This window comes from Amblyomma americanum, chromosome 7 (genome assembly GCF_052857255.1).
Source record: "Amblyomma americanum isolate KBUSLIRL-KWMA chromosome 7, ASM5285725v1, whole genome shotgun sequence".
Taxonomy (NCBI): Eukaryota; Metazoa; Arthropoda; class Arachnida; order Ixodida; family Ixodidae; genus Amblyomma; species Amblyomma americanum.
The window spans coordinates 14278333-14421376 of record NC_135503.1 but is presented as its reverse complement, the minus strand read 5'-3'; the positions used below and the strand labels follow the sequence as shown (position 1 = coordinate 14421376).

Here is a 143044-nt window from a genome sequence, read left to right as displayed (position 1 = left end):
ACATGGAATAATATTTCGTAGTCAGGAAACGAATTCTGCGAACGGTCGGCCAGACAGTTCACTGCTGCGCGGCGCACTCAGGTCACTTGTCTGCAGCACACATGTTGAATTGCACTCATCATAATTGTTAAATTAGGCATGCCCTTTACCTACCACACCCCTCCCGCGCTTTTTTCTGTTTGGGCATATTCGCCGAATAAGACAATGCTATAGCTGCCTTCCTTTCTTGCTTGCATTCACAGAGACCTTTGTGCAACTCACATGGACACAGTGACAAGCAACAAGAATAAAAAAACGAAAAAGAAAAGCGTCGTCGTATTCGTCATGGTTCGCCTAATATATATCGTAACTTTTCATGTACAGTGGCACAGAACCATTAACTATCTTACCCGCATAGGATTGAGAACAATGCTGTGGTGATCTGTCCGCCCAGGTAGCCTGCCCTGGCCGAGACGTTTGAGATCTGCAGCCACGGTATAGAAAAAGAAAAGTTCAGGGTGTCGGGGATGGGCATATTATCAGCATGATTAATTATTATCACTATATAGAATAAAAATAAGCAAAACGGCCAAAAGTAACAGCGAAGTGGTGCAAGATTCATCGGTCAGGAAAGGTAAAGGCTGCTATATATCAGCTCACATCCGTCACAAAAGAAAAAAAACGGGGAAAAAAACTGAGTTATTGGTAGAATAATTTGCAAGGTCCAGCGTTGTGAAAAGTGACTGCCGAAATGCCATTTACTCCTCACATAAAGAAGCAGGTTTATTAAAAGTGCGCGTTTTAAAACCTGTTCCTAAATTGAATACTACTGAGATTCTGATTAAATGGTAGCTCCTAATTTGAAAACTAGCGCAGAGAGACGGGACACAAGGAAGTGATTGCTTTTGCATCGTAAATGGGTTCAGTCAGTGTGTGCGGCCGCAATTCCTATCAGTTACACAGAGAAGCGGGGACCTATCTCCCTGATATATCAGCTCTTATCTCAGCTGAGCTACGGACGTCACTACAGCGAGTGCTCAAACAATGGAAACCCTCTATGAAGAGGTCTCATTCTTAAAGGACAGGCATCGCGCGCAAGTAAAAAAAAAACGGATATGGTTTGGTATATGGGGCTCTGAAGTCCCAAAGCGACTCAGGCTACGAGGGAGGCCGTAGTGAAGGGATCCGCCAATTTCGGCCACCTGGGGTTCTGTAACGTGCACTGACATTGCACAGTACACGGGCCTGTAGAATTTCGCCTCCATCGAACACTTCCATAGATGGCGCTAGCTGCAGCAGCAATGGGAAAGAAGCTAGCGCGCAGAGAGCAATGCGCCAGGCGACTTGGCGCAGCGTTGTAGAGACAGGGACGGAGCATCCGTCTCTGTATAATCTTTGCTTCAATGCAGAGAAAAGCTGTCGTCGAGTATAGTTAAAACCTGAAACTTTTCGCGACCTGATCTTTGCTTCCTCTGTCGCACGAATGGTGTTCCGTGGTCCATCAAGGCAAAACGCTTGAGAAACATCGTTTTTCGAGTGTGAGTGCATTTAACTGGCCGAACAAATTACTCGCCATCCGCTTTATTTAATTGTCATTCGAGTATACCGATAAGGCAGGTGCAACTTTTTCATTTGTCCGATGTCGCCTTCCGAGTTAGCAAATGGGGGCCATGAAATGCGTTAACTTTATATTGGAGAGTTTAAGCAGAGCGGGGATGTACTAACGTAGACGCGTACTACAGTAGCAGCTTCACCCACCACCATGCCGTGCAGTTGTCATTGCGCGTGCGCAGATGGCATCCGACGGTATTTAAGCTCATAGTTTTCCAGCGCAACAGCGCACGGCAAAAGAAGAAAAGAAGACTACGACCGTACTACCGCCTACAGTAGTACGTCCCCGCTAGGCTAAAAGTCTCTAATCGCTTGGTAAAAGCTACTGTTTGTCGCTGGAACTACAAATACTGTATCATAAAATAAGATACAGAGATTTTAATATTACTGGAGAGGTGTGCCTGGTCGTTAACCTGGCATGCTACTCCAGATGAGGCTGCAGGAAGAGGGTGAAAAAGAGGAGAAAAAAAAAAGAAAAGGTGAAGCGAAGCATACACAACACTCGCGCACTCACAAACACACATGATCATCATAAAAAAAAATGTGCGCTACTAGTTCCTGCCAGCAGATGTGCGCCCATTGGCTGTACACTGCAAATACACTGTTTTTCCTCTATAAACTCACGCACCTGTGTGATACGTCCTCATAGTGCGGCCGCTTGAAAGCTGCTCACATCAGCTTACACGGAAGTGCAAAGCACAGCGACGAAATTGTGCACATCGCCGCACATTTTGTTTTCCATTTCACAAGCACTGATATGCGCCACTCGAAGCAGCACATTATCGGACACAATGCCTGCAGATTAATGGGAACGCGCGTCCGGCGTGGTGTGATGCATGACGGCCTATCCAAACAGGCCCGTAATGTCACTGGGAGAACTGCTCAGCAGCGCACATTATCCCATTACCTAGCTATCTTTTGACTCTGCCTCAGCAATGCCTTCAGAATTCGCTTAAACCTGACAAAAATACATACAAGCGGCCGTGATAACATTATCTCGTTTGGTAATCTGAGCACTGCGCATGTTCGTTTGGTCTATAACAAAACATGTGTGTCGCGCGGGACAACAAGCAGCCAACTGGCCACCATCCAGGCCGTAACCGTTATGTTTGCTGCAAACAGTACAAAGTACAATGGAGGGTCCACACATAGTATCGCCGGAAAATATCGCTACTTCGAGTTTAGTAAAACACAATGCCTTTCATTCGAAAACAAGAAAAATATCTTAGGACTGGTTTCATTTGTGTGTAGCAGGTTTCAAACGTAACGTATTTGAGTAAAGACCCAAATGTACAAGGAAAAAAAGCTTCCTTGGTCGCGAGCAGTATAATATGAGTGTTGAACATCTCTCATCACAGAGCGCCCGACTGCGCGCAGCCTGACATCAACGCGTGATGGAAAACACGCGTAAAATGCTGACGTGCGACAAATAGAACGATCTTGAGGGCTGGTTGGTTCATTGCAGAAAAAAAGGGTTAGTACTGCGCGAATGAGACACGACACGAGAACAGGAACAAAAACGACTGCGCCTGTGCTGTCGTTTTTGTTCCTGTTCTCGTGTCGTGTCTCATTCTCGCAGTACTAACCCTTTTTTCAGTGCGAAAAGGGCTTTTCGATCTTTATAACTCTCTCTTCTTGCGACAATGGTAGAAGGCTTGCGCTGGTACTTGGGGAAAACATAACGGCAGCCATGCATTGTTTGTTTCCAGCTTCATGAATCGATCGCGTTCTCTGGAGAAGTGAGAACGGAGGAATGCAACCAAAAAAAGATAAACAATCCGGCGACACAACATGAGGGTTTTCCGCCTTGCTGAAGGATACTGACAGCATGCCGCTTTTATCATGAGCAATGGTTTGTGGTTTTTGGAGTTTAACGTCCCAAATTTACTCAGGCTATAAGGGACGCCGTAGTGGAGGGCTCCGGAAAATTTCGACCACCTGGTGTTCTTTTACGTGCACTGATATCGCACAGTGCGCGGGTCTCTAGAATTTCGCCTCCATCGAAATGCGACCACCGCGGCCGAAATCGAACTCGCGTCTTTCGAGTTAGCAGCCCAGCACCATAGCCACTGAGCCACTGCGGTGGCTGGAGTACACATGTGTCGTGTACTTATATCTCATTACACTGTTGTCTTTTTTTCTTTTCCAGGGCGTCTGCAATTTGACTGCGTTCGTATTTTGTATTTTTCTCCTGCTATAGCGAGGTTGTCCTGAAACCCACACTGTGAATAGACAATCATATCCGCAGTATAAAATATCCTGGCCGCTCACATCTGGCAGGCACTTCATGTACGTTCATACTGATTTGTCATGTGTCCTGCAGATTATTGCCCCTCTTTATGATTTGTACCAGCATTTAGTGTAATTTAATTCCCCTCTTGCTTCACGTTGACGCCGGAAATGTTTTTCACATGGCTTTCTGCTGTCGTCTCAGCGACGGAAAGCGCACACCTTCTTCAAATTTAGTCATGCCATGGCGGCGCAGTAAAAAGAAAAGGGGGTGAATATGAAATGCTAGCCTGCATTTGCGAAGACAAGTGTATGAAAAAAAGAACAAATGAGAGAAAAAGAAAGAGATGGAGAGGCCAATGAGGCCTGCTCACCAGTTTTGTGAAAAGATATACAGTCTCGAAACGGCTTTTTTTTTTTCACGCAAGTGGATACAAAGCAAACTTGCAAAAAAGCATTCAGGCCAGCTCAGCAGTGTCTTCCAGGGGAAAGCTGCGCATGCGTATATGCTTCGGAAATGAGCGAGTCTTAGTGTGCTCTCTTCTTCCTTTACTTAAAAGTCGTTCTGGCGCTTTCGTTCTCAGAAAAAGCTAACTGGGCCGCACTACTCGACATCGTTTCGATGTTTTCGACAATGGCTAAAAGGCAGAAACACAGCCACATTATCTTTATTGAATTCTAAGGCACGCCACGTAAGACTTAATTCACACCTGATTTTCGAATGAGAAACCCAGCAGTGAGACATCGTCACGGAATTGTTGAGCACTCACCAGTTTTTCGGCTATCACAGCTCCTGGTAGCATCATGAGTTTCATCGTTGAGAAGAAAAAGCCGTACTCCCACGCCGGTATGCCTCTCGAGTCAGCCTGTGAAGTATGACGCACGGTACTGTTCACGCGTTCTTCTGCTTGTTCGGTGCTCGGCATTTCTTGGAAAATACGCATATACCGAGGCACTCAGAGCTCCGCGTATCATATTATATAATAGTGAATGTCCCTAGGCGTAAACGCAGCCAATAAATAAGACAAAGAAAAAAACCAAGAAAATTGAACCAGGAGCGGAAAAGAAAGGTAAAAAAAGCAAGGAAAACTGTCGACAGTTGTCTGCTTAAAGGGACACCAAGGACAACACGATATAAATATTGTTCTTGATAAGAAAAAAAGATTCTCTGGCCTTTTCTGGCTACGTTGACATTTGGTCGGCAGAAAAAGACGCGTTTGTCAGCGAGAAAATTGAATTTAAAATCTTGCCACCAGTCGATTCAGACGTGCCGGATTGCATGTCTTTCCATAGCCGAATCGCCGAAGTTTCCATCGTTTTGAAGTGGATGGCGGTGTAACTTAGCCTCTGAGATCCGTTGTTGTGAGGTGTCGACGCACTCATTGCATTTGCGAAATCAACCGGCGATGGTGTAATCATTTTTTTTTCTTTTCTAACTTATGAAACCTCCGTTCCCGGTGAGAGCGGACTCCTTTGATTAGAACGCGGTACTCTAACGATTATGTTCTTCTATTTGTCCTCAGTGTCACTTTAAGTAAAGACGAGCAGATATGTGTGCCGCAAATGGGAAAAAGAGGGTAAGGTCGAAGGAGCGCCGAAAAGCAGTGTCAGTCCGTGCAGTTTTCTATTATTTGTTTGTAGTTTTTAGCGGCGCTAAACGCAGGCTTTAGTTAACACTAAGCAAGCAACCCGCCTTTTAACGTTCGCAGTTCATAATGTAGGACACTACTTTTCTGCTACTACCGAACGCGGGAAAAAAATGAAAGGAAAACAAAATCAAGGGCGTCTCGTACAGCTTTTTTTTCTTATCATTTTTTGCTTCCGCAAACATAAAATCATCTCGAAGCGCGCAGATCGCGTATCTGAGGCGCAAATCTGGGCGTGGTACAAGGATACGGCCGATAGAACATGTCCGAGAGATAGCACGGTTATATCAGAAACTCACGGGAGCAGCGCTAACTGTTAATGGAAGGTATGATCCTTAGTTTAGGAATTGTAGCGTTAGAGATCAAGCCGCCACCTTGTGAAGGCGGCAGGTGCCGATTGCAGTTACCATTACTTTATATGAAATGTTGGTGATTTCAGCGGTAACTTACAGCCAGCATAAAGGAAATGAACAGTTACAAAAGAGCTATGGGATTACTACTGCGCTACTTTCCTTCTAATTTTTATTACAAAAAAGAAATACACACGAACTAGAATAAGCCGGGACGGTTTCGTGATCCTGCTGCCTGTTGCCATTTATATGCTTTTATATTCCTGAGACTAGGCTACACTTCCTCTCAGTTGCTGACGGCGATCACGGAGTCCTCATCGGCCCTGGCGACATGATTTTAAACCGCATGACTGGAAAAAAAAGTGCGCCTTTCTTAAGCTACACTTTTTCTTGAACAAACACGTTCTTTTGCTGTTGGACAAGCATCAATACAACCAGGAAGAATAAGAAAAGCAATATTTACAAAAGAAAAAAAATGGGTGGAGTTATCTCCAGTGTGCCTTTAAACCGACGACCTTCTCCCCACCCCGTTTAATGAACGCATGCCAGTGTAACCACACTTACAAGGGGCGGAAAAAAAGGCGCCACGAGTGAGATAACGGCCGCCGCCCAGAACTGTGTGTAGATGACTGGCAGGAGCCACGCCCGCGCCTTGAGCTTGGCCCAAAGCGAACGGTGGCCGTACATCCCTGCGCTGGCGCTGTCGCGGATGAGAGGTTCTGCCGCGTCGCTTTCCGAAACTGCCGCGCTCTCGAAGTCCCACACGGGGTCGCTGTTGGTCGAGCCGTGGTGAGGTATCCCCTGCAGCGTGGACATCGCCACCGGCGGGCTACAGCAGGCGACGCCGGGAGGCGACGGCACGGTTTCTGCAAAGACACGTATATTCGAGGTATGAAATGATCGTCAGTGCCATTGTGAGCGGTTTTACAAGGAAGGTATGCATCCACAATGGCACCTACGTCACTTAAATTCAAGACGTGTCATTATGATCCCCGAGGAATCCTCGAGGATTATAATCCTTGAAGGATCCTCGAGGGAGGAAAAGCGATAAAACGTGCAGTTAGTGTTTTCTGCGTCCTGCGCGCCAAACATTGCGCTGCAACGGAAAATTGTTCATCAGCGCACGAGCAGCTTGGAAAACTAAACGCCACATCCAATACAATCAGTTTTTTACTGCAAATACCGAAGCCAGTGGAATGCACAAGCCAGCAGAGTTTAGTAAGCGGATTTAGCGCGAAGCAATGCTTTTTCGGTGTGCACTAGTGATGCTTTCATACTTAGTGAAGCTGTTGGGACTGGCATAGGGCAGCAATACCACGTCTTTTTGCACGTCGCATCGCATTATGCGTCTCGCGAAGACAAGCATGGTATAAGTTGTTTATTCTTTTCTTTTTTGAGGACAGTGCCGTTCCGATTTTATATATTTTTTTGCTGTCACTGTCCACTTTTCGTTTACAGCGCTAGGATCCTATAGCCTTATGATCCTAATATCCATTGTAAAGTTTGAATCTCACGTACAAAAGCAGGTTTCCTTTTCATTTCTCTTATGTTTAGAACGCGCAGAAACCGGTCACTGACCTGTTGCAGTGGCTCAAACATGTTATGTTTAATCAATTAAATATTAAAATCCACGTGTTACTGATCTCCGCCCATTCGCAAGTGCGTCGTAATGTTCCTTTTCCGCCACACGTTAGTAAGAAAAGCAATAAAACACTGGCTGTCGTCTCCCAGCTAGAGGGCGCAGCTGTTTGCCTCGAGCTATTGTCCACAGGTCGCCGTCTATGAGCCTGACAAGCTATCGGTCAGCAGGCACAAGTGCAAGCTTAGCAGCGGGTGTCTGAAGCCTTAAGCCATATCATTCGAAAGAAAGAAAGCTCACCGTCTGACGGCGCACACTGTACAACTTTCAAATCCTAATCGTAATAAGGGAGTAATTACTCATTAGCACCCATCCAAGCGCAGCCATACGGCTACAGAGGATAGCTATACAAAATTATTGTGGGACGGTAAAAAGAACGAAAAAGAAAGTGTCCCTGCCCATGCCACTGAGTATAACGGGCTAGGATAGCTATGCAGCTGCCACAGAAGCTCCGTAGCTGAAGAAAAATTCGTCCTTGACCAGGGTTCGAACCCGGAACCACCGCCTCACTGGAGTAGTCCGCTAGCTGCATGGATGGGAAATGACGGCGAACAGAAAGATGCCTATCCCGGGAACCTTTTCTCTGCTTGTTTCGGTAAATCTAGTGAAAGGCGCAAGGTACGGGCTCTGTGCACATGGTTCTCACGTGATAGCGCACACATCATGTGGCACGTCTTCGGGGTGCCCGACCTGCTTCCTGCCCCCCGCCTGTACCCTCCCCCCTCCTCCTACTACTCACGCTCGGGTCTGCGGACAGTTTCAGTGAGGACGGCGCTACTTCATACGGTCTAACCCAAAGAAGAATCTTGTGACGCCTCTGACATTGGGGGTGGAGAAGTAAATATTGCCGCGACTGAGCAACGAACTCGAGCCGGCGCTAAAAGATCAACTTCGCTGGCCACTGCGCGAGAGCAATATGCTATCGACGCAGCCGATCACAGCTCGTGTTAAACTGCAACACACTCTCTCGATGTGCAGTGCACATCGTCGTCTTCATCAGCTTCCATCTGCGACGTAAACAGATCAGATCAGCGTAACCTCGATCAGAGCTTAATCAGTCTAATATCGTCGCCAGACTTGATGACGACCCAGCAAAGCAAAACCATGAGCCAATCAGGCTAAACACATGCTTTCGCGCGTCTACTAGGTTTAATTTCGTTAAAACACTACCACATTTCGACGACGGCGACAAACTTGCTTTGTTGACGAACCGCCACATTAGTAGCCGTATGTTCCCAGTTTCCATTGCCCCCATGACAACATGCACAAAAATGCCAAAAAAAGAATGAGCGATCTGAGCGGAAATTCTTACTCACCGACCTTTGTTACGTTAGGAGTACGAAAATCCTTGACTGCAACCTCGTCTCACTATTTGTGCAGGCAGTTAAGAAGCGCAGCATCGGCCGTCGTGCGCCATTGCACTAGTTCAGGCCGACAGCAACCGCTCCCGCTGCGTTCAGACCGGGAAGGACGCACCATAAAGATAACAGACCGGTCAGCAGCCTCTGCATCTGATAGCAGATATCGTTTCCGCCAAATGCACGGTTCTCAGCCAATGCTTTGGATCAGCTTGCAACGGCCATAAATGTTATTTGCCTGGCCTTCCCCTGTAACAGCGCCGTGATGTAGTTTCGGCTTGACTGAAACGAATAAGCTGAGTTGATGAGGCTCTGAGCGCTTTGTGCAGTTATGCAATTAGTGCTGCCGCATTAACACATCCGTTCGTTTCCACAAGAAGCGTCTATTCCGCCTTAAGAGGAAGGCATACGGTGAGCTCGAGATGTCGCGTTTATTTACTTTTCTGGGCGGCGGAGAGGGAGCGATGGAGGGGAAGGGGGCGTGACTTTTCTCGTGCCGAGGTCATCCATTATACATCAATGGAGCGCGCGCACCAATGCGAGAGGCCCACCCTCGCTCGTTTACCGCCACGCCAGGGGGTCCTCTACTGAAACCTCGCCACGTGGCTGGCATCCGGGGTAACGAAAACTACTACCATGTAGTCTCGGCGTAAGTGTCGTTAAAAAACCATCGGCGTTCTATTCCTTCTTCCTCTTGCAACCGTACAATGCCTGCAGGAGCATTGGTTGCCTAGTGGCATTGGTGGCTGCCGCGGTGGCTTAGTGATGGCATTGGCGTTTGGCTGGGGAGCCCAAGGTCGCGGGAAGCCGCGACGGCCTCGTATTGACGGAGGGCGGAATTCAGCACTCTCGTTTTTGATGTGCAATGTCAGTGCACGTGAAGAACCCCAGATGGTATAAACTAACCCTTAGAAATCATATGACTTCGCTCATAGCCTGCATGCAGCTTCAAGGCGGCAAACGTCTCATACAAATACTAGGAGGCATTTCTATGCTTTCATCACTTAACTTGCAAGTGTTGCAGCCGGCCACATTCACGAGCAATGGTATTGAACAGAATAGTTTTATTCAGCTCTCGCAAGCATGGTAAATGGTATTTGAAAAGCTCCAGCGGGAAGCATTTCATTCGTTGCTCTGGCGAGGACATGACGTAATAAACAATGAAACACTTACAGGGTAAATAAGGGACACGATAACCACATGCGTGAGACACAATTCAAATCTGTCGCCTCATCACTTACCTGTATGTCGTCTCAATGACAGCTCGGGCTGGACTCTGCGCTTGCAGATGATTCCATCCCACATAGCATGCATCTCGCATGTGCACCCACAAGGCATCCACAAGACGCCCTTTTGTTTATGCACAGCGCCGAATAAAGGCTATAAACATCAGGCAGTACGTGCTCCTTCGACACTCTGAGGGGCGATTCACTCGAGGCTGCAGTGCCTCTTGCCTACGCTATCCAGATGTTTCTCAAAAGGGCTCATCTTTACAACTCCGCCCACTTTGCTGCTGCGTTCGAGTTTGCGACAGTCGACTCATCTAACTAAAGATGCCCTTTTTATACCGTGAAGGGGGGGGGGGGGGGCGGTCGTTGAGTCAAATGACAGTATTTTTTGCATTGGACCACTTGCCACTCACGAAGAGCAGATTATTCTGCCTTCAGAGCGGCAGGAGGACCTTGCAGCACTGTATGCGGCTTACTTTCGTTTAATAATAATAATAATTGTTTTTTGGGGGAAAGGAAATGGCGCAGTATCTGTCTCATATATCGTTGGACACCTGAACCGCGCCGTAAGGGACGGGTAAAGGAGGGAATGAAAGAAGAAAGGAAGAGAGAGGTGCCGTAGTGGAGGGCTCCGGAATAATTTCGACCACCTGGGGATCTTTAACGTGCACTGACATCGCACAGCACACGGGCGCCTTAGCGTTTTTCCTCCATAAAAACGCAGCCGCCGCGGTCGGGTTCGAACCCGGGAACTCCGGATCAGTAGTCAAGCGCCCTAACCACTGAGCCACCGCGGCGGGTACTTTCATTCTGTTTGGTTTTGTTATAGGGATTAACGTCCCAAAGCGACTCAGGCTGTGAGGGCTCCGGATAATTTCCACCACCTGAGGTTCTTTAGCGTGCACTGACATCGCACAGTACACGGGCCTCCAGCGTTTCGCCTACATCGAAATGCGACTGCCGCGGTCAACGTCGAAACTGCGTCTTTCGGTCAGCAGTCGAGCACAGTAACCGGCTACTTTAAATGTAGCGTTAGCTTTCTTGCATATGTATGTTGGCGTACACTCGTTTGTATTATCTTTCGTTTCATTTTGTCACCGCTTTATCTTCTCTGTGCCGTGTCACAACCTTCACGGTAAAGGGCACGAAAGAAAACTTAGAATCTCTGAGGTATTGTCCGTCACAGACATCCACTGATAAGATAACGAAACTCACAAGCGTAGAATTTTCCGCCGCACCTTTGCTCCCCGTACTTCCTTCCTTGTCACCCGCTTCTGTTTATTTTCTTTGCCACCTATCTTTTTTGCTTTTGACTCTTTGTTAGACGTTCTTTTGAGATAAACACGGCACTTCACCTAGCTTTCCATACCCGTATCAGCAGTAGCTGGTTTTTAAGACGGACCTGATATTTTCAAGAGCAAGTGATTCACCTTTCCATTTTCTCCTCGCCAACCCTTTCGAATGATGAGCGTAAATAACGCCCGCCGAAAAATCACCGAAGCACCTCAGACGAAAAAGGAAGTCCCTCTTGTCGAATCGTCTTTCCTCCCCTGTTCAAGCTTTTGTTTCCGCCAAGTCCTGTCAGATATACTCCGGCGCTATCTTTATATTTGCTGCGTCTCTATGTTGCGTCATGCACAGGCTACGTCAAAGGTTACCAGACTACAGAGTTAGATTTTCAGCAGCATACACTGACACTTATAGCGCCTGCACTCTAAACACGAATTATCCTATACGGGAGTAAGCTGTCCCCTTTCAGGGGCAGGGTATACAAGCCAAGCCTCGGGGTGCATTTCCATCAATAAAATGCGGCATACTTACGGTTGGCAAAGGAAACAAATTCCGTCTTAAAAAATGCGAAGTTCTACCAATCATTTAGATTTTAACCGATGTTTAAATCTCATTTATTAGATAACCTCAAGACCTCCGGGGCCGCGTTTAAACGCCTCCTCCTGTTGCGAACTGCATCAGTTCGCTTTGCAGTGGGGCTACGCCTCCGATTCCAAGAGTAAGCGTTCCATAAATTTGTTGATCGAACTGTACCCCTGGCTTTGGGCGGCATACCCTGCTCGTAAAAGGGAGAGTGCGTTAGAGGACAGCTTACTCCCCTTTTACTCCCATATAAATGCATTCGTGTTAAGAGTGCATAAGGCCACCAAGGTTCTCAAATGTGAGAATGATCTTTCTCCTGCCCCCTGCAGAGATCCATAGGCTCGGAGCTGACGCAAATTCCCCATTACACGGACCCAAAGGAGGACCTTGTGAGGCTGTGGCCTGGGAACTTTTCGCGCACCCTGCATATTTGCTTGGCTTTTTTTTTTTTTGCGCCCTTGCTTTCGTAAGCGCTGTTGCACTGCTGCCCTGCCGTCACGTGCCGCTCGTTCAGCATAGTCAGGGGCGGATGTAATGAGCAACAGGAATTTCCAAGGGGCCTTCCCACTTTCTTAAGCTCTCGTTACACAGCTCTGAGAGGATTCGTCAGAGTGCCTCATTTCCACAAGAATTGAAACCAGCGCTGTACACCGCGGCTTTACCAAGCAGCTAGGAAAAGTGCTCTGTTGCACGAAATCTGAAAAAAAAAATGCCTGTAAACGCGACGATCACGTCTCGATTTGCATACCCTGTTGGTTCGCATACAGTGCCCGGGTTCCAAATAATGTCAGGGAATGCGTCTAAGAGCGACGATTACTACCGCGTCGTTTTGTATACAGAGGGACTCAACCTGAGCTGTATTAAGGGTTTGAGTGGCTGAAGCGCACAAAAGACACGGCACATAGGCAAAGACGGACACGACACAGGCGCTGTATTAAGGGTTATGCATAGAACAAGGGGTATACGCTGGGTTCTTGCCCAGAGGCTAGCGCGAACAAAGAAGTGAGCGCTTCAGTTCTGGCAGTTATCAGACACTGGTAGCTGAATCCAAACACGTGCGTCCGCTTAACAAACGTGCGCCGCCGGAATTCCTGTGAATGACAGGTGTCCGTTCTAGTTGAATCACCATCCACATATTGCAGGCAAATGTGTTGGTGAAGGCTCTTTCTTGCGCCTTAAACACTGTCAGAAGGCACATGGATCACCGCAAAAAAACGTTATCCGGTCAGTTTTTATGTTTCGCGCACACACCATCTGTGACTACTTTGGCCTAAATATCAATGGTGATTCAATTACCGTGTACCGACTTCGACAAGTGAAGCAGAGGCTGATATCAGCACAAAGAAATACAACGAGTTTGAATGGATACGCTACCGTGCCGTGGAGTTTTCTGACTTGCGTGAGTGAATGAGCATATTCCCAGAACGCAGGGTGCTATACCGCTACTAGGCCGATCTCGCGATCACGAACTGCCAACAAGGCGCGCTTTACAAGAGTCCAGCTGTGGGCAACGATTGTGTCCGAGAGAACAAAGCATTCGCTGAGTGTAACATCTGAAACAATAGGAGCACTTTAGTTCAGCAGTCTATAAAGCGACCGGTAGGACACACTGTGCGAGCTTCGATATACTTTGCGAGCGGCTAACAACGTCGTTTGCTGCCTAAGACTTTAAGGCTTTAACGTTTGCGCGTGCCTTTCAACAACACAACGTTCAAGGTCCCTGCCGTCGCCGCACATTGGCTAGCACAAGGCACCACACGCAGCAGTGTACCCCGTTCCTGTTGCTTTGTTTACATGTAGTTATAGCGCCGTGCATGCATGTTGCGTACGTACATTCTTCCGCCGTTCCCGTTGCGCGCCGAGGTCGCAGCTGTCGAGCCGATCTCCCTCTATTGTGCGCAGGCCAGGCGCGCCGCGCAGGTTGCCTCTGCGCCGGCCATTCTGCAACCACTGCCCGTCGGCGTCGCGCGCGTGCGATTCCGCGCGCAAAAACGCCCGAGCCTCGCTGCCGCTGCCACGAAAGCGAAGTGCAGCGGCGGCAGTCGTTATCAAAAGCGCGTGCGAGCCTTCCTCTCTCGCAACCCCCTCCCTCCCAAGAGGACGTTGTTGTTTCTCCCTCTTCAGTCACGTGAGCTTCCCGGCACGCAAGTACACATGGAGCAAGTACAGCTGTTTTGCAACTCACTGCCGCGGCGTCGCACGCCGTCAGTGGGGGCTTCCGCGAAGCGTTAGCGACGTTAGTCGAGAGAGGGCGCGATAGGCAGCGCAACCGCCACAACTGCTAAACATTCTTCGGCCTGTACTGCTACTACTAGATAAATGGCGGAAGCCAGTAGCCACCTAAACCAAGGAGCATAGGAGATGTTTTTGTTTTCATTTGTAGTTTTTCACCACTGGGAGATTCATAACAGGAGAAAAAAAAAACAACCACATGCCGCCGTTGGGATCCGAACTCACGACTTCAGAATTTCGCGTTCGGTGCTCTACCAACTGAGCACCTTTTTCCCCTTCACTTGTACGCTTACTGGTACGACTAGACCTATTTAGAGTTTATTTTCTGCGCAGGCTGGCCTACGCATGTTCGAAGGCCAGATGTGCTGAAACACGGACCTGACTAATTAAACGGCCTGGTTACAGGTTTTTCGTAGGTGAACATGTCCTCATTGGTACAGCCGGCAGCAAAAGTTTGCGGGATGCGTGCGCTTGGGAGGAAATTCATCGCAGCGCCCCCTATCACGACCCAGTCGCCTGGTATTAGATACCAGCGCATCGACAACCGCTTACACTTGCAGGCATTTTAGGCGATTGGCTTGCAGAACAGCGCCGAAATACATTGCAGCGGAAACTGTTACATGACGCCCAACATGGCGGAGCCTCACTCCGCCCATAGACTAGGGATGGGAGTGCTCAGAAAAAATTAAATAACCTCAATTTCGGGAGAAAAAAATGTGCTAAGCTTTTAATGTAGTTACACCGAGTAGACGGGCGAAAGCGTGTGTTTAGCCTGATTGGCTCATGGTTTTGCCTTGCTGGGTCGTCGCCACGTCTGGCGACGATATTAGGCCGATAGTGGTTAAGGGTGGTTTACTGGGACGTGGGCAGCGCCGGCGACGAAGTCTATCCCACAGATAGATAGATAAAGAGGAGGGAAAGGCAGGGATGTTAACCAGAAAGGGGTTCCGGTTGGCTACCCTGCACTGGGGAGGAGGGATTAGGGGACTAAAATGAGGAAGAGAGAAGGGGAAATAGGCATAACAAACACACGCACAACGCTGTCACAATTTGTCACTCAATCCAGTCGCTCTCAAGTTGGCAAAGAGTGCCTTGTATGCCCTGAGGGCAGTCGACTGCTGTGGCCACGGACCGAGGATCTTTTGTTCTGTTAATGGGCGAGGATCGAGGCCGTCCAGGGCACAACACAGTGTATGTCTTGCCCTCGCAAATGCCCAGTCGACTGCTGTGGCCACGGACCGAGGATCTTTTGCTCTGTTAATGGGCGAGGATCGAGGCGGTCCAGGGCACAACACAGTGTATGTCTTGCCCTCGCAAATGCAGGGCACTCACAGAGAAGATGACCGATGGTCTCCTCACAACCACAGCTCTCACAGGCAGGGCTGTCGGCCATCCCCATCCGGAAGCATAGTAATTGGTAAATGCAACATCGATCCATAAACGGCATAACACACAAGTAATCCCACAATCCCACAAGTAATCCCACAAGTAATATCCCACAAGTAATCGGTGAAGCAGCGGGGCGAAAGGCAGGGTCAGAAGGAGCAGTTCTCCGGCGCGAGCGTCGTTGTTGTTGTAGCCACAACGTCAGCCGGCCCTCTCAACAGCTTCTTCTTCTCCTTCTTCGTCTACGTCTTCTTCTCCTTCCCCTTCGTTGTTGTCGTCATTGGCGTCTGCGCATGATCATCTTCTTCGTTCCAGTCGTATTAGTTGATGAGGACGACGATGCGGAATGCACAGCGCGAGAGTGTGCTGCAGTTTAAGACGAGGCGTAACCGGCTGCGGCGAGGCCATATAGTGCTCTCGTGCAGTGACCAGTGACTCTGATCTGTTCGTGATGGAATCCCAGTCAAGGAAGCTATTTATTTCATTTATGGCTTGCCCAAGGTAACCCTCAAGGTCAAGCTTCACTCAAACTCGATGAGCCGATTTGACCTCGTGAAGTAGTGCTTTGGCGCGAAAACTGTTTCTTGTGTTGTTTTTCCCCAATGGATGGGAAACCGAAAAAAAAGGACATGGGGTCTGTGAATGAGGTATTGAATTATTCCAATGAACGCTTAAACCGTGTTGGACGACTTTGTAAAAATAAAATACGCAAAAAGTGAGCTTCATTTAATATTTTGTTCAAATTCAAAAATAATTCGGGGTTGAGTCACTAAACCATGCTTGCCTTTCAGTTCGCTAGGAAGGCATAAAGACAAACGTTGCACGGTTCTGTTCTGCCTGAGAATGCAGCAACATGTGGCTAAAATTTTAAAACTAAATTTTCTAATCGCCTGCGATTTCTTCACTATTGCATATATGTGCTAAGAAATTTGTTTCCTCGAGGAGAAAAAAAAAAGGGTTGCCATTTTTGGTCTTGGCAACATTGCAGTCCTTATTACCTCTCATTTCTAAAAAAAAAAAAAATTACAGCCACTAAGTGTCAAGCGCGGCGATGATAGAGAAAATAATTGGGGTGAGATCAGAATAGTCTGCTGCGTTGCAACATGTGCACCCTAAAAAAAAAAATTGGTGTACTATCAGCAAGAAATGAGACGGGAACAAGACAACTGTAGCACGAACAGAAAACGAGAAGCTCTTAGCCGAAGGAACCTCAATACTAGCGGAGGTTAATTTCACTTCGAAGGCACGATGACTGATCTATAGAAGTGTTAGTAAACCTGACTTGTACTTCCACGCCGGATGACAATATGTTGGTGTTTAACGCGCTAGCTTTAAAGGCACCGCGTCCCAGAAAAACCAGAAAAACCCAAGTTTTCGGCGGCGCGGCAGAAAAGTTAGGACTAACCGACCGGTTCGTGACGTCAAAACCAGATGGCCTCGCGCGGGTAATTCAGACAGCCCCATGCGATCATGCTCATCCTTCCCGTGTATGTTGTTACGTGACGGCAAGCCGATGAAGATGGAAAATGGATGGCATCATTTTAATGGTCACTGGCCTCGCGTGAGCACTCCGTCCCGCGCCACTGCTAGCTTCGTCTTCTTCGTCACAATAAATATATATTCTGCTCCGTCAATGGTCGGAATCGGCACGGTGAAAAAATAAATTGGTGCTGGCATGCTCGGATCGGTGGCAACCGTCTTAAGGACTTTCATATATGCAAATTTAGGTAGGCTGGGGAGAATTAGGGGGGATTTGAACCCACGACCCTTGGATTGCGAGACGTGCACGCTACACATAGGCCACAAACGCTCTTTTTTTTCTTTATTGCATGGAAGAACTTCTGTAGAAAGGAGGAAACTTCAATCAGATTAGTTCGCGTCTCAAGTTACCGGGCTGCTTAATATGAGCCCCCCATAGCCTTAACTCACCACTGCATCCCCATCAAAACATCAAAATTCAGGGAGGCACACACAAGCATCTAGGCACGGCAGCCAGCTTGGAGGTTCGTCGCGAGCAGCATATACACTCCTCACCAACGCACACTGTTCCCGAAACACAGATTTGGACGATCTTGGTGGCTCGGCATGTCTGTCCATCATACGGCTTTTCCAAAGACTGAATAGTCCCATCAACACAAACACGTCATAAGGCACAACAGAGTTTTTGTCAACAGGCAGAAATCTAATAGTGTATGGTGTAATTTCAATGTCCTTCTTAAGAGTTCGTTGTAGTATGTCCCAAAAGAACATGGCATCACGGCACAGGATGAAGCAATGATCAATTGTCTCAGGCACGTTACACAGACGACAATTCACATTCCAGGGTACAAACATCCCCTTGTCATTAAGAAATGTCTTGACAGGCAGCGTCGCTGTGTGTAGTTTGAAAAAGAACGTTTTAGCGGCTGCCTGAATGCACATCCGCCTAACACGCTTTAGAACACTGATGTCCAAAGACCCCAAATAAGGCTGCCGATACGATGGTGTAGGGAACAAAGACTCAGTGAGAGCCTGGGTCATCTGCTTTCTCGAGAGGCTATACAGGTAATCTAAAGAGAAGCGCACAGTGAGAAAATTGAAAGTGTCAGCAACCTCCTTAAGAAATCCCTATAAAGTCCCCTCACGAGCCTGCACAGTCGGTGCGAATAAGTAAGACAAATGAAAACTAAGCCGCCTAATGAGCACAGCTACCAGAAACGGGTCGTTTGCCAATTTGAAAAAGAAAAAACGGGAAACGAGTTGATGCACGAACAGGTGAACAAGGCCCACTCCACCACCCTCTAAGGGAAGGAACAAGTTGTCACGCCTCATCGGCTCCCATTGAGAGCGCCAAACGAATGCTGCAAATATTCTATGTATTGCTTGCACCTTCCTCTCGTCGGTTTTACCAGGATTGAGGTGGACCTGGAGAATTCGTTATGGTTTTTGACTTGCTGTGGAATCTTAAAGGGTCGCTGAAAGGGGCTGTAATAAAGTTGCGGTATGCCAGCGATATTAAAGGACGCCGCTTCACGAATATCCTCCAGCAAGAATTTTTTTTGATGCTCCTTATATTTAAGTTATCTGAGTTTTAATGCGCTTTGTAATCTGACTTATCTGCGTGAAGCGCAATTGTGACGTCACAAACATTACTTCCGGACTCCCGTGCGTGCGTTAAATGCTCAACTAGCGACTGTACTCTATTGGGTAGAAAATTAACGCAATATAAAAGCGTCCACAAGTGAGACAGAACCGAAATCACGCCTGATATTGTGTGTTCAGCAAACGCGAACTGGTATCTTCGTGCGGGTAACGTTTGTGACGCCATAAACGCACACATACCGAAAGACATGAACGGAGACCTCGAAAAGGCAAACTTAAGAATCGAGCTACAGAAAATGAAAATTGGTTTCAAACAAAGAAAAGACGGAGTAACTGTTTCGCTTCATGGTGGACACCTCAAGCGTGCCCTGAGAGAAGGTACACGAGCGAAAGAAAGAAGAGGTGCAGTGGAGAATTATGATTAATGATACGGATTGGCGCAAGGGTATCTGAGGCCAAAGAGCAAACATTGGATGATCTCAGGATGAGAGCGAAACTTATCGCGGGTTAGAGGTATTATACCACAGCTGTGAGAGACCGGTCAATGCCCTGGAGTAATTTTTTCGATCACCTGGGGTTGTTCAACGTGCGCTGACATCGCACAGCGCACGGCCGTTTTGCGTTTCGCCTCCACCGAAAAGCGACCGCTGCGGCCGGGATTGAACCCGGGAACAGCAGCTGGGCTCAAGCCGAGCACTCATAACATCTACAGCGGGGGGTGACAGAAATAAAATACCGCTCTGCAGAGCAATTAGGCAGAAATGATCAGGACAGTGAGGAGAACCTGCAGGAAAACCCATCGTTGTGACTCAGGGGCTTCGACGTTCGGCTCCTGATCCCATGGTCGCGGGTTCGGTCCCTGCCACAGCGGCTGTATTTCGATGGAGGTGAAAATACAAAAATTCCAACGGGGTGTGCAGTGTGAGTGCACATTGTTGAGCGAACCCCAAGTGGTCGAAATTAATCTGAGCTCTCCACTACGGAGTCCCTCATAGCCTATGTGTCACTTCGGGACGTTAAAGCTCACAATTTACAACTAAAAACCTTCAGAAAAAGCGCATATTGGTGAACATTGAAGAATCAAAAAATCCCTTGAGCTTCTTTTTTCCGGATGGATACGACTCCCACGCGCTTCAGATGGGCCAGGCTAGATCCGGTCTGGCAGACAGAACCAACAAGGAAGCTGGCGAAAGCACAAGCACAAATATTTGAGGCATCGCTAAATGCGGCACAAAAAGTAAACACAAAACAATTCGGCAGAGAGACTTAAGGCTGCTTACACGTGAGAATTCGAAAACATTAAAGCGGTGAGTTGCATTATGACTACGAGTCATGGCTTTGACTACGAGGCATGACTGTGCATGGTTTGTACAAACTCTATACACCTTACATTACGCTACTTATAAAGTGATGAGTCATGTTACGTTGCAGAATGGCTACTAGGTCATGAGTGATGATCTTCATGCGTCACGTTTCGTCATCCATGACTACACATGTTCGCTTACATGTGTTGTTACCTCGTACAATGGCATTCTGACATCATCCAAATTTTGTGCCATGGACGGCGACGGACGTTTTTGTGCTAATGGGACATATAATGCTTACACATTAAAACTAGGCCTCGCGAAGAAAGCGAAAGCACGCACGAGCTTTGCACGTTCGCGCGCAGCCACGAGCACTGACGGGCCATGCATAGAAGATCTAACGCTGCAGACCAAGCGTAACATGGAATATTCTTATCATCTATCAAATATGAGTGGCAAATTCCGCTTTCAACCTGAACTTATGAATTTCAACTTCTAAAATATCAAAATCTGAATGTCAGGGCAAGTTCACCGTGTCTGGTCGGGCTGGTTGGCTGGTATCGACTGTCGAAGAGTTCCTTGTTGATTAGGGAACCAGTTCGCTGCGCAGGGGGAGCAAATTATTCGGAAGGCCGCTGCCGCAGCTGGGGCCTGCGATGAACTGTAGCGGGCGCACAGGTCGTGGAACTGATGCAAAGCCGGCGTATCCTCTTCCCAGCTGTGTGACGTCCTCTCAGCGCCGGATCGGCACTCCCTACTGAGCACAGACTAGAGTGTCGCAATCCACCGTGCCGTTCCATCTCTCTCTTTACCCTCAGCCTCCCCCCCCCCCCCCCAAAAAAAAAAAAAGATGACAGGTGATGCTCTACAAGAGCAAGGTTTGAATGTGCTGGAAAGCACTTGACCACACTAACGACTGCTTGTCTATTCTTCAAGCCACTGCAAAACCGTTTGTTAGTCATTGCCCACATTGCCTGGTCCATGTCTGGCGCGAGGTCGACGCCACTGGGCGACACGCGGAGGTTTTATAGCCGAATGCGTGGTGGCTTTCCATGACGTCAACGGAGGCGGAAATTGTATACGGTATCCAACGTATGATCGCTCGCGCCAACTATGATGACGTAATGAAAAGTTCCGGCTCCAATGCTGCTGCTTCACCGCACAGACTATGGTCACCTCTATCCGTCAAGTGACACGACACCCGTCGTGGCTGTCTTTTTTTCTTTTATTGCCGACTTCAGCACGTCATTTACAAACCAATCCACGCGAACAACACAGCACAGACGCTAAAACTACGTCACCAGCACTTGGGGTTACGTAAACACATTAAGATTCGCGCATGTATAACAAAGCTTCCATTCTCGGAAGCCACTCCGGCACTGGGTCTTGTATCTTGTGGCCTTCAATAACTCTTCCTACTGGCTGTCAGGTTCCGTACTCGCTTCCCACTTCAAGTTCCTGTATTCAAATCCAACCCGTGGTAGTAGTTATTATTGTGGGATTTTTTTTTCTGTTTGTGTGACGCAGAAGGACGAAACAGAGATGATTTGCTTTGCTGGGTCGTCGGCACGTCTGGCGACGGTATTAGACTCGCGTTAAGCTCTGATCGAGGTTAAGCTGGTCTGTCTGTTCACGCCGCAGATGGAAGTTGATGCAGACGACGATGATGTAATGTACAGCGCGAGCGTGTGTTGCAGTTTGCCATGTGCGTCATGCGTGGACGTTTAAACGATAGATCATTTCATCCTCCACTGCCGGCAGCTTGCACGGCAGAGAATTCAGTTCTTGCAAAATCCTCTCGCTCAATCAGGGCTGCCGTTTGCTCTTCCCGTCCCCGTCTCCTTCGGTGCAACCGTCAAAGGGCATGCCATTAAGCAGGTGTGTCAGCTTCTTCAGAAGTATATTATTGAAACCGGGAGATTGTTGTGTAAACTTCTGGATGCCATTTCATTCCTCTCAAAATTATTTTCTTTCTGATTAATTCTTAAAATTTAGTTATTTTACTCGCACCGCTTTTTTTCCTCGATTTTCATTCCGATTTCCTCAAGCTCTCTGAAAATTCGTTATTTTCTTTTTCTCTCAGAGTGCGCTCTATTTATGCGCCGCTGGAGATAAACCTAGATGAGCTTTTCCTGTTTAGATCTGCACCAAACCCTGGCCAATCACCCACCGTGCGTATGTGCCATCCCATTTGAGGCAACAACAACAACAACAACTCGAGGCGTGATCGGCTGATAGCACAGTGTTCTCGCGCAGTGGCCAGCAAAGCTGATCTGTTCGCGCCACCGTGGGCCCGAAACCCAGTCGCGGCATTATTCATTTTATTTCTACACCCTCAAGGTTAGAGACGCCAAAGTTTATTGGCATGGTTTGACCCCGTGATGTAGTGCTTTCGCGCTAAAAAAAAATTGGAGGACGCTTAAGCTTCGTCTTTAAGAAGGAGACGTGACAGCGCGTTGCAGCGTTGCCAAGGATTGCACGGAACGCCATCGCCCATTCGGCCCGACGCGTGACCCGTTGAACAATTTAAGGAAAGGACGCTTGTCTCATATGTCTCGGCGTACACCCGAACCGGGCCGTAAGGGAAGCGAAATGAAATGAAAATTGGTTTTAAGGAAAGGGAATAACGCCTGCCTCAATTCTCGATGGACACCCGTACCGCGCCGTAAGGGAAGGAAGAGAAGGAGGAGTGCGAGGAGGACGATTTTTCGCTCACGGCCAACGCCACCGACGCCAACACCGGCTTTTGAAGCGAAAAGCTTCACTACGCTAATAATAATTGTTTTTTTTTGGGGGGGGGGGAAAGGAAATGGCGCAGTATCTGTCTCATATATCGTTGGACACCTGAACCGCGCCGTAAGGGAAGGGATGAAGAAGGGAGTGAAAGAAGAAAGAGAAATAGGTGCCGTAGTGGAGGGCTCCGGCATAATTTCGACCACATGGGGATCTTTAACGTGCACTGACATCGCACAGCACACGGGCGCCTTAGCGTTTTTCCTCCATAAAAAACGCAGCCGCCGCGGTCGGGTTCGAACCCGGGAACTCCGGATCAGTAGTCGAGCGCCCTCCGCGCTTCGCGGGAGCCGGCGTATGTCGGAGCACGAGTGACGTCACGCACGGCGCAAGTGGCCGCCACCGACTCCGTCGCCTGACCTTTCGCAGTTGCCGCGTGCTATACGTCGTCGTTTGACGTTCGCCACAAGCGCGTGTTTATCGCGGAGGCCGACTATATAACCGCTTGCCAGAGAATATTCGTGCGCACTCGACATGGAAGGGAAGGAGAGCGCGGCTGCTGCTAGACTACGCAGAAAAGCTGATAAACTAAATTCGTCCGATCCAGAAGTACTCGCTTGGGAGTTGGCTGCAAAACAGCAAAAAAAAATGATAAAGCCAAAGCTAAACGTGCAGCCGAAACGCCTGAACAACGGGAAATACGCCTTGCTAAAAGACGTCGGAAAGAAGCCGAAAAGCGTGTCTTGGCCGCACCTTCAACCAGCAGCAGCCAAGCGAGTGAGGAAGAGGAAACAAGAGCGTCAGAAGAGGAAAATCCCATGACTCGCTGTTACAACGACCACGTGGTACGACTTAGTGGTACGACTGGCTTTTCGCTTGTACATCCAGGCTTAACCAGAGCTAAGCCACTGCCTAATTGTTTCTGCTACACGAGCTCCTTGAAGCTGTCGCGTTAAACGGAGTGTTTTTGCGACTGAAGGGAAATTAAAAGGACAGTTCACGGGCCTGTCCACTGGCTCGAGCTAAGCCAGAATCACTGTCACGTGTAGACAGAGGACAGCTGAAGGAGATGTCAGAAGAAAGACTGAAAGAATAGTCGCGCGTCGCAACAAGAGTAGCAATTTCTTGTGAGCTCGCACCACAGAAGGACACATACAAGACATCGTGCTGTTGGAAGCAGCAAAGTAATCACTCGAACACACAAAATGGAAGATGGATTTCTTGTGCGTTAATTGTGAGCTGTAAATTGTTCCCATCATTACATCCGCGCTTATTCCTCTAGCGCTGTCAACTGTACTGCGACACGTTAACTATAGCCCAAACTTCTGCAGTCAGCAACCCACATGGAATACTTTCTCTTCGAGAGAGAGCATTTGAGCACTTGAAGATATGGTCGGTATCTCAGTAAGATGTTGGGTGGAAATGTTAGTCGAACGCAGTCGTTTACGACTGCGTATAGTCGTTATAACAACCTTCTGAATTCAGCTTTGTACCTCAGCGTCGTTCCGGGCTAATATGTAGCCTGTCCAATTTTTTTTTTTTTTGCGGGGGGGAGAGGGGGTCGGCTAGATGCCCTTTGTTTTAAAAGCTTCAAGCGTCGTGTTGATAGCAGAATTTTCTGCTTACACGGCTGTAAAACTCCACAGTGCAAGAACTACTACTTGCGCCTGTTTCGAAGCGATCTGCTACTTCATTTGATGGTACATTGCTATTGATGGAAAGTAAACTGCTGCTTAGCAAATTTCCGCTCTTAAGAGGACCGCGACTTACAACGGGATAATGCGTTTTATTACTTCATCTTGTATGATCAGCAATCCTTCGGCGACCTAACCAAATCGCTGAAATTAAGAATCTTTTGTTCAGCAGGAAGTGAAATTTTCGACAGTAACACGCTTTGCGAACACTTTCACAGCCAGAAGCTCTGGAAGCACCAGCTGTACAGCTAAATGAAAGCAACAAGCTTAGGAAATATTAATTATCGTTTAAATCAACGTGAGCATGATATTTACTTGACACTGCACAACTGTAAACAGTATCACTCATATTTCTTACCTCTATGGACCTCCTGCATGTTTGTAAACAAACGAGGTGGCGCTGCAGTCGCTAGCGAGCTCGTGGTAGGCAAAAGGTCGGGGAGTGGCGTCGCGGATAGGTGTTGAGCGCGGGTTTTCAAGGCTTGTAGTAATAATAATAATAATTGGTTTTTGGTGGAATGGAAATGGCGCAGTATCTGTCTCATATATCGTTGGACACCTGAACCGCGCCGTAAGGGAAGGGATAAAGGAGGGAGTGAAAGAAGATAGGAACGAATAGGTCCGTAGTGGAGGGCTCCGGAATAATTTCGACCACCTGGGGATCTTTAACGTGCACTGACATCGCACAGCACACGGGCGCCTTAGCGTTTTTCGTCCATAAAAACGCAGCCGCCGCGGTCGGGCTCGAACCCGGGAACTCCGGATCAGTAGTCGAGCGCCCTAACCACTGAGCCACCGCGGCGGGGCTTGTAGGCGCGTTTCCAGTTTCTGCGAATCATAGCAATGGTTGATGCTTCCAACTTAGTAATTTGTCGAAGTACACGAGCTCGCGTTGTCCACGTGCGGCCTATAAAGAGAAATAGTTTGCCACTGTGTATTGTATATATGGTTAGTAGTAAACATGTAGAAAGCGTTCCTGCCGTTTTTTTTTATTATGCGCTCGGCATTGAATAAAACAAGTTTTGACACTCTGCACTAGCCGGAATGATTTTACTTCGGGACAGTAGTGAGGGGAAGTGCTGGCGTTGTTTCGTCGGAGCAGACATGCGCTCATCGTCTGCTGACATACGTACGTGTCGCGCTGCGCGAAAAGTGGGGACAGCGTCGTGTCCCCGATCTCCTGTCTCGCTTAGCGCTGTTTTTAGGCGCATGACCACGCACCAGCCAGGCCGACTTGTCCTCTTGTTAAGCTGATCGATTTGCTGAAAATTTTTGATTTCTAGAATTATTTCCTTTCCTAGCCCTGAAGTCTAGTTTCGTGACGAAAAATTATAGCAAAATATTGAGTACAAATTTATAAATTACGCTTTTTAGAAGTGTGGTCGTCAAAAATTGTGAGGTAATTTCTTTGATTTCAGTGCCGCATTTCTTTGACCAAAGCGAAAGCGAAGATGCCATAAACGAGGGAATAAACTTTAAGGTTCGTTTTGTGACTTCTCACATTTTCTGCGACTGGATCACTCACCTTCGTAATTCGCATGAAAATCAAATGATTCCATTTGTCGCAAACTATTCCTGAGACGTTGAGGAGAGTAATAAATCTCTCGATTTTTTTCCCTACACGTGCAGTATTGTGTTATTTTTTGTAAGAAACGTTTTCATGCAACTATGCATGCGTAAGTACTGATCATATAGAAAAAGAACTAATCGCGTCATCATACAGAATAGGGCTTTATGTACATGCTGGCATAAAAAAACTGCTCACTATCTACTCAATTATTTGAGACCTTGGGGGGACTTGACGACGGTGTTAATTATAATTGCCCAGAACTGCACCAGGTATAGCTATGAATAAAAGGAATGACTGAAACTAGCGTAGGAATTTCATATTTGCACCAAGTTTAGTTACATATCGCATGCATGAATAACGAAAACACTTTTCATGCCGCGTCCCCTCTCAATCTCGCCACGTGTCTGTTAGTAGCACGCCTGCGGCTGCTTCTTTGCAAACAAGCTTCGCGATCATGTATTACCTCATGAAACATGACACATGCATGATACAATGAAAATAATGGCGTTTAGCACACTTAAGGTACGCTATTCTAAGCACACCAAGCACACCGCGCAAGATTGACACAACTTACCAGACTTCTTTCTACTCGAATGAAATAATTACGTCGTCATATCAAGAAACAGTTTGAAGTAAATAATAAATGTGATAAAACGCGCCATTAAAACATGGTGTGCTATTAACAAAAAAAAAACGCATTCCTTGGAGGCGAGTGAACCTGTCGGCGCCCCGTGCACTCCGGCTCAAGGTGATAAGTACGTGTGCAGCTACATATGTCTTTTTTTCCTTGAGCAATTATCAGCCTACTATCCTGAAGTTCAGGTGAATGAACGCAGTAACTTGCATGCTATTAAGTGCATTGAGTGGCAGTGTTTATCGACTCCCAGACTTCGCGCTTTACTACCGTGGCTTAATGCCTGTTAGCCAGTTTCCGAATGCGGCATTTATGCGCGAGAAACCAATCGAGGCTAATTTAATATTTTTTATGCTACTACGCGGATCCAGCAGTGACGCAGCCGGTCAATATATGCTGCTTCTGCAGTGCACAGGCTTGAAGCAGCCGCCGCTAACTGCGGCAGCTGCGGTAGGCACGGCAAGCGGAACCTGTTTTGCCTACCATGCGAAAGTCGCTGCTAACATCAGCGCCACCGCATCTTCGTGACGTCGCGGGGTGAAGGAGGTCCATAGAGATCCCAGTTACCTCCAGTTAGGTGACAGCCGAGATGACTCCATTGCTAAGACACCGAACTTATTAGTATATGAGAGAAGCGCTTCAATTGTTTGTCGTAGTTGGGGGCATTTTGAAGGAAGCAAAATTTTTAAGCACCCAGAACTCACAATGGGAGGCAGATTAGAGAATTCAGGGTTTCCTTAATACATCTCGTAGATGCCCACTATGGCATCTGCCTCTACCCACTAAGCAGAGGCCACGCTGTGGTTTGGGGCGTAACGTTCAATTGTACGTTGAGTATGCTACTGTTGAAGGTTCTACTGCTGCCGTTTTTGCGTTTCTTATGCATGAGTAAACATTTATTCAGCAAATCTTGAACATTCCCTTTTCTCTTGGACCGTTGCTATTCAATCGCCCCATTCTTCGTACCCCTTCTTTCCCAAGGGGGCGGTCCTCGATATCTTTGGACTAAATTAATCCGAAGCAAACCGCTATCGCGTCCTTAATAACCGAAGTTCAACTTCGAGATGTCCTTTTTAACAGTAAAAAGCAGCTTATTTTACACGACTGGCTGTTAGAAACCAACCTCCCTTTGGCTACGGGCATGATCTAGTTTTTTTTGCCGCTTATGTGATTTAGAGTGGACATAGTACAGGTAACAAAATTTCATTCGAAGAAGCAGCTGCGGAATGCGGCTTCGGATTTTGAGCATTAAGAGAAGTGAAAATGAACTCCAACCTTAGAGGAGCTATACACAAATTGAGTTTTATTGACACTCGTCAGCACTGTTGAATGAATTCGTTTATTAATACAAAGCGCTCAACACCAATGATGCTGGCACGAGGACGGAAAGCCGACTTATGAGTGGTGTGCACTCCGATCCTTTCGAAGCCAAGAAAACGTTACTCGCTTAGCTGGTTCCTCCAGTTCCCTAAACGGAATGAAAGTGTCTTCACCTTTAGCACTCGCTTCTGTCATTTATCGTCGAAGCCAGCTGCAGGCACAAAGGTTTCGAGTTTACGTGACGCCCGGTGGCCGTAGTACGTCTTGGAACACGGCCACAAGGCAAATGAAGGCTCGTGTGACCTGCTTTGGCCGTCTAATCTCATGGCTACTTTAATAAGAAAGTTTTAGCACAGCTGAAGCGTGCTAGCGTAGACGTATACCGGATTGCCGGATGCCTGATGCTCACGAGAACTTGCCACATCGCGTGTGCAGCAAACGTAAACCGCAGCAGGCGTAATGGAAAGATTTAGCACAGCGGAGACGTGCCTGAAGAGACTTAAACCAGAGTACTGGGCGCCTCCTGAACACGCGCACTGGCAAGGACGGGTGCACAGCTGGCGTCCGATAATCCAGTATACGTCTCTTCAGGTTCATGTCCGCTATGCTAAATCTCTCTAATACCTGCCACAGCGCATGAGCAGCGGACGTATACCGGTAATCCGGTACACTCCCACGCCAGTACGTCTCATTTGTGCTAAAACTCGCTTAAACCACAATACGCGACGGATATCTGACGCACTTTCAAGTAAGTGGCTGTGAGGAATCGATGATCGGGTAAGTGCAATGAATATTCGGCCCACTCTCTGTCGAGTCGTCTTGCGATGAAAAAGAATCCCGTTTCTTCATTCGGAATGGTCCACGGCCGATCCAAATTAAACCAGTGATGACAGCCTGAAAAAAAAATTCACCAAGAAATTTTTCGCACGCAACTAACTATACTTTCTACCAGAAGTATGATTAAAAGGAAAAAACCATTCGAATAGACTAAGGATGAGAATAAAAGAGCAGGTTTTCCTTTAAGTGTGTACCAAGTTGCCCAGATTCAGACTCACCGGAAGAATAAGCATTGATGGCTGTGCGAAGAATTGTACTCATCGAAGTGCTCAGTTTGTAAGGTACGCGAGGACATGGAACGTGTGCCATCGCGTGTTCGGGCTCTTAGTCACAACGGGGTGGTCAGTGCCATGGTCAAATAAATTTCAGTCCTTTCCCTACGTTTAGGGCCAGGGAAGGCATGCAGTGCTTGTGGCTCCACTAAGATTTAATTTACTGCTCTCGCGTTCGCGAAGAAGTGGAAAGCCTCTTTCACCCCCATTACTATGAACCTCATTTCCCGGTTTCTGACGCACGCTTTTTTTTTTTCATTAGAGAGTTTAGCATAGCGGAGACGTACTAATGTAGGCGTCGTATACCTGATTACGGGACACCTCCTGCGCACGCGCAGTGGCAGGGCCAGGTGGGGCCACTGTTCGGTAATCCGGCATACTTCTATACTAATACGTCTTAGCTATGCTTAAAAGCTATGCTAAAACTTTATTTTTTTTTCATTTTTCTGATGACATCGCCACCATCTTAGCTGGGAAGCATACACCCGGCATCTATAGCTAAGTGCCTTCAATCTCCAATAATATCGGTGTTGGCAGTTTTTTGACGTAGCCATATTACAAACTTTCCACCTTGGGAGATTCCCCTAAATATTGGACCAACACTGTTCCCACTTTGAGCTGTTGATCCATTCGACCTCGCACTACCACCTGCTAGCCGCCCTGGCTAGCTGAATAAGCGACTGCTCTGGACAGGCGATGGTCCCGGGTTTCACAGTAGCTGCGAAGAAGTTATAGTGAAAGCTCTGCAGTTTACCTTCGTAGCCGTGTGGCTGCGCTTAGATTGGTGCAATGAGGAATTACTCCGTTATTACGAACGTTTAAATGGGCCGCACCTTGGAATATCTTACAGTATGTGTATGACACAACAACCGCTAAAAATGGAAGTGATTCACTGTCGAGCCGTAATTGTGCCCCGCCCACTTACCCAAATCGCATGAATCCCAAACATCCACATGGACGTAGCTCGGTAACCGTACTTGGACACGAGCAAACCGGCGAGCGGTGCAAGGGGCACGGTTCTGTAAGGAAGGAATAAATGACGAAGAGATTCACAACCCCGCACTGATAAACATAGCAGGGCTTAATTACAGGGCCCCTGAAAGCAACTCCCGACTACTTTTTTGTACTCATTAGAAATCTATAGCTCCTTCTAGTTATGTTGATTGGCCTTAGTCCGACAGCAAAAGAAGAAACTATTTCTGAAATAACTGGTTTCGAAGTATTTCCTGCAGTTGGTTCAAACTCTTGGCGTCTACACCATAAAGGTCTCTTGGATCGCAGCTTTGAAATGAATGGTGATTTAGCCTAGCCTCTTGGCTCCGCACACAAAACCTATGCCTACGCACCGCAGTCTTCTTCCGCATTCGAGTATTTCAATTCTTGGCTTTTTCAACTCTATAGAAGAACAGCTGTAAGTGAAGGTATCGTCTTTGTCGTTATAATGCAGTAAGCTATCGACAGAAGCCAATTTGCCTTCAGTGTTCCTTTTAGTGCATACTTTATACTTCAGTAAATGACCTTTTTTTCGGCAACAGCTGCTCGTATGTTACAGTAACTTCCGCTGCGCGATTGTAAATTCGTGATAAATCTGATGTAGTGGGGAATCCGCTGCCTGGGTAATTGTGTCATGTGAGTGGGCACATCCGAATGACATGTGTGAACGGGGGACAGACAGTTGTCGAGAATCGCCTATCAGCCCTCATGTCACCATATGCTGTCATGTTATCTGGTGGTGAGAACGATGTAGGTATATCGCTACCACTTCTCCTTAGGGAGCGTTGATGAGTGAAGGTATTTTCCCTCTTACTCGAATATGACATACTCTCACGTCCTGGTTGCAATGCCATGAACACTGGGCGAGGAGGCTTCCATAGTACTGAAACTACTAGCGTATTACGATCCGTTATCCGGAGCAAGAAATCGAGGAGCATGTATTTCAGTGGGCAAAGTGGATTCAAATCTTGAGTTCTGATCGGAACGCGACGGTAAGGTCCCTGGACTCCCTAGACATCTTGCTTCTTCGTGCATTTGGAGAGCTGCTCCGGATCGCCGATTGGAATATGCCATAACTCTTTATTGCACTCATTTATGTCCACAAAAAAATTAAGCGGTGGCGATAGCAACAAATTTGCTCGGTGGCCGTTGAAGAACATAACTGATGGTCGCACACGGCCACGCTGAGTTTAAAGCTGAAGAATAATTTCCCAGATATGGCGCGGAAAGCAACTATGACCTTCTAGAATATCGCACAAGTAGTCTAGAATCTTGCCCTAGAAATCTGGTTCGTCTTTGGCGTCACAAACAAAAGTGACAAGGCCTCGTACGGGCGGCTTCTAGCATAGATAAACAAGCATTAGAAAGCTTCGTGCCACTATTTTTTACGGATATAACCCCGGATACGTTTTGCAACAAGGTAAAATCACAAAAAGGAGTTTGCAGCACTTCGCTCAAGGCACAGAACGACGTGCAAAGGACCGGCTGTTATGCAGCAGGACAATAAGGGAACCTGGTGGCTAGCGGGTAATAATAAAGACAGGCAAATGTTTTGCCCGCGTTGGTGAAATAATGTCCGCGAAAGAGAACAGTGCTGCCGACGCAGTGGCTCAGTGGTTCTGATGCTCGGTGGCTGACCCGAAAGACGCGGGTTCGATCTCGGCCATGGCGCCGCATTTCGATGGAGGTGAGATGCTAGAAACCCGTGTGCTGTGCGATGCCAGTGCGCACTAAATAATCTCATGGGATCGAAATTATCCGGAGGCTTCCACTATAAGGCGTCCCTCTTGGCCTGAGTCGCTTCGGGACGTTAAACTTCATAAAAAAAAACAGAACAGTGCTTCGTCCTGCCACCTGTCACGTCTTTCGTTTTGTCCTTTGCATAGTAGGGTAGTGGGCCGAATCTACATAAACTGGTATGTTGTGCAACTAGGTATCACAGTAAGCAGCGTAACAATCAGTTCAGACAGATACCATGATAAGAGTCTCCAGCAGGTACAGCTTGCTGCGCATGTAGTGCAGATAACTCCATGATAAGAGTCTCCAGCACGTAAAGCTGGCTGCACTTGTAGTGCAGATAACCGTTAAGTGATTGAGTACGTAGTGTTGTGCACAGTGGCCTATATGTAGTGTGTTCGACGGGCACCATGAAAAACTGCAGGCCAAGGAGGGTCGCACACAGCACACACGAGCATACAGTGCTGCCTCTGTTCCTCCTCCTCCTTCCGTTTGCGTTCTTCCCGCTATTGTTCGAATACAATGGAACGAGGGGTAGGGGGCTCCTTTGTACTCGTGAGTGTTTTTAGTGCTGGCGTGCGGGTGTCAAATGTAGATGTTTTCACTAGAAGTACACAGTTGTTATGCAGCGTGCTTGCTGGTCATAAACTGCACAAACTTGGTAACACGTTAAGCAAAAGCTAGCTGATGACAGCTTTACCTTATGAGCTAATTTCAACATTAACTGGAGAATTACTGTCGTAAAGTAGGCTGGGTGCCTACCAGAAAGTTTTGTCAGTGATAGAAAGCTGAAAAAGGAGAAATGAAAACGCGCTAGCCAGCTTTGATTGGTTTTGGGTTTATGGGGTTTTACCTCCCAAAGCGAGTCAGGCTATGTGAGAAGCTGTAGAGGAAGGCTCCGGGTAATTTTGACTATCTGGGGTTCTATAGCGTGCACTCACATTGCACTGTACACGAGCCTCTAGCATTTTGCATCCATCGAAATGCGACAGCCGCGACTGGGATCGAACCCCCGGTCTTTCGTGTCAGCAGCCGAGCGCCATAACCACTGAGCCACTGCGTCGGGTTAATGAGCTTTGACTAGCTCGAAGTCCGACGCTTCGTGTTTAGGTAATAGGTTAGTCGCCTATTACTGAAACTGCTCACCGTTAGGTGCTTAATAGATAGAAATACGTCCTTAAAGAAACCGTAAGCTGCTGCTGTTTGCGGTTTAGTGAGCTCCTTTCAGCCTTTTTCATCGTCAATGCTCATCTTACTCGCCGTTCGTAGCGTTATGAATGCAATATACCGCTAACAGGCGGCTTTCTTAAGTTACATGAAAAGGGTAATGGGTTCGTAACCACATTGCGAAGAAAAGTAAAAAGGCCTTATGCACGCTTATTGGCTAATCTTAATTTAGACTGCAGTGTGTGTTATCAAAGGTTCTGATGAACTTTATTTTTTTTACGTCTTTAACGTTATGCTTTTTACGCTATTTTTATTGTTTCACTGCTCACTCCTAATTCCAACTTGAAATGAAAGCAGCAGATGCCTAAGAAGACTCACTAATAGCAGCGATGACTAGTTTAAGGAAGTGCTCCTGACGAGACCAGCACCGGTCAACGATTGGAGGCGGATATAATAACAACGACCAAAAGAATGCAACTCTGCCGAACACGAGAACAACTGGTGCGTTGCACTCCTGCTCCACGCCGCCTTGCAAGCCAGCATAGCATCGCGTCTAACTTCGACAACGCACCGTAGCGCGCATATCTACAGATAGATAAATTTTTCTTCGTTCTCTTTGTAGAGAAATGATACCTGTTATCTCCTTGCCGCTTATCGTTACTGTCAGTTGCGGCCGGTGAATGACGTTATCCTTCAAAAGCAATGGGAACCGACTTAAAGCTGGCGCGGTCACACGCTGCAACCGGGAAGGGGTTCTCGTTAGGCTTCTCGTGAGAAAGCCTGGAGGTTTTGCTTCGGCGCGGTCGCCGTTCGGACATTGCTAACACTACTGTTCGCGCGTCTTGTTTTCATAATCTTCCATCTGTGCTCGTTGTTTTATGCGCGCGCACGTCATTTCAGTTTCGTTTATTGACTCAATAAACGGCGAGTAGGTAGCAATAGCAGGTTCCCAATTTCTGCCCCGCATTAATGCAGGTTGACGTTAAGAGCTAATTTACGGTAAAAAAAATTCGATAAATTAGCAGACACATTGCCGACACAGAAATGATTCCAAGATGAATAAGTTGGCACTCCCGAGTATGGGCCGGGAATTTGTGTCTGCTACACGTTGGATTTCACTTTAATCTCTCATTTATCGAAAAAATGAATTAGCGAGAAGTATCATAACTGAGGGACCTGGTAGGAATACTACGGTAATATAAAAAAAAAACAGGACATAAAGATAAGAAAAACGGAGGACTGCTGCAATAAAGCATAGGCAGGAAATCCTGGCTTTTAATTTCTAGAGCGGTAACCGCCTTTCGTTATCTCTTTTTTTATCTAAACGTCGATCTAACATCTCCACCCACTCGCAACAGACCCTCCGTTAAGTGCCGATCGTCTAAATGAATGTAACGCAGGGCTAGGACAGTGAAACACAAGTCCCGGAAATATGCAAAATGTGTTTGCTTACAATAGGCTTGAGAAAAAAGCGCTGGTGCCACTGACAAAACCTCTTGTTTTTACATCATCGGGGTACTCCTCCTCCTCCCTGAAAGAAAGCAAAACATTAGAAATTGAATTCTTGCCAAGCCATGCCTCAGTTTCTGTGCGTTGTCATGACCTATTCGGCAACAGCAATGTGTAATAAAATAGCCTTCATGTTAAACGTTTGATTGCAACATGTACAGTTACAGCGCAAGCTTACAATTTAGTTTCCGACACCAAATAAGCACTTCCTCAGTAACAATTATCATCAGCGGTGAAAAGACGAGATGCAAGGAGAAACATTAATTCTTGTGCTCTTTTTTTTTTTTTGGCCCACGTAAAACGAACCGACCGATTCCTCGGTTTCTGAAATTTCCATGGATAGTTCATTTCCTGTTCTAGAAGATCAGTTTAGGGATGACGCCTTTTTTTTCACGTTTCAAATTGCGACCCCACAGTGCACTCGCACGCACACGCCAAGTTTTTCACGTCTACCGACAACCTGTTCTATTTTAAGTTGCTGTGGCGCTATCTTCAGTGCGCTCTGATAGAGACATTTAGCATAGCGCGTAACGCTACCGCTTACCGCATACTGCGCACCGCTAGTGTGCACGTGCCGATTGTTCCCGACACGGCAGGCGTGCTCGCAGCTGGCTGCCACACGGCGCCATTTGGCACCTTAAAGGCGATCTGCGCATGCGCACTGACTGCGCGCTATGCGGTAGCGTACGCGCTGTGCTAAATGTCTGTAGTACCTAACTTCAAGAGACTGCGTATGACAACAAGAACCTCCATGCATATTCTCACAAGCAACGAAAACAATATGTTAACAGAAAAGATCTGATCATTTAACACATTAGATGTGATCGTTTCCAACATCACGACGTGGTAAACCGTCGGTTGCCGGCATTTTAACAAAGTTATTCCTTGCTTATCCTGATCGTGTCCGACTTGTCTAACAGAAGACAGTAATTAATCGCCTCGTGTAGCTAAAGATGTTGGTATTACTGGCTGGTAATAGTGGACTTCCATATGACGGTATGAAAGACAGTAAGAGAGCAAAATAGTGCCTGTTTTCTGTCTTTGTTTTGCTTATACGTAGTGGCACTGTTCTACTTCGGATACAAACCTATTATATGATTGCCAATACTGGCCAAACGTTGTTCTTAAGGCCAATCGGTTTGCACATTACGTTAGCGGCCACTCATCTGAACACTTCTCCGCAAACCATTCTGGTAAGGGTATAGATTTATTGCTTTCTTGATGCTTGCGCGTGTGTGGGTTGATGCGTGCATGTGGAAACTACGAGGTAAATGTGTTTTGCATACTTACACGGCGATCCGCATGGCATGGCTGTAGCCGCAGACGAGGATAAAACCAGCCCCGACTCCCCTTAGCGCTTGTGAAATGCAGATGAGGACGAAGTTTCTTTTCAGCAGACACAATGAGAAAGGAAGCAGCAAAAAAAAAAAGTTAGTGCACAGTCCTTTGCAACACAAGAATTTCTTCTCAATTACTTTAGTGAGCTACCGTGTGGATGAAATTGCCAGACCAATTGTACGTTTACCAGGAACGGAAACTGATTCTTGTAAATGGTTGCGAACCAACCCCAGACATATCGACCTTCGTTTTCTGTACAAAGGGTGGCTTCAGCTCGTGGTTTTGAAAGATGGTAAACTCGTTTATCACAGTTCAACGATACTGGACATTCTATGGTGGGGCTCATAGCACGACTTGCAGCAAGCATAAAGCGAGTTCGGGTGATATGGTTTCACAGTGACGCTAGTATTTCTGCCAGAAGACAAAAGATCCTATAGCGAGAGCAAAGTGCAGAGAACATGTAAGAGTGTTGGCGAAGCCGATAAAGCCATCTATCGTCTCATTAACGGAAAAGAAATGCTGCTCAGGGAGAGCTTTCTTTCTCAGCCTTCGCATGCAGAAATTCATGCGTGGAGGAGATGTACATTACGTCATATATAAATAATGACCTCGGTTAGCATATTACACGTCTCAGTGATTACTGCGCTGAAAATAAATGATACTGGCCTTGCATGAATTTTAACTAATTTTTAAAATTTTTACTTACTTATGAAAAATCTACACTTATACTTCAAGCCGATGCGACTCATACACAATTCACTATGGCTTTACTGCGTTTTTCTAGCTTTTAATTTGCTTTTCAGTCTAATCTTCTGCCAACTATCGGTTAAGGACATCTTGGTGACACATACACAGGAATATATGCTCCGATTGTGGGCGTATGCATGAGTATGAGAGACTTGAAGTAGGTAACTTTCAGTTACTAACGGTAAAACCTCTCAAACAATCGAGCTGCATATGAAACCAGCAATGCTGCCAGCATTTTTTTTTTGCTTCTCGTATTGTATCGCACCTCTCCTCTGGTTGTTTTTCAGGATTTATTCCTATACGCATGTTTGGATCTACATCATGCTAAAGTGGAAACAACAAATGCCACTTGGTATCACAACTGCAGCGCAGTTTCCGGCGCTGTGGAGTTTACAACAGTGCAGTGCAACATTAACGGGGAAACGAAGAAAAGGGATTTCTCTTACGGTTCGACGTGTATGAAAGGTGCTGGCCCGATGATCAGGAACGAGATCCCTATGAGTGTGATTCCCACAAAAATCCAGAAGTTTTCATACTGAAACCAATGAAGGAGACACCAATGATAATATTCACTTTGTGTAGTTATCAAACACACGGGCGTCTAAAAAGTGCAGAGGAACCGCTCATTCGAAACAGGGCTATATAGACGTTGCTTCACGTAACTTGAGTCAAGGCGTAAGAAATAGTGGTAAATCGCACATGTTCGAAATCAACGACGCATTGAATGCCGTTGCGTGACGCAACCCATAGGATTTTTCAAATCCTGCCTGATTAGTTCATTAGCTAAGAATATAAATGCAAAACTAGTAACGCTCATTTTAGGACCAGTCGTATTTCTCGTAAAGTTGGAGAGTGATCTCGGAAACACCAGATTCAGTTATTTGTGACGACGAAGTGCCTCCTGCTTTTTCCCGGCATTTAAAGAAAGCCCGCGAAGTAAGAACAAGAAAAGTCGGCAGAGACACTTCGGACTGCTTACGTACGAGAAGGCGTAAGCCCAACCGCGCACTTTGTGAACGCAGTAACCGCGCGCTGAGGCGTGACGTAACCCGATGCCACGCAGCTGGCAATTCTGCTTCTGCATGGCTGCACGTAGCCGTGACGCCGTTCACCCCTTCCGATCTTCGGGCGAACTTCGTGAAAGCAGTCGCCACGCGCACCCGTGTTCCCTCTCATATTGAACGACCCTGCACTTTTTAGATGCTAAAATTAATGCATATAGGACTGAAGGTAAATTTACTAAGAGAACTCTTCACGTGGCCGCAATAAAATGAAAATGGTAAAATTTGCTGAAAAAAAAACACTGTGCTGAAAACACGGACGAGCGAACTGAGAAACTAAACTTGCTCATGCATTGCTTATTGAAGGATCATTTTTATTTCAGAAAACGCACTGAAAAGAATTAGTCGTATGTCTTCGCTGTCGCTTCATTTATTTTTCTGTTCGGAGAGGTTCGAATCACACGCTGCTTGAAATAAACAGTTCGCACTCACCTTTCGTGAATAGGAATGACATGTGGCTGCATATGCAACTGTAGAAGCAAACGCGTTCACCGTGAAAGTCGCTCCGATGCAAGCGTTGGACTCGTGCAACTAGGAGAAGACAGGTAAAAGGCAGCATTGCATCAAGATTGCGAGAGGTAGAGCGAAAGCCTTAGTTTCGGGTCTAATCTTATTCGTGCATCCAAACAACCGGGTACTGTTCAAAGCTGGTCTATTCTTTCGGTAAGGTACTTTACTACGCTGACGAATAAAATATTTCGTAACATCAACGAATTTTTTTAAACGAAGGAGTACTTTTGTTTTCGATAAGGCGTTTACTTAATAAAATGTATCGATTGTGACTTAAAAGCGCTGCACTAAAATTACACGTTGTTTCCACCTCGGCGGCAACAAGATCACTGTGATCGAATAGCCATTTCAGGCCACGAGGCCCGCAAGATAATTCTATTATCACACGACGAACAAAGGTGCATTATTTATAAAAAAGACCATTAACAAGACCATTTATTAATGATAAAATAAGCGAACACCTTCGTCCCTGATATAAACTGTCTCAGCATGTATATTTTATCTTGAAGTTTATTACAAAATAAAACATATGAAGCGGTGAGGCGCCCGCTAACCTCTGTGCGCTCTTACCGGAGTAGGCTTATTGCATGTCTACAAGACTAATAGCTGCAAGAAGACAAGCGACTCTGTTTTTCTCGAAATATGAAGATGACTGGTTTGGGTATATCGGGGTTTAACGTGCGACTCAGGCTATGAGCGACGCCGTAGTGAAGAGCTCCGGACGTTTCGACCACCTGGGGATCTGTAACGTGCACTGACAACGCACAGTACACAGGTCTCTAGAATTTCGCCTCCATCGAAATTCGACCGCCGCGGCCTGGATCGAACGCGTGTCTTTCGGCTGAGCCACCGCGGTGGCATGAAGATGGCGCAAAAGATCAAACTATGCGCATTTCTATGCATGGACTGCCTTTCTTGTCGATTTCCGAGGTCGTGTTTCTCTTGCATGTCAATAGACCATAGGCCAGGACGGAAAATGAGGGAGCGCAGTAATCGCATATGCTACCGCAAGGAGAAGTGACATCAACTGCTAGCTTATGCACAAGATAGTTTGTGCAACGTGCCATTTTGATAGCAAACAGGTGTTTCCTTGAATCAGCGGCGACAATTTTACACTCCTTTCAATTTATGGAATACAATGGTAAGCATGCATACCTGTGCTATGTAGGGCTCGAGTGTCGCGGCGTTGAAGGAAGCAGTAACCCAACTCAGTATTCTGCTGAAGACGTCGGCGATGAAGAAAGGGTTCAGAAATAGCCTCCACAGGCTTTTCTGGGTTCTCGTTGGTTCGTTCGATTCTACACCGCTGTTCACGTCGCCACCCGGCGGTTGAGGAACAAAGTCTAGAACGAGGAGAGAGGGTTTACGTGGATGAAACTTTTTCAGCGTTCGTAGCCGCTTTGTTCCTCACCCGGGCCGTAATTCGCATACAGTCGGACCCCAAGTTTGCGGGCCACAATTTACAAAGGAAAAAAATTCAGCTCAGCCCATACACGAGTAGGTACGGTAATTTGTGACATTATATTAAAATCTGCGATCTTGTTCGGTAAGCCGTAAAAGTCAGCACTGGCCGCCCGAAAAACCCGAGTTTTTTTTTCAATGCTAGAGACGTTTTAGCTTCTGCAGAAAAAAGTTCAGATGTCATAGCTCGTAAGTTGCGGTCACATGTATAGATGATAGTGAGTACGATCATCGGAACAGCTTAACACGGTGACTGTCATGTAGCACGCGCAGAAGAAAGGTAAACAAGCAAAAAATGCAACTCAGATATAAAGGGTTATATTTATGAAATGTGTTGGCAGTGCAATATCATCAAAAATTGTCGATGCCTTCAACGCAAGTGACGTCACTTCTGGTCTGGTAACATCACGTTTAGTTTGGTGAGGTCAAACTCCCTCCAGCTAATGGGGAATTTTATAATAGAAGGCACATTTTTTTTCTCAAAGAGGCTTTCAATGCCCCCGCAATAAAAACCCTGTGTTTATTCAAGTATTAGGAGGTTTGCGAGATCATTGCACTTTATATTCTTGCGTGAAAAATCCATGCTTTTGTATACGTCGCTTTTGTTTGTCCGGTTTTTAATCGCGGTACGCTAACCCACAGGAATGCTAACTATGCTCCAAGAATTAGCTGAGATAACACTTCAGTATACAGTCAACTTGAGGGCTGCCGTTGTTGCCTGCTCCCGATAACGGTCGCGATAGAAAGAGAGAGTAAGGAGTACACGGTGGTATTCTTTGTTGATACTTTGGTTTCTCTGCACTGCGCTTATTTACCTCTGGTTTCATGACGGCTTCTGGCAACGAGCGGCGTGAACACCAGCAGCAGGGAGCCGAACACGTAGTAAGGCACAGCATCGTCGGTGATCTGGGTCAAGCAATGGTTCGAGTATAATAGAGGCTTACTGGCGAATTTCAGCGGTGGGCGTGCTTGCATCTATGCGCACGCCACTGCGACTGAAAAGTTATACGAGCGAAAACAATCCTAGAAGTGCCCTAAGTGAGCTGTGTCTCGTTGGTGGAACCTACTTTACTAACCACTTTTACACGTAATACAACAACAATGTATACGTGATACAATTTTTTTATAACTTAAGTTCTTAAACTAATGTGCACCGTGAACAGAAAGCAACAACCAAAGCTATAGGTCGGAACTGTTGCATGCCAGCTGTTGAGGCCTGCTGGAGCAAAACTGAGCGGACGCGTTGGAAACTTAGCTGAGGCGCAAACTTCAATGTCGTGATATGAACAGCGCGTTTATTTTAATGAATCAGCCACATTAGGAAATCAGAGCCGTGGCGCGATTTTTGCGGTTCATTGTTGCATCGCCACCTTATTACCTCATCTCGCAGATATCGCAAAAAAATCGGGTGCAAGTAATAGTACAAATCCAAGAAAGAAATCTGAACACGCCACGGCGCAACAGTCCAGAGCCCGCCTACAGACGGCCTGAAACGGGAAGGTGGAAATGGGGAACAACACCAGAGGAAAAGCAGGCAACGTACTATGCGTGGCAAGCGTTCCGCTCGCGTTCGCTTTCGTGATTAGGCTTTGGAGTTTCAGAGCTGCGTGTTTGTTATTGCTCAAACTTAGCGTCTCAGATGAGATGAGGCAAAGTGAAACGATAGTTACCATTGGCGATGACAGTGAGGGCCACGAAAAATTTTGCTTCGTGTTCACGGTTCACGTAGGCTTTTGCTCACTTCGTTGCTTCCTTTTAGTGCTTTGAGGGGGAGGACAGCTCGGATGAACTCCTTGGACTGCAACGCCGTCTCCGGCTCTTAGTCTAACTTAGAAAGATCTCACAGCGCAGAACATGCGTGAACAAACGTCGTTCATTTCGGAAAAAAAAATGAAAAAAAAAATTCTGAAACTTAACTGCGCTTAGTAAACAGCTTTCTAGCGGTGGGGGGCGGTATTATTTGCCTTATATAATTTACTGAGGTTAGGGGGGGGGGGGGGGGGGGGGGGGATGAGGGTTGCTGCCGGGCAGCGGAAACTGTAGCGGAGTTCATTGTACCGCGGTTTGAGTACTACGCGTTGTGCTAACTCTTCACAAGCCACATATGAGCGAAATGATGAAAACAAACAGTTCAACAGAATGCGATGAAACAAGGGGGGGGGTTCATTGTCAGAAACAGGATAGCAGGGAAAATTGAAATAACTGAACACCACGAGGTTACTCAATGTTGCCGTGTTTTAGAACAAGGATGTTTGACACATCAGGTTATGATACTCACGTCGACAAGTACGCCCGCGGCAATCGGCGCAAGCACCATTCCTGCTTCCGAGAGGCTTCGTGCTGCTCCCTGCATTTGTGTGTAAGCAGCGAAAGAACGCGAGTATTTATAGCAAAGCTTTTCTGCTCAGACTGGAGCGCGTGAAAGCTTTTTCAGTTAAATGGCAACTACGGGGCTGCTTCTAACAATATGAGTTAATCTCTGCATCAGATTTTTTGCGAGTCCCAGTCTCCGGCAAAAGAAAGAATTTGTCCAAATACAAAGTACAAACCGAAACAGAAAATTACTTCCTGGCGGGGCAGTATTACCCGGCTGATGCGGCGATGACGTCGCAGATATTATTAAAAAAAAATTGAGTTTCTGAAAAAAAAAACGACTGTAAATGATGACTTCTTTCATAAAATTCCGAATACATTGTGAAACAACCCTAAATATTTGTTTTTCACGTAGAGGGAAGCGGGCAATATAGAACAATTAACGCTTATGACGTCGCAAACGCAGTGTTGCCCACAGATTTCACCTAAACTGGGGCTACTGGCTCAAGCTAAACCTACTGGCTCAAGCCGAACCGCGCTCGCTGCAGCGTGCTGAAAGTAGGAGAGTTAAAGGATAGGAGAGCGAGGTTAGAAAGAAAAGGCGCGCGGTATTACGCCCCGGGCTGATCCGGAGGCAGTGCAATACCGAGCCGACCCGTGCCAGAGTGCTTCCAAGCCAAAAATTCCGCCATATTCCAAAAATGAGTTTAATATCTTGGGTCCAAGTACCCGCAGCAGATATTAAATCAGGTATCAGGCTGGTGCCGAACGGCACCACAGTGCCGAATGGAAATTCAAATTTAAAATTGGTTTTTTGGGGAGAGGAAATGGCGCAGTTTCTGTCTCAGAGCACGGCCGACACCTGAAACCGCGCCGTAAGGGAAGGAATAAGGAGGGACTTAGACAATAAATGAAGAATAGGTGCCGTAGTGGAGGGCTCCGGAATAATTTCGACCACCTGGGGATCATTAACGTGGACTGACATCGCACAGCACACGGGCGCCTTTGCGTTAGCCTCCATAAAAACGCAGCCGCCGCCGTCAGGTTCGAACCCGGGTACTCCGGATCAGTAGCCGAGCGCTCTAACCACTGCGCCACCGTGGCGGGTGTCGAACGGAGGCGGCTCTGGGTTTCGATGTGGGCCGCGTTCCGCCGCCGATGACTTTCGCCTCGGGTGAACGGGGAGCGCGTTACAGTGCGCACAACTCTGGTGCCGCAGGCCGGCGCCGCCAACCTGCTTTCATGTTACCGCCGTACCCTTCTCCTCCGCTTTTCTCCTCGCGCTCGCTTCGCTATCGTTGTCTTTCATCCTCCCCTCCGTGGCCGGTTACGCCGACGACGGCGAGGCACGCCGTTGAAACCGGGACCGGGCGCTTCGGAGTTCCCGGGTTCGAACCCGACCGCGGCGGCTGCGTTTTTATGGAGGCAAAACGCTAAGGCGCCCGTGTGCTGTGCGATGTCAGTGCACGTTAAAGATCCCCAGGTGGTCGAAATTATTCCGGAGCCCTCCACTACGGCACCTCTCTCTTCCTTTCTTCTTTCATTCCCTCTTTTACCCTTTCCCTTACGGCGCGGTTCAGGTGTCCAACGATATATGAGACAGATACTGCGCCATTTCCTTCCCCCCCCCCCCCCAAACCAATTACTACTACTACTTTAGAGCAGCGCTCTAAAGTTCTCCTTAGCGGACAAAATCTTTTTTTTTCTTTTTTAGTGTGAAAGCTCTTATAGCCGCACTTCACGGGTTTCAGCGGTGCGTGGCCGTGTGAAGATTGTCTAGCAAGTGTAACTGCTTCACTGGGTCAGTGGGCACCGCAATCGCGTTGTGAGTAGGCGGTGATGTCCACCGACAAATTGATGCCTTTCCTTTTCTCAGAACCAGTGAAAGGTTCATGGGGGTTTAACGTCCCAAAGCGACTCAGACTATGAGAGACGCCGCAGTGAAGGGCTCCGGAAATTTCGACCACCTGGAGTTCTTTAACGGGCACTGACATCGCACAGCACATGAGTCTCTAGAATTTCGTCTCCATCGAAATTCGACCGCCACGGCCGGGATCGCACCCGCGTCTTTCGGGTCAGCAGCCGAGCGCCATAACCACTGATCCACCGTTTAGCCAAAGTTTAGACTCCACTTATTTTGAGAAAAGGAAACGCGCGTAACTGGCTCCCTGGGTAAATGGGCACCTCAGTTGCGCTCTGAGGTACGTGGCGATGGTGTCCACCTTCAGAAAACTGTGGCTGTGCACAACATTTCCTGCTTAGGAAAGCTAACCGCCAGCCATTTTTTTTTTAGTGCGGCTGTCGTTTTGCTCAATGAATTTTTTTTTGGCGAAGGTAATATTTCAACACTACGTTTAATCGCATGAAGGTTCAGAGAGCGAACTCACCAGAAATAAATTTCCATCTTCCTGTAGTGTAGAGGCCAGGATTGTTTCTACGCAGATGTTTATAGCGACCAGTGAGTACTCCAAAATAACAAACCCAATAAATGAGACTCCAAGGAACACATTCTTGTCAGTAAGCATGAAGGATAGCCTGCATAAATACAAAAATTAGAGGAGGTTCAGGCTTTCGTCGGCACACGCTAATTTGAGCACAGTTTTTTTTTTTTTGTTGAACATATAAGTCCTGCTCTTGAGGTGCAGAAGACATGTATGCGTTCACGCCCTTCTGAAAGCCGCTTTCTTTGTCTGGTGGCGATGACATGTTCAAGTTTCTGTTTATAATAGTGCCTTCAGTGATTTGTAAATTGTAAGCTATTAGATAGGTAAGCAAAGTTACAATGCTGACAAAGCGATTTCGGTTACACAGCAAACTATAAACCTTAGAAGTCTACAAAAGATAACTTCTACAGTTCTGCGGTATAAATAATGATGTCCCAGTGACGGTATTCATGAAGAAAAAAGACTAATATAAACGCTGTCTTCTTCACATGTGCGCGAAGCATGCGGAAATATTTAAAGAATTACCCAAATAAGATTCCTTGAATTCCGAACATGGTTTGGCTTATGACAACGCCCCATTTCGGAGACAAATAGGACATCTGCATTCAGTCGGATAGATAAGAATCAATAATTCAATCAATCAATCAATCAATCAATCAATCAATCAATCAATCAATCAATCAATCAATCAATCAATCAATGAGAGCAAAGGACAAACACATACCGTAGCCATAGACGTGGCAGGTGCGAGTAGGCCAGCTACTTTGCGCACGGAAAAGGTTAATCCAAACTCCCATGATTCTAATCCTTTTTTAGACGCCTGGAAATTGCAAGTTAGGATATTTGTTACAGACAGTACTTGCCAATTTCTCTTGTGTTCATCAGTTTCCGCGGGATTGCTACCGTCATAATCGCAAGCATTATAACCATCATCACCGCAAAGTTCATCATCAAGGTTATCATCAAGGTTACGTTATCAGCCTCAAAGTTGGCCCTCGCCAATTATATCGCCAATTAAATCTGTCCAGAACCAGCTACGGCCTCCCTGTCCTATCAGATTCCTTATCGTATGCCTCCTCTCGACTTTATGCTCATCACGGATCAAATGTCAAAATAAGTGGGTTACTATCAACACACTGAACACAGATGTTTTACATTACCGGAGCATTAAACCGTCTAGCAGTACTAAATTAAACACATTTTATTGCTTGGCTGCAGGCGTCGCGTAAATAGTGTCGCGATTATTTCGCAAAACTCAGCGCCGTAAGGGAAAACTGATGAGTGACTTCTGTCCTCCTCCTTATCAGCAGTGGTAATAAAAATATGTGCATACGACATATCGCAATCTTACTAGGTGTAGTCCCACCTGCTGCCTCATTCGAGATTCACGTTGTTGGCATATCTGACGTCAGCTAATAAATGAAACATTTCAAACAGAACTTATTTCTGCACATACTAGGAAATTGAAAATTGGCGCCGAAATCGCGCAAGCTGTTTATTGATAGCATCTAAGAGGAATTATTTGTCGGTTTCTTTTCTCTTCTTCTTTGCCAAACAATGAGGTATCATACCTGCTTACAAAACAAAGCAATGTTGCGTTTGCGGCTAATTATTAGTGGAGATAACTTCCAGTTTAGATCTTTAGCAATATGTAGGTCTGTTCTCGAATTTACGACTACCGGTCTCAAGTAGCTCCGTGACAAAAAAAAAACCCTCAAGATTTGTCCTTGCATGAACACTGGGACACAATCATAAAGAAATACTTATTTATGAATGTGTAGCAACCAGGATGCCAGTGAAAGCAACAAACAAAAAATATGTAGCACTCACCACTGCCGGGAAGAATGTGATGGGCACCGAGAAGAGTGCAGAGAACCAGAACATGCCTATGAGGTACGGTATACTCCACGAGGACTTCTTGAGTATAAAAACTACCGGAATCAAGCAACGTTGTAACCAGTTTCCTCTGTGCCTGATGACGTCAAGTGGAACACCACCAACAGCGCCGTTGCTCTGCTGTCGGGTGCTTTCCGAGCCGTAGGTGGCTTGGCTTAAGCGTGGAGGCTGATGTAAGAGGGGAGATTTTTCGTTGTCATCTGAAAAAAGTGATTTTAGCTCCCAGTGACCAAAAAGTACGCTCAGGTATCAACACATTCGTGTCATCACTGGCACAGTTACGAAGAAGTGGTTCTAAAGAACAAGGCTACAGTCATATTTGGTGGGTAAATTTGCAACTTGTATTAGTAATCACATGGTAAAAATCTTAAACTGCATGTACTTGCGTAGTGAGCGCAGTTTTCTTCCGCCAAAATATTCGCTGAAAATTCTGGGGGTGCGTTCACCATACAGGATAAAATATAAACAAAAACTTAATGCGGTAAAAACAGGATAAAAAATAGGCTGACGAAGTACCCACTTGATCTGGTAATCGCTTGCAAAATAAAACAAAACTCACTCTTCAGCATAGTTTCCGTGCTTCGATATTTATCTTTATTTGCACGTATAATTTATCTAGCGCCATCTAATGGTGTCTAAAGAGAGCACAACTAGAGGGCAGTCCAGAACAATTAACTGCGTTCATAGGGAAGCTGAAGTTCAAGAAGTATTACGTTCCTTAATGTGGCACTTCAAACTGAAAATGCCTTTGTCAACAGGCATGGTTTGTACTTGTTTTCGCATTCATCGCGGAATATTGTTATCGCCTGTTCATCCCTTTACAACCAAAGGTGGCTCTTAATACTGCGAAGTTTTTTCGGCGTTCAAGAAAGAGCTCTTGCTAGCATTCACTATCATCAGGAGCCGACAGGGAGTCAAAAGACTGGGACGCATGCTGGGATGTGTTTATTGTGCGAGAAAGAAAATGAAAACTAATTTTTCTTTTTTCTTTTTTTTTACAGCCAACCTAGGGGGTGCGGTTATTATGCGAACGCATTCATGGCGCGAGTAAATATGATACTAAACTACAAGGTAGGAGAGAGTTTTTATGTTTTCTTTCCGCGCCTTTACAAACCTGCACATGAAGCAAACCAAGTTTTAGTCCTAAGTATCACAGTTATCCCAGGGGGGCAGTTTTACTAAAGCACTATGCAGGACAAAATCAGAAGTACAAGTTGAATCTGTTAGCGACTAAAGGTTGGTTAGGGTAGCTGTGTGGATTTCAAGAGAAGGCAAGTGTAGCAGAGAGCGGTCGAAACTCAGGTGGCCGGATGGCATAAGAAGTTTGCGAGGGGTGGGGAATAAGATGGCCACAGCTGCCGTAGGATAGGGTTAATATTTGAAGTGAGCTGGGATTCTCGTCTCCAGGGGACGCTGTTAGGCTGATGATGACAAAACATACAACTGGCGGCAAAATAAGTTCGGGCGCTCGACTACTGATCCGGAGTTCCCGGGTTCGAACCCGACCGCGGCGGCTGCGTTTTTATGGAGGAAAAACGCTAAGGCGTCCGTGTGCTGTGCGATGTCAGTGCACGTTAAAGATCCCCAGGTGTTCGAAATTATTCCGGAGTCCTCCACTGCGGCACCTATCTCTTCCTTCCTTCTTTCACTCCCTCCTTTATCCCTTCCCTTACGGCGTGGTTCAGGTGTCCAACGATATATGAGACAGATACTGCGCCATTTCCTTTCCCCAAAAAACTAATTAATTAATTAAAAAAATAAGTCGGGGCATGCGACAGGCGGCCAGAATCACATAAAACTGCATCGTCGCGCCGCCTGACGTTGCAGTTCTAGGGTCGAGACATCGCAGTGCGCGTGCGCGTCCTTTCATGGTAGCAGCCGTATCTTTTTTGTCGCTTGCAGCGGACTAGCTGATTGCATGCAGCGTTTGGAAGGTAGAGGTCGCTGTCTTTATTCACTACCTCACGCTCGCACTTTGACGGGCTCCCGCCGAACTGCGAGCGTAACGCTGTGAATAAAGAAAGCGGCCTCTACCTTCCAAACGCTGCATGCAATCAGCTAGTCCACTGCAGGCGACAAAAAATATACGGCTGCGAGCATGAGAGGACGTGCACGCGCACTGCGATGTCTCGACACCAGAAGTGCAACGTCAGATGGCGCGGCGATGCAGTTTTATGTGATTCTGGCCGCCTGTCACAATGCCTCCACTTATATAGCCGCCGGTTGTACCTCAGGTTTCATCACGTGATATATCTGGAGAATGCATCGTAACCCTCTCGACACAGAGGTTGGAACATGCTTTGAATAATTACGGACTGCTGCCATGCGGTTTTCCTGTGTTTTCGCAATAGTGCCGTCCAACGGGGGACCAGGAGAATCCAATCAAAATTCCAATCACAATATCTAAATTAGTAAAATGAACAGGTATTCAGAGTTTATAATGGTCTCTTCAGCCTTCGCTAGTAATGGTGTTGTTACGACGAATCGAATTAAGTATTTCTGGCCATCGCTGAAAACTCACCGTGTGAATGACATGGACGTCACCAAGAGCATAGCTTGAGAAAAGGATCGACTCTCACCTGCCTTGGTGGCACCGCCAACTTCCGGTTTCATAATTTACCTCTGAAGAGGGGGATCGCAGACTGCAGATGTCGCTTCCGCAGGGCTAGCTACCGTTGTGTCGTAACCAGTCCAACGAAGGCGTTGTCGCACTAACACCGTTAACCTGAATGCTTGCTCGTTTCCGTATTATGCAAGTTCGGGAAAGGAGTGCTTTCAATCGCACATGATTTGCAGCAGTTGATTTCTCTTGCGGCGGTCACCGAAGCTTTCACCACAACTCACACGCGCAAAGATTTTAAGCAGGCTCCTCAGAACTGGAAACGTCATCCTGCCTTCTCGCACAACAGTGTTCCCTCTTGGTTCGAAACGCTTAGAGGCGCTGCGCCGCGCTGCTTAACGGCGCAGAAACCGCCCAAGGCATCTTTCTCTGGCATTGGTTTTCTGATAGACATCGCGCTTCGGATCTTTTACAACTACGCGTTATCTTTTCCTTCGCGTCCGGTCATAAAATCATCATCTTCTCTTAGCTGGGCTGATGAGCCGACAGCACAGCATAGGAGTGGTGTGTCTGCAATTAACGAGGTTCAGTTCCTTTATCTCTTTGAAAGTTTGCTACTAGATTGCCTTTTTTTCTCTTCTCGTGTGAAAAGAAGTGACGTGAATATAAATGTTGCGGACAGTGCATGGTGTGTGTAGCGATTTGTGACGCCATCTGCTTCGTATACTGGGTTGGTTTCATGAGAGACCATGACTCTAATTTATCTCGAAAGAAACGGAAACAAGCGACAGGGGATGGGGCAGATGAGGACTGGTTGGTGTAAAGCAAAGAACCCAACCATACCAGAAACCATACATCAATAAAAACAAAAATGAAACATTTTTATTGCTTACAAACGAAAGTAGTCCAAACAAGTAGTTCTCAATTACCTCCATTTTTAAGCGAGCAAATAAATATTCCGAGATACTTAGGTTGATTTAAGAACTGTTGGCCTCTTTAGCATGCAAATAGCAAACATTTTGTACAGTTTACTGCGCTCATCTTTGCAAATCTAGATAAGTGAGCAGAACTAGTATGGTATGTGAGGCGGATAAAGTCTTAAAAATGCATGTTTGCTACTAGGGGCGTCTTAGGAGAGCATTCCGAATTAACTTCGCCCAAAAGAGATTTTTCAAGTTCGCTCGCATCGCTCAGTAGCATCGAAATGCCTAGAATAAAATCAATGAGCGCTCAAGCGAAGCAGGAAAGGGTATCAATAACTAAGGCTTCTCGACGTTCCCCGCCGCGAGGATGTGTCAGTGGTAGCTGTATCACTCTCCACCATCCCTCCTTCCCAATCCTTCTCTCCTAAATCCCAAAGGCCACAAGGCATACGGCGCAGGTACACAGGGAGTGTTTGGTTCTAGGGTCGCTTACTCACTGGCCTGTGTGGCCCTCTTAACTGAGGCCCTCCCGGGGCCGTATTTTGTTTCGGCTCTTTTTCCCCATTCATCCTTTCTCCCTCCCGCCATTGGTAGCTGCGAGTCCTGAGGCCATAGCTGACAGCTAAACAAACAATTCTATTCGCGAGTTCTGGTTTCGAAGGCAGGCCTGATCAATGAGAAGGCAGCAAACGAATGGACACAGAAAAAGAATCCTAAGATACGGCTTGATATTCCTAATATCTGTAGCAAAAACATCTTTATTGACAGAAAATTCCTAAAGCTATAGGTCATCATTAAGACAGAGATGGTGAGGTCGTTTGCCCTCTAAGAAATTCCCACACACCTATTGTCTCAGAAAAAGAAATAAGCAGTCTTCTCAGCTATAACAATTACAATGGGACATAAACCAAACAGCTAACCGGGAGTTAACTGCTGGAGGCAACGCAACGGCCCTTCAAAGTTGTGAATCTATACCCTGGACGTGTGTGGCGCTATTAGTCCACTAATCAGTAATCAACAACTTGATAAAAGAATGTAAGTTGTGGACTTGTTGTTGCTAAGAACGATGAGAACTACGAATCTCATTCGTCAGCTGCTGTAAACGGTGTTCGAACTTTGTGGGTGTAAAAGAGAACCTAGCTGGAAAGCTTTCAGTACAGAGAGTAGCAGTTAACACTGCTTCAACTGCTTCTGCTTGCTGTTTTGGCACAAAAATTAAAAGATAATGAAGGAAAATGGCGCTGTAACAGTGCGCTGAAACTCGATAATCATATCACGGACGGTGAGATACCGCCGCCATCACCCGCGCGTTGCCGTACGCCGTCGGATGACGCTAAACAACGCTCCTCGAGTTCTACCTTCGGTTGAGTTGGTTTTCGTCCTTAGAGCGAGCGTTTCTGCATTCAAAATGTGCCGCTTCTATAGATGACGTCACCATTCCCCACCTTCTTGCGTTTAGGAGAAGCATGAACGGCGTCGAGGCTTTATTACGCGATTCCGTAACTATTTCGAACGCTAACGCAGAAATAATTCGCATGCTTTACCTGAAACTTTCCAATAATCGACGCCTTTAAGCTCGTCGACATTTAAAACACCCTTCAGCTGCCCATTAATGCAGCACGAACTCAAACTTTGTGCCTTCAGCAGCTGCGTCAGAAAGAGCGTGCTACGACCCAAGAGTGAAAATATGTGCTGGGATCTGTAGCACTGGTTCGCCCCAGGATCTCGATTGTTAGCAGCTGCTCCTCCTGTGCAGGCCGGGGCTTATTATTTTTCATTCTTTCTTAGGTTGCTCCAATTTAATATTTGTCTTGTAATTTCACAATTTTCCACCCCAACGTATTAGCCAGTACGCTCAGTGACAGAGTTCAATGGCCAACTTGGCCAATGGCCAAATGATCCGAGGCCAACTTTCTTGATGCTTATGTTACCTTGGGAAATATATGCACGTTCTATGCTTTCACCCTCAACGCTGCGAGTTGCTGGCCGCCGCTTTAATGTGCGCCTAACGCGATTAGCTTTTTGAAATATAGATTTAAGATTTCTGGCGTTGTTATTGTCACAGTGACGCTCAACGCAGTTTGCACTGGGGGAGAATGATTAGGTTTGTGGTTTATGAGGGTTTAACATCCCAAAGCGACTCTGGCTATGACAGACGCCGTAGTGAAGGGCTCCGGAAAGTTCGACCACCTGGGGTTCTTCAACCTGCACTGACATGGCACAGTACCCGGGCTTCTGGAATTTCGCCTCCATCGAAATATCACCACCGCGGTCGGGGTCGAACCCGCGTTTTTCGGGTCAGCAGCCGAGCGCCATAACCACTGAGCCAGCGCGACTTCAACTGGGGGGAGGATGCTACGTATTGAGGATACCGTGGCTTCCTACCACGTGCTTTTATCTTAAAGAGTCTACACGAATCTGCGTACGTCACTTAGCCTTTCTCGCACGTTTCGTTAGAGTAAGAACAGAAAAAACTCTGTTAGTATAAAAACTGTGCGAATGCTGTACTTGCCTTCCATGTTTCCAGTTGGCACGAGGAAAGCTGTGTGGCGCGCGAGTGGCGCACCGTAACTATACTAACATCGGCTGCGCCGTCCGAGTTCGGCGCGGCGTGCGCGCTTCCAGCATCACAACGCCGAGCGCCAAGCGTATGCGCCAATGACGACGCAAACATGTGTGCGAAAAGAAGTTCATAAAAGAAACATGAAGCTGCAGGAAAGCTGCTCGCTGCTGCATGGCCCGCAAAGCAGCGCGGATCCCGCCTGTCAAAGTCCATCGGCCGTCGGAAACAAGTTCGCTCAGTCACCGTGTTCCGTGACGGTTGCAAGAAACTGGATACAAGGGGACACGAACAGCCGTCGTCTTGCGGGGTCTGCTTGTATACGCAACTCGAAGCGCGGCCTGCGCGCGTGAGAACATGCTCCGCTGTGTGCGCGCCAGGATTGCGAGCGCTGCAATCGTGTGATTGTGTACCCATGCTGTCACATCGAATGTTGCAACGCAAATCTTGAAGAGTGAGAAGAAAATGGGGCTAAAGAACAGCACTTACGTTCCTTCCTTCCGTCACGGCAATGAAACGAACTGCAGCGGGAGCTGCAGTTCGCGGCAGTAAGTGCTTGCTAGACAGGGGTCCGTATCAGCTGGTGCTGTAGGGCTGGGTCAGCATACTAAAGCAATTTCTTTTATTCCTATTGAACTCTCATTATCCACCACCTCTACAATCAATCGATCAATCAATCAATCAATCAATCAATCAATCAATCAATCAATCAATCAATCAATCAATCAATCAATCAATCAATTAAGCAATCGATCAATTGTTCAATAAATTATTCAATCAATCAATCAATCGTGTTTACTCGTAAAATATACAATCAATTAGTTGACTCGTGATTGGTTATCTTCCCTAATTGATTGATTGTATCCACGGCCGCGGCTGTGTCATTTCGCTGCATAATAAAGTTCTATATCTCTGGACACTGAACTACTAAAATGCATGCGCACATCAAACACGAATTTTTGCCTAAACTTTGACAGAGCTTGCTAGACAGATGTCCGGATCAGCTGGTGCTGCAGGAGGGCTGGGTCAGCATACTAAATCAATTTCTTTTATTCCTATTGAACTCTCATTATCCACCACCCCCGCAATCAATCAATCAATCAATCAATCAATCAATCAATCAATCAATCAATCATGTTTACTCGTAAAATATACAGTCAATCAGTTGACTCGTGATTGGTTATCTTCCCTATTTGATTGATTGTATCCGCGGCCGCGGCTGTGTCATTTCGCGCATAATAAAGTTCTATATCTCTGGACACTGAACTATTAAAATGTATGCGCACATCAAACACGAATTTTCGCACTAAACGTTGACAGATACTGCGCCATTTCCTTCCCCCAAAAATCAATTTTTATTGCTAAGTTTTAAAAGAATTTGAGGACAAATATAGGTCCACCAGTATCGACAGATTACCGCGTTTAATGACGAAGACGTTACTTTTACTGAAAACGAAGCTTTTATAACCTGCAAAAGGTCGGTGAACTAAACTCGAGTAACACAACCACCTGTCGATTTCCAAACCACACAGTGGCGACATCAAGACAATTCTACATACGGCTCCCTGAGGCTAGGCTGCACGGCCATTGACTTTCCGACGGGCATCACGGAATCCTTTTGATCTTGCCATCGCAAGTTTGATTTGAATGGCCTGAAAAAAAAAGGTTTCTTTTTCGAATCTAATTTTATCAGCATTAAATTCGTCCTGCATGCTGCTGAACAAATGTCAAGATAGGAAGTAAGAGGCGCAGAATCGAGTTTTGCCCGGACTGAAGTTGGATGAAGTTGTCCTTGCTGCCCCGTCAAGCGTCCGCGTTGCAGTCGTCTCATCCATGTGCTCATGCCGTGCGCTTCACCTAAGGTGTTTTACGATTTTTAAGTATAGGCTTTTTCAGTTTAAAAGGTCTTTTTTGTCGGCATAGCATTGCCAGCGGTGTAGCGCATTAGAATACAGTTAAGAAATGACAATTAGTAGGCTGGTTAACTAATACTGAATAGTAAACTTTTTAATTACTACTGTTAGTCTTCTTATTTATTAAGAGACCTGTAGCCCACTGTAAGTAATATTCATATCAGTTTTTAGGATTTCGAAAACCCGATTATGCTCGACGCTGTGGCGCAAAAATTTTTCGCTATTTCGACGAGTTACGTGCACTGGTGAGGGTGCTTTGCCTGCAAGCTTTTCGTAAACGCCCCCTCCCTCCCTATTTTTTTTTTTTTGGTGCGATATAAACAAAATTTGTTTGGCCACAGCGCCGAGCTTAACTGCGTTTTCGAATTTCTAAAAACTGATGTGGATATTATTTACGGTGGGCTACGGGCCTTTTAATAAATAAAGAAAAAAGCACCATTCTAAATAAAAAGCATATCTTTTTAAATTGTAGGACCTCTTAGGCGAAACACTCGAAATAGCGCTTTGCTTTCAGGCTTCGAGCGCATTGGGAATACGCCGACTGGACTAGCCAGCGTGCCCATATCAGCGCTAGTATGTTCGTTGTAAACACCGGCCACATTCGAGGAAACGTGGGGACTGTGCCCTGACGTAAACGTTCGTTGCTACGCAGCAGAGCGCAGGCGCTTGTTATAAACAGCATCCATGCTCGTTTAGTATATATTTTTTGCGCACTCTGAAATCGGAGAGCAGCTGAGATTTTTCTTTCTGTTCATTTCCCTCGCAAAACAGGAACGTACAGTCACTAAACATGTTAATAAAAAAAATGTTTTAATAAATGTGGCCTCTGCACTGGTACTGAGCGTTTGGGAGTCGGTATTTCACAACACATAGTTTGATTGAAAACCGGAAAAAAAAAACTGTGTTCAGTGCATCGTCTCCTGCGCTGGTTGAGATCCGCGGCAGTTGCGTAGTTAGGAGAGCGGTGTGCACGAGTGTTTTGACGTGCACGCCATACGTTAGGTGATAACTAGTGTGCTTTTGATAGTGTATCTATTTACTAAGAATGTTTTGACGTGCACGCCATACGTTAGGTGATAACTAGTATGCTTTTGATAGTGTATCTATTTACTAAGAATGTTATTCGACGGGCAAACTTTGTGACTAGTGCACGCAAGTACTAACCTGTAAATATTGGCCCGAAACTAAGAATGTTTTGACGTGCACGCCATACGTTAGGTGATAACTAGTGTGCTTTTGATAGTGTATCTATTTACTAAGAATGTTATTCGACGGGCAAACTTTGTGACTAGTGCACGCAAGCGCTAACCTGAAAATATCTGCCCGAAACTAAGACAATTAAGTGACAATACGCGCAGAAAGTTATGCTAGGAAAACGACATAGGGTTGTTTTTAACTTCTTTATTCGTTATATGCTCTCAGTCCTGGTTCACCTTCATAGGCAAGGGCAAGAGCGGCGCAGTGAAATTGAGATGAAGAACCGGCTTACTGTCTCCTGTTTTTCTGCGTCTGTAAAGCTGCTGGCGTAGTGAGCTGACCGTATAAGCGGGATTAAGTCGATGTCGTCACAACTGGAGCAGTTTAATTTCATGCGTCCATGCTTTACAACAGACCGGAGTGTGCCTCTGCTTCTCGAGAGAATGAGTTTCACTTCTTCTGAAGGAGTAACAGAGCTGGCATCTGAAATGAACGAACGCAAGAAAACATTCCATGATTCATGGATGACTTTAAGGGGGGTGTCATAAATACTCGCAGTTATGCTACCCAGGCAAATATTTCAATTAGTAATTTAAGCTCGAATAAGCTACTCAGTTCAAGCTAAGACCGACTAAAAACGTGTTTGAGAAACTTTCGCGGGAGCTAAATTTTCTGGGCGTTCATGAGTTGTGCAGCGGGAGTGAGCTCTGCGAACTCCAGTGATATGGTACTACAGTTTGATCACTGTACAAAATAATTGTTGTTTGTGTTGCTGTAAATATTTATCAAGCCCAGGAAATCTAGACAAGCGCTTCTAGTTTTCACAGCTGCCACCTTGGGCCGAGTGACGTTGAAGAGTTAAAATAACCGCGGTAATTTCGAATGTTTGATATATTCAATGAATATTCTTTGGCAGTCGCAAATAGTTAGTGGGAGCCTAGGTAATATTCTGTAGGTCAGATTTTGCAGCGAGAAGGAAGAATCGGCCATGATAATCTCTCTTTTCGCACAGAATATCTCAAGACTCTCTAGTTTTTTGTTTTTTTTTTTTAAATTGATACTTTGAAATATCCCCGTCGAAACACGCGGTGTTCGCACTTGTGGCCAGCAGAATGACGTTAGGTCCTTGTGCCAAGAAAAGCTAGGCGTGGTCATTGTAGTATAGCAGAGCTCGTCTGCGTGCACGGCGGAAATTTCTCACTAATTTACGTAGAAACGCAGTTGACACCCTTGTCCGCCACCCGCTCAGTGGTTACGGCGTTCGGTTGCTGAGAAACGGCTGCAGGCTTCGACCCTAGCGCCAGAGGCCGAATTTCGATACAGTGATGCTCGAAAACGCCGAATTACGAAGTTGTGCATAATGTGCCAAACTTCCGAATTTCTGTTCATAATTTATTTCGACCAGACGGAATAAATTCGGTACTTCCACTAGCGCGTGCCTTATAATAGCCCAATGCTGTTTTAGCACGCAAGAAGTTTTCAATCAATCAATCAATCAATCAATCAATCAATCAATCAATCAATCAATCAATCAATCAATCAATCAATCAATCAATCAATCAATCAATCAATCAATCAATCAATCAAACTGTACGTCATGTTTAGCGGTGTATTTTAATCCATCGCTAAGCGTATAGACAGTTGGAGCCGCCGCGGTGGCTGAGTAGTTAGAGCGCTCGGCTGCTGGCCCCAAAGACGCGGGTTCGATCCCGGCCGCTGCGGTCGAATTTCGATGGAGGCGTAATTATAGAGGCCCGTGTATTGCGCGATGTCAGTGCACGTTAACGAACCCCCGCTGGTCGAAATTTCCGGAGCCCTTCACTACGGTGTCCCTCATAGTCTGAGTTGCTTTGGGACGTTAAACCCTCATAAAATAATAAACCAATAGACAGTTGGGTTAGTTGGCGGTCTGTAACACTATGGCTCATCTTTCCAGCGCACATAAAACACACGTACAGAGTGAGAGTAGACACCACGGTGCCTGCTCTCCCTCTGTCCGTCCGTTTTATGTACGCCGGAAAGACGAGTCATAGTGTGGTTTAGGCGTTTCTTCGTGCTTGCTGGTTTATGAGGGTTTAACCTCCCAAAGAAATTTAGGCTATGAGGGACGCCGTAGAAGACGGTTTCGAATAATTTCGGCCACCTGGGGTTCCTTAACGTGCATCGACATCGCACAGTACATGGGCCTTTAGCATTTCGCCTCCATCGAAATGCGACCGCCGCGGCCTGGATCGAACCCACGGCTTTCATGCCAGCAGACGGGCGCCATAACCACTGAGCCACCGCGGCGGCTTCGTGCTTGTTGCCTTGCTTCTTTAACGAATACGCTTTTACCAAAAGGGGACTGGGTGACTTTATTAGCGGTGACTCCCAGTTGCCGGCCTCTCTAAAAGGGCACAGTAATTCGTGAAATGGACGAAGGCTTTTCCTCTTTGGCTTACCGACACGAATTCTTTAAGGTCGTGCGTCCTGTGGACGCTGAAGAAACATTTTATTTTTGTCTTGACATAAATATGTAGGTTGACTCTAACGATGAAGCTTTACATTGGTCTGTACTTTTATGAGTTTGTATATAAAGTACTATAAAGTAATACGAACCTCAATCTGGTTATTCGTAATAGCGATTAGAAACGAAAGATGTAAGTATAAAATGAACCTTTCGAGCATTGGCACGGCGCAAGCTCTCTTTAAGCTTCTATTTTATCTTAGCAGGAGATTCTGCATTGATTACAATGAATTCACAATCTATGGCACGTTTTCTACTAAGCGTACGAAACTTCCATTGAGTAGAACAACGTGCTTGCTATTTTAATTTTTGACAGTGATATTTCGGTGGGTGGCAGTTCGCAAACGTATTTAATATAGGATAAGTTAGAGCTCACAAAAAGAAAACGCTAGACAGATGTGCATGAATAAAAGGTTAGAAATTTCCGTACTGATTAACAATATTTCTTCTTCGAAACGCTTTAAATTTTCACTTACCCAAACAACCAGAACTCCAAGCAGTATCATGGACCCTACCCTGAATCCCAGTGTTTCAACCAAATAGCCGCTGACAGGCGGACTTACGGTTGCCCTGGTGAGAAAACACAGTCAGTTGCTTTGTGTCACAGTACCAGAAAATGTTTTTGTGAAGTTGTATTTGTTTAGATCAGTCGAACCCACACACTGCTCATAAAGCGACATCTTTAATGAAGATTTTAGCGGAATCAGCACATGTGCCATAGTATTCTCTTTTAAGTCTATTAAAGGGGCATTGAAAAGAAAGTTCAGTTGGCCAGCTTCTATAGATTACTGCATTCTATTCATACAAAGGTTATTTTACTTTAAATTGACTTTTTATAGGCTGTAGAAAGGCAAAAAAAAAAGGAAGCCACGGTTCTTTGCGGGCGGACTTTTCCTGAAGCACACTGCTAAGACATTAATGCTTTTTTTTTCGGTTGAGGGTCTATAAGGCTAGACAACTACGCCATTTACTTTCAAATGGCGGTCAGGAATCAACGGAGTCTTTTTGCGTTATTGACGTGGTGAGTGTAAGTCTAGTGGCGAGAAAACTTTTTTCGCTTTTTAATCCAACTTCTATTGAAAAACTTTCCCGCAACTGGATCCAAAGTCGTAGAGTCTACACTAAAAAATCGAAGAAAAAAGTTTTGAAGTGAACGCTATTGTAATTCCAGGATCCACACCCTAAAAATTGTGTCCACATATCGTAGGTTAGCTGCAAAATCGGCTCATGGTGGCGACACATGTATTTCATTTTCGGCCTTTTCTTTCTCGTAAAATCAAAGTTTTCAATTCTAAACCAGCGTCTTTATGCTGAGAGCGCTGTATTCTGAAGATATAGGTCAGCATCAATATGTCCTTACTAATCCTTTAAGATACAAATAGGGTATCCTCTTTTGTGTTAGGTGAAAGCAAATTAATGCGGGAGGGAACTGGTAAGTTTTTGTAGCGTCGCCAATTTGATTGCTTAAGAACTTGCTTGGAGCTGTTTAGTATGCGCCGTTGACGCCTTACGTGTAGCTGAATACTGAAGCACAAGCTTAACTTTCTGTTCGAAACAAAATTTGTTTGCAGGTTGCTGTCAATTTACTTGCAAAGGCTGCCCACAACAGAGCGTAAGGGGAGAAAAATAGTTGTGTTAGTAAACAAAACAGAACAAAAAGCTTAGAGGAAGCATATTTTTTTTTTGTTTTCAAAGTATTGGGATGCGATTGCGCGAACCCCGCTGAAGAAAGTAGTAAGTGGTTTTTATTAAAATGATAATAATAAGGAAGGAAAATATTTTTGCTAGCCCCGGCATCTGCCATTGATTCTGAAGCACCTGAGCTGGGGTAGCGGAAATAAAAAATAGCAGGCAGAATGGAGAAATGAAATGAAAGAGGTGAGGGGACAGGAAGAGGGGATAGGGGGACTGAAGAAAGTTGCATGATGCAATAATCTCATACAGGACTTCTTCACACAAATATCATTCAATTTGTATGATACTGATGACATCTGTATGACACATATAATTTTTCAAAAATGAATGACATTTGTATGATAATTTCGTATGCTTTGCATGATAATTTTATGACATTTGTATGACAAACTGTACGAGTATATTGGATCCTAAAAAATTTTTGCTGCAGGGAATTTACTCTTCTTCGCGGAGTCATGAGTTTCGGCAAGCCTAATGTGAGCAAAAACGAGGTGAAGCATACTGTACTTGTGCTTAACAAAGTCAGCTTACCCGAGAACGAATGATGAAAATATTGCTCCAGAGACAAAACTGCTGGTGTCCATGTCTTCTGGGTAACCTTTAGCACTGCAATTACAAAAAATATTATAACAATTATAACAAATATTTTCACTTCTTCATTTTTAAGTACTGCAATGCCAAGCAGAATTTTTGCAGGGAGGTGTACAATACGACACATATATTTGATAGGCAAAAAGAAACAAGGTATAACACTCTTGAAAGTTTTTTTTGACATTGCAAGTTCCTCAGCAAAAATTTGCAACATCAGTGGCTGACAGTGTAGCTGTTTATGGCAATGAAAACTGTATTCAAATAATTTTGGGGTTTAAAAACAGTAGTCGGCGGGAAGCACTAGCACAACCTGCCGAAAGTGGTCTCTCAACGTCTGAACTATTGAGATAATTTTGGGCAACGTTGTTACAAGGAGCGTGGTTAAAGAGAAAAGTTGGGCGAGTTGGTGCTGAGTAACTGGTTGCTGAAAAATTACAATGGGCAGCGAAAAATACCCAGTGTTTCCTGTCGATTCCCTTTCGCTCTACGTCGGTTTTTATTTTTTCGCGCTGCTTGCTATGTCGCAGCCGTTACGGGAAATAATGGTTAGAGAACGAACAAAGATGAGATAAAAAAATTTTTAGGAGCGTCTTGTCATTTTAAGGTGTCATTATGAAATACTCTGCAGGATAGCTGCAGCTCTTTTAAGGACGCGTGATAGATGGCGTTAGCCCGACTCTCTGAATCGGGAGACGCTTTTCGGAGGCGCGGCAAAGCACCAAGTGACCTACCTCGCCATTGTTGCTTGTTTTATTTCTCTTGCTTTGCTTTTGAGTGAGCACGTACCAACATCTCTCATAGTATTAGCTAATATTTTGGCATGATCATGATTGTTTGCTGCAGTCTACTTCATAGGTTGTCGTTGTAGGTTGAGTAGAAGACGCTCTTTTTGTATACATGTGATGACTTCGTTATTCTTTAGGAGTGGCCGGTGGCTGCGGATGGTAAGCACTGTGGATGCCCTAGCCTGCTGTTCTCCAGGGGATCGGATTCGGACGGACTCAAGTATGTGGCGCGCATTGTGCTTTTATTTGATGCAACCGTACGCGTTCGGAACTGTCACACGCCTCTTATATCTTTCCCCTATCGCGAGTTTAGCTCCGTTTTCTCTTTGTAGAACCAATCTCCATGTATAAAACGCTTTTCTTGTCTTATATCTCTCCCCTATCGCGAGTTTAGCTCCGTTTTCTCTTTGTAGAACCAATCCCCATGTATAAAACGCTTTTCTTGTCTTATATCTCTCCCCTATCGCGAGTTTAGCTCCATTTTCTTTTTGTAGAACCAATCCCCATGTATAAAACGCTTTTCTTGTCTTATATCTCTCCCCTATCGCGAGTTTAGCTCCATTTTCTTTTTGTAGAACCAATCCCCATGTATAAAACGCTTTTCTTGTCTTATATCTCTCCCCTATCGCGAGTTTAGCTCCATTTTCTTTTTGTAGAACCAATCCCCATGTATAAAACGCTTTTCTTGTCTTATATCTCTCCCCTATCGCGAGTTTAGCTCCGTTTTCTTTTTGTAGAACCAATCCCCATGTATAAAACGCTTTGCTTGTGACCAATCGCGTCTTCTGTCCGTTTCTTTCGTACCGATATTTCGTTGCCTAAACGGCTTGCATGCTTGCCGCGGTGTTAGAACACCAATAAAACAGCGCAGCTTTTCAGGGCGCTTCTCATGCCATTATTTATTTTAAGGCGAAAGCCTTTAATGGCTCATACTCGCGGTGTCCGTCCGTGACACTCTTCAACTCGATAAGAAATAAAATGTTTGTGAACGATGGGATTCGAACCACCATCCTTCCGTTCCGTATCCGAGCGTGCTACTACGCTACTTCCTGCCAACGCATATGCAGTTCTCCTTATCTAGGACGCTGGAGAGAGTTTGCAGAAAGGTGTCGAATCAGACGGACGCCTCTCGAATGCCCTCCAGTGTCTCCAGCATTTAAGATTCACAAACTATTGTGTACTTAATTAACATCGTAATCACACATCTGCGACACAAGCAGCAACACCGCGCTAAAGGCTTTCGGCTTACCGCACTTTAGGTCAAGAAAGTGCCCCCTGAAATTTTTTTTTAATCGTACGTGGCCAAGACACCGTTCTTGCGAACATTCCGCTTGCATGTCGAGCGCCGCGAATGCCTCCCGACATCACGACGAGGGCTACAAAGTCTTGGCAGCGGGCCAACCACTTGTATATTATTTCAAAGTGTGCACATGAAATAAGGAGTCGACCCCCTCGTTCCCTTCACCTTCCAGAGAATCTCATGTATAACACGCAGGTTCTTGCTGCGTTTTTTAAAAAGGAATAATTAACTGCTGCATGTAGCGCAGGGGCATTTACTGCGACACCGATTTGCACTCAAGAAAGGCGCTCATAACTTTATTTATTATTACGTATTGGCAAGAACACTGTCTGAGAGGGACAGCGTTGTCAAAGTGATGCTCGTCCTGCAGCGTTTTGTTCTGAGAAAATCCGGTGGTAATATCAGTTTCGGGAAAACTATAGGAGTGGCGGAGAGGGTATTTAGCCAGTATGCTTAGCATAACAGTTAAGAAAGTTTTAAGAAGTGATATTTTCACTGCTTTGGAGCTCCTCAAACAAGGAGCAGCGATAACAAGCGAAACATAAATTGTTTGTTTGTAATACACGACTGCAGTCTCGGGTATTTTTTTTTTTTTGTAGCGATAGCTACATTACGGTAGCATTTCGAGCCTTCAGCGTGGCGACGCCGCGGTGCCGCCACCATGTGACTGCACCCTTTGGCGGCGGCGCCATGTTGTCACGTGGTTGGTCACGTGTGTGGAGCAGCTGCCAGTGGCGTGGCGTCGTGGCTAATCACGTGGTTCGTCACCTGGTTGGTCACGTGAACAGCCAAGTGGTGCAGAGCAGCTGCTTCTGCCGGCGGCGCAGCGCAGCCGGCGAAACCGAGCTGCCACAGATGTGTGCATGCGCCGTGTCAAGTGGGACGAAGATTAAGAAGAAACACCCAGCGAAATGGAGCGGCGAAAGACTGACTTTGCAATTCAACTGAGCAAGTTCTCCCGGCCAGCTGTAGCTATCGCGTCACTCCAGGTTTAACCGAAGCTATACCACCGCCAATTTTTTAAAAATCTAACTACTTCGAACTGCTCTCTACAATCAGGCGGCGTGCAGTTTTCAATTTTTGGGTAGCGTTATGTTATTCCACGCAGTTTAGACTGGTGCAAATGCATGCGATTGAATCGACAGCTTACACCGACACCTATTTTCGTTTGAGACATAAGAAATTGACACTTGCTTGAAATGTCTAACATCGTATAGGATGCTCCACTGAAGTGTTTTACAGCAGGGGTGGCGAAGTATCGCAGTAGTTTCTACTTACATCGCTCGCTTGATTGCACTTGAGTATGAGAGCACATGCATGGAAGCAACTCCTGCACCAAGAAGGACTTGGGAGGCATAAATAAGGCCCATGCTTCTGTAACGCAAATGAAAGAACTGCATTGCAAAAGGCTGCTCACTGTACTCGTTATCATAATCGAGAAAAATCTTATAGACAAAGCTGACAGCTAGGTAAGTTCTCAGTGACACTGCACTTCAGGCGGTTGCGCTATTTGGCCTTCCTCTCGAATACGTGCAAAGTTTGCTTGATTAAAAAGGGGGGACATTCCTGCGCCCACATGCTAATTACATTTTTTATCAATTTTTTTCCTTTTCGTTTCGTTCGCACAAAATGGAATTTCTGTAATTTTAAATTGTGGCTTAGCTTAGTTAAGACTGCGACACTTGTATAAAAAAGTGTCAATTTCGATCTTTGATTACGACTGGGGCTACTTACGGCTGGAAGGGTAAAAATGGCGCAGGTCCCATGACGATATAACCCGCAATGTTGAGTATATGTGCCAGTGGAAGGAAACGGATCTCGGCCTGAACAGTGTGAGTTAAGCAAGCACGAGCACACTGTTTAGCACGGCAACAATAAACGCCTAATGTGACTGAACGAATACCGAGCACTGAAACTTCTTCCCGTGCAAACAGGAACAGGAAATTACAGGAAATTTTTTCTTGTCCTTGTATTCATATGAGGCTTCTTACGAAGAATGCCCGTATAGCGCCTACAAGTGCTTAATTAAATCATAATAATAGTACTAATAATAATAACCTTTTATTTGCATTAGGATGATGAAGGAGGCTGAAGGGTAAAAGCTGTTCTAGAAACAGCAGCTTGACAAAGGCCCACAGCCCCCTCTACAACGCGGCAACAGCGCGAACGGAAAACACAAGCAAGCACGTGACGCAGGTGTAAGCACATTGCAATATTTGTATAAAAAAGATAAAAAGAAAACCAACTGCAAGTATATACAGAAAGAACGAACAAGAGAAAGAAAAAAGGAAAAGAAAGAAAGAAAGGAATGAAGAAAGCGTACGAATACATATGCGGCCCAGAAAAACAATAAGCAGATACAGTAAGCGAATACAAAGGCGATATTAAAAATTTCCACGGTGCCAAAGAATTACAGGGGGGGGGGGGGGGAGGGGTTGTAAAAATAAGAAATGCATATATATATATATATATATATATATATATATATATATATATATATATATATATATATATATATATATATATATATATATATATATATATATATATATATATATATATATATATATATATGATGACACCTCTGTTCCTTGGCAGAGTGAAAAATGTAAACACCAGAAAAAGACAATATTCCATTCCCTAATTGTTTAAGAAGACATCCTAAAAACAGTGTTTGTCGCATTTTCACGAACCTTAAAATCATGGTCAAGACGCTTAGATTTGTAATAAGGCTGCTGCAAATACTTTACTCGTTCAACACGGATAGTTGAGTAATACATAGAATGAAATTGCTTCAAACGTAATTTCATTTGGCCTCTATCATTTGCTTCTTTCGTACGCGATGCGCTGAACTGAGACCCACGTGTGCCCGACACAACATGAGAGGCAATGTTTTGCACCCTCTCCAACTTATCTTTATCTCGAGCAGTAGGCGGATCCCAAACCGTACACGCGTATTCCAGAGTCGATCTCACATACGGCCTGTAAAGAATGTCCCGGCATGACATTGGAAAAGTGCTTGCATTTCGGCGAAAGAATCCTAGGGTTTTACGTGCTTTCCGACTTTTTAAGCGCAACGATTAACAACGCGCATTTTCCCGAATTTCTTACGTTATCCTTACCTTATAGTGGCTGATGAAACCGCAAATGAGCGATGCCATGGAGAAACTGAGTGAGTACACGCTGAAGACAGAGCCAGCGCCAGAACTGCTCTGGTGAAACTGCGAGTAGAATGATTTATTTAAAATCTGAAAACAAGCGCTGGCTAGCAAAAAAAGGAAGTGAACCCTAACTTAACACGCACTCTACGCACCTGATCTAAGTAGGGCTCTAACGTTGGTTCGAGGAAACCGAATATTAAGCCATCCAAGAATAAGTCAAACAAAAATGCAAGGAACCTAAGATCCCGCAGCAGCCATATGTGCCTTATGTTATTTGCCGTTCCATAGCTCTCACGAACAGCGGGTGGACTGGTACTTGCGGCTGAAAAAACAAAGACAAGGAATAAAATCAACCTCTAAGCATACCGCATTGTTGAAAATTCGTGCTGGGTCTGTAGTTCATGAGTGACGCTCATGGGTATGTAATACACTGCCCAGTGTTTGTCATCGGCGCTATTGACAATCTTATGCTCTTTACTCAACAGTTATAGTGCATTAGTGGTTGATTTCTAAAAAAAAAAAATATTAGAGCATAAGATGAAAAAGCAACATGAACTATTAGAATATGGGAGGCCACGTTTAATTCAGTCAAAAATGTGCTGCTTCATAACAGGTGCCTTCAGAAGTCAGTGCGCTTCCGGTACTTTTTATTCCTCGTTACCAACAATCAGAAGCCAGGCCAACCACAACAACAAGAACAAATCAAGACACTATTTTCCTTACGCTTTCGGTTTCTTCGGAAAATCCTGGACGTAGCGATAAAAGGCAAGGAAAGGAGGAACAGCGAAGAGACCACAAAAAATGACGCAGCATATCCCCACAGCTGCAAGAAAACAAAGAAAAAAACGCATGCCGCTTTATTCGCCCAGTAAGAGGTACTATAAGAAGTGCGAAATTTTCCCTCTCCCTTGGATTACACCTTGCGCCAACCGGTATGAAACCGATAGTTAACGGAGAAATAAACGGAATAAAGGAACGCACCTAGTCTGATGCTCATGTACGATGCCGGCAGGATGTTGCGAGATATCCAGAGGATTTCACTCAGGCATAAATTTCTCGGGTAGGAGTCAGAATGGAGAAGTAACTAATTTGGGAACGGTTTACATATCCTCTTGCGAGAAAATTTTGATTCCAGGCGCCAATTTTGTTCTTATATCCAAAACCTATTGCGCCTACCTAACAGCCATCTCCAAGAGTTGTCTATATGTTTCCGCTTCTTTTCAGAAACGCAAGCAAAAATTCACAAGGGCACTTAATTAACCTATGTGTTCGTAATGCGATAGCATTGGAAGCTGTTGATGCCGTTGTCGGAACTAACGTCACTTCCGGTCAGAGGACGTCATTTTTTTCAAGCCAATGGGAGTTACCAGCTCTGTTGACTTCATTCGCTTCCAGCCAAAGGGAATAATTCGGTCTGCGTACATCACTTTCTCCCAACCAACAGGCAAATTTTAGGACCGTCGACACACTTTTTTTTCCGATGAGGAGTTTAATGGTGCTGCATTAAAATACAGCTGCGCACCACGTAAACACTCTTTCCAAATTTGGCAATGTAAACAATACAAAATGACTCACATCGGCAATTGCGCCGCCAATGATGGCCCCCGTAGATCCTCCTGATCCCCAAAGAAACTGCATCCCAGCCTAAAAAGTCGGAATAGAAGAATGGGTGTCAAATGTTGGGCGTTGTCAAGAAAGCCAGGAATAAAGCGCCGACTCACCACAGCGAAGCCCAAGTTATCCGCGAAAACAACAGTCGCTGTCGAGTAACTTGCTACACAGTACAGCGACTCGCTCAGTCCCCCGAGTGCACCTCCAAACAGCGCCACTGCTAGCATCAAATAATCACCTGGAATCCAGTAAAGGGCGCTACCAAGGGGAAAAAAATTACAGTACAGAAACATCAAGGTTCAATATCTGCACAGTGGCGAAATCCTCTGAAATAAAAATCGAAACATGTCTACGTAGTAATCTTACGCTTCATTTCTAGTTAAATGTCTCAATGAAATATTTTACTAGGCACCAGATGGAGACAATAGTGGAGTGAACCCTTGTCGAGGAGAAACTGATTGTAGGCACTGAACCTCCTTTTCTATTATAAAGACCGTCTCCTAATAAGTATATATACATTGTTCTTGCCGGGGAGATCTCAACCATACAGGGAAATTTTGTGCCTGAGAGTGGTGCTTTCCATAATGCAAACGTTTTTACCGCTAAAGCCGTCACTGTAGTCGCAAATAGCATCCCGATTTCAGCAATGTGTGAACACTGATTCAATTACAGCATTGCGCAAACCATCTTTGAGTGTTAACTTAATGATTTGATTGCTGAACTATAAAGTCAGCTCATTCGCGATGGACGTTCAAAAGCCATTGTTGCGGAACGGGCTGCAGAATGCGTAAAGAGCATTGCGTACACATTAAAGGAAGGCGAAGATCTAATAACTGTGCGTTGTAGACGACACGAGTGCTGAAGATTATGCACTTGTCGGGCAGTGTCTTTGTCGGCCAGTGCAAACTATTACGGGAAGAGTTTTGGGGCTGTGTAAGGAGTAGTTCTTATCACTTCGCGTTTTTCAGCACAGTGGTTACTCCAGGCAATAAATGTGGCCTGCGAACGCCAATTATGGTTGCATCTGATCAGGAAAACAAATAAGTGGCATAAAATGAATCGTTATCTGGCTTTTGCGTACTAGAAAACGTGTACTTTTCCTTTTTAATTCGTTTAAAATATTGCGCTTTGGGTGACATTGAGGTTGTGTACTCGAATTCACCAAGCTCTGCAGAGAAAAAATTAAAATAAAAATTAAATAAAATAAGTAAATAAAAGAATAAAACTAAAATAAATAAAAATAAAACAAGCTGCAGTAGATGCTTGTGTTGCGAGCTGAACACACGCTTTTCACATTAAGTTGGCCGTATCTTACGCCAGAGTTTACACGAAAGTTAGGGCATCTATTAATAGATCCTCATACTTTTTGACTTTATGATTCACGTGATTTCATAATATCTTCCCATAAATTCACTTGGTTTCTAAAACATTTCTTGGGTAGTTCATTTTTATTCATACCAGTATTTTCTTTTTTTATCGATGGGTAACTGATGTATGTGGTGTCGGTTTACGTGACAGGTAACGTACTTACCCAAAAGCTTCAAAATTCAATAATGAAGTTTACAAACACTGAGGAAATACATGAAAATCCTTAGTTAGGAATTTCAACACGAAAGAAAAAGAAAAAATGCAGGGTAAATGCCTTATTCAATTCAACAGGGCTCAAGGACCTTATTCGAAAGAAAACTTACCCGTACAAGGCATTTCCCAGAAAGTATCCCACCTGGCCTATTAGAAATACTGTTTTTGGTGATGTCTGCTGAATCTAGAAATAAAATAAGAAACCCATGAATGATGTCTTATACTTAAGCGGTGCGGCATGTTTTCACAACTAGCAATGTTTAACAATACAAGAACCAAAACATTTCTAACGCAGTTAGCTGGCTTGCTGCCATTTCAGGAATTAATCAGAAACACTTTTTTTCTTTAATGTAAATGTAATGAAAGAGCGAAAACACAAAGAAGTCAGTTTTTTCCAAGCTTTTGTTGATGTGCTCAGGAAAATTTATTCACAAATATATGCTTCAACTTACCAGTTTTTTCGCCCATGCTGACCCTACGATTGTCGTTATCTTTCCCAGGGAAAACACAAATCCGTATTCCCAGGCCTCAAGACCTCTAGACACAGCCTAGAAACATAGAAGAATGTTCAGTGAGAGATTCCCACCTTTTTTATTGCTGTTTAGCATGTCTAACGAACACATGCTTAAATCGTATCGCTTCCAACACAAAGCTGAATGGACCCAGTTCGCGAAGAAACTGCTATGAACATATTGATGAATAGCTTTCTTGTAATCTTGCTTGCAATGTTTGTCCTGTGCTCCAACTGAGTAGTTAAGGGGCATGTAAAAAACCAGTGGGGTGCGTTTTTGTATAGCTGAAAACCACAAGCATCCTGAGTATGGATCTGCGGATTTATTGATTTTTATGCTTCAGTCTTCCGATATGCGGAAATATTGCGTTCAGAAACAGCTTCCCGTTGAAAAGAAAAATGCGCTTGTCCACAATGTCTGGGTATGTTTTTCATTCATTAGCGTGTTACCCACGGATAGTGAGAAAGCACGAGCGCGTGTCGCGGTGCGACAAACCTTACCAGGGCTGGAAAGAGCGGGGCCAGAAGCGCGTAAGCCGCAGCCACCCAGAACTGTGTGTGGATGATGGGCAGTAGCGGCACTTTCCTCCTGAACTTGCTCAGGAAACTCCTGTCCTTGCCAGCCGGCGAACAGGAATCACCGAGTTCCACTTCGTAGAAACTTCCCGAGAGTCTTGCCGTTTCCGCTGCCTGATCTTCGCCGACGGCCGTGGTTTCCATGCCTTCAGGTCGAAGCCCAACCGGTGCATATGATACGTGTTGCCCGGAGCTAATACCCTGGTCGTCCGGCATTCCCGACGAAGCGGAAAGAAACGTCCAGCTGTGTCAAGGGCTTGTGTATCTCCTTTGATTTAATAGAGGCCTGCACGTGCGTATACCATGGAGGAGGTCTCTGTGCTTTTCGCGGGGATGAATAACGGCAGAGTTTGGAGAAATGGAATGCACACAATTTGTACGTGTTCGCTGGCGAGCGAGCTCTTCTCGTTCGCTTTGCAGACGCGGCGATACAGGTACGCGCGTTGAAGCGGGAGCACAGAGCGCCTGCGCGGGGCCGCCGCAGCTGGGAATCGGATCACACTGCCGGAGCGGAAACACGGTTCTTTCCCTTGCTGCTGTGGGGAACGAGGCCCGGTTGATGTGACAAGCTGTGTGTCGACGTTGGGGACCCGCCTGGAATAAAACAACGACCGGTGCTATTTGTACTATGCTCGAGCTGTCTTGGGACTCACTGTGTAGGATAAAAACGGATTGCCAGTAGCGCTTTCAATATTTATGGCAGGAGGTGGACATTTGAAAGAAAAAGGATGAAAACTCGGCGTGATGATACTATTGTTTTGCAGACTATAATGTCAAAACAGGGGTGAAAGAGACCGTGATCGAAATGTACCTAAGCGATCGCTTGTACTTCTTGTGTTTACACGAGTATGGGGTGGTGGTAGATGCGTGTTTTTCCAGCGTTGAGCAATATTTGTTGTCTGTCTGAAAAAAAAGTTCGTAAAATGCCTCGATCATCGCTCAGTTAAAAATGGCACTTTGTGAAAAATACATGTAAATGTGTCTGCCTATCAATTCTTTTGTTTCTCTGGTTTCTTCTGGGTGGCGTGATGATCTTTAGCGATAAAATTTTCTGCGGGACCTTTACTTTTTTAGCATACGCTTATTCTCTTACGTTTAGCAATTATTATTTATGCCACTTGAAATCGTCATTACGTGCCGATCCCTGAGTGCCGCTATAAACGTGAACTGTGTACCTTCTAGCAGTCTTCTTAAGTGCAGTGAAAAGCTATTTGACGTACTCCCATTCTGTGCAAGTTACATGCAGAACTAGGCCTTAACACGGAAAAGTACGGGGCAGAAAGCTTGCTTTCGACAAGCAATTATTTGAAGAACTTATCTTCGAAAATTGAGGATAGTGCAGTTGATGGCGATTTTTGCCGTGTCCTACATTGGTTAAGCGGAGCATTGCCTAGATACCACCCATTCTTAGACATTAGAGTGACTCTGCTGGAGATCTCCGACTAGCGCCACCTTTAGTCAGTCAGCTTGCACATTTTTATCCCTTTTATCGTACTTGCAGGCTGTGGAGTTCGCTGACCATTCCGCGAACTCGTTGGTCTTGTGTTCGCAAGGAAGGCCGCTTCAGTGGGGTCGGAAGTCCCCAACAAAGGGGCCCGTCCCGTCCCTGCCTCCCCTTCGTGCGGCGGACGTCCTCGTTTACGCCGCGCCGTCACGGGGATGACCCGCCGGGAAAAACGCTAACCATGTACAGCTGTCGACATGTGGTTGTTAAGGGGTTGACGAGGTTTCGGGGGCGCACGAGATACGGCTGAGTATTAGCCGAGTGACCGGAAACCCACTATTCCCGTAACGACTGTGTTCGTCTCGTGCGGTGTATTCTGTAAACACTTTAGGGATCGTTTTGTCGCGTGTGCGAAAGAAAGTGGTAACGGCTGGGCCGTGGGCGCCGTGGGAGAGGGTGGTCGCGTTTGTGCTGTTTGTCTATTTGATTGCAACCTCTCCTTTCCCAAATGTTTAATCAGCACTCTTTCCCCAATCTGTGATTAGTTGGCAGAAATCCTTATTTTCCTTTCCCTAACCACTGATTGGCGAGATGGGTCGTTTGTTATCTTATTGGTTGCTGTCCCCGCTAAGGGCGGAGACAGAGGGTTTAAAACCAAGCGCTCTGGGTTGAGCGGGGGCTGAATTCGTCTGATCCACGATTTAGTCATGTAAATAGTTTTCTCCTTGCTTTGTTTCTTCTCGTTTTTTTACCTATGTTGTAAATAAATAGTTAACCTTCTCCTTTCCTTGAGTAATGTGAATGTTTGCGAGTAGAACCACGGGGTCATCGAGAAACCCCGATTTCATCATCAAGTAGTTTCCTCTTATCGCCACAGTCGACACAGGATCGCAACTTCTTTCTACTCAAGGCATTGGACGGAAGGTGAGAAGAACAAGTCGGTGGACAAGCTGTTTGTCCTAAAGGAGAAAACGTGAAGCTGCGTCGAAAGACGACGTCGAGAGCTTCAGGTCACGGGTCGAGTTCGAGAGGACGTCGGAGGCTCAAGTCAGCGAGGAGCTGAAGGAACCGGGCAACGACAAGCCATCGGGGGTCGTGTCAGCGAGCAGCTGAAAAGAACCCAGCGTCCACATCGAAAAGGTTGAGAACCAAGCGACCAAGTGAAGCGAGGTCCGAGGCAGTGAGCTGCTGAGGGACCAGGATCAACTCGTGGGCGTCTATACCTTCCCGGGAGCCCGCTGTCATCACGCTGAGATTGACAGCGCTGCGGTCGTCGGAGCATCGAAAGAGGTAGGACACCTGTTTGCTTTCTCCGAAACTGCCATGTCTGTGCCGTAGTCATACGTTATACGGTAGCATTGAAATGACTGATGCAAGGATGGATGCCGCAAGGGGGAATGGTCTATAGCATTTCGAGCAACTTGCGTCAACAGAGCCGGCACTTGAAAATATGACGAAAGCTTTGTGGAACAAAAGGGAGCGCAAGGCTCAAATGTTTGAAATTGAAAAGTTGAAGCTCCAACTTGAACTTAAAGAAATAAAATTGATGCAAATGCAGTTTCCGCCACTAGAGGATGCGCAACATGGACAGCGGTTGGGCGATTATGCAAATGGACTGAAAACGGTGCTGGCTCCTATGCCAGAAAAGAACCCATTGGCGCCCGCGGGCCATACGGGCGGAGGTCAGAAGAGCACCGCACCAGAGGCGACATCGACGCGGTTAGCGATACTGCAACTGCGGTTGCAGATTGCAGAAGTAGAGAGGGAATCGCTTGAACTGAAGCGCGAAACGTTTCGTCTTCGTTCGGAGCGTATAGCACGAGAACAGCTTGCGAGACGGAAAAAGTACAGGTGCAGGAAACACAGAGAGTGAGGCCGGAATTAAGAAGTGTTAATTCTGAGGCTTACGTCGCTGTCCCTGGCACATTAGTTACCCAGAACTGCGAAAGCGCACGACAAACTTTAAAGGTAACAGCAGGTTCTGATGAAGTTGTCGCCGAGGGGGACTGTAGGCCATCACTGGCAGCTGAGGACGCGCCGCTCGTGCCGGTCGAGCTGTCGATACAAAGAACGCAGGTTGCGCTAACTAGGACAGTCGTATTGGCAGACACGTTGGGCGCGCCGGGCGACAGCAAAGAGCTGCGTGAAGATTCAGCGACGGTTTCCATGCATGATTTTCGAACAAAGGAAGCGCACGCAGAAAACCACCGGACACCTAGAAAGAGTCGTCGCCACCGAGTATACCCTAAACGCAATACGCCTGCGGGTGACTCATACGGTAGCAACCGGAAGGGCAAGGTGAAGGCTTGCTTCTCGGCCGCAAGAGGCGTTCACGTTGTGGATAGGCAGCGGCAGGCGGGAAATGGCGTAGCACGTTATTCAGTGGGGTCAGCAGTGTGCGAGGAAAAAGAAAGGCGAGCGAAATCAGGACGTAAAAGATTTCAGAAGAGGCTGGAGCGCCGCCACAAACGGAGAGTACATGGCAGGCGACAGTCAGGGCTAACTGGTCGCGCACCACGCATTAGAAAGCAAAAAAAATTCATCGGGCGCGCCAGATTGCCGATTGCTGCCAAGGGGGGAAAGCTTGACAGGCAACGGCGCTTTCATTTCAGAGTCTGTACGGCCGGACCGTTCGACAATCACCACGCTACCGGGCCTGTGTATAAGTTTATCACAGGAACGCAGAGGCACTTGCAAATGGGGCGCGGGAGTTGTCCTTTTTTGTGACCGGTCGGCGCCAGTGAGACCGCGTCCCAGCCGGGCGCGGCTCAAGAGATCAAAGCATGCGAGTTCTCCGAATGTTCAATGTTTGCGTGTATAAGTAACCAGTAGATGTAATGTAGGAAGTGGAGCCTAAGGACTAGCTTGGCAGTTGGCATAAAGAGAGCGGACATGGCAGGTTCTGGAACGTGCAGATTGGTGTCCTAACCTTGTGGGGACGGAACGAATTGAGGCTGTGTATGTGTGTGCGCAGTGCTGCTTGGAACCTTGTGGCCAGACTTTAATGTCACACTGACAGCAAGTGTCCGCGTGACATTCTTGGTTGGGAGGTGTGGAGTTCGCTGACCATTCCGCGAACTCGTTGGTCTTGTGTTCGCAAGGAAGGCCGCTCCAGTGGGGTCGGAAGTCCCCAACAAAGGGGCCCGTCCCGTCCCTGCCTCCCCTTCGTGCGGCGGACGTCCTCGTTTACGCCGCGCCGTCACGGGGATGACCCGCCGGGAAAAACGCTAACCATGTACAGCTGTCGACATGGGGTTGTTAAGGGGTTGACGAGGTTTCGGGGCGCACGAGATACGGCTGAGTATTAGCCGAGTGACCGGAAACCCACTATTCCCGTAACGACTGTGTTCGCCTCGTGCGGTGTATTCTGTAAACACTTTAGGGATCGTTTTGTCGCGTGTGCGAAAGAGATAGGAAAGTGGTAACGGCTGGGCCGTGGGCGCCGTGGGAGAGGGTGGTCGCGTTTGTGCTGTTTGTCTATTTGATTGCAACCTCTCCTTTCCCAAATGTTTAATCAGCATTCTTTCCCCAATCTGTGATTAGTTGGAGGAAATCCTTATTTTCCTTTCCCTAACCACTGATTGGCGAGATGGGTCGTTTGTTATCTTATTGGTTGCTGTCCCCGCTAAGGGCGGAGACAGAGCGTTTAAAACCAAGCGCTCTGGGTTGAGCGGGGGCTGAATTCGTCTGATCCACGATTTAGTCATGTAAATAGTTTTCTCCTTGCTTTGTTTCTTCTCGTTTTTTTACCTATGTTGTAAATAGTTAACCTTCTCCTTTCCTTGAGTAATGTGATTGTTTGCGAGTAGAACCACCGGGTCATCAAGAAACCCCGATTTCATCATCAAGTAGTTTCCTCTCATCGCCACCGGAAGGGGAAACTCAACTCAGGCCGTCAGTGAGCCTCTTAAGCTTAGTGCCGCGGGCCTCAACACTTTTATTATTCATTCTTTGATCCGCCCCAACGCAGTATTTGTCAGCCGTCAGCAGCGAAATCCTCATAACTTAATCTAGTTCCTTCTAAATTTACATTTGAGAGAAAACGGAAGTGTTGTGAGATGATGAGCGAAAATGTTCCTATTGATGGCCTACTCGTCCTGCGCGGTGCAGAATCTGACTTATACTTCCCGCGCTCGTACCTACTAGTTCTCACGAGGCAAGTTTCCGAACTAGTTGGTTGTTCATAGTGTGGGTAATCGCGATTCGTCTGTACATCGTACTCTCGTGTTTTCTTTCGTCTTGTGGGGGTCGCCCAGGAAGGCGACAGCTGCCACATTTATTGAGGGCTGCCGCAGAGTAGGTAGCTGTGGAGCGGCGGCGTCCGGCCCTGGCCAAGATCCTGAGCGTTCTCACTAGCGCGTGCTGGGGCACTTCGTCCTTTTCGGCATCACGCGCAGCCGTGCGGGTTGCTACAGGGCTCCCCCCGCCTAGACGATCAGTCGGTACATAGAGGAGCAGGTATGTGATGCACAAAGCGGAGGTAACAAAGTTCTGATCAAGTCGGCAAAGAATCGTGCAGGGCGTCTGGGGTCCGAAAGCGCGGCTCAGGCGGGCGACCCTGGCTGTGGCGCTGCGGCCTAGCTTTCGGAAGGCGTCGAGTGGCAGTTGAGGGCAGCTAGTCGAGCTGCGGGTCGTGAGATTCTCGTAACTTCTGCCGGACGGAGCGGCCCGGAACCCAGACAGGCGGCTACGGGAGGCAGAGCGAGGTGCGAGGCAGGGGAATGGCTGAGGTGGATTGCATGTGGCTCCTGGGACATGCGCACAGCCAGCCGTGATTGGCTTGAACTCAACGGGCAGCCGCACGAGTGCCGCCCTTGCCACTGGCGCCGAGCCGTTCTTGGCGGAGGACGCCGGAGATGTAGCGGCAATCGAAGGCAGCCATGGGACCTGTGCAGCAACCGGGGGCACGTGCGCTGGCCTTGTCAGGCGAGGCAACTTGCTAGACGGCGGCTGATGAAGCTGCAGTATGGGTGTAACAGGAATCTGCTGTGGAGGACATCCTGTGTACGGGGGGCTCCCGTCGAACTTGCGTTTGGTGGCGGCCTGGTTATGCCTGGTAGGACTTGAGGACAGGCGCTGGCACCGGTTCAGGGTCCTTGCAGGCAAAGTATAGTGGGTGACAATCGCTATGATTGTTACTGTTGTCACCGGGTTGCCCTTCATAAGCTGCGTCGTGGGACATTTAGTGCGTTGCGGACCTTTTCAGGAGCTGGAAGTGTGGCTAGTAGGCGTGGGTTTGGCCGATCGAGGCCTCTTTAGCATCTGCTGGCCGCGGCTTCGGCATCGCGTCAGAGGCCTGATGAGGTGTTGGCTGTTGGGACGAGGCAGACGGAGATGCTGAAAGCCGCGACAAGCATACTGCTGCAAAGTGTGCCGTGTTCACAGGAGATCTTGCTTCCACTCTAATCAAACATGTGACGTCCTCAGCGAAAAGGACGGGCTGCCACCGTTTTGAAGTGAATGGCTGTGTGGCGTAGCCTCAGGGATCCGCGATAAAACCGGTGTTGACGCACGTGTTTAGCTTGCGAAATCGGCAGCTGAGGGCAGCACCTGTATTTTGGTTCTTGGTCCTTTCTACCTTATAAAAAGTCCATTTTCTGTGAGAATTGTCTCTTTGTGATTAGAACGCATATCCAATCCATACAGGCCAACTTCTGTCTATTCTCATCGGCCCTTTGACAAAACCATGCTACCACAGCTCAGGTGTCGCAACATATTGCATCTGCAAATGTTTAGCACCTGCAAGTAAAAATGTCTATACGGAGGAGTATAGCTTAAGTACAAAGACGCCTTTCTTCTTGCTTTCATAATCAGCTTTTAGTATGCTTCCTCCCGTGCTTGTAGTGGGAATGCTGTGTTGTTTACTAGATATAGAGAAGTATACAGTTCGTCTTAGGCATAGTAGCAGCGCAAAAAAACACACACACGAAGAACTAGACTCCGAGAGACACGCACAGACGCTGCTCCGTGTCTCTGCTACTATGCCTAAGATCAGTAACCGACTCGCCCAAGAGCTCGTTTTACTATACAATTCGTGAAGAGGTTTTTTATTGAATAGACTATGGCAACAGCACTTTTCAAGAGCACTCTAATTAAATATTGAGGTAATCTATTTTGGCATGTGAAACAGTAGCAACGACATAGAGAAGGTGTCCATTCGATGAAGCGATGAAGGAACTCATATGAGGGACGTCGACTGTGCTGATTTGTCTGGCGGCCTTGGCGGAGAATTTGTCACTTTGGCGGCTTTTCTTCGAATGCAGATTGAATGCACCCAAAGGGCAATGGTTGCAGGTGCCTGAAATGTGAAAACAATATAGCGCTCTGAAACACTTACATCGAGTGGCTGTACAGTAGTCGTCCTTTAACTGCAAGTACCATTTCTGTTTTTTTTCTGTGATTGTTTCATCAGCGAGGGAACTTTTCTAGCATCCACATTCTATGCTAGCCTCAAATGAAAGCAGCTGTCTTTTATATGTACAGTTTAGGCCATGTCACGACACAGGTGAACGTAAAAAAAAATGCGTCAGGTGTCCATTTCAAACGACACATTATGTTAATTTGTCCCGCTTCTCGCACTTCTGGACTGCATGGTTGGGTGTCATGGGCGCAGCCAATAAATAACTTATCGATTCGAGAGCAATAGAATTCACGCTACCTGCGAAGATTTGATTTGAGAACATTTCATCTTAAGCCGAGTTTTATATGCTGAGCTTCAATTTTTTCGTTCGCAATATTTCTCAGTACATATTTAGGCCCACCGCTTGAGTCGCTCGGTCATAAAGCAATGAAAAGAAATCAGACTTAGTGCATTGTAATAAAGGTTTTACATTATGAAGCATTAAAACGAATGCACGTGCACTCAACGTGTTAGAAAGTAGCATGAATGTCGGCGCGCCTGGAGCCAAATAATGGTTACAAGAGCAAGAATTGTCCTTACTCTTCAGGGCCACGTTTGCAAGGCTCCTTGTTTGTGCGAACGGCTTCTGTATGACTTACATTTCTGCTAACATTGAGTTAACTGTCATTAATGGGCACAGCCAGGAGTACCGGCCTGGCACATGCCATGATAACGCGGTGTTGGGCATTACGAATTTCGCTGAACACTTGAGCGGGATTTCCTCCAAGTTCTGAACGCTGTGTATGAACTACAGGTCCGGCCAAGTAATCGAATGCCTGATTTCTCACTGTCCTTTGCATGTTAGGATATTCCATGCTAGCGCAGCATGCAGCCGACTTACTCTACTCGACCATCACGGTTGCCGTAGTCACAGGTTAGAGTCAGCCATTCCCACATGCCAACGGCTTCGAAGACTCGACCCCTCTTTGGAAAAGTCATAGGTATACCTGCACTGGCAGCACTCCAGTCATATTTTCTTGAGCCAAAATATACCTCACGACATTCTTTTGCCGTGGATACTCATACCAGATTAAAAATAATCTGGTATGAGTATCCACGGCAAAAGAATGCCGTGAGATACTTCGAATTACTGGCTGTCGTGAACTGGGGCTTTTGCACCACTCTGTTAAACGCAGTTAACTGCTAAGTATGAAGCATGTCCTTGTGCTCGACTCTGTATACCTCAGTCAATCGCTGTAAACGGTCTCCTGAGTTACTTGTAGGACAAGTGCATCTTGAAACCGCAGGCAACGCAGGCATTGCGCTTGAACCTTACACACGATTCTTCCAAACGTAAATCTCTAAATGCTGGTTGCCGCGCCGTAATGGTAATGAAAAAAGTGTGTCGGCCTGCATAACACACATTCTCACTGCTTTTTTCTCACACTTTCCATGACATGGAGTTGCTTCACATTCACTGTACATATTTTTTACTTATTAGCCTATGCTTCTTCGACGCTCTGATCGTTCAATGCTTGCATTGCGGTTGAAGTTTACAGAGTATCGGATTCTTTCTTCAAAATCTCACCACGTCGAGCGTCAGATGACTGTGGCCAGCGCATATCTATGTGTGTGCAAAAAAAAAAAAAGGTTACGGCTAGCCAGGCAGCGATTGTGCAGTGCCGCTCGACTTACCCACGCGACCAAGATCCAGAACATGAGCATGGATCCCTTTCTGTAACCGTACAGCTCGACGACATATCCAGCAATTGGTGGTGTCACCATGCCCCTGCAGTTTGTGAAGTCGTTCATAATAACACGTTGGAAATTAAAAAAGAACTTCTTTATAAGTGGTAACAGGCGTTGACCAGGTTAATATTTATTTTGACAAGTTTATTCGAACTTAAGTCTCCACTAACAGAGAAATTCAAATAATCTGCGGCGACGTCCTTCAGAATAGAAAATGTAAGAACTAACAGGACTCCAGGCCCTACCTGCAGATAAATATCCTGTTGAGAGCTGGGTCAACTTGCTTTCACTTCCATGTTTATCAGTGTGTTTAACTGTGCGTATCTGTCAGATATATCATTTAGTGAGAGCTCATTGTTCGATATTGATAATGTGACTGATTATTCGCTCATGTTACCACAGACAGCGGAATTGGTTCCTCTTGCTGCAGCTTGTTAATCTTGCGCGTACACGCTGCGCGTAGGTACACTGTGTACAGATTTCTGCGAACACGAGAACCGGGTTTCATTGTATTTGATCAAGCTATTGTGCACTTTGTTTGCAGCAATAGCAGAGTGCCAACCCGAGACTCATGAGCTAGCTTTTGGGTGATTCAGCTTCGGGCAATGATAACTGACTTTTATCCTCCAACTGAAGTATATATACTGACTGCCGCCAGTAATATTCAACATCGATCGTTATTTTCCTAATATTTTGACATACCCTGCACTAATATGGCCAAGGATGGGTCCAAGGGTTATAATTTAAAACCTTCGCATTGTTCCGTTAAATTTGATGATAATGAACACAGTGGCCAAAGAAGAGCGAGAATCTCGACCTCTCCTGCTAAAAACGGTCTTTCAGATTAACGGCTTTAGGTTTCAGCAGGATTCGTTCACCAGAAACAAGTTAGCGTTCAAGTCTAGCTTCCGCTGACGCCAAGAGTTTCTAATGGGTCGGGCTCAAAATTATTCGCTTGATTTTGAAGGCAGTTGCTCATTAACATCGACCTCTGCGCAGCTTTGCGGTTAAAATTGAAACATTTCATTTGATAAAACATTGTACTCGAATGTGGAGACCTATAACAAAAAAAAAACCATGAACATAAGTAGAACGTACCTATTTTAAGAATATTTTTCTATATATCTCAAATATTTTTATACTTCACAGTTTTAATGGAAGTGGGCTCTTTATGGTGCCCTTAAATTTTGTCTAGATCGCAACACTCACAAGCATCCCGCTTAGTTATGTTTTTGACTCACCCGAATACAGCAAACGTAAACACGGTGCTTGAAAGGAAGCCGTTTGTACGAATGTTGTCAGGATAGCCACGCTGCCTGTAGGGATGAAACAAAGCGCAAAATATAGACTGCGGCTGTGCAACAGTAATTTAATAAAGATGGAGAAGTTAACTGTTATTGGTCTTCGCGATATTCAGCTAACTATCAAGAGCCCTTTTTAAGTAAGTGTTTGACGATCGAATGTGAATCCTTCTGGGAATACAAAGAGACCTACGTTACCATGAAAATTTGGCACCTTTTTTGAACTGCGTTTATGTCATAAGCGTACTCAAAAATTTTAAATGAAGAGCGCCAGTATAGTAGACTGTACTACAAAGCCAAGTGAATGCGTTGATAGTAGTAGAAAGCAGCTTGATAAGCGAGCACTCACAGTGCACGTCTCAATCCGTGGCAGTATCCGCAGACAAACTGGGCAGACATTCCCAGGCCGGTGAAAACTTGAGAAGTATAAACAAGTGCTAGTGTGCTGCGTATGAAAGGAAAATAATAGCATCATTTCTTAAGAAAAAAAACGAGGCAGCAGCCATTTTGCGGGTATACATGGGCACATAAACGGAGAGAAACAATGTCCAAGATAATGTGAATGAAGCAAGGACTTAAATAAACACACTGTGAGGACGAAACTAAAACAGCCGTACTGGCGATTTCCGACAACGAGGACAGTAGACGGGAAAATATGGGCGCTTTACCGGGGCACCGGAAGGAATGGCGCTGGTCCTATAACAAGGTATGCCAGTATGGTGAACAGATGTCCCACCATGGCGTAGAATGGCTCCAGCTGCGGGAAAAAAGATAATAATACAGTCGCCGCATTAACCAGGCAAAGCACGTGTGCAGTGGCCTTCACTCGCTAGTGAAGCTGAAATCATTTTTCGGTGCGGGATTTCCGCTCTTGGAGGATAATGTTAAAATAAAAAGTAGAAGATAAACACACACACACACACACACACACACACACACACACACACACACACACACACACACACACACACACACACACACACACACACACACACACACACACACACACACACACACACACACACACACACACACACACACACACACACACACACACACACACACACACACACACACACACACACACACACACACACACACACACACACACACACACACACACACACACACACACACACACACACACACAAACACACACACACACCCACACACACACACACACACACACACACACACACACACACACACACACACACACACACACACACGCACGCACGCACGCACGCACGCACGCACACACGCACGCACGCACACACACACACACACACACACACACACACACACACACGCACGCACGCACGCACGCACGCACGCACGCACGCACACACACACACACACACACACACACACACACACACACACACACACACGCACGCACGCACGCACGCACGCACGCACGCACGCACGCACGCACGCACGCACGCACGCACACACACACACACACACACACACACACACACACACACACACACACACACACACACACACACACACGCACGCACGCACGCACGCACGCACGCACGCACGCACGCACGCACGCACGCACAATCAGCGAATTTTATGCCAGACCACAACGCCGGGTTTTTGCCTTGATTAAGTTTTTGTGTGCGGCGATGCAAGCGGTGAAATTGTTCGTCACGAGATGCTAGATGGAACATCAGTTGACCTGATGACATCATAGTGGTCTGGACAAATCAGCGTATTTCATGACAGACGGCAACGTCGGCTCGAGCAATCCACAAGTTTCGTGACAAGGCTACAACGCGTTTTTTTTTGCCCGTGGTGATGTTTGTAATGCTATTTCAGTTATAAACTGAGAGATAGCCAAATGTTGTGGCGGCCTTATTTCTTCAAGTTACCCCTAGCCCATTGACCAATGCAAATTTATGTACGTTTACACATGTGAAGCCGAATAGTTACTGAAACGGAGAAAAGCATATAGGAATTAATTTTTTTTACTTAGTCTGTGGTGTTCACTAATGGAAAGTTAGCGGTGTAACCATATTTATGTGAAAATAATTAATTACAATAGTGAAAAAAATAACTACATTGCTGTGGTGGGATCCGAACACACGGAGGAGGAGGAGGAGGAGGAGGAGGAGGAGGAGGAGGAGGAGGAGGAGGAGGAAAGGCAGGGATGTTAACTCACGACTTCTCCATGTTGTCGGCGGCTACCCAATGATAGATGTATATTCGTAGCTAGAGAGGCGACATGAAAAAGAATTGTATCGAATAAAAAACTTGGGGGGGGGGGCACTTAATCCCCGAGGATATGACGCGATAGCCTTAATTGGTCCTTTCAGCGGCCTTGGGTCTTCTCTGCGTATCACTTCGCAAACACGGACGCTGCTCTTTCGCTCATCATCAAATAACGCTTAACCTACTCTTAAGAGTACAATGCGATTGCATAAGTGATCCCTCTCGCGCAAGTACTTCTTTGTCGTCTAGGGTCTGCCTACTTGGCCATATATGCGGAATTTGTTATTCTATACGTTCATATATCACTGGGAGTCCTCATACCACTACTGGCGCAGTGATGCAGCGGTTTAGCGATGCGCCACTGCTCCGGCAGGTTTCTGCTTCAAACACAGCCACCGGTGGGGCTTGTGAGACACAGGTTGCTCTTCCCGAGTAAACTGTCGCGACCAATCATTAACTGAACTGCCACCTGTCGCAGTGGGCAGTTTGCTCACAATCTGATGGGAAGATTGCCACCTGCCACGGTGGGCAGGCTGTGATGACGTCACACGGTTACGTGACCTAGGTCGCAGGTGGGAAACCTGCTTTTTAGCTCACAACATCACCGACGACGTCGGATTCTCTGGAGAGTAGTCAAGGGTTCGACAGAATCCTGTCTGGCGAGGGGGAAACATAGTCGATGAATAAAACGTACACTCGCCAAAAAATGGGTTTTAAAATATGACGTTTCGGGACCACTACGGGTCCCTTGTTCACCAAGGGACCCGTAGTGGTCCCGAAACGTCATATTTTACGGGTCCTTTGAACAAGGGACCCGTAGTGGTCCCGTAACGTCATATTTCAAAACCCATTTTTGGTGAGTGTACGTTTTATTCATCCACTATTCTCTGGATAACGGCAGCCTTAACGCCGTCGCGTTAAAACATGTCGCACTTGGAGTGCATCCCTCTCTCGAGCAAGTGCCGTCGATAGCAGTACTGGCCGCGTGCCTCTAAAGCTAAGCGCTTCCACGACCACAGGACAAAAAGTGAGATCAGATAGCTGCGGGCAGAACATTTCCATTAGCCGGTAGGTGATGACGTGATGCGTTGGTAGGGATGTCATCCACCTTACTGCATACGGCAGACAGCCACACTTCTCCTCTGCCACTTGCTATTGTCACAATGCCCCAGTGCCGAAAACACCGCTACCTCGCCACCCCCCTCTCCTTTTGCTATAAACTGAAATAGAAGTTACCGAGTTACCGATAGCGCATCATGTTATGTGATGAGACTGCCATGCGCTAGACATAATGCAGCTTTTTGTTTTTACGTACCGCGTAATGAGAAAAGGCTCCGGCGATGAAACCTCCTACTGAGTAGCTGGCGAACTGGACCGCGTAGACGCTGCCTATGACGGTACCTGTCAGGTTGAACTGAAAGAAATAGATGCATGGGTAATGGACAAGTCAACTTTGCTATGAATAAATAAGAAAAAGAAGACACTTAATTCGTGAGAAAGATATATGCTTTACGAAGTTGTCGGGTACCCAATGTACTCTTCAAATTGCAGAGACATAGGTAATGGGATAGAAGAGAAAATCTTCTATCGTGGACAGAAGCCCCCAACCACGCGGACAGCAATGCATGTGCATTAGCGACCTGTCTTCCAAGTAGCACCCGATATGGCTACCGTAAATGTAGTATTGAGCTGCACTTTTGCCGCCACAACTACTGTGGTCTCAAACCACTAGCTAACATCAGAGCTATCTCCTTCGATCGCCGGTTATGCGTCCTAGAAAGTTTTGTCCCTAACAATTTGTGCTGAGCAGTCATAACTGAAGACATCAGCTCCAAGTCTCGCCAGTAAATCCTCATGAAAGACGATGTTTTTAGGCACTTGGTTCCATTCACAAAGAGTGGTGCTAAGCAGAAGCTCAACTTTTCTTCTTGTGACACCTGCTAGTTTTAGCGTCCAAAGTGTTGAAAAAGGAGTGAGGTATGTTCAAGTTAAAAGAACGGGAAGTTGCTTACGAGCATGATGTAAGTTTACACCCTGGCTCTAAGGTGAACGCTACGGATTATAGACTCCCCTTCATTGACATCCGCAGTCAATTGTTTGAACTGTCTACGCTGCATAACTATAAAAAGCTATAAAAGCTGAATATCATTCCTGTGAGTTCAATAGTGAACATTATTACGTTCCAGTGGTTCGAGAAAAAAAAACGTCCATAAATGAAATGAAAAATACTCTACTTTTTCATTCGTTTGATACAATGCATGCAGTGCTCATATACTGACATTTTCGAGGCTTGGTTCCAGCGTCGGTTCGTTGAATCCCATAATGATCCAGCTCATCATTAGTAAGACCATCTGGGCGAGGAACACCGGATCGATTAGGAGCCAGTAGTAACTGCGAACCTTGATTTCATTCTCTTGCACATCTTCAGATTCTCCCGCTTCTGCGAAAACATTTGAGACAGGCCCAGGTTTAGTTCGAACAGAACACCTGCTATTCGAATGCAACCATACACCCACCACCACCACCATCATCTTCATCATCATCAGCAGCAGCAGCAGCAGCAGCAGCAGTGGCGGCAGCAGCAACAGCAACAGCAGCAGCAGCAGCAGCAGCCTGATTACGCACACTGCAGGGCAAAGGCCTTTCCCATGTCTCTCATATTAACCTTGCGGCCCAGCTGCGGCAACCGTATGCCCGCAGACTTCTTGATCTCATCCGCCCAACTAAGTTTATGCCACCCACTGCTACACTTGCCCCCTCTAGGAATCCACAACATTGCCATTAAGGGCCAGCGGCTATCTTGCTTTCGCATTACATGTCCTGCCCAAGCCAATTTCATCCTCTTGATTTCGACTAGGATGTCATTAACACGCTTTTGTTCCCTCACCCAGTCCGCCCGCTTCTGGTTTCTTAACGTTATGCCCACCATTTTTCTTTCCATAGCTCGCTGCGTTGTCCTCAACTTAAGCCGAACCCTTTTCGTTAGCCACCACGTTTCTGTTCCATTGGTGAGTGCTCCACTCATCACCCTCGCCTTTAAATCACATTCTTCCTTTTCTAAAATTACCTGTATAGATTGGGGGCTTCGGGTTACCACCCCTACCGGTCACAATGTTTTTGACCTGCACACAATGACTGCCGGCCGGCATATGTTTGTTAAGCAAATGAGTATTGAGTCAGCTGTCTAACATGCACACAAGGCAGTAGAATTTGCAGTTATGCATAATAAAAAGGTTTGAAAATTAAATAACGTATGAAGCAATTTTGTGGCACAAGCTCTATGTCCCCTTCAGGCGCTGGGTCCACATATGTGGACGCAACCTAATCCTCCTCATATTTTTGTACGAAAGGCGAATTTCCACCTTTGATTACCGCACTCTTACCATTTTGACCCTTCCGGTCAAGTCTGTGGTGCCATCTCTTGCAGCTATAGCGAAATGCGTTTGTAAAAAAAAAAGTAAATTTGTGCATCACGTCGCTTTTTGCGGGACGAATAAATAGCTTCCCTTTTTGCATTCTATCTTTAGAAATGGTCGTGAATGAAGCAATTTAGGGCTCGGATTGTGTCGATAGGGTAATGTAGAAACGGCGCACCAATTTTCATTGTCGTAGATGAAGAAAAAATGCGGCGGTGGACGTTCATAGTGGCGCGTCCACAAATGTGGACACGGCGCCTTAATGCCGAAAATATCAGTGGCGTTTTCTTCCTACAACGCTCCATTTTTTTTTTTGTGGACGTTTGGTACAAAATGGGCTTACTGTTTACGTACAAAGAGAACGCTGTACGACTCCAGCGCTGAAGCGTTTTTCATGAAAATAGCCGATGGAGAAGCCCCTCCAAAGAAGTTCGGCCGACCGAGCAATGAAGACCCGCAGATGGTCGCAAAGAACCACCACTTATCTGAACCGCTGCCGACAAATACAGCGCGCTATGACCAGTGCTTAAAGTCAGGGAGGCCTAGGAGGGTATTAGGCTCCCTTCCAATATTCAAAAAGGGATCAGAGACCACCTGTGCTAGATTGTAGAACGCATGAATCCGAATGAAGCAACCATTTTCAGTGGCGGTCAGAACATTTTTTCTCTATCTTTGTGAAAATTCCGCTTCAGCTTTTAGCAAGAATCATTACATTTTGTATGAAACCCGAGATAGAGAAAAATACAAATTGGCAGCATTACACGAGGGAGAATGAAAAAGGGGGACCCGCGCCCTCACACCATGGTCAGTTCAGAGCTGGCCGCTCAGCTCCAAGGCTACAAAACAACAATCACCACATTGGTAGAGCGAGGGGACAGTTTGTTTCAGGTCTCTGACATAAATTGAGCAAACAAGGACCTTGAAAATGATTTCTCATTTCTGCAAAAACCATGTGTAAAACAGGCCGCAAGATGTTATCTCCCTCTCCCTTTCCACCTGTGCCCAGATCGCTCGAGACCCCGTCAATGCAGCCGGACTTGAAGCATTGCTCATGATGGAAGCAAATTGGCCCCAACTTGTGAATGCGTTAATTACACAACGGTGTCGACGTGAAAGCTCCACATCTAAAAGCCACGTTCAGTGGTCGAAATAGCGTACATTCTCACAGCAAGCGCACATTTTCACAGCAAGAAAATTATCCATGTCTACGATCAGTCAGAAAAGGCAAGCAAATGTAGTATTGTTTGCGTTCATGTATCCGGTTTAAGGCGCTATATCCACAAATGTGGACGCGAATAAAGTACGCTTAAATGTGAAAATTTTTGCGTAATGTTTTGCACATCCCTTCAGCTTAGTCTATTGATCATCATTTATGCAAAAAAAAAAGATTTTTCCTTTCAGAAGATAATTGGCGCGTGAAGGGGATATGCTTCATTTGACAACCCGTAATGAAGTTTCTTGTGATAGTCAACAGTATTGTTCGATCGAGCGTTTTGTCATAATCGGTTAACAAAGATTATCATTGTGATTTTCTGAAGCACTCAGAAACTGTGACATGTTAAAAACAAGCACATCACTTAGATTTTCAAAGGTGAGGTGGTAACAACAGGTACAGAGGTTGTTCTAAATATATAGCATTGCCTTATATGTATGATGTTTTGGATTAGAAAACTAGACTGGCTGGTACAAATACCCCCCCCCCCCCCCCCCCCGGATTACAACCTTCAATAGTAGACATAAATCCGTCTCTGTCCCCTTTCACTGTGAATTTAATGGCATTCTGTGCTTCGTTGCCGCTTCTCGCCAGTCCTATGTTTAATTTGTGATTTAAACTAGACACAGAGAGCAGGGCAGATGCGGTGCATCGCGCAGTATGCGTTTCACATTTATTGACACTGTACTCATCTGCAAGCATGAATTTGCAACCTTGTATGGGTCATGAAAAACTTCAAAAGGATAGTAATATGGAGAATGTTAGGTGAAGAAAAAGCAGTTTCACTGACGAGAGCAAGTTTTATTGAGTAGCGCGAAACCACTTACCACTGTATTGGTTAAGTTTCGATCGGAGCTTCATGATTACTGGAAATGACAGCATAGTTATGGCTCCCAAGACGAAAAACGGCAATGGATAGGCCCATGCCTGCAACACATGTGAGAATATTGTAGTGAATACCTCTTCGGCATGTTTTGTGCGTATATTTAAACAAATTTATGTATTTATTGTAGGAGAGTGTTTCCGCCCTGCTGCAGCTGTTGTAACGAAACTCGGGGCCAGCAAATTTGGCTTCCCGGAGTAGCTTTTTCCCCTGATTTCTCCCACTACCTTGTCTCACATCGTTTGTAAAAAAAAATTCAAACAAGGGAAATCACTCATAATAGGTTGGGGGCTGAAACTTGCTAGGCACAACGGCGTTTAGAAATTTTGGTTTGATTCAAGGAATTTCCAACTAGCGAACACAATGAGTACTGCATTAGTTTCTTGCAAAGGAAATACTAAAATTTTGCATGCTTTATCTTATGTCATCAAGACGGAATAAAGAACACATAAATAGCATATTTAAGTTTACGTAAAGATAGTCACCAGGGCAGTTTTACATGACTGCCGCATGCAAGAGGTAGCTCCCAATGCTTTGCACCGTGTGATGAGTTCTAAACATTTTCATTCGCGAATAAATATCGGCGGTAAAAAGGAATAAGGCACTCACGTCAATCAAAGAACCACCAATAGCCGATCCGACCATGTTGCCCGATCCCCAAAGGAATTCTAAAAAGGCCTGGAAACGTAGAAGATACTGATATATCATCAATGGTATCATTATTCCAGAAAATGTAATTGCATTCATGACAGCATGTGCACTTGCATATTGCTCTCTTTGGGCTCCTCCTGTGGTCTCAAAGGAATGTAAAGTTTCTGCTTCCTAGTGCTCCCGAGCGGTTTTGTGCTTTTAAAGCTACCCCCCCCCCCCCCACACACACACACACAAGCCATAGCAGGCTTTTGGGCGATATTCTGGTAATATGTTTCTGTGCCCCGACAGATTTCCGTTCTGAAAGCGCTGCTTGGGCTCATCCTCACAGCTAATGGGGCCAAAAACGCTTACAGCATGCCTAGCGTCCGAGCTGTAGTTATCGCCTTTGAATGTCCTTGAATCGCTTCTGACCTAGAGCGCAAAAATTAATGTTATAGTTTATTGTGCAGTGCTTGCGAAGTGCTCTGTGTTCTGCTTGCTACTATGTGGACGATTTTCTTTGTAGTATGCAGGGTACTGTACGTCCTTTTCCGGAACATCTTGTCGCGGACTCCACAGGGGCTAGTAATTCTATCAAATCGCCATTGAGACAGCGTTCCTCTAATCTCCAAATACACTCACGATGATGCCGCCCCTGTGTTTGGGGAAGCGAGTCGTGAAGACGGCAAACATGCTGACGAGGTAGAAGGTGTTGGTGATGCCTCCGAGAACGACGCACGCTATGGAGAGGCCCAGCAGGACGTTGCCTCCGGGAGCCCAGTACAGACAACTGCGCACGTCGTTAAGACGCCACGCGGAGGGCGTTAACGTTCAAGAACACTCCGCGGCGAAGATACGACAGACGTGCCTTTTTCACAAAGTAAGCAACGTACATGTCGCTCGTAAAGAATACGGGAGAAAACAAATAAGCGTTTTACATCTTTGTGTACGTCAGATGCGACGATGAACGCTGGCTTTCATTGTGTCTGTGCAGTCTCGGTTTTCAAAAAAGGTAAAGTTCTTATTCAGGCACTCTAGCGAATACGCATGCAATAGAAGGATAATCGGATGCGGGGAAGAAAAAAATTATATTAAAATCAGGACTCTTTCGCAGAGCAGTATGCAAAATTTAAGCACTTAAACAATGGGCATTTTGTTCCTTAAGTTAGGTCATTTTTTTAGGTAGGATTTGTGCTACGTTTTGTGAAATTCGTTGCGAACAAGGTCATATGTTTATAGTTTTAATCAGTGGTTTATCGATCTATTTGTTTGCATGTCTAGTATCATTGACATTTTAAATAATGAATTGCGGCACAAGGTAATGGGTTGCTTTCGGCAAAAAAAAAATACTGCGCTCCCAAACGCATCTGAGCAGTACTGGTCTACTCACCCAAAGAGAATAGTGAAAATGAAAAAACCGCCTTGGCCAAACAAGTAGCAGGCTGTAGGCGTGATTCTGTTGATCTGAAAAAGGACGCTAAATACGTTTGTTCTGAGAATGACATTTTCAGATACGATGAGATTAAAATAGTCATCTTGTACTTACCATTTTTTCAGCGGTGATAGACCCGATCAGCATAAATACCTTGAAGAATGAGAAGACAAAACCATACTTCCACGCTTCCACGCCTCTTGAAGAAGCCTGAAACATAAAATTAAATTTAAAGATTTAGTGAGAATCCGCAGGGTGTACAAGATAGCACTGGGTCTACCCGAGCCCACCAGCACGCACCGCTTGCTCCACTTCGGGCTTCACAACACGCTTAGCGAAATCACCGAGGCGCAGCGCACTTCACAACTAGAAAGATTAGCGGGCACGAGAGCAGGACGCCAGGCCAGATCATGGAAAGTCTCGGCATCCGTTACCACGCACAAGTCCAGAAAGTCGCCGTTCCGGACGCGATAAAACAAACGATAAGAGTCGACCCGATTCCACGGAACGTCCACCCGGAACACAACCGGGGAAGAAGAGTGGCCAGGGTCAGAGCTCTCCTACACAGCCACGGAGACGAAACGGGGACAAGCTTCGTTGACGCCGCGGAATACGCAGAACGCTCGCAATTCGCGGTTGCGGTCGTCGATTCAAGTGGCAAAACGCGCATAACGGCAAGTGTAGCGTGCGAGCGCGCAGAAGAAGCGAAAGAAGTGGCGGTGGCCCTCGCCCTCACGGATCCGACGTGCACCACAGTTCTCTGCGACTCGCCGATAAACGGTCAAAAACTTCGCAAAGGATGGATCTCACAGACAGCGGCCCGAGTCCTGAGCAATCGAAAAGTCCAGTGGGAGGAGAGCTTTTCAAACCAGAATCAAGTGGTTCCGGCGCACATGGGAGAGGTATCGGACACATATCGCAACTGAAACGAGACGGCACACGCCAAGGCGCAGGCGACCGTCGTCCATGGGACAGCACCAAAGACCGCTTGACCAGCTACAACGAAATTACCAAGGCCCTCTGCCTGGCCCGCCGAACCTTCCTCCGCCCAGCGACAAGCTGGACAGGCGCACGCGGTGGCCCTCAGACAACTGCAGACTCTCACGTACCCCAACCCCAGAACGATACCACATACCCGACAAATATAGCAAGGTTTGCCACACGGATATCGCCACTTTAACTCGCATGCTCAGGGAACTGTATCAAAAACCCGCATGGTGCTAACTCCGGAACCCTCCCGCCGCGGTTGGCCGCTGCCTTGCGTAGCCCCAGCCTTGGTGGCCAACTCTGGGCCGTCCAGCAGGCCCGCGAGGTGACGGTGAGGCAACACCTCGACGTCCCACGTGGGAGACCTAAGGCCCCTTCTTCGGCGAAAGCTATGCAGGTCTATAAATAAAGTTGTTACCAACCAAAAAGTGAGAATGTATTCAAAGATTCCTAAGACGATACTTATTCCTGAAAGAATGGTGGTTAGAACTTTGACTTAACGAACCAAGCATTGTTCTCATGCTCGCACAGCTGTAGCATGCGCTATTGCATCGCATGAGGCAGCTGTTTGCTGGAACAGAGATAATCTTGTGGTGTATACACTCGACAAAGGGCCGCGATTTTTTCTCTCGATATCGGCGATGTTCGACCCTTACATGAAAGCAGCATTTCTGCAGTTTCAGTTTTCGAATTATATTCCGGGGAAACTCATTTATTGTGGCGTAGAGTCTCATCATATATCTAGCGCCTAGTTTCAAATACCTGCTCTGTTCTCCATATCTGTCGCTCTCGCCACTTCTCCTGCCCAAGTGTTGCAGTCATGTTTGGTTCTATCCATTGCATTCGATATTTCTGTTTCTTTAAAAAAAATTGGCAACAATGTCGGCGACGGCGCACGCCACGAATTCAAAATCCGCGAGCGGTGAAGCTCAGTGAACACTCTTATTTGCCGCTCTGCCGGCATCGCTTTGTTTTCGGTGCGTGCCGCTTACCCTCAGTACAGGCGCCTCAATTCTGCTTTAAATCACACACAGCTGGGAGATGATAAACAATGACAGCAGCGGGCGACCGCAGTCATTTAGTAGCTCCCCGGAAAGCGTGACGCAGGGAAATCTATTGGCGATTTTCAAAAAATCGACGCCACGCTAGTCTAAGAATAATCGGCAGCACACGGAACCATTTCGTTATTCCTTCCCGAGTGCTTCGTCGACGCATTCAGGCGTTGTTCACGTGGTTTTATTGTGAAAATAGAGGTGAATTTGACAACATCGCGGCAACACTGCCGCCGAGCCGAGACCTCGTCTACAGAGAACTCGCCCGACAGGTTCAAGCTGCTGTTGCTGCGCAGCGAGACGTTTCGGATGTCCTCCCGGAGCGCCGTGGCGTAACGAAAACCCGGCAACACTGTTGCATGCCGTAACGAGACGGGAAAACAGGCAGGCATTATTCCATTGCTTCTCCACTCCCAGCAGCAGGAAGGGAAGGCAGCTTTGGATGCAGAAATTGCGGATTGACGACCCAATCACAGCGGCGGTGGTCGCGTATTAGCGGAATTTTTAGAGGGCTTGAATTAAGCAGCGATTTCCTTGTTTCAGGTAAATTTCTCATCCTTCCACTCGCAAATAAGCTGTTTCTTTTAAGTCATACAGTGAAGGCAGTTAATAGTACTTCGCGAAACTCAGCGGGGTAGCAGATCGTCCACCATTTTTGGACAGACACATTTTGTCGCCAGTTTTTGTCTTTCGGAATTTCAAGCGTAATATGTACTTTCGATATAGAAATTATTTCCACCATCGTATTGGTGTTTCTTAGAAAACATAGCGCAAAAAGGACACGGACGACACAGAAGTTGACAGGACAGGCGCTAACTTGCAACTTTATATTTCGAAAAGCCACCACGTCTAATATATAGGAGCCGATCACCACCATCAAGCGATGAGCATGCGCAAAGAAGAGCACAATCAGGATTACAGCGTGTGAAAAATAAGCAAAAAATTTACGATAAAATAACAAAATGAAAGCACGGTGCCGGGGGAACACTGAAAGAAAAGAGACATCGTGTACCGAAACTTACTGCAAAAAGCGCTTTACAAGCTTGTCAATGTTAAGAACCAAACAGATAACGCGGCAAAAAGGGAGATAAACAGATCGACTAAAGGATGAGGGGAGTGTACAAGGCTCCACACTGAGACAAGCACATGGCGAAGAAAGACAGAATGACAATGGGGAAACTACATTTATGGGCATGACAATGGAAGTAAAAGATAGCAGAAATTTAGGCCAAAAACAGATAAGGGCTGTGATACTATACATAATCAAATGAAAAAAATTGAAAAAGTTTAAAACTAGGAAACAATGAAATATATGTATATGAAAAAATACAGAAAGACCTAAACAGAAAAAGGATACAACCAGAAGTATAAAGCACGAGTGTAGAGGGCTCCACGCTAAAACAACGAGGGGGGGATGCAAATATGAGAAAGGAAATAACAACTGAAGTAAAAGTCAATAAAATGCCAAGGAATAGAAGCAGCAGGAAAACCCAAAGGAAATGCGGAACCGTTCCAGTTCACAACACCATAAACATTCTTGACACATGGTTCACACCTACAGATAGCCATCAAGGAATTCAACTTCACTGGCCAGTAATTGAATAGAAGGTGCGCTGACGCACTTTTTCCCAGCTTTTCTTATAAAATACGCCTCCATGACTTCACGCTCCGTTTGTCCTTTAGCTGATGTTAAGAATTCTGTTTTATCTATTTTTGGATAGCATCCACTCTTTTGCTCTGTGTCACATGCTTTGCAATGGTCGGCCAGGTTACTTCCTGATTTGTTGCGTACGCATAATCTATGTTCTCTGGCCCTGTCATTGAAGCATCTTCCTGTCTGCCCAATGTAATGACGCCCGCAACTGATAGGAATTCTGTACACAACGTTCGCCTTACATTCCGTAAAATTTGTTTGATGTTTCGTCGTGCAGTCATCTCGTTTTACCATTTTCTTAGTGCAGACCTTGGAAAGCTTACATGGGGCAGAGAAAACTACTTGTACATTATAACGCGCTGCCAGCTTCTTGAAATTATGTGAAAACCTATGATAATATGGTATTACCTGGACAGGACTTGGACAGGACAGGACTTGATAAGTCGCGGCCTTTCGATGCAGTTATTTCCACCAGTTATGACACTCGGTACAAAATTTTACACATCCCTGCAAACAATCAACCACAGGTATTTTGCGCAAGAAAATGAACAAACGGTCTTTCTGAAGGCTTGATTATGCTATTTAGGACAAAAAATGTTTCGTTTAGATGGAGACGAAAAGTTGCTTGTCAAAGGGGTGAACAAGTCTGGCCCCGAATGTTCAGTCAAGGACGTTGGTTGCTGGACTGAAGTAATGTCCGCACGTAAATGGTACTGAGGTTCAGTATGCTGAATCGAAATGCAAGTAGACGACTGTAGAAAGCGAAACCACCGCGAACCATTTTAGTTTCAACGTCATGCAATGATTGCGAAAAACCTAGTCTTGCTTTCCTGTAACAATGTAGCAGTAAAACCGCGACATGTTTGCCTTTTCCTGTCTATCCCACCGTGCAAAACCACTCTGCGCTGGATTTCTCGACGTCGCTAAAAACGTCGTGGAGGCGGGCGACGATCGTGTGCGGTTCCGCTTGCACGGCGAATGTTTGGAGACACAGACCGACGATCTCCAGTTCGTCATCAGTGCTTGATTTACCCCGTGTAATACAAAGCGTTTAGTTGAATCCAGGCGCTAAACTTCGCACGACTCAATCGTGTCATCAAGAAACTTGTTATTGCGCCAGGGGATCACCATAGCAGAATTCTCTTTTCGGTCGCCATATTGGCTCGACTGCGGCGTCGCTAGAGTTCGGGAAAATCACTATTGTGAAACACTGCTGCGCTCTGTGGATTTTTGAGCGATACCTATTCTTAGTAAGTTCCGCAGTTTCGCGCAGATAATTAGGGGCGTTGGCAGCCTTTGCAGCAGACACTTAAAAAAAGTCGATGAAGACCAACCGCCAGCCGCTCTTCGTAGTCATCGCTAATCGACTGCGAACGACTCTCCTGTGTGAGCTCTTTGCACTCGTTGGTGATTCCTGCCTGATCTGTATTAGCTGCTCGGTGTGATTGCCGCCGCTTCCCTGCAGATAAATCGGCTCTTCAAACAGAATAGTCTTCTTCAGAGCGCTATGTCTTCTAAGCGCGTTTCTCAGTTTCGCGCCGTCGGCGGCGGCCCGTCCGCAGCGCAGACCTTGGCAGTACGCCAACGTGCGGCGCGGCAGCAACCGCACGGCGTCTGTGTTTTGACGGGGCGCCTGCAGCCGTCTGTCGCTCGGTGAACTTCGAAGCAACGCAAAGCCCTGCGGCGGCCGTCTGCGCCAGTGCAAGTATAAAAACAAAAACAAAATCCAGGGAAGCTGTGCGGAAGGAGTAAGGTGCACAAGGCGACACGTGTTGGAGCACGTGCACTCGAGCATTGCAGTCGAGTCGCTCAAATCATAACACTGTTAAAAGTAGTTGCTCCCTACACCACAGCTAATGCTCAGGGTTTAGCTTTACACCTTCTTAACCGTCCAGTAACCTTTTTTCTTTTCTCTCATTTATCGCCTCCAAATTTGGGGAGAGCGTCCTATAAACTAGTAGGGCCTTTAGTCGACTGTACATGGTATTCAGTATTCTGACCTCATCTCCGGTGTTAGGTAAGCTGAGAAACGCGCTTGTAGTATCCAGAGCACGCAGTTTAACAGCCGCCCTGACAGGGGCTTGGCGAAAGGAAGGAAAGCGATACACCGTGTGTCACTTTATTCGACATTTTTTTTTGATGAAAACGTACAGCTACAAAACGCGGTTTTTAAAGATTGCTTACCTGGAGCGTAGTGAAGAATACTTTTAGTATATGATGTACTATTCACCTAACGCGTTCTGATAAACTTTTTCTTTCCTTCCTTTAGGCCAAACCTATATCGAATAAACTGAAACGCTCGGCATAAAAGAAGCAAAGCAATAAAAGACGACGCTGTTTGTTCTCGCGCGAAACACTTTGCACTGGTCTCTATTACTGCCCTGCACTCACCAGAATCGGGTAGAAGGGTTGGATAAGGGAGAAGGTCGCCGAGATCCAGAACTCGCTGTGGACCAGAGGCAGGAGCCAGGGGTCCCGCTTGAGCTTCTCCCAGCATCCCACCGCTGCGTTGACCTTCTCCTCATCCTGCGCGTCTTCTTTCCAAAACTGCGTGTGGGTGGCGGTGGTAAGAGGCGGCACTTTGCTCCGGCACTTGGTGAGCACTTGTCAGCCGGCTAGCGCGCCTCACTGACCTGCACTTCGTCGAAGCTTCCCGACAGTCTTGCCGTGTCCACTGGCTCATCTTTGCTGACGTTCGTGACATCCGTATCTTCAGTTCGAAGCACAATCGGTGCGTACGATAGTCGTTGCTCCGATCCCAAGCCCTCGGCGTCCGGCATCTCCGGCAAACGAAGAGAAACGCCCGGCAAGGCTTATGCTTTTCAATCGCAGTTCATTTAACGGAAGCCTGTAAGGGCGGAAGGTGCGGATGCCTCAGAGCTTTTCACGGGGAAGGTTCATGGTCGATTTAGAAGAAGCGAAATGCTCACGATTTGCAGCTGCTCGCTGGAGAGGCGGATTTTCTTGTTTGTTTTGCAGACGCGGCGATACAGGTACGCGCGTTGAAGCGAGGGTAGTGAACGTCTGCGCTGAGCGGACGCAGCTGGGATCGAATCACAATGCGGGAGAGGAAACGCGGCCTTTTCTCTTGTTGTTGTATGGAAAGCGGCCCGGTTCATGTGACGAGCTGTGCTTCGACCTTGGGCACACGCCTAGAACAAACAAAAAAAAACGACCAGTTCTGTTTGAACTGTCCTCAAGCTGTTTCGGGAGTCACAGTGGAGGATAAAAGCGGACTGCCAGTGTCGCTTTCAGTATCGAAAACAAGACGACAGTTGTCGGCATTTGAAACGAACAGAAAAAAAAAGATGTAAGAGCGGCTTGACGACCCTATGGCTAGTCAGACTTCAGGTGTAAAAAACTAGGATGGCGCTATAAGAGAGGGCCTGATCGAATGCACTGGGTGAATTTAAGCAATCGCTTCCACTTAGGTACTTGTTTGGTGACTGCACGCGTATTTTTTAAGGTGGAACAATATATTTTGTTTTCCTGCATACATTTTTTGCAATGCCTCTTCATCTGCTTAATGATGGCACTTGGTGCCAAATATAAGTAAATATGTGCGCCTTTCCATTATATTATGTCTCATTACCTCTGGTTGATGCTACACTCTTCAAAGATGAAATACTTTTCTGTGCGACCTTTTTTTAGTTAATGTGCGCCTTTCCACTATTTTATGTCTCATTACCTCTGGTTGATGCTACACTCTTCAAAGATGAAATACTTTCTTGTGCGACCTTTTTTTTTTTAGTCAATGTCGCTTTCTTCATTAGCATGTGTTTCTTCTGTTCCTTTTTTCCTATCAGATTTTTATGCCCCTAGGAATCGTTATTTGGTGTGGATCCTCGGATGCTGCTACCGCAGTCGTGGTCTAGGGGCTTTGTCGTCCGCCTCCGCTGCGGGAGGTGGTTGGTTCGAAACCCACCCGTCAGCCACCTACCGGTAAAAATTTTTTGGATAAAACATATAGTGCCAATCACATTTTTTCCCTTATCACCAGGAAGAAATCTGTGACTTGGGGCTTTCGTAACAGAGCCGAGTACAATATGCTAAGGCTGGCTGTTTTGGCCGCAAGAAGAAATGTGAGCAGACCAGCTTCTGTGAATGTTGCCATATCATAAAAAAATTTCGATTTTATGTGTGCTACGTCTGGACAACCCCATTGCAGGAATTCATGCGCCGATGTTATTTTTTCTCAGAGTTCTTATTTGCGCTCACAAAGACGACACACTAAGTTCGAGGAAGACAAAACGGGACGCATATCCTGTCTCTCCCCCCCCCCCCCCCCCCCCACCCATCCTGGCGCCCCATCCTGTCTTCCTCGTAATTAGTTTGTCGTCTTTGTGAGCACAAATAAGAACTCTGAGAATGGACCGTCTAGCCCCACAACGCACATTACTGGAATTACTTTTTCTCTTTGGAGAGCGGCACAAGGTAAAATAATCCTAACGCAGTTAACGTCGGTGCTCGATTGGTTTCGCGCGGTATCGCTGCAATAACTGCTGGCTAAAAGCAACGAAGAAAGCCAGCGTGCAGCACTGGTGTCGCCATCTGGCGTTAAAAATGGAATATGTGATATGGCTAGCAGTAGCCAGAATATTTGTTCTGCTTTTCAAAGGCAGATGGCGAAAGCAGTCGACTGGGGCGTTTTCGTCAACTTGTCTAAGAAACAATCACATTTGGAGGCATAAGGTTCTGGAAAGAAGTTTCTTCCTTCTACTTTCCGTTCCGAAAGTATAAGCCCATTGTCTAATTTATGTCAAAACGTTCTGGTTGAGAAAGAATACAAAAGGAACACGGTTTTCCCTGCTTCACATGCTGCAGGATCCTGTGCACCGACGGCTTCATTTTAGAGCAGTAGCTAATCTGCTAAAGCCGTACAGGAAGTAATGACCAATCACCCATATTTTGTACACTAGTCTCATAGCGCACAAGAATGAGAGTTTGGTGCTACGTGGCGTCATCCTTCGTGCAAACTTAAGTTGCTATTTGGCATCAACAGGTTATGTACAGTAACCAAAGTGGCTATCCACCACGTTTCGCTCCGCCAACGTGCAGTGATACTTCTCGTAAAAAACAAAACAAAATCTACAACGGACTTTTACGAAAGCTTTCAGCTTGCTGATGGCACCTTAAGCATGAGCTCGAGCAGTGTTTTAAGACCGGTCAGACATTTCAAAGACTGTTAGGTGAGCATTGGAGGTCAGCCTCAGAGTGGTCGCCCTTGGACAGATGCGACAGAAGACAACGCGAGTCATATTTGATGAACTGATCAAAGAAGACAGGCGAGTAAAAGAAATGAAAAAGCGATAAGAGTTGAAATAGTGTCCAGTATAGTTCAGGAGATGATTAAAAGTTTATTAGATTACTGGAGAATCTGCCTATCGCTTTCTATGCATGTTGACCGTGGTCCACAAAGTTCATCGCGAAGATCCCAGTTCAGAACTTCTCCGACAGTAGCGTATAGAAGATTTCCTGCTGGGCATGGTGACCTGCGATGAAGGCTGGTTTCACCCCTTTAAGCCTAAAACTAAACGGCACAGCATGGAATAACATTACTCAAACTCTTCGTCAACAAACAAACCGCGAAATGTGCCGCCAGCTGCTGAAGTCATGGCCGCGGTCTTCTGAGAGCCACAAGGTCTCATTTCTGTCAATATTTTTGAGTCCAAGTAAACAAAAAAAATGCTGCTCTACCTTTAAAACACCAACGAAACTCCTTCGCGCATGGCGAGATAAGCGACCTGCAGGAAAAGAGATATTGCAGCACTACAATGCGTGCCCACACGCTGCTCGCTTAACAGCGCAGAAAATTGACACAGTGTGGTCGGAAGTTCTGTATCTGCCTGAGAGTCCTGATCTTGCTCCTTCTGTTTTCCACCTGCACGGATAGATCCGATATTCGAGGGATAAAATAGCAGGCGAACGAATCCAGATGTCCAATGCGACCCTTGCAGCAGTGCACCACTGTCTCTGCAAGGCTGGAACGGAGTTCTGCCTGAGGGATATTGTCAAGCTTTCCGATCGGTGCGGAAAATGTGTGCAGTGGAATGAGGACTGGGGACAAAAATGAACAAAAAGCTGAAAAACAAAGTGGCAAAGTACCGTTTTTAGTAATGCACCGTAGTATAATTTGTAAAAAAAACATTGTTGCTCATTAGATTCGGTGTGTCGCTTGTACGTTGTTTGTTTTAACAGCTTGTTGATAAAGTGAAACAGGGCTTCAGACTATGCAACGGCCACCATCAACGCAATGTTGCCGCCGGCGCTGTTAAGCGAGCGGACATCCGAAACGTGACCAGACAATGAATGACAGAACTTAGGGTACTTCTACTGTCCGAGGAGCGAACGTGGAATGTCTATATCGCTAGGAATGCCAGAATTGGGGGCTGCACGAGCCAGTGGGACTTGAATGTTTTATATCTGTAATTAAAGGTGTCGATTTAGCAGATAGTATTACATAAGTAGGAAGAGGCCTTGTTTTGTTATTTTCATAATCAGATGTTTTAGAAGGCCTTCTCCTGCGTCTGCAGTGGGGATGTTGTGTTGTTTACTCTCCATCTGGAGAAATAAAATTTCTGAGGAAGCTTTTTATTCAATATACGATGGCGGAAGCGTGTTTTGGTAGCACGATTATTAAATATAAAAGTAATTTATCAGTGTGGATGAAACACTAGGAAAAACATAACGAAGGCGTTCAGTCGGTGAAGTGATGAAGGAACTCATATCCGCGTCGTCGATGTTGTAGACTGCTTCCGCGGCCTTGACGAAGAATTTGTCAACTTTACTGCTTTTCTTCCACTGCAGATTGAATGCACCCAGAGTGCAATGGTTGCAGGTGCCTGAAAAGTGAAAACAAAATAATGCTATGAAAGACGTACGAAACAAAGATAGCAAAATAACTAAATCTTATGGAGAGAATGAGTTCTCCTTTTGTCTGTGACTTTGTCATCTCATACGATAAAATGGACTACTGGCTATTGACGCTACTGCATCTTCAATCGACGCTAAAGTTAAACGAAAGGAGAGGTCTTCCAGTCGTACAGTTTATACCGCGTCATAAGACCAGTGAAAGTAAAAAAAAAAATAACTTGCTCCGCTATCTTAACTTTCATTCACTGCGAATGACGCACTGCATGGTGCGGGATCCCACCAGTGTATTGCTTACAAATAACGTTTTGACAAGCAAAATAACGGGTGTGTTATGCAATCCAGTTATAAAGCTTAGATTTTAGAGATTTCAGAGCTTAAGCTAAGTTTTACACGCTCAGATTCAATTTATTCGTCTGTAATATTTCTCACAGCTCGGGTTATGTGGCCGTAAAGCGGCAATAACAATAACAAAAATACAAATGAAATGAATTTTAAAGAAGCTTGTATATTATGAGGCACTCGAACGCACGAATACGCTCACTAGCAAGTGTATTGAATGCCAACGCGCCTGGTGCCGAATGACGTTTATAAAAACAGAATCGCCCCTCCTCTTCGCGAGATATACTCACTAGGCTCCTCGCGGGTGAGACCTGTGCTTGAAGGACTTACATTAATTTCCGCCATTAGTGCGTCAGCTATAATCGATGGGCATAACAAGGCGTACCAATGAGTCACATTTTCATATGAGCTCAGTTACGCAGGGCTGAATTTTGCGAACATCACTGGACGCATGCTGGAATTTCTTCCACTTCTGAGAGCTTCACAGGAACTAGAGCTCAGGTGAGGAAACCGATGTGGGAGCCTCAATTTTTCGCATGCTGGGATATTTTGTGGTATCCCATAACTTAGTCATCCTACACTCGAATATCATGATCACAGCATAGTCATGGGCGCTAGCCAGTGGTAAACCGTCAGCTTTAAGGATTCGTCCCCTCATTGGATGACATTAGACGTAACTGTATTGCTGCCATCTATTCCTGTTCTTTTGCCCAACACGTGCCTTACCATACTGGTCCTTCGCGGCTGCTCAGGCCAGATTATTTCTTTCGCTCAGTGTTTACAACTAGTGCCTATCGCGAAGTGGGGCTTATGAGCCAGACTTTTGAAGTTTAGGTTATTCTTTGCGCTAAATGTAGACCATGACGTTGTACTTTACCTCTCTAGACCCCCAATCAAGTCGTACAACTCGTATTCAGAGTATTGTTAGGCAAGGTTACCAGCAAATCGGAGGAGGCATGATTATTACAATCTTAACACTAAAGAATGCTGTTAGTGTGCCATGAATAGAAATAAATAGCAATGTCGAATAGCAATGATGCGGTCTGCCTGGCCATGTCATGTGACTGGCATTTTTGCATTCCACTATGAAGTACTGTAGTTGCCCGACACTTCTTGTAAATGTTTTTAGCCTTTTAACTTATGTTGCCTCTACGCTTTGATTGCGCGGTCTCTGCAAGTCGGTTGGTGTTTACACAGAATCAGATGCTTTCTTGAGCCTTTGACTCGGCCATACGTTTAATAAGAGTTGCCACAGCACGTCTAGATGTCTGCGAAAAATATTACAGGCGTGGCCTGGTTACCAGGAGGCTATGACTGAATTGTCGCTCGACTCACCCATATAACCAACAGTCCGAACATCAGCATGGATCCTTTTCTATAACCGTACAACTCGACGACGTACCCCGCGATTGGTGGTGTCACCATGGCCCTGCAATTTGCGAAGTAGATGAGAAGAAAACAATGAAACGAGGAAAGAACATTTTAAAATTGTGACAAAAGTTGATCAAGAGGAAAGTATTTGAACAAGTTTTTTCGAACTTGAATTTCAAGCAAGGGAGATTATGCAAAGATTCTGCGGCGGTAGCCTTCAGAACAGCACGCTCATAAGCGATCAGGACTCCATGTCTTATGCGCAAATAAATATCCGGGCGAGTAGCGACAGCCACCTGCACTTATTTTGACATCCATTTTGACATACCATTTAGTGAGAACTCATCTTCAGAATCTCATAATGTGACGGAATCTTCACGCATGAAACGAGGGCCGGATTTTGTGGAACGTGCCGCAGCTTGTTGTTCATCTGTCAGCATCACGCAGGGCTGCCCCGCGGCCTCAACACGCTTACGCGCTTACAGTGAGTGAGCGTGCTGCGCTGTAGGCATCTTGTGTACCGATTTCTTTGAACACGAGCAGTGGGTGTTATTGTTCTTGGTCGAGCTCTTGTGCGCACTTGTTTTACTGTTTTCGCAGCGAATCGACCCGTCGCCCGCCCGATAGTACTTTGCGTTGCGGTTTCGGACAACAGCAACCTGCCTTGCTTCACCAACTGAAGTCCGTATTGACTGCCACTAGTGATATGAGACTTTGGTCTTTAATTTTGTCATAATTTGGCATGATCTGTGAAAATACGAGCACCCCTTTCGCGCATACAAACATACACGCGAAAAGATAACGGAAGGATATTTTCAATCTGTAGCTAGAAATAACGACTGATGCGGGATGGCGAAAAAAGCAACACTCGAAAAAAAAAAAAGAAACCTCCAGAAGTGAACCGATTTGTTTGGGGTGCTTATGAATGAGACCACTTCCCGCTGAAAAAAGTGTCGCGTGACGCACTGTATTCACGCGCATAGACTGTTATCCTTTTGTTGGGAAAGCACCATTCCGATAGGGAAACCTCGAGCAAGTCCTTGCGATGTTTGTGAGTTTGTGCCACCACTGCTGGCGGTGCCGCCATCCCACAACATCGTCTACTCTCCTAGAGCACCCGCTTGGCCGATACTCCGGCCAACAGCGCGTCGCCGGCGCGCTCCGCCGTCCCCGCTCCCGACTGGCGAGAGGAATCGGCGTCGGAATCGCGCGAGCAACCGCGCGGCGGCGATGGACACGCGCTGCTCATGCCGTGTTTTGTCGATCACTTGGGCTTGTTTAACGGCCATGTAGATCTTAGTTTACGGGAATCTTTTTCGTGTCGTTTCCATCGAAACCACCATGGCCTCGAACCGTACAGCAGAAGGGCATAGTCGCTTGGTTGTATAAACGACTTAACGCTTGGCGTATTTAAAATTCCGAAGTGTATTATGTTGCCGCAGCAACACTTAAGCTCCACCGCATAGATATGACGTGCTTGCTATATTCCACAGGGTCGCTTGCGAAATAAATTTGATGTATTTACGCTGTTTCGTTTGCTTTTGATGGCAGTTTGTGCGGACTGTGACCTATGAGGAAAAAATATTTAGATCTCTTGAAGTGCCCGTTATGCTGCCCTATGTTTCGCCGACTATGGAGTGGCGCTAAAAATGCTCTGTTAGTTTTAGCTTTTCAGTGTCAGGGTGGCTAGTTTGCCAGATACATGTCAGCACTGCAGTCCAGTTTGCACTGACATCATGACTTTCTGATAGGTAGGGCACGAAATAATTTGTTTCAATGTAGTTGTGCAACTCATTAATAGCCACCTCTCTTCAACCTTGCGGTTAGAAGTGAAACATTTCAATTCTATTTGACTGAAACATTCTACTCATATGTATATGTATATAAGAACAAGAATAAAAAAACCGTGAACAAAATATAATTGAATAATTTTTAAATCATGTCTCAAATTTTTGCAGTAGGTTTGAATAATGTAAATACATTGCAGTTTTAATGGAAGCGCATGTTATATAATATTCTTACGTTCTGTCTACATCTTAGAACTCTAGGGCATGCCGCGAAGTATTTTTTTTTTTGGACTCACCCAAATACTGCAAACGTGAACACTGTGCTTGAGAGGAAGCCGTTTGTGCGAATGTTGTCGGGATAGCCACGCTGTCTGCAGAGAGGAAGCGAAGCACAAAATATAGACTTTGGTCGTGGGAGAAAAATTTGAGCAGGACAGTGCGATTAAATTTGTTTGTCATTACTGAAACACATCGACTTTTCAAGCGGCTCTTGTTAACTAAGCACTCCCTCACTTGTAGCTCCTGACATCGACTGCGAATCCTCACCGAGATATGAGTATGTTTGAGCTTCTATAATATGCTAGGCACTTCATTGGATCAGCACATTTGAAACATCTGCAATGTTCACAATAAATCAAAATATAGGAGAGCCAGTATAGATGCCTGCATTAGAGAGCGGAGTGCCTGCGTTAGCGATTACTAGAAAGGAGCTTGACGCGCTAGCACTCACACTGCACGTCTCAGTCCGTGGCAGTATCCGCAGACGAACTGCGCAGACATTCCCAAGCCGGTGAAAACTTGAGAAATATAAACAAGCGCCAGGGACCTGCATATGTAGAGAAAAGAATGTCAATATTAGTTTAGAAAGTTAGCAGGTTGTAAGCATTTTAAGGATTTCAATACATATGCTCGCAAACACAGATGCAAATAGTGTCGAAGCTATGTGAGTGAAACAAGTATGTAAAGAAAAAAAATGATACGACTGCTGTAAGAAGCCGAGAAGTCATACTTACGGTTTTCTAGAGCAAGAAGCTTTTTTTTTTCCTCATAGTTTCAGAATTAGCTGTAAGAATTTATCAACATTTAAGCGACGGGAGCAACGCGAAGCAATCCCCAGAGATGATTGTAGAGCTCGAAAAAAGAAACAGAAAGGACTGCAGGCATTTTTTGAAAGTGAGTTTTCTTTTGAATGATTTTCGTTCAAATAAAGGGAGCCCGCGGAGCTCTGAAGTGTATTTGGACGCTGGCCGCGCTGTTATAGACAATGACTGCGTGACTATATTTAATTCATACTATCTTACACGCACGCACACGCACGCCCACACGCGCAAACGTACAAGCAGGCGGGCGGGAGGGCGGGCGGGGCATAGATTGTCGCGATTTGATGGACGTGGCTTCTCGCTCTGCGCGCCTGTTTTTGAATGGCACAAGAAATGGCTGAGATTTGTTCAGCCTCAGCGGCGACGACGTTTACGAAATTCTAAAAACTGGTATGGCTTTTACTAACGGTCAGCTACAAAGCTCTAATTGCAATTAAACGCCTGTCCGTAAAGGTTAAGAACCTAACTATTACATTACAATTTATGTAATCGCTGTACAATTTAGTACGATCCGCTAGTTTTCTTACGTCCGAGAACACTTGTATTATTACGCCGCAGAAATCATAACTTTAACTGAAAAAACCTACTTTTAAAAATTAGTGGCCGGATTCCTTGAAACACCTGGTTATAAAGTCCGCGATAAGGCTCGCAACACCCCTAGATGTGGATGTCGTCCCTGAGGTAAAGGTCGTTGAAAGTTGGTAAACATATCCAGGCCATCTGTTTCGCAACGAGTACAAGACCAGGATACTAACTGCCAGTCAATGGCAGCTTTCAGACTAATGAAATATTATTTCTCATCTTGAGTGCAGTTTATGTAAGCAGCAATAAATAGGACAGGTAGACAGACACTCCAATCTACGCTCGGTTCAACATTGAACAATTACCGAGCCCAAACCAAGTCTCTTCCAAATCATCACTTACCCAAGAATATGAATTTAGAAAAACACCATTTGACGCATTAAAAGTAATAATTAAAAACCACGCCAAAACGTGAGTAACGCGAATATTATTCACAAGCTTATTACCATTCGAGATGGTCTTAAAGAAAAACCTGAAAATTTTTCTGTCATCCACGCTCTCCAAAGCAAATAATCCCTATCCTCTCCTAAAAGGGTTTTACTGTTTATATATATTTTGTAGCTTTTATTCAGCGCCTTCACACAGTTCTTCAGCACCTACACACAGACTTCACATTGTTACCGTCTTATGGCTCAAGATAGTGGGAGTCTAAGTGATATTTTTGCACAAATGTAAGCATCCCTTATTTTCTCGTGTCAGCGGATATATTCCTTCAACTGATACTGAAGAGCTCACCGAAGCGGTGGCCTAGTGGCTTGAGCATCTGCCTCGCGTGCGGGGGGTGCGGGGCTGGATCCCCAGCGCCGCCAGGTACCCACCGGTGATACAATGGGTAGAAGCTTCCCCTGACCTTGTGCTCAGCTTGTTTAGGGTGAAATACTTGGGAAATGGGTCTTTGACCACACCTTGAGTCAGCGAAAAATACCTTACACCATGGCGCCCTTGCGCCACAAAAATTCGTCATCATTACCATCACCTGAATACCAAAAGCGTCATGTCGGGGGCTGCGCGAAAACAGCCCGCTCTTGGTTTTGCTCTATGTGATGCGCAGGTAAGTAATGAAAAAAAATAAGGACACACATTACCGAGATAGAGGAAGGAATGGCGCGGGTCCTATAAGAAGGTATGCCAGTATGGTGAACAGCTGTCCCACCATGGCGTAGAATGTCTCCAGCTGCGAAAAGCAAAACAGATTGCAGTCATATTACAGCCCAATTACAGAAAACATAGATAGACAAGAATGCGTTTGCTCTTAAAAATCATGGCCTGTCTTCGTGTCCGTCATCCAAGCAGCGTAGCTGTCGCACAATGCAGTAGGAACTAGCCCTATCTAAATCACTCATCACTACCAGACCGTTCACCCACCTCTAGAGCAAGAAAGCGCCGCATATCAAATCAAATCAAATCAAATCAAATCAAATTTCATTTCTCTTCAAAATGAAGAAAGGGAGTGACAAAAAAAACTGCACATGAGCAGCTTGACGAAGCCCGGCCCCCTTTAATGCAGTTCAACAGCAGTAATAAATATATACAAAAAAGAATGCTCCGTGAGGCGTCAATTTTTGCACAGAAATGATGCATAGAGATGACAATGTCAGGTGTCATACATGTAATGAAAAAAAAAGTACGCGGTTAACGGCAGTGTATACATAAAAGAAACGAAATGATCACTACAAACTATCTAAGAAGTGAAGTCACCTGAACAATATCAAGAAACTGAAAGGGATATGAAACTGACTCCTAGCCTTTAAAAATGCACACTCCCAGGACCACAGGGCTCAGAGCTAGATATCACAGCTGCAGACTGTAAACTACGTACATTGGTCAAGAGGTGATGACGCAGTACACGAGTGGTGACGTCATCGAGCTTACTGCCTGCGGCAGGCAGCGATACTCCACCTCCTCCACTTACTAACGCCACCATGCAACTAGCCCCCAAAAACGTTTACGATACTACTGCCATTGTAATATAAGCCGCCGACTGTGCATCGCATTATCAGAAGACATTTCTGTTCTCCATGTCCAATGTCTGCTTTTGTATACTTACACTGTAATGGGAGAAGGCTCCAGCAATGAATCCACCAACGGAATAACTGGCGAACTGGACTGTGTAGACACTGCCTAAGATGGTACCTGTCAAGTTAAACTGAAAGAAGAGCGAAGAAATGCAAAGCGGTTAAGTATCTCTTTCAGGCGTCAAGTTTTAGGACGTATGTACTGGGAAATAAGCTAAAATTTACGTCACTAATTCATTGTATTGAAGATTCCGGGCTAAAGGCTTCGGCAACCAAGACGAGCCAGCAGTTACTAATAGAAGGTAGCGTCTTTACGTATTTGCTTTCATTTACGAAGAGCAGGGCTCAGTGGTGGTCAACTTTTGTTCTGATGCTAGCTAAAGGCACTTTCTCAGATGTTAAAACACATGTGAGGTTCATTTTAATCGGAAGAACAGTGAGTTCCTGAAGCGACGAACAGGCTGGAAGTAAGTCTACACTGTCTACAAGTAAGCTATGTAGATTGTCTTCGACTAACATTCACATATGACAGACAGCTCGAACTATCTCGTCTGTGTACCTGTAAACAATAACAAAAAAACGGAGTATTAGTGCTGCGAGTTAATTCTACAAAACTTAGGCGTTCAGGGGTTGAAGAAAAGTTTCCAAACGTTTACCGAAGACCTATTTGTTTATATTTGGCTCAATTCACTGTTCAAATAGTTACTTTTTCTAGGCTTGGCTCTAGCGTCGGTTCGTTGAATCCCAGGATGACCCAGCTCATCATGAGTGTGACCATGTCGGCGAGGAACACGGGATCAATGAGGAGCCAGTAGTAACTGGGAAGCTTGCCTTCTTTTTCGGGCGCATCTTCTTCACACTCTTCCGGTTCTGCGAGAGCATTTGCGGGAGCCTACGGTTAGTTAGAACAGAGCACTCGCTATTCACATGCAGCCATGCTCGTCGTCTACGCCTTTCAGGCATATCATTTAAGTTCTTAAGTTAGGTTAGATAGGTGGCTACGGCTACCTCCAGGGGTGGTCACAACGTTTCATCGCGTGCACAGGACCTCGACAGGAGTAATGAGGAGTCAGTCCAGTTCGCGGCAACAAATTCATCAATAACAAAATTACGGAAGGCCCTTAAGACTGCTTAAGTTCTTTGAATGCGAAAGCATTGTCTTATTGTGAGTGATGTTGCGAGGTTCGTTATGAATTCCCCCCTTTCTAAAGACACACCTACACATTAGCGTACAGTCGTAAGGAGACGCATGCGCTAGGTTCACATTTATTCGCCATGAAGCACTGTGTTGACGTGGTGTCTATCTTTACCGCCCTTTTAGCAGTGTTTTCTGTCAAGCTCGTGCAGTGCAGTCACTGGCTGCGTGCTTTATAAGTAGTCTGTATATAGCCTCTTTAATGTACACACATAGCCTTATGTAGTAAATACCATGCTAAAAAAAGGTGGTCTTATGGCTTATAGGTTGCGTGCTCACCTCGCAATCTGAAGCTCTTTGGTTCCATTCCGGGCACCTTCGCAGCTATATACTATTTATCTTTTCTGTAGGCGTCACTATACTAAGGTCTACTGCTGACGTCATGCGAGACGATTGTGGAGTCACTGGGGGGTCTCCGGACCACTGCTGCTGGTCAACGTCGCCGGGTTTCGTTGCTGATTGAGCCATACAATGCTTTCGCATTAAAATAAAATTGACAGCGTTTACGTGATGCTGTGTAACGCGGGAAACTTAGCGATGGCTTGTTGTCTGTCTGGTGCCACATTTGTCGCGACACTTTCTGTAGAATCAACGTGAGCACGAGATACAGCTGTCGCTGAGCTTCCAGCGATATCCAGGACGGCCTAAACGTGGTAAGTTTTCGTCTACGAAATGTGTGAGCACAGACTGGCAGATGTTATCGTACAGTGCGTGTGCGGATAGCGTCTCGAGCACGTGTTCCTTGCGCTCAACACGCCGCATATACGGGTGTTGTGGCCTTCCGCCTACGGGCAGCATCCGAGAGGCGTTTCAAAGCGTTTATAGGCATCTTATGAACGCACGTCCAATTCGATGACGACCAAGGATGCGCGAGGCACAAGCCGCCTACACAAGGCGGTCACGTGACCGCGGGTGACCGCGTGCTCCACTTGAAAGCAACGAAGTTTGGCTGTGCGCGTAGCTTTGGCTGTCCTTCCAAGAATTACATAGCCATGTCATTACACTGTCATCAAGTGATTACACAGTATAGTAGAGTACAAGTCATTGTTATGACGGCGGACGCGTACTAGGCATTCCTCATCGAACCTCCCACTATATAAGATCTATCGCTGTAAAATGGCAGTAATAGGCGACGAAGCGCCTAGAACATGCACTAGACTACCGCAAGCTTCATATGACTGCCTTGAAAATCGTTACGAATTCTTGTGACGGCAAACAGCATCGGTTTATCGGGCGTTTTTTGAGACTGGTTAACAGACTATCAGTTTGAAGATCTTTCAAGCCTATGACATCCTTGAAACGTGAAAAATGAGCACAAGGCTAAGGTGTTCAAAGGTGAGGTGGTAACAATAAACACGAAGCTCTTCCGAAATAAATGGTACAGCTTTAACGCAGTGAGAAATTTCCCTTGAGAAAGCGACAATGGGCTCTATTCCACAGTGTGGCGAAGAAATCCCAAGGAATGCATTATTAAAATAGTCTCGCCATTTCCGCATCTGTCACAATCGCATCTTTCGAATTTTGCACATAAATATTTCTGCACGCGGCCACTTGCAGTTGTGCAGTACCGTGCTGTATGTTAACGGTACGCTGTGCTTCTTTCCCATAAGACAACAATTCCTAGTTCAATTTCTAGCGATTAGCTCAACTAAGCGGTGCGGACTGCAGCCGAACAGCCGTCCCACTTTCTGTGGTCTCACTGTGGTCCCTGAATAAAGTTGTTCTGACTGACTGATATTTCAACTAGACGTCGATAGCAGTTCAAACACTGTCTTTCGCGCAGAGCGTGTTTATCAATGATCTACATTGTAACCATTTGCTAGCGTGAGTTCGCAACTTTGTACTGGTCATGTAAGAAGTGAGGCGTTCTTTGTGTGAAGTGTTGGGGAAAAAACAGAGTTCCGAGAGGAAGTTTTAGTGAGAAGCATGATGGCACTTACCACTGTACTGATTAAGTTTTGCTCGAAGCTTCATGATTACAGGAAATGACAGCATCGTGATGGCTCCCAAGACGAAAAACGGTAGAGGAAAGGCCCATGCCTGCGACACGAGCAGGAACGTTCATTGTTATCATAGTCTCTCTTTTCGCATGTTTTGTGCATTCATTTCAACAAATAATAATAATAATAATAATTGGTTTTTTGGGAAAGGAAATGGCGCAGTATCTGTCTCATATATCGTAGGACACCTGAACCGCGCCGTATGGGAAGGGATAAGGGAGGGGGTGAAAGAAGAAAGGAAGAAATAGGTGCCGTAGTGGAGGGCTCCGGAATAATTTCGACCACCTGGGGATCTTTAACGTGCACTGACATCGCACAGCACACGGGCGCCTTAGCGTTTTTCCTCCATAAAAACGCAGCCGCCGCGGTCGGGTTCGAACCCGGGAACTCCGGATCAGTAGTCGAGCGCCCTAACCACTGAGCCACCGCGGCGGGTTTCAACAAATCCATGATACACTTTTGAGTGTGAGCAGCTTAGAATAACAGGAGTAACGAATTTAGATTTGATTTGTTTGCTAGGATTAAGACCTTGCAAAGTACGCTGAGCCCAACATGACTAGCGGGCATACGAAATGTTGCATATGAGCGAATAGAGAAATGAACGAATAGCATATTTCAGTGCGTCTGAGATGGTCGCCCGGGAAGTTATACATAGTTTCGGTATGTGACAGACAGTTAGAAAATTTCAGCAGCTTATGAGGAACCAAGCGCTTTCGTACACGGATATCAGTTGTAAAAAAGGAGTACACTCACGTCGATCAAAACACCACCAATAGCCGATCCCACCATGTTGCCAGACCCCCAAAGAAATTCAAGAAAGGCCTGGAAGTAAATAAGAAGCATTTAGATCATCAATCGTGGAATTATGTGACAAAAATATTATTGTGCTGAAGATAGCTGCTGCATATTCTGCTCATCTTGTGGACGCAGTGCAAAGCTAGTTGTATGCATCCTTGCGCTTCTCGAACAGTTTTACATTTTTTCGAGGTTTAACTACTCTTTTTACTTTTTTTCTTCGCATCTATCACAGGCTTATTTACCATTCTCGACCCTACAGGCGAGCTCATTAAATTGTTCACTCTGAAAACACTTCTTCCGTGGCTGCGAAAATGAATAAAATATTCCGGTGATATGTGCCACTCAGTCGACAAACTTATGTTGTGGAATCGGCGCTGGTTGCACTAAAGCTACTGCGTTCCGGGGTAAAGAGCTCCTACACCATGCCTAGCCTCACAGCTGCAGTTGTATCCTCCTGTATTTTCATCTCTTCTTAAATGTGGCACAAAGAATCATTGTTGTGCGTGTCCAAAAAGTCGCTGAGAAGTCCTCTCAGTGTTTCATTTTCTACCATGTCGATGCTCTGCCTTGTTAAATGTAGGTGACAGACAGTATGTCCTGTTCCCGGAACCTCTTATCATGACCTGTAGGTGTACTGGTCATTTTTTCGGGGTGCCTTTGTGAAAGGACGCCTCTGAGGTCAACAGACACTCACGATGATGCCGCCCCTGTGTTTGGGGAAGCGTGTCGTGAAGACGGCAAACATGCTGACGAGGTAGAAGGTGTTGGTGATGCCTCCGAGAACGACGCACGCAATGGAGAGGCCCAGCAGGACGTTGCCTCCGGGAGCCCAGTACAGACAACTGCGCACGTCGTTAAGACGCCACGGGGAGGGCGTTAACGTTCAAGAGCACTCCGCGGCGAAGATACGACAGACGTGCCCTTTTCACGCCGTAAGCACCGTACATGTCGCTCGTAAAGAATACGGGAGAAAACAAATAAGCGTTTTACATCTTTGTGTACATCAGGTGCGACAATGAACGCTGGCTTTTATTCAGTCTGTGCAGTCTCTGTTTTCAAAAACGTAACGTTCTTATTCAGGCACTCTGGCGAATATGCATGCAATAAAAGGCCATGAGGTGTGGCGAGGACAAATTTATTTTAGTCAAATAACTTCTCACCGGCACGGTAAAATGTAAAATTTAGGCATTTGAAAATGATAATTGGTTTTTGGGGAATGGAAATGGCGCAGTATGTCTCACATCTCGGCGGACACCTAAACGGCGCCGTAAGGGAAGGGATAAAAGAGGAACTCTGAGAAGAAAGGAAGAAAGAGGTGCCGTAGTGGAGGGCTCCGGAATAATTCGACCACCTGAGGACCTTTAACGTGCACTAACATCGCACAGTACACGGCTGCGTTTCGCCTCCATCGAAACGCGGCCGCCGCGGTCGGGTCCGAACCCGGGTACGCCGGATCGGTAGCGGAGCGCCCTAACCACTGAGCCACCGCGGCGGGTAGAAGGCATTTCGACACTCTACAGTTTTCCCCTCCTAAAGAGACGCTAGGTTAACATTGCAATGGTAGGCATTTCGACACTGTGCAATTTGTCCCTCCTAAAGAGACGCTAAGTTAACAATGCATGGGTTAAATAGGTATTTGTGCAACTCTTTGTGACATTCGTTGAAAACTAGGAATTTGTTCAAGCGGCGTTTAAATGTTTATAGTTTTAATTCATAGTTTGGAGGGGTTGATATAACTGCATGTATTGTAGAATTACCGCTTATATAAGAAATAGCAGGGGAGGGTAATTAGTTGGTTTTGGGAACGGTGGTTTTGCGGCGGCTGCGTTTTTATGGAGGAAAAACGCTAAGGAGTCCGTGTGCTGTGCGATGTCAATGCACGTTAAAGATCCCAGGTGGTAGAAATTATTCCGGAGCCCTCCACTACGGCACCTCTTTCTTCTTTCACTCCCTCCTTTATTCCTTGCCTTACGGCGCGCTTCAGGTGTCCAACGATATACGAGACAGATACTGCGCCAGTTCCTTCCCCCAAAACCAATTATTATTATTATTATTATTATTATTATTATTATTATTATTATTATTATTATTATTATTATTATTTGGGAAAAGTAATACCGAGATTCCAAAGCCATGTGAGCATGCTGAACTACTCACCCAAAGAGAATAGTGAATATGAAGAAGCCGCCTTGCCCGAACAAGTAGCAGGCTGTTGGCGTGATTCTGTTAATCTGAAATATAACGCTAAATAGGTTTGTTTCGGAAATTACGTCTTCAGGTGTGACGGGATAATTTTCGGCTGAAACTCACCATTTTTTCGGCGGTGACAGATCCTATCAGCATAAATATCTTGAAGAGTGAAAAGACAAATCCATACTTCCACGCTTCTATGCCTCTTGAAGAGGCCTGAAACATAAAATAAACATAAAAGTGAAACCAGAATGTAGTACAAGATTCACAGCGTACCTATATTTGTGAGACAAAAATGAAATGGCGGTTGGAACTTTGATTTAAAGAGCGGCACAATATTCTCATGCTTGCACAGCTGCAGCACATGTAATGGCATAGGAATAGGTTACATTAGATTGCTGCTTTAACGAGTCAGATTTTGCGTAACATAAGCTGTCACAATGAAAGAAGTAATTGGCAACCAGGCACGAAAACAAGCGTAAATTTCGTTACAATTCAGAGGCGAAAAATATAAATCACGTATTATGTACTAGTACAATTACTATAACACCAAGATGTCCAATTTTACTAGTGATGATATAGTGACGTTATGAACAAGATTTTTTGCTGAGCGAACTAAATGATGTTCTAGAGGACAAAAGCGATAGCATTTAGGCACGTAAGGAGTTAGTTGCGTTTAAAGGGACACTGAGGAGAACTCTATCATTTTTTTTTTGTAAGCAAAATCTGATAGTTCGGCATTTCATGGCTTTGTTGCCGCTTGTCCGGGCGCGAAAGATGTATTTATTTCAAAGAAATTTGTATTCGAAGATGAAAAAGTTTTTCCCGCCGCTCTGATTCAAACTCAGGGAACTCTTATGACGCCACGGCAACTCTTATGACGTCTCAGAACGGAGTGACGTGATACGTGACGTAAACGCAGACTCCGTAATTTCTGACAGCAAGCGGTGCGGTGCGCAACCTTCCTTTGCCAGCCTCAGAGATTCGTGGCTTCCATGAAGTAAGTAAAAATCCTCCAAGCTGGCGCCTCTTGTCCTAGGAAGTCATCACGCTTGTACTTGCGAGATTGGCCTGTGGCGGCGACACCTGTATTTTGGTTCTTGCTATTTTCTACATTACAAGAGCATTGTTTTCAGTAAGAGTGGCGTTTTTGTGATCAGGAGCTGCTATTCTATCGATACAAGCCAACTTCAATTTCTCCTCAGTGTCCCTTTAACGAGTAGCAAATTGCAAATATTCCAATAGTTGTTTCATGTCAGCCTTGTTGAAGGTGTGAATTTTCTGAAGGCGTGGTCGAGGCGCTAAAACTAAAAAAGAAATTAAGCTCGAACAATATTTGTTATAAATTAGGAATGTTTCTCAGATCATTTTTAGCGTATTTTGAATAGTAACCATTGCAAAATTACTCGGTTCTTTATTTCCTCCAAGGAGACAAATCTGTGCATAGTACTACTACTTCGTATGACGAGAAGCTTAGTCGAAATCAGATTAACTTTATTCTAATAAATGGATGTTAAGTACAACTACTTCGTGTGACGAGAAGCTTAGTCGAAATCAGATTAACTTTATTCGACTAAAAAGACGTTCACAAAGAAGACAACACTAGACTTATCGCCTTTACTAGGAACGAAGCATCAGAGTGGTAACTTTACTACATCGCTCCTCTTAATGGCTCATAGGGAGTTGCCCCACAGAGACCACGTGACCACTTATGGCAGATTTTTAAGAGTACCAACCCCATTTTTCGCATCCTTTACGATCTGAGCCCACTTACGCCTCATTTTGGATAGCAGAATGTGAACGGGATAGTTTTTGGTTTTTGCTTAGCACGACATAATACGCAGTCGGCGCCATAAACCTCTGGCAAGTCTGCAGAAACAGCAAGACTGGGAAAGAGTTGTGCTGTGGCGACAACAATTTATAGACAGCGCAGACAGAAGGTAAAAAAACAAAAGCAAACTAAACAAGCAGACAACGTAATTGCATTTTTGTAGAGCCTCCCAGAATGCGAATCCTCACCACATCGTAACACTCTCTTACTCTCTTTCCTATATGCGCAGTAGAAGAGATGCATTCGTTATGATAGATGTGGGATCCCTAGCTGACTACACGCCTTGCAGGGCCATTTACTGCCATCACAAGAATTAATTATGATACCACTCGAAGGTTTGAACGCCCTTCTCCACCCAAGCCGCCACGGTGGCTCAGTGGTTATGGCGCTCGGCTGCTGGCTCGAAAGACGCGGGTTCGATCCCAGCCGCGGCGGTTGAATTTCGATGGCGGCGAATTTCTAGAGGCCCGTGTACTGTGCGATGTTAGTGCACGTTAAAGAATCCCAGGTGGTCGAAATTCCCGCAGCTCTCCACCACAGCGTCGCTCATAGCCCGAGTTGCCTTGGGACGTTAAACCCGCATAAACTATAAACCTTTCTTTAGCCAAGGTCTAACCTCCACCCCAATAACTACGTCTAGCACCCTCATTTCTTTTAGAATAAATGCTAGAAGCTACGCAAGCGCATGCCATTCTGTCTTCAAACTCTTTGAATGTGCAATTAGGCTTCCGTGAGAGACTGCGAACGGATTATTAGTAAAAACAGAGCGAAAAGGCCAGGTGTCCATGTAACTATGTGTTGACACAGTGCATTATCCGATAGGATTCACAAAATCAAGGATAAAATGCAGAAACGCCCTTCTCCGTAAGTGTGATGCGTTGTATGAAATTAATGACTTCCTGTGAATTACTCACCAACCTCCATGAAACCAGGGATCATGACCCAGCTTTGAAAGAGCTTCTTTATAACAGGTCATCGTGAGATGAAGAAAGCGTTGGGGCAGCATTATTACGCAGACACGCTTGAACGAGTTACTACAAATAATTTTTTTTTCAAAGTTATTTGCGCAACGACTTGTAAAATCTATCAAGATCACAAAAACCTGGGTAAAAGGCGAAACAACACCAAGCGCAAAAATCTTAAACATTCAGAGAAGCGAAAACATTAAAGCTATCGAAGCCGTTGTTTGCGCCTGCAAGTCATCTTAAGGTTGTGCCGTTGTTTTCACAATAGCAATAAATGGCCACTGTGGCAAGGAACAAGAAGCCGTATTAGAAGAGGTCCTTATTTTTTATGGACGGCTGTTGTGTATGCACACATCCTTATTACGGCTGCATGTGCTCTGAACTACCTAGCCATGCGCTTTGAGCGCGTAAGCCCTCTACTTGACTGGCTTGGCGGTAAAGGAATATTGTCGGAGCGCGCACACTACCGGCTTCGAGACCGTACAGCGGCACAAACGATTTATAACATGATGACCCCCTCCTCGACTCTCAACAAGGAGTCCGATGTGTGTGTGTGTGTGTGGGGGGGGGGGGGGGGGGGGGTCATTGGTAGCCGCTCGGGCAAGCGCACGCGTTTACAGCCCACATATAATAGCGCCGATAAGACAAGCAGGAACACTTGCATCAAACAACGATAGCAGCGGAATCGCGGCCTTACATCTCGCCGAGGTTGTGACACATGTACCCAGTCTGTTGGAATGTCAGATAACGAAATAAAAACAAAAGATACCACCGGTGACCACGAAAGCTCAGTGACGTAGGCTGGATTGCCCTGCTTCCGAGAAGAGCCACCTTTCAGCAGAAGCCCAGAATGACTGGGCTTAGCGATGGACCCGGATGTGTCGACTACTCTTCCCGGCATCTGCACACGTACCACAGCTTCCTGTGCTACGGGCTTATTACAGTAGGCCTCATGATAACCAGAAGAGAGACGTGGAAAAAACTGTTCTAGCAAGAGTTCTGCTTGAGCTAGTTGGTGCAGTGACATATCTAAAGGAATAAAACGGCACAAGGAAACAAGGAAGAGAACACGCAGTAGACAAGACGGGTGCACTTATATATAGAACAAGAGATTGCTTCGGGCATCAGAGGGATGTTTGCCACGCTAATATCAATTATATTACCTTTATGCGCATAGGCATGTCCTAACCTATTCCGTCGCATTTTAATCAGGGGTGGTCGTTAGCAATACTAAAAAGAACTTTTTGGACTCGAAGAATGTCCTCATTCCTGAATTAAAGCAACCAAATGTGAAAGCCATGGTTACACGCCGAATAGATGCATTGCACACGAAACCGGAAGGTTAATTTCTAATCAGTAAATTCGCAACTGTTGTCAACTTGACTAAATTTTTATAAAAACTGATTGTATAGTGTTACTAATGTCGCTTCAGCAAATGCGATGTTTAAGTAAGAAGAGCTTGCCGAGGCGATAAAGAAAATCACATCTTAGAGAGTCTCGTCGACGTGAACTTTCGATCATTATTAATTTCATTTGCATCTCAAACAACAAGGCGGCTAGGCTCAGACATAAGCGTGAACTAGAATTAGAAAAAAAGAAGTTCGAATTAGAGCAACACAGTGTTCGGAATGACAATTTACCACATCTTAGCTTAGGCCACAGACACAAGCGCACTTGTGTTGCGTATTTATTGTCATGCGGTGGATAAATAGACCGCCAGTTAAGGTGCAGACAAATACTAAAGCCTTGTAATCGTGAGCTGGTTTGCGAAGTTCTATTTCAACAGTTTCATATCTAATGGTGACACGAATAGTGCATAAACAAGATCTGTGCATTTTGCTTGTCTCTTGCGTGTAGGTCCGGGCATCTGATGTAACACTTCATTTTTTTTTTCATTTGAATGCACCGCGAGAACTGTGCGAGTCTGGCTGGGGGGGGGGGGGGGGGGGGGGGGGGGCGTTGGCTTCTGCGAAGCGTCAAGGCTTCTTACTTCAGCCGACACTGAGCGCGCCTTCTATGACGACATCAACACGCTCGTGGAGCTCACTAATGTCTGGTGTGGCAAAAGCTGAGACGACTATGAGGTCATTATCTCACTGAATGAGAGACGCGAAAGCAAGGGGCGTTCCTCACTATCAAGATTGCCTCGCCGTTGCGACATGCGTACGCACGAGCGGCGCCAAGCTGCTTGCATGGGCTGTATGCAGATTAGGCGGAATGTGCGACATCGCGCAAAAGAATCGTCTGCGTAGATTGATTGAGATCAGCGGGATATGCCTTTGTCCTGCAGTGCGTCTAGTTCTTGTTGTTGCCTCCGGAGCAATGGCTAGTCAGGATGCTTCTGTTGCTGCTACTGTGATGAAGAAGACGACATACTTTATTGTAGTGATTTCCATTTGTGTTCTGTTTATAATTCGACTAGAAAAAAAACATTATTTGAAGGCACGCTTGATGGATTAGCCCTTGTACGCGGTACTTGTTCGTTTTTCATTATCAGAGAAGTAAAAAGGTGTGCGGAACCTTATGCCTATTCAAGAGCCTTCAGATACACCCTAAACGGTGCCAAAAAAATTAGCTGCGGTTTAAGAAAACGAAAGTTGTGATGTATCGGGCAAGTAGACGCGTCTTGGCGTCTGTACCGTTGAGTGCGTTGTGTACACTGAATAGGCAGCGCGCCCACCCTGGCAGGTGGCAGTTAAATTAATGGTTCATGGCGAGAGGTTTGTCGCCCAATGACCGCTGGGGCCTATTCTACCGCCCTCTACTGGCGAATTGAAAGGTCGAGGGGCAAAGGCCAAGTGGTGCGACACCATGAGGAACCACATATGGTAAGGCCTATAGTCACACTTGACCTGTAGCTCACTTGAAGGTCAACCGGCTATGCACGGCGAAATCGGCTTTACGTAGCGTAGTGTAGCTTTCGCTTCAAAAACATTTGGCTCACAAAGTGCGCTGCAATAGCTTGTATCCTTGCGGCGCTCGCTGTCTTGTTTGGATCTGCTTGCGCCAACTTTCTTAAACAGTTAACGTTTTAGCCAGAGGCGGTGGAAAAAGTGAAGTACTTGTGTAGTTTTCTCTTGGTAAGGATAGTTTTCCCGCAGTTTTGTAAAGGTAGCTCAAGGATTACTTAAATCATAACCCATTCGCTGAGACGTTGTCTTTTTTTTCTAATTTCTGGGAAATTATCTTCTACCTAGACGATTAAACAACTTACTTTCCACCCTAATCAACATCACGATTCTAAAGAAAAAACATCAAAGCGAATACATTCCGCTCTGACGGACTGAGTTATGTAATTGCGGGGGTTGATGCAAAAAAAAGTAAATGGTGAAATCAGGAAGACAAAGTTTTTCCCTGCCTGCGGACCTGTTTAGCCGACTTTAGCGACAAGTTTAGTAGACCGCCTTACTTTAGCCAAACATGCAAAACAAACGTCCCAGCTTTAATGAGACCAAAATATAGGAAACGAAGAGCTTGGGACTCTCATAAGTTAGACTATCAACCAATGTTTTCTTTTCGAATACAGACTAGCGCAAAATTGTCAGAAGAGATGCTTTCCTGCGTTGAGAGGTGGTTTGGAGCCAAAACCTCTTATCCTTGCGGCAAAACTTAAAAAAAATAATTTTTTCCTTTGTAGACTTAACAATAAACATAGAGGTCTGCGGTTCGTGGGCCCCGCAAGTACAGCGCTACTACGAAAATCAGAGCATCATGTATGTAAGCCCGTACGATTACGAATTAAAAATAAAAGCTTAAAGGACAGCTTTAGGAGCTCTTAGAGGTCACCACATTCTAATGAAAGTCATTAGAATGAAGCTGATTTCGTTGTCGCTCTTTCTTACCTTTTTTTTACTTTGTTCCCCTCCCCACGTGTAGAGTAGCCTACTGGGCATCGCCTGGTTAACCTCCCTGCCTTTCCGTTCTTCTGCTCTTATCTCTCTATATCTCATAGAGCTGGTTTCCCTCTCGTTCCTAATTCCTTCCACTAAGCGTGGCAGCCACGCGACATTTTATTTCGGCGCAAATAGGTTTCAAAGTTTACTGTTTCGATGGTCTCAGTTAGGATTATATCTAAGGATAACACTGAATTTTCGAAGTCACAAACGTTCCTGGCAGGCTAATACCTGGTTCTTGTTTCCCTAACAAAAAATGCTGATGGCCTAGCTCTGTTAGGCCAGGATATGCGCAGCGAAAGCGCGGAGACTTGTGCATCGGCAGAGCGCATTCACTAGGTGAGCCTTTATTCATGCTTATAGCTTGAGCCGTCGTGGCGGAGTGGCAGCGTCTCCGCCTCAAACGCCAAAGGCCCTGGTTGGTTCGATTCCGAGCCTCGGCACAGGTTTTTTTTTATTCAGTGAATATGCGGGGGGTTTCAGTGGCTCCATTATATGCCGCCACCGAATACGTTGGTTAGCGGTTAAGCGCAGGCTCTGTTAAGGCGCGTTTATACTCTGGTGTAACGCGCGCGCTGCACGGCGACGTCACGTCGGCCAAAGCGAGACCCTTTATACTCCAACTGCGCTTGACCGCCGACGCGTTCAGCGGCTTCGGCGCACTCTGACCGCACTGGCGGAGGCTTGGAGCACATCTCTATTTCGCGCCGAGTGCGCCAGCCGCCGCCGGCTCGGCCAGACCGGTTCGGCTCCGCGGCGAGGCGCGCGTTGTGACGTCATGTGCCTCCTCTGAGCACCGCAACGGCGTAATCGCAAGTTCGCGGCCGGTAAAGCTTTTGCTTTAAAAATTTTGAGGCTCACATTAGGTCCTCTCAGTCATTTTATGGAATCACTCATCGTTAGTTGCTACTTAAGCCATTCAACGCCGCCGCGATGGCTAAGTGGTTATGGTGCTCGGCTACTGATCCGAAACACGCCAGTTCGATCCCGGCCGCGGCGGTCGAATTTCGATGGAGGCGAAATTCTAGAGGCCAATGTGCTGTGCGATGTCGGTGCACGTTAAGCAACTCCAGGTGGTCAAACTTCAAGAGCCCTTCAAACTACGGCGTTTCTCATAGCCTGAGTCGCTTTAGGACATTAAGCCCTCATGAACCATAAAACAAACTTCAGCCATTAAACGCTCGTAAGAGTGCTTTTCTGGGAGTGCTTGTGACGTCATTGATGTGGCACGCGAAGCCTGGCGACATACTGAGTTTCCGTTTCGGCATGCTCTTTTAAACTAGTTCTAGTTATTCTGAAAAGCGGTATCGGTACGTTGGGGCGAACAGAGGGGAGAAGGGTGATGTGACCATAAACTGAAATATTACCGAAAAACTCACGAAGTTTTGCTTTAATGATTGGTTTGCCCTAGTGCAACAACTATATACCGTAATCACGCTCGACTAAATATTAACGTGATGAAGCCTTTTCCCGAAAATCGAGAACGTACTACATGCTGGGCCGGAGGTTTCAACGATGCTTTCCGAGTTGCGCTGAGGACGCTGACGTTCCAACGCTGTTTCTGCAGACGGTAAGTTTCCGCTTAGCCGGGTTGCTACATCGTTTGCAGCAGTACACGAGGAGGGGATAGAGAGAAGGAAAGGGAAATGCGGTAGAGGTGCGAATGCATGCAGCCACGCGATATGCGGCGTTTTCCTGCTGAAGGCATCGTCAATGAGTCGCTGTGGCACTTCAGAATGTTCGGGAAGCATGACCAAATTGTCATGTCATTAAACACGTCAAAAGGTAGCTGTAAAGGTGGCTTTGCTATAACACAGTGCCCTTGTATACACATGGCTTGTGATGAAAATGTGGGCAGTAAACGCGTGAACGGGTCACTCCTGTTTTATATGTTTGCGCATATGTGTGTGCCGGAAAAAACAAGTGCTGAATGTAAACTTTATCATTAATACCAGTAGTGCTCAACGCAGATGTCCGAAAATGTTGCAAAATACTGATAGCCAAATTAGGCTAGCGCTTGTTTTCATCAGAGTAGTGCTTAACCGCTAAAAGAATGTGGAAATACAAGCCAAAGAGCCGTAAAACATCTACGGGAGAAATTTTTCGAGGTTGCCTGACACATAGTGTAAGAACTACATACACTTTTTTTTTCCTTGAGCTAAGAGCAGAGACGAGGAAGAAAAAAGAAATACAGACACAGTGTTCTTCCAGCCGTTTTGTTCACCGTTAACCCGCGCCCGAATTTCTGCAATCCCGATTGGCGACACCGCGCATACACGATTTATTGCGTCCGCAAGTATTCAAATCCCTTCCCTCATAAAACGATGGAAGGAGTAGGCATGCATTTGCCTCCTAAGCTACAAGCTACTTCTGCTTCGACAGTTCCTCGAGTTAACTTACCAGCATTTCTTCAAACAGCACAACGATTATAGAATACAGGTAGACAGCCGCACACTCCGCAGTAAAAGTCGAAGTATCTACAGTTTCTGTCCGTCTTTTTGATGTTAACGAAGTCTGCCATTTAGATATCTCCCAGTATGTCTGTCCTACATAGTACCTGTCACACGAAAATTGGACTCTTTGACAAACAATTATTTTTCAAGGCATTTTTTTTAAGGAGAACTAAAGCCCTTTTAAGACGAAATACCTCTGCAACGCGCGCGCGCACACACACACACCTATGCAAAACTAACATTCGGTGTTTGTTTTTTGGCTGTGTGACAGGCACTGTATCCTTGGAATAACAGAGATCAGTTTTTTAGCGCCGTGGGCGACACATGCTGGCAGCAGCTCGTTGCCCTGCCTCTGTATATTGCAAGCCACCGGCAATGTTAGCCAAGACATGCATAGGGTAGGCTGCTTGCACGAAGAGTGTGGTCTGATCCGTTTAGCTTATGATAACAATGTGCAATAAGGAAATAATTACTCATTGGCATCCACCAAAGCGCAGCCATGAGGATTACAAAGGAAATCTGCCCAGCTCTTTCAGAAAATTCGCAGTTAAAAGAAAAATTCGTCCTGGTCCGGAGTCCGGGTGGACGCCAATGAGTAATTATTCCTTTATTACAAATTTACTCCACCGTGGGCGATTCCCCTAAACATTTGCCCAACAATGTGCGCGCGTGGCTTCTTTGAGGCGCTAAATATACGTTTCTACCACGCTTCTCTTGACCAGTTTCACAATTGTCCCATTGACATTTAAGCACAATGTTTAATTGAAGGTTACTCCTTATTTCCATCCTTGGACTAAAAGAGTTGGATGAATTTTTTCCGTGGACAATTACTGAATAGAAGAAACTTAATAGCGAGACTGTTAATCATAGTTCTTTACTGATGTTTAAAAAGTGCCTGTAAATGTTTTGAATTTGAGTGTGTTTATATGCTTGTATTTTGTTTGTTTTTGCCCACCCTGCTATGACCTGTACTAGATCGCACAATAAATAAATAAATAAATAAATAAATAAATAAATAAATAAATAAATAAATAAATAAATAAATAAATAAATAAATAACATTTTCAACAGCACAAATTCTTCCCCCTTAAGTCCGGTGATAGAGCGGTTTCGTTTACCTTAAATGCGAGAGTATTGTTTTGTGGAATACGGAGACCTGTGTCGGCTATTATGGCCTTAAGTGCGGTGTTTGATATTTTGAGGCACGTGCCAATGCCTGGAGATGGAGAAGCACCCAGCCTAAAGGAACAATGCGATCGACGGCCTGACCAACAGGAGCTTGGTGGAAGCACGGAATGCAAAGCTCAGTACATACAGTAGATGTCATTTTACGCAATGCATCATTAAAAATGTACGCTATCAGAAAGGACGGTGCTTAAAGATGGGTAACCTGTACCTTGTTTAAGCGTATCTGTAGAAATTTATTCGTTAATCACCTAGCATATTCTGAGTGTCTTTTAATTTCTTCTTGTAGGCCACATCTGTATCGTATAAGATAAGTAGACTAGAGGAAGCAGTGCCAAAAACAAGGACGAACACAGAAGCTGACAGGACAAGTGCCTAGTGCACTGCACTAGTACATTCGACTAAATGAAACGTCCGGCATGAAAGAAACAAAGCAATATTTGTCTAAGAAGGCGCCGTTTAGTCATGCTAGTGTCGGGCACTCACCAGAATCGGGTAGAAGGGCTGGATAAGGGAGAACGCCGCCGAGATCCAAAACTCGCTGTGTACCAGAGGCAGGAGCCACGCATCCCGCTTGAGCTTCTCCCAGCATCCCTCTGCGGCCTTCGGTTTGCTCGGCTTGACCGCGTCCTGCGAGTCTTCTTTCCACACAGCCGAGCCGTAGCTGGGGTACACCGTCTTGGCCACATCGCCGCCGTTAGCAGGGCGCTCGTACGACTCGAACGCCCTGTTGACGAAGGCAGCCCCTCCGTTGGCGTCGACGCCGCTTCCGACAGTGGTGCCGGAAAGACCGTTCCGCGCCTCCGATGCCGCGGGCGACGCCGACATCTCTCGTGCCTCGTTAGACGAGCGTCGCTAGACGGCCGCGGTCTGCTGATGTCTGGTCTGCTGCGGAGGGGATGCTGACTAATGGCGGTGGTCGGGTGTCGCCGCCATGAAAAAGAAGGAAAGAAGAGAACGTAACGAGGGCTAATCAACTTGCGCCTCCCGGGAGATAGAGTTAGCCGATAAGTGAGAAATTATCGCACTAACTTTTCCACGCCGCTTCCACTACGCCGTGAGCGGGGCGCGGATCCTTCGCCCTCCGGGCGCGGGGCGAGACGGCGAGATCTCGGGCTGATAAATTCTCGCCCCGGTCAGGTCAATCACTTTTGCAAACGAGCGCTCCTGTAAGCTTCCCGCGGGCTTCCCTAGAGGGCGTCGCGACTAATGCGTTTTCATTCCGTCTGCGCATTGCGGAGATTATGATTACGCTGTTTTCCTGATTTGTAACCGAGAAGGAGGAAACCTCACGGCGTTATGAAATAAGCGGCGCAAAAATAAAAAAAAAACCGATATGAAGAATTAAGAGTACACTGCCCCTTCTTCTGAAGGGCTCCGCAGTTTGGACTACACTGATAAGAAACTGATGACTGCAGCGAATATTTAGTAGCGGAGGAATAATACCAAAGGATTCTAAAAGGGCGTTAACTCGAACTCGACTATTCCTTTGAATGCCTGTTAAACGCTGTTTTTTTTTTTTCAGATTTTCTACTTTCCTTTTTTTGGCTTCGTGCGAGGGTAAGCATTTTTTTTTTTTTGCTAGCGCGAAGGGCACGACGGGTACGCCGTACGTGCAGCTTCGTGAATGAGCTACGCATACGTGTCAAGAAGTTTCAAGTTCCTGCATAATTTATTTTGCCATAGACGGGCAAAATCTTCTTTGGAATATGTTTGGATGGCTTATTTGATAGGTTGCCGAACGCCGGGGGTTAAGCCTGCACTCATCGGCATTATGGCGGTGTTATCTGGAGGCAGGCTGGCCCTGTTAAGGCGCTCAGCTATTGTTCTTTAGAAACGTTTGGTTATTCAGACACAATGGCACGCCAGCCGTTGCCAAACAACCATGGTCTACACAAATATCACGAGTGAATGTGTCAGCACAACTCGCAGCTCAAGTAGTGTTTCCCAAGACTTTTGTCTAGGCCTCCCCGGTTTCAGTTTGGTGGGTGTAAGAATTTTTATATCTTTTTTTCTGCCGTGATAGGAAGGGTGATAATGGTGCTTGGTATTGCTCGAGAACCACGATAATATAACTCATCCGAATAATTTTTATATGGGGTGGTTTATTGAAGCAAAATATTTTTTTTTAAATAAAGGTGATGGAACAGCCATAGTGGATCGCTTTTATAGTGTTGGGTTACTCAACCAAGTACATAGGTCATTCTAAGATATCTTCTAGTAATCCACCACGTTCTTATTAACCTTGAAATAATTATACTGTAGTTAACTGCCATGTTTTTTTTTATCTGTACGGATATTTACTAAAAAAAAGCCGCTAAGGATACGACAGCGCTGTCTGTGCAGGTGGATTCCACCGAATGGCGGACATTACGTACATAGCGGTAGTTAGTAAATAAATATTTAACTAATATTAACTACTGCGTTTTTAATTTTTGGCTTTATGGGGCACAATATTGCTAAACAAAAGGCCTTCAACATCGTAGGCGAAGCGATTTTTAAAAAAATTGCGAATCAGCATTGTGGCTCGGGATATCGAACGTGGAATTATGAGCACAAAGCAATAATAATAATAATAATAATTGGTTTTTGGGGAAAGGAAATGGCGCAGTATCTGTCTCATATATATCGTTGGACACCTGAACCGCGCCGGAAGGGATAAAGGAGGGAGTGAAAGAGAAAGGAAGAAAGATGTGCCGTAGTGGAGGGCTCCGAAATTATTCGAACCCGGATTCGAATCGGATTCGAACCCGGGAACTCCGGATCAGTAGCCGAGCGCCCTAACCACTGAGCCACCGCGGCGGGGTACAAAGCAACGTTGCACAAAGCAACGTGACACAAAACGACCCGGTACCAGAAGAGACGCGATATAGACCTTTTCACATTTGCCTTTTTGAGCGGAGCCATATTGCCACGGGGCTGTGCCAGATGCGTCCTGATTGGTCGATTTCATAGAGGCATCTACTACGCACCCGCAGCACAGTCCAACACGCACGCGCTCAATAAATATTTCAACAGTGAAAAGGTCTATAGTTCCACTAAAATCCGGGGTGTTTTCGGTAACGGAAAACACACGTCCACATTCTAAATTATGTGAGACGTGCACCTGACGCGTAGCGTTTTTTTTTTAAATGCACGCGACTCTGTCAGTTGACACCGCGTAGTCATGTAGACGAATGCTACATGGAGCTTCCACTGCGTTTCTGGTGACATAAAAGCGGAGAAGGCATAACAGCTAGCTGCCAGTCGCAGGATACTTAGGCATGGTTTGGTTTATGGTCTATGGGGGTCTAATGTCCCAAAGCTACTCAGGCTATGAGGGACGCCGTAGTGAAAGGCTCCAGAAATTTCGACCACCTAGTGTTCTTTAACGTGCACTGACAGCGCACAGCACGCGGGCCTCTGGAATTTCGCCTCCATCGAAATTCGACCGCCGCGAAAACGTCGTCTCGCTGCTCTGGCTGTAGCCATTGAAGTGTCTGAGGACGACAAGGAAGCCTTCGCGACTGAAAAGCAGTTATGTTGGGCGAAGCCATAGTTGGAAAATTGCAAGAGTAAAACCTCAGCTTGCCAGCGCAAACTACGTCGGTGCCCCGGCCGCTCTTCGTCGCTCTCAATTTTTTACGTTCATTTCAAAACTTCCGGTGCTTATTTCCAAACAGCGCCTTCAAGAATCATGCGTAGGGAATCGTAACTATGTGAAATGCATCGCAAGCGCAAGTTCGAGAGCCCACTTAGCTAGAAAGTTTCAGTAAAAAAAAACAAAAAAAAACATTACGTACCGGCGGTGTACGGGGCCGACTCGGGATGTCGCACATCGATTTCCGTGGCGATCTTTTGCCACAATTTATCCCTGAACGTCATGTTGGGGTGGTAAGCGTGTTAAATATCCCATATACGTTGGCAGCTCACAACGAGCGCTAAAAACGCGACGGTCGCTTCGTCACTGAGCGCCTTATTTCTAACATTACTCATATTAACAGAAACAACAAAGCAAAGCTGGCACCCATGCAAGCACTCACGCTGAGACACTCAGTAACGACGCGGTGCAGCAAATACGGAGTGAACAACGCAGTGAAACAAACACGAAAAGGAGGGAACACAATGCTGCACTCGAGCTGCAAATAAGGCGAAAAGCGCGCCAAAACGAAAGGCGCCAGCATGGAGCAAAGCCGACTTCATTAGCTAGCCAGACGAGCGCTCGAGCCGACGTTGACTAACCTAGAAGCAAAAAAGAGCAAAAACAATCCCGGTCCGCCGCCAAGCCCGCGGTCTGACAAAGGCGCTCGCCTTTATCACTCGGCCCGCGGTCCGGGCCCGGAAAAGTCCGCGCCGCTCGCTCAAGGTCGCTCAGAGCAGTGACGTTCACGTCACGTGGCACGCGAACAGCGCTGACGCGCCCGGACCATCCGCGATCCTGTCCGCTCGTATGAACCCGCCTTCGTCGTAATGAAAGCGGATCTATTCGGCGAAAGTTACACCACCATCGAAACTGTAAAGCAGTCAATGAATTACTGACGCGAAGAACTTTTTCCGACGCGATAGCAGTGCTCGCTGTTATCAGTTCTTTCGGTCTGTGACTGCTGAATATTCGATTTAGTTGTAGGCGTTATAACTGTCACGCTGCCTATCTATATCACGCTGAGTTCTTGCGCAGGTCCACTATTGGCCTTTATACCGTTGACGTACAAACTAGGAAACAATGAATTCGCTGCATACCAGTACAGAAAGACGCAACGAATAGTGCATTCAGTACCTGATTCCTCGCACAGAGCGATAGCATCCACACCAGTGCTGACTTTCGCAATGAACGTTGTTCAAACTGTGTCATCCGTGAGTGCACGCTTCTGTGAGCAAACGGTGACCTTCCACGTGGCTTGCAACAACTGCCTCGGCTCTTAGATTCGTTTCCGCTGATTGCACCTATTTAAAAGCCCGACGGCAAACTTTTGCAGGTGGTGCAAGTATGCTGGCGCTCTAATTTCTCCGTTTTTCCAGGTTTCCAACCTTCAGCAAAGTTAGATGCCGACCCGTGAACAGTTGTAAGCACAGAAGTGCCTGTGTAAAGATAGCTCGCATATTATGCGGAAGGCAGGCCGCTACGCGTAGTGCTGAATTCTTAGTTTTAACAACGCTTTATTAGCTTTTAGGACATGTTATAGTGAGATGGTGTAACGATGCATCAGCCTAAGTGAATTTGTTGCTGGACTAGTTGGCTGCAGTTGACTGGTTTAAAGGCGCCAGAAAGGGAGAGAACAGGGCAACGGAAAGGGACGCAGACGACGTTACAATATGCGATACTGACAAATAGCTTTTTCCGGTAGAGGGGGGGGGAGGAGACGAGACGGCATGTCGAGTGACGTCCACAATTACCGAGAACTCACGAGCGCAAACTTGTCAAGACTGTCGCGATGCTATATCGTGAAATTCAAGAGCCCTTTGTTGATATCAAGAAAACGCGCGTAGCAGATGACGCTGAACACTGGCAGCAGACGACATAGAAGCGTCTCAGCGACGTAGGGCACGAGAAAGACACTCGCACCCACGTTTGCCGTAACAGGGATCACCACTGTACAGGTTCAGCCTCAGACTTCGCAGGCGCATGATCATCGCGTAAGCATAAGGAAAGATGAATTGGACCCGAAAAATCCGCTCTCAGCCGCGTTGCGATGTCGTCCTTCTTCGTGTTGTGTCCCGTTCCGGCGTCTTTAAACCAAGATGCATCTCCTTCGCGAACACTAAGTTAACAAGACCCGCCGCGATGGCTCAGTGGCTGTTGGCGTCCGGATGCTGATTTCAAGGTAGCGGGTTCGATCCGGGCCGCGGCGGCCGTATTTCGATAGAGGTGAAATACAGACACCTCCGTGTGCTGCATGATGTCGGGGCACTTGAAGAGCTCGAGGTGCTCTAAAGTAGCCCTAATAGCTCATGTGGGATTGTTGAGGATGTTAAACCCCGCAATAATAAAAAAAGTAAATTAAAACTAACATGAACAAGGGCGGGAGGAAGCCTCACTGCGATAGCGAGCGTTTCGACTAGATGACTTGTCACTTTATTCTGTTGTCCAAAATTTTGCTAGCGGACTTAAATCCCCCCCCCCCCCCCAACCTTGTTTATTTTGTGCTATCAAGAATTCCATCTTCCCTACCCGCTCCCTCGGGATCCACCGTGGATCAACTTCGCTAAGACATTCGAAACAAATTATTCTCATTTTTAACAAGCTACGGAAGAAGCTTGACGAAGCCCGGCCCCCTACAGTGCATGCGAAAAAACGCAAACACTTCAGATATATGCAGGAACGAAGTGAACAGAACTTGAGAAACAAACGTTAAGGTGTATGTATCGGCCGGTTGCGTGTGTGCAACCGAACAGACAGTGCGTTCAGTGCTTCATGCCTTCGAAGCTAGCGGCTCATTCACACTGGCGCGGACTTGCTTAACGACCTGTGCGGAGCTATATTGCTAGCGACTGAACTCTTCCATTAGCTAATGGTGGAGTGCCATGTGGCTTGAAGCCTCTGGCTGTGCCCGTGTATGAATTTATAGATTACCCGTTGATTGCACACGCTTAAATGCTTTTCGATAAAGCTTCTGAATGTGGTGCTTACCTATTGGTTCCTTAATTTCTCCTTTTGTTAACTTGGAAGCTTTGAGAAAAGCCTCGTTATAACCAGTGAAGAGTTTCAAGTAGAAAAGTGCGCATGCGATGGCGGTTGGACAACATTCACAGGCTAGATTTACGAGGGGCCCGCTTCTTGAAAGAGCAAGTGAGGTTTCAGCACTAATTATTAGAATCTCTCGTGAATGTCATGTAACTGAGTAATAATACACGGAAAAAATTTTCATACTTCATGCCTCAGGCGGCGTTTCTGGAATTCAGGAAATCTGCGCGTACGCTGTTAACAAGTAGCGTTTGCAGCAATCGGAACGCAGTCCTCACATCGCAGCTCACTAGAACGCGACCTTGTGAAATTTAGCGCGCACATTTTGTTTACGTGTGAGTGGTCAGGACCATATTTCTGCGCAAACATACTGCGGCCTGTTGTTTCCAGCACTGCGATCGCCTAAGGCAGGAATGAGTAGCTTACTTTAGCAGCGCCTGGCACACGAGGCTAAGTGCGGATAGCAAGCATGTGCAGCTAACTAAGCTGCCCAGCACGTTTATAGTGCGATCGGCAGCACGCAGACACCGGAACATCTGCGAATAGGTGGGAAATTGGTTTTTGCTGCCCTATTTTAATTCACAAAATTTAATAAAGCTGTAATGCGGTAACATTTTTTAGGCTTGCACCGCATGCGTTTTCGCATGCTGAGCTAAGAACTGTCGCTTGCTTCTTTTGGCCAAATCAGCCCTGTGTCCGCGAACCATTGATCTGTTTCTTGTTAGGCCGCAGCGAAATAGAAACTAGTTAACCATAACTGCTTCCTGATAAGAAAAGAAGTGTGAACCACAAAGGTTCGCCACCGGCATAATCGACAAGAGGAGTGTTCTGTAGGCGCGACCGCTTTGGGAAAAGGCTCACGTTCGACTTCTGAAAGGTCAGTCGACTACGGTTTACAAGACAAGCCTTATTATAAATAACAAACGCCTTGTGCCAATCGGGGAAGGCCAGATACAACAAACACCACGAGAGAGGGGGCGCTCCTTGATTGAAGTTGCTGCACGCCCCTGTCACGAATTACGATACCAAAGGAAGAGCCAGCTTCCGACGTTTAAAGCACGCACCGCGAGCAAGGAGCGACTGATGTTGTACCGAGGGTTTCCTCCGACCGAGAGATAGAAGCAGCGTGGCGATTCAGAACAGACCATTTTTTTTTTACTCTGACAAATGAAACGAACTCGAAAGGGGAGCTGCGGATGCAACGAGAGAGGACTGAAAGCGCCGAGCGGCCAGACGTTTGATCACGCCGCGGCGCGAAGATGCGAGGCATCTCAAGTGACCGACGACGTGCCCCAGCGCTGGCACTTGGGTTATATTACAGGCGACTCGATATCGGCGTGCTGGTGGCCGCTTGTTCTTTGAATTGACAAATTTCTGGCGCCGTGAACAGCCTTCAGCAGACCGTATAAGAAGTTATGCTAAAACAAGAACGTTTCAGCAACGTTTGGCGAGCGTTTCACCGCAACCACACAGGAATTACAAATGCTCACTAGTAATTATGAGTTCCCCGACTCGCGGCTACAGTCTCAAGGAGAGTTAGCGATGCATCAGGAGGCCAGAATGTTTGTGTGAAAAAAGACATAGTAGCCTATGGTGTTTACTGGCATTATACAACCTGTCAATATCGCATTGTATCGCTGAGGCAGAAAGAGCTATCGCTGATCGTTTCTTTGTGGTGGTCTTGTAAGTATCGATCAGAGGGCTGAAATGAACACAGGGCGTGTGTTTTTGGACTTTGCAGGTAGTGAGCTGGAAATCTGGGGTCGTTATTTCTATTACTGTTAGCAATGTAGCAGTAGCGATGAATCATTCGTGTCGTAGACAGAAATCTACGTTCGTTGGCTGTCTGCTAGCAACCTTCAAACGTTGAAAGGCCCTAAAGCGCACTTCTACCTCGACGAGTTAAAATATATGCAGGGCTCGGAGACTGCATAATTTGGTGAAATCGCCAGATCGCAACTAACAGCCACACACGGCTCAGAATGGGGCTCTTGAATGAGAACAGAAACTCCAAGCGCGAATCAAAGCCCTGGAATTCTATCTTTCTAGCGCGATTCCGCATCTCTTTGTTCAGTTACATCTAAGCGACATGGGCGGCTAAAATTTAGGCATTCAGCCCGTTGTCTCAACAAACCTTGAAAGCTACAATTGCAGATCACTAAAGGCCCCGCCGCGGTGGCTCAGTGGTTAGGGCGCTCGGCTACTGATCCGGAGTTCCCGGGCTCGAACCCGACCGCGGCAGCTGCGTTTTTATGGAGGAAAAACGCTAAGGCGCCCATGTGCTTTGCGATGTCAGTGCACGTTAAAGATCCCCAGGTGGTCGAAATTATTCCGGAGCCCTCCACTACGGCACCTGTTCCTTTCTTCTTTCACTTCCTCCTTTATCCCTTCCCTTACGGCGCGGTTCAGGTGTCCAACGATATATGAGACAGATACTGCGCCATTTCCTTTCCCCCAAAAAACAATTATTATTATTATTAATAGATCACTAAAGAGAACGTATTCTTACAAACCTTGGGAACGACGAATCACGGTGATTTGCAAATTGGCTTGGTTCCAGCAATGAACGGCGCGGCCATTGAATACTTCTCGCACCGGAGCTGCGACCCGATCTGTTCGGGGACCGTATATGTACCTCCTAGAGCGACGCCCTTCACACGCGTCCGGGTTCTACCGCCGAGTGCGGCCTTCTTGGCGTAGTCGAGCTTGACAGCGCGCATTCTTCTTTCTCTTGCCAGGATATCGCCGACGTAAAACGACTACAGAGTTGACACGAGGCAGATAAGCTCGCCTGTAAACGCCTCACGCGATTGGTCACTGGGGGGCTTTTACGGCGTGGTCATTCACGGGAGCACTCACGGCTTCCTAGGCTGTTCGTTGACTTTGGCCAGCATTCATGCTTGCTCGCGCATCTTGCACATTGCATATCATTTGCACGTGTAAGCGCACATGGAGCCCGACTTTCCCTACTCCGAGCCCGAAACAGCGGTAGTTCAATATACAGAATGTGTCCAAGGAAAAGTTTACTCTTGGTCCGCCTGTTGTTATGCAACAATTGAAGTTAAAACCCTTTATTGTTGGTGACCTTCGGTGCCATTAGCATTCTGTGTCGCTGCGCCACTCGCAACGTAACTAATGTACTGTCTGTTACAGAAGTTTTTAGTTCACTGCGCCGTACGAATGAAAGACGCCGAACTTTTGTAACAGACGGTACATGTCGGCACTGGCGGTTCTAAGCATACAATTTTTTTTTGGTTCCCATTCCTCGATATCACTCAGGGGAACATCGCACGGAAACCGCCGTAATTTTTTGTTGTCAGCTTTGTGTCTTCCGAGCAAGTTGGAATGCCAAAAGCTGAGTGCGAAACTTATTCGATAGCTAACAACTACTCTATTTAACTGACATTTGTTGCACGCAACCCAGGGCGTTAAATTTTATGAATGCACAATCGACAGTATTTGGCATATAACAAAGTAAATTAAGATACCTGTGTTCTCAGGCACTAAGTTTCTAGGTCGTAAAATTTCAACTAAATGAAATATCAACACATTAAGAGCATTTCAGTTAGAGCGCGTGGATTTTTGAATATACTGTCAACTGGGTTAGTGTGCGGAATTACGGTGCGAAAGAACGCCGACCCAGAGAAGAAATCGACTACCGAAGCGCTGCAGCGCGTGAGTCACCTGTTTACTGCTTGCTTCCTTATCGTATAGTGCATTACTTTCCCCAACTTGCAAAATATTAGTTTTTAAGAATGGTAAGTGTTGCTAACGTAGCGAAAAAACAGTACGAATAGAACTCGAAATTTATTTTGAGGAATAAATTCTGTGTTTACATTGCTTTGTGACGAAGTTTTTGATCTCATTATTAATGCCCTTTTATTGCCAAGCCGCAATATTGTCTAAACATCACGCTTTACCACTTCTCTGTTCTCCACAATGGAAACAAATAACACACTAGCTGCGAAAATCAAGCTTCTGCCTTCGTAAGCCGGTATGCTCGGGCTTAGTGAAGAGAACTGTTTTTTTCCCCCAGTGGCGATCGACAGGTTTTAGGATGGTAGCTGTAAAGAAACCTTGCTTCCCAAGCACAACTTAAGGCTAATTTTTCTCCGCTTTATTGAATGATTCGACCAAAAAAGGCTAAAAAACGAGCAGAAATGACGATAAAAGTGGGTCGTTGCCGTTAGCGTGTTTGTTTTAAAGTTTCGACGCACCAAACACCGCCACGAAACTGATCACGTCATGCGTAGAGCTCGCGCGCGCATACACTGCTTTGCTGCGCACTAATTATATAATTGGTTTTTGGGGAAAGGAAATGGCGCAGTATCTGTCTCATATATCATTGGACACCTTAACCGCGCCGTAAGGGAAGGGATAAAGGAGGGAGTGAAAGAAGAAAGGTGCCGCAGTGGAGGGCTCCAGAATAACTTCGACCACCTGGGGTTCTTTAACGTGCACTGACATCGTACAGCACACGGGCGCCTTGGCGTTTTTCCTCCATAAAAACGCAGCCGCCGCGGTCGGGTTCGAACCCGGGAACTCCGGATAAGTAGTCGAGCGCCCTAACCACTGAGCCACCGCGGCGGGTACTCAATAAAAAATAAAGCTTGCTGCAAACCGCTGGCGTCTGGCACTTCTATCGTGCTGCAATCAACAACGCTTTACCGGGTCGGAAGCTTCCTGTTAACACTGGCCGAAACCGCGTGCTGGCACAAGTGCCGTCGCAGGTGCGTAAACAAAGGCGATCGTATTTTGCTAGAAGGGGAAACGCTAACCATAACTGTTCACGTTCTTTAGGTGCCGTCCGCCAACGATATTAAGGGAGCAAGCGTGCTTGACAACCCAACAGTGGATGTTGTTGCAAAAAGAATAAGACACTGGCTCACCAAACTGCCCGCTGTCCTGCGTTCCCTCGAGAGAGATATATATAAAAGAATCGCGAGGCTCGTATATAGCGGTTGGAAGGCTCGTTGCGGAAACAGTGAAAGTGAAATCCAAGCATAGCTGCTTGCTGCTGTTGTTTGGAGCCTATCGCAGCCGCGTAGAATAAGAACACAGCTGGAAGAAGAGTGCAGCTAACTAGGCTATATGGCAGCTTCGTTTCCAGCCGGAGGTGCTGAAAATGCGGCCGCACCTCTACAAAAGCCCCAATTTTCCTGTTCACAAATAACATGACTTAACCATCTACGATCTGGGCCACTGGAAACTGTTTAAAAATTTCTAAACCACCATCTTTAAAAAGCTTTCTGGCCCTACGTATTCGTGATCTGCCTTTGAAAGGATTGTTGGATTCTGTGATCTTTAGCTGATATGTTTTTATTGCGCGCTTTTCCTTGTGCTTTCATAGTTTGTGCATTTTTCATGTCTTCATACCACAGACTCACGCGAGGATAAAATATGAATAAATCAGTAAACACTCAAGTGACAAATCAGGCAAGCAGTCAAAAACAAAGAAATAAGCTTTTCCTAATGGGTTTAAATCCCCGACGAGCTTTCTATACTGAATAACAAAAGAAATGCCTGGGCTCACGACCCTGGGGATTCTGTGCTCTTTCTGTCAGTTGCACTATTTTTGTATCATCATCATCATCATCATCATCATCATCATCATCATCATCATCATCATCATCATCATCATCATCATCATCATCATCATCATCATCATCATCATAACCCGGTATTTTTCAATTTTCCTGCTCAGTCCACAATGCTCAGTAGCAACTAAGGCTTTCTTTCAATGGGGCGACAATTGCTTTCACCCTAATTAATTCTCTTTCTCACTCTGCCTCAATGCACTGCGGCTTAGCTGGGATTAAATTTTGAGACAGGGGTATCTTTCTGGATTAAAACCATGATTCTTTTCGTAACAGGCGTTTTTTCAATTGCTAGTAAATGTTACCAGATTCCTGAATTACGCCACTTACGTGGGTCTAACCTATTTCTATCGAGAGGGATGACCTCCTGGGGAGAGTAAAAGTTACCAGCAGAAACCAGAAGCACCATTGATAAAAATCTGGGGCTGTTTTCTTCAAAAGTTACGGGGACACTTAAGGAATTTACGTGCGAGTAATGTGAAAGCATTGCAATTTTATTCAACTTCTATCCCAGTGCCATTCTTATTCTATTCAAGTTTATTTATATTCTATTCCATTTTATTTATATTCTGATCCAAGCCTATTCTAATGATGCCGTAATTCTACTCAATTTCCTTGTAGTTGGTGCAGTTGTAAGTACTAGTACTGTCTATTACTGGTTAACATTTCGCATTTTCCCGACTTTTAATGATGTCACACCGTTTTAACCAATCGTGAGTTTTGCAACGTGGAAACTTTTTGTGCCACGTCGGATTTTCATGTCGATGAGCCATCTAATGCTTTCGCATTAATGAAAGAAAACGTGTTTTCATTGGAGGCGATCCTGATGAGAGCGAGAATCGCCCAGTAGAGGCTCGTGGTCGTTATGTCTTCACACGTGGATGTCCGTTACGCTGCGCTAGACTACAGTTACACGCTTATTTGTTTTTATATTTACTTAAGAAACTGCAACAAGGTCACTCCGACGGACAGGTCACTCAGCGATAAGCTCGAACGGCCGCGCGCTGTACTAAAGCGCGTGATAAGACGTGTTGGGCCCGGTAACGACGCGGTAATAACGTGACGTTGGCATAAGGCATAGCGGACGCTCTCAGAGACAGCGCGACTTTTCGCAGGGATGTTTGCGGCTGCTGTGGTGGGAATAAAGCTCTCTTCAACGTATAACTGTGTAGGCGTGTAAAAACAGCGATAAATTTGGAATTTTGCTCGCCTAATAATAGCTCAAGAACTCTGAAAGAGAAAATATCTCGTTTTCATTTGTTGTTGGCTCATTTAAGATGTAGAAGAAAGTGGCAGTCTCGTTACAAGCCCGGAGTATAAATGCTGTTAGGACAAAGCAAGGCGCTTTCTCCGAAGCACAGACTGATGGGATGGGCGAGTTTCTCCGAGACGCGCTCTGGATACCAGCTGCCATCAGAGGTGCTACTCACTGACCTTGAGAGATGGGATGTCGCGGTATCCAGCTCCGACCAAGCTATCCAAAAACAGATGGTGGGCTGGGGTTTGGAAATCGTCGGGCGTCACCGACTGTCGGTTATTTCACGGGACCAAGAGCCAGCCTAAGAATTGTCTAAGATAAGGCTCAATATTGACGAAAGTTTACCAACCCCGCCACCTCAACGGAAATAGAATGTGGCTCTCGATTTTGCGTACGCGGGCTATGCTTTCATTCGTCGTATGTATTCGCAACCTTACACGCATCTTCCAAAGATTGCCACCGAAAAGAGTAGCTTTTCACACCTCGTGCAAGACATACGGTTGGCTTTCACAGCTTCACATCCTCACCGTACATGAGAAAGCTGTCCCGAATAGGCACTGCCTATTTTTTTTTTCATAATGGTTGAATGTCAACGGCTACAATAAATGTTTGTTTGCGAACACGACAGCCAGACAGCTTGGTGAATTTAACAGGAATTTGCGAGTGAGGCTTGGCGAAGGGCAAATGACTGAGTTTGTTTTAAATCAGCGATTTTCAGTTAAACTTTCATTACCGAATTACTTCTCGTTTTTTTTTTGTTCAGAGTTGAATGCCTCAAACTAAACTACACACGCGAGCGGCATTCACGTCCGAAATGCAAGGAAAGCGTAAATTTCTTGGTACGCACCTTGACACCATCAACGCTTGTCTTGCGCTTTGCGGGCTTTCCTGCATTTCTTGAAGCAGTGCAGCTTCTGCTGGCGCTTTGTAACTCAGAAAAGTGTGAATGTCTTGGCAAGGAAATTATCTCGCAAATTGCGATGAATTCCTAATGAAGTATTTTCTTTACACAAGGCTGTATGCGTTGCATTGCTCGAAAGCCTTACATTGTGTTACGTATGGGATCACAATTGCATTCTTTGCGATCAGGTCTGACGGCTTTTTTTAAAGAAGACACAACTAAAGAACTACAATGACGCGAGGAACTTCAAGCGTTGCATAGAGCATAGAAAACGTATTCCCTATGCACTCACAACTACTGAAAAAGTATTCAAATTATTTCCTTTGTCGTGTGTCTTGTAGTGAGATGTTTTTTGCCAACGTGAATAGATGGCGATTGAGAACTGTCGGTGCGGTAGCTGTGCTAAGTATTGGGAAATGCCTACAATATGTTCTCTTTCTGGATGACTGCCCTTTTTGGTTGCGTTGTGCAGGGTGGTTTGGGAAGGCATAAGAAGCCGAAATCTTTTTGATCTTTAGCAGAGTACTCGCCAATTTCATTCTGGTCGTTGAAGTTGAAAGGTGGGCTTCGCAGCCGTGACGCGAAACCATATTGACGGATAGACCTTTTCGGCATGTTTGCAATCTACGCAGGCTCCATTGTGACATTTCCAACGAGGCGAGACCAAACGCTACTTATTAGTTAGTCTTTTGACAGCGAGGTCAAGTTACTCGCATTTCGAAGAAATAGACACATATCGAATAGAAGGGTGCACGTGAGTGACTGCGTCACGCGTTTGACTTTTAGGAAAATACACCCATTGCATACTACCGGAGCAGTTGGATTACGCCACTACTGATGACACGCAGGCACAGCACTGTGAGAGTTTCCAAAACAAGCCATCGCGCGCCCCGAGAAGCGGATGCATAGCCACGCGAAACCGGGTGTGCACACAATATACGCTGTAACAGGCGCTCCCATTACGTCGTCGAGCCGCTCAGTGCCCCCATATACTGTCCGAAAATCTCACCTGAATGCGCCCTTTTCATCACTGCCATCTCCAGACCTCTGCGTTTTTCTTAGTCTGCCTTGCCTTGCGTTGTCTTGGCAGTCTCAATTGTTAGCCGGAGAACTCAGGTCGCCGGCTGCACCCAGCGGGGAGTAGAGACAACACTGAGCTCAGCGCCACCTTGCCTCGACCTCGCGCACTAGAAAACGTGTTTTGCACGGCGACGCTATCGATTTCTGTACTCCTCCTTCTCTACCAGTTCGCTCTGCGCCGACCTCAAAACGAAAAAAAATGAGGGAGAGTGGCGGCTTAGAGGACGGGGTCATCGTAAGTCGGTAGACAAACTAGATATAGAAAAGACATTCCCTTTGGGATTTTTCTGCAATTGACTCCTTTGGCCTCTTTTTTTTTTTTTATTCCGGACTGCAAATATGCGCTCTATTGACCCCACATTTGCCGCGCAATTGGCCGTGCAGAACGGTTGTGAAAACAGGCTCTTCACCTTGTTTCATGAAGTATATTTAAGAATGAACAAAATCCAATAAAGAATAAAGCCGAGCAAAGAATAAACCTAAACAAAGTACGGCTAGCTTTCAGGCCGATCTTAGTTTTCTGAAGTCAAAGACCAGTATATTCGCGGTACGGACACTGTAGCTGGATGCTAAGCGCATATTAAGAAGTTAAATTATGTTTTTCTACACAATAATCGGCCAGAATGGTAGGTCTGGGTGGCGGCTCTGTCCAGCTCGAACCTAGAGGAACAAAGAGCACGGGCAGCGGTGTTTATACCACTTTTACCAATGCTGTCCTGGACCAGATCAGTCTTCCGGTAACCCAAGCCTTTTTGTTTTCAATGAACGTTTTCATCGTCGTCATCTCACGATTTTTCGCTCTCCTACCCTACGAAGCTCGCACGGATGCACTTTGGTTATAACTAAAGTACATAAATGTTCTCTTGCATTAAATAGACACTACGTTTTCTGGTAACCGTCATTCCTTCTCTATGAGGTAACTGTCGGGCTCCAGCTGAGATAAAGCGATGCGAATCTGTTTAATCCCAAATTAAACTGTGGAAGGATCACTAGAGGGTCGCGTTAAAGAGTGACGCCGAACGTATGTTCGTAATGAATCGTAATGAATCAATTGCAGTACCGAAACAACACTCTTTCGGTCCACTAGAATGGGTCATCTTCGTCTCAAATTTCTAATTTGGCTGGTTCAACAGCGATCGGCAGTGAAAATTCACCTTGGGGTTAAGTGGCATCGAACGTAATGCTAACTTTTACTAAAGACATTCCAGGCCTGTATCTAAGTGCCAATGAGTACACGCGTGTGAACTATCAGGAACTAGTGAAATGCGAACAGACGCCGCGGTGGGTCAGTGGTTATGGCACTCGACTGCTGACCCGAAAGACGCAGGTTTTTCATTTCATTTCATTTTATTACCTTAAAGGCCCTAATAGAGGGGTGTTACATAAGGGGGTGTTGATCCCGGGCATGGCGGGCGAATTTTGATGGAGGCGAACTTCTAGAAGCCAGTGCACTGTGCGATGTCAGTGCACGTTAAAGAAACCCAGGCAGCCGAAATTTCGGGAGCCCTTCAAAACGGCGTCCCTCATAGCCTGAGTCGCTTTAGGACATTAAACCCCATAAACCACAAACCATAAATATGAATAAAAGAAGGAAAATATGAACACGAAAATACAAGGATATTACCTCCGTGTGAGGAAATTCAAGCAAGGGCAAGGTTGACTGAGTGTCTTCGCGTCATCGAAGTGCAGTGTACCTGAGTTGGTATTGAGCTTCTCCAGGCTTCTATCTTCTCATTTTGCTGCTACTGTTTCGATTGGCTTGTTCGCATTTCATTGGTTGCTGAGAGTATCTTTGCATTTTAACGCGAATATCTAAAGGCACGGTGAACGTACTTGCTCGTTGAAAATGCTTCAGCTGTTCCCAATTAATTCTTCAAATGTGCGATGGCATGTCCAGATCATTTCATAGATTTTTTGACTTCAGCAAGCCTACCATAGGGTGCATTAGCAAGCCTAGTTTAACCAACGCATCTCGGTTGTCTGCAGCAGAGAACGTAGACTGCAGACCTACGTACGTCTAAAAAAATTATCAAGAAATGGTAAACAATTCATGAAGACTACCATCATCTGACACATTTCAGCGGCAATGAGCGGCATGACTTTACACAATGGGGCAAATAACTATTCGGCTTACACCCTAAGCAGAGTTTATATCGCGGATGGAAGAAAATAGTGGCTGGAATAGGAACTACTGCGGAGCATGCGGTATGGAGGACAGAGAATGACGAACGACATGCTAGGGAGAGCAAAAAAGAGAAAATCTCGTGACGTGCGCGAAATTTCTAAGCTACAGACTGTCTTTGGAGTGCAACCTCTCTTCGTTCCTTCGTTTACCTGGGCGGCCGCCATTGTTATCCTGCAGACTTGTCTTGTCTGAGACTGGAGAGAAGCGACGGTAGAACACACCGCTAGGGCGAAGCAGACAGCGGGGCGGTGCGGGGTGCGGAGGTCTCCAAAATAGCAGCGCTGCCGAAGCGGAGATGAAGGGCCAAGTTGGCACGCGTCCGTGCCTTGCCGCGAGGCTGGGACTACAGCGCAGCCTGGCAAAGAGCGCAGCAGTGCTCTTTTCGAGCGTGCCAAACGACAAGCCAATCCGATATACCAGGTGTTTCAGGGAAGGTGATTACTCGTGTTTAAAAGTAGGGGTTTTGTGGTAAACAGAAGCTTTTTCCGGCATAGTAATGCCAGCGTTGGCCGACGTCAAAAAACAGGCGAATCATCTTTACTAGCTAAGTGATTAACTAAATTCTCATAGTTAACTTTTTAACTATTACCAATAGGCACCTGATTGCAATTAGAGATCTGCAGCCGGCCGTTAATAATAGCCATACCAGTTTTTAGAATTTCGAAAACGCCATTACTCTCGCCGCTGTGGCACGACAAAATTTTGCTACGTCGTGCTAAATATACATGCACTTTCGAAAAGTATTCAGGAAAAGCAACCCCTCCAGTGGTCGTAACTAGTCGAAATAGCCAAATTTTGTCGTGCCAAAGCGGCGAGAGTAATGGCGTTTTTGAATTTCT

General features: G+C 46.1%; 4 protein-coding genes and 1 pseudogene across 9 annotated transcripts in view; all 5 read right to left on the bottom strand.

Moving 5' to 3' along the window:
- The window catches only part of LOC144098535 (MFS-type transporter SLC18B1-like), a 32754-nt pseudogene extending 18868 nt beyond the window's left edge, over positions 1-13886 (bottom strand). Inside the window, exons 1-4 of the transcript XR_013307198.1 lie at positions 13747-13886; positions 6380-6681; positions 4590-4685; positions 390-463 (exon numbers count right to left, since the gene is read on the bottom strand). The product of XR_013307198.1 is annotated as an MFS-type transporter SLC18B1-like (transcript). The remainder of the gene's footprint in view (positions 1-389; positions 464-4589; positions 4686-6379; positions 6682-13746) is intronic.
- Positions 13887-27833: 13947 nt separating this feature from the next.
- Positions 27834-52261, bottom strand: LOC144098534 (MFS-type transporter SLC18B1-like). 2 transcript variants are annotated; one of them, XM_077631253.1, is made up of 14 exons: positions 52148-52261; positions 46087-46352; positions 44981-45076; positions 44782-44855; positions 44200-44347; positions 41778-41846; positions 40315-40405; positions 39194-39381; positions 37961-38059; positions 36914-37002; positions 35673-35768; positions 34327-34404; positions 29902-29995; positions 27834-28761 (listed from the first exon to the last, which is right to left on the bottom strand). In XM_077631253.1, exons 1-14 carry the CDS (start codon positions 52152-52154, stop codon positions 28612-28614), a joined length of 1545 nt encoding a protein of 514 aa, XP_077487379.1. In that variant the 5' UTR covers positions 52155-52261; the 3' UTR covers positions 27834-28611. The 2 variants fall into 2 exon arrangements, with proteins under 2 accessions (XP_077487379.1, XP_077487378.1); XM_077631252.1 differs by lacking the exon at positions 52148-52261 and adding an exon at positions 48732-48906.
- Positions 52262-55499: 3238 nt separating this feature from the next.
- LOC144098533 (MFS-type transporter SLC18B1-like) lies at positions 55500-70096 on the bottom strand. Of its 2 annotated transcripts, XM_077631251.1 has the most exons (13): positions 69548-70092; positions 68988-69083; positions 68646-68719; positions 67065-67212; positions 66919-66987; positions 66067-66166; positions 65496-65665; positions 65305-65403; positions 63917-64005; positions 63461-63556; positions 60038-60112; positions 58288-58381; positions 55500-55788 (listed from the first exon to the last, which is right to left on the bottom strand). In XM_077631251.1, exons 1-13 carry the CDS (start codon positions 69836-69838, stop codon positions 55756-55758), a joined length of 1434 nt encoding a protein of 477 aa, XP_077487377.1. In that variant the 5' UTR covers positions 69839-70092; the 3' UTR covers positions 55500-55755. The 2 variants fall into 2 exon arrangements, 1 of the variants encoding a protein (XP_077487377.1); XR_013307197.1 differs by lacking the exons at positions 55500-55788; positions 63917-64005 and having other exon boundaries at positions 58311-58381; positions 69548-70096.
- Positions 70097-77093: 6997 nt separating this feature from the next.
- On the bottom strand, positions 77094-97009 carry LOC144098529 (MFS-type transporter SLC18B1-like). The gene is made up of 15 exons (XM_077631247.1): positions 96877-97009; positions 96580-96794; positions 96338-96493; positions 90368-90463; positions 90212-90285; positions 89464-89611; positions 88798-88866; positions 88133-88232; positions 84956-85116; positions 83992-84090; positions 81125-81213; positions 80806-80901; positions 80397-80471; positions 79102-79195; positions 77094-77364 (listed from the first exon to the last, which is right to left on the bottom strand). Exons 2-15 carry the CDS (start codon positions 96724-96726, stop codon positions 77245-77247), a joined length of 1524 nt encoding a protein of 507 aa, XP_077487373.1. The 5' UTR covers positions 96727-96794; positions 96877-97009; the 3' UTR covers positions 77094-77244.
- Positions 97010-100516: 3507 nt separating this feature from the next.
- LOC144098528 (MFS-type transporter SLC18B1-like) lies at positions 100517-142448 on the bottom strand. Of its 3 annotated transcripts, none has more exons than XM_077631246.1 (14): positions 142355-142448; positions 125010-125429; positions 114317-114412; positions 114164-114237; positions 112701-112848; positions 111962-112030; positions 111149-111248; positions 108720-108883; positions 108046-108144; positions 107084-107172; positions 105047-105142; positions 104613-104687; positions 102494-102587; positions 100517-100788 (listed from the first exon to the last, which is right to left on the bottom strand). In XM_077631246.1, the coding sequence occupies exons 2-14, from the start codon at positions 125349-125351 to the stop codon at positions 100669-100671; spliced, it is 1566 nt and encodes a 521-aa protein (XP_077487372.1). In that variant the 5' UTR covers positions 125352-125429; positions 142355-142448; the 3' UTR covers positions 100517-100668. The 3 variants fall into 3 exon arrangements, with proteins under 3 accessions (XP_077487372.1, XP_077487370.1, XP_077487371.1); XM_077631244.1 differs by lacking the exon at positions 142355-142448 and adding an exon at positions 139950-140070; XM_077631245.1 differs by lacking the exon at positions 142355-142448 and adding an exon at positions 125556-125694.
- Between the last annotated feature and the right edge of the window lie 596 nt (positions 142449-143044).

Bases quoted from the DNA above. Each gene is read 5' to 3' on its own strand.
- LOC144098533 (XM_077631251.1), bottom strand. From the start codon at position 69,838: ATGCCGGACGACCAGGGTATTAGCTCCGGGCAACACGTATCATATGCA. The intron at 69,084-69,547 runs GTAAGGTTTGTC...CTATGTTTCTAG, and splicing joins CCCCGCTCTTTCCAGCCCTG to GCTGTGTCTAGAGGTCTTGA. The intron at 55,789-58,287 runs GTAAGTGAAAAT...CGTTCATTTCAG, and splicing joins TTGGAGTTCTGGTTGTTTGG to ATGCCAGCTCTGTTACTCCT.
- LOC144098529 (XM_077631247.1), bottom strand. From the start codon at position 96,726: ATGCCGGACGCCGAGGGCTTGGGATCGGAGCAACGACTATCGTACGCA. The intron at 96,494-96,579 runs GTCAGTGAGGCG...ACCCACACGCAG, and splicing joins GAAGCTTCGACGAAGTGCAG to TTTTGGAAAGAAGACGCGCA. The intron at 79,196-80,396 runs GTGAGTCAAAAA...CACAAACTGCAG, and splicing joins TTTACGTTTGCTGTATTCGG to GGGCATGGTGACACCACCAA.
- LOC144098528 (XM_077631246.1), bottom strand. From the start codon at position 125,351: ATGTCGGCGTCGCCCGCGGCATCGGAGGCGCGGAACGGTCTTTCCGGC. The intron at 112,031-112,700 runs GTGAGTGTCTGT...ATTTACTTCCAG, and splicing joins AACACAGGGGCGGCATCATC to GCCTTTCTTGAATTTCTTTG. The intron at 108,145-108,719 runs GTAACTATTTGA...CTCTTCTTTCAG, and splicing joins TAGAGCCAAGCCTAGAAAAA to TTTAACTTGACAGGTACCAT.
- LOC144098534 (XM_077631252.1), bottom strand. From the start codon at position 48,765: ATGAAACCGGAAGTTGGCGGTGCCACCAAGGCAG. The intron at 44,348-44,781 runs GTAATTCTTTAA...GTATTTATGCAG, and splicing joins ATTCAAGGAATCTTATTTGG to GCTATCCTTCATGCTTACTG. The intron at 29,996-34,326 runs GTAAGCAAACAC...CCTTCCTTACAG, and splicing joins GCTTTTTTCTCAAGCCTATT to AACCGTGCCCCTTGCACCGC.